The sequence below is a fragment of the Acipenser ruthenus genome, chromosome 12, assembly GCF_902713425.1.
Source record: "Acipenser ruthenus chromosome 12, fAciRut3.2 maternal haplotype, whole genome shotgun sequence".
NCBI lineage: Eukaryota > Metazoa > Chordata > Actinopteri > Acipenseriformes > Acipenseridae > Acipenser > Acipenser ruthenus.
The window spans coordinates 16,071,774-16,215,952 of NC_081200.1; the positions used below are offsets into that span (position 1 = coordinate 16,071,774).

The 144,179-nt window shown below is 39.4% G+C and overlaps 6 protein-coding genes and 1 long non-coding RNA gene across 11 annotated transcripts; 5 read left to right on the top strand and 2 right to left on the bottom strand.

Moving 5' to 3' along the window:
• Window positions 1-2,372: 2,372 nt before the first annotated feature.
• ano7 (anoctamin 7) lies at window positions 2,373-39,520 on the bottom strand. 3 transcript variants are annotated; one of them, XM_059034607.1, is made up of 24 exons: window positions 39,317-39,517; window positions 33,432-33,625; window positions 30,877-30,958; window positions 26,140-26,291; window positions 23,931-24,038; window positions 23,142-23,278; window positions 21,892-21,949; window positions 20,832-20,942; window positions 17,517-17,682; window positions 17,004-17,094; window positions 13,535-13,631; window positions 12,389-12,532; window positions 11,590-11,727; window positions 10,637-10,735; window positions 9,333-9,435; window positions 8,621-8,732; window positions 7,902-7,956; window positions 7,379-7,476; window positions 6,641-6,783; window positions 6,134-6,339; window positions 5,406-5,542; window positions 4,333-4,423; window positions 4,053-4,172; window positions 2,373-2,907 (listed from the first exon to the last, which is right to left on the bottom strand). In XM_059034607.1, the coding sequence occupies exons 2-24, from the start codon at window positions 33,546-33,548 to the stop codon at window positions 2,824-2,826; spliced, it is 2,649 nt and encodes an 882-aa protein (XP_058890590.1). In that variant the 5' UTR covers window positions 33,549-33,625; window positions 39,317-39,517; the 3' UTR covers window positions 2,373-2,823. The 3 variants fall into 3 exon arrangements, 2 of the variants coding, with proteins under 2 accessions (XP_058890590.1, XP_058890591.1); XR_009330693.1 differs by lacking the exon at window positions 2,373-2,907 and having other exon boundaries at window positions 4,127-4,172; window positions 6,229-6,339; window positions 39,317-39,520; XM_059034608.1 differs by lacking the exons at window positions 30,877-30,958; window positions 33,432-33,625; window positions 39,317-39,517 and adding an exon at window positions 28,396-28,469.
• Window positions 39,521-40,487: 967 nt separating this feature from the next.
• LOC117417377 (protein phosphatase 1 regulatory subunit 7-like) lies at window positions 40,488-55,520 on the bottom strand. 3 transcript variants are annotated; one of them, XM_059034609.1, is made up of 10 exons: window positions 55,422-55,520; window positions 52,344-52,436; window positions 50,122-50,177; window positions 49,371-49,436; window positions 49,105-49,235; window positions 47,846-48,008; window positions 46,625-46,741; window positions 46,333-46,437; window positions 42,386-42,472; window positions 40,488-42,209 (listed from the first exon to the last, which is right to left on the bottom strand). In XM_059034609.1, exons 3-10 carry the CDS (start codon window positions 50,152-50,154, stop codon window positions 42,033-42,035), a joined length of 879 nt encoding a protein of 292 aa, XP_058890592.1. In that variant the 5' UTR covers window positions 50,155-50,177; window positions 52,344-52,436; window positions 55,422-55,520; the 3' UTR covers window positions 40,488-42,032. The 3 variants fall into 3 exon arrangements, with proteins under 3 accessions (XP_058890592.1, XP_033885394.3, XP_058890593.1); XM_034029503.3 differs by lacking the exon at window positions 55,422-55,520 and adding an exon at window positions 54,419-54,564; XM_059034610.1 differs by lacking the exons at window positions 40,488-42,209; window positions 42,386-42,472; window positions 55,422-55,520 and adding exons at window positions 42,482-43,479; window positions 54,419-54,574.
• Window positions 55,138-58,109, top strand: LOC117417379 (uncharacterized). Its single transcript, XR_004546709.3, has 3 exons — window positions 55,138-55,247; window positions 56,943-57,113; window positions 57,484-58,109. It is a non-coding gene; the product is annotated as an uncharacterized LOC117417379 (long non-coding RNA).
• A 1,609-nt stretch (window positions 58,110-59,718) lies between these two features.
• Window positions 59,719-66,618, top strand: LOC117416766 (uncharacterized; the record flags this gene model as incomplete). The annotated part of the gene is made up of 10 exons (XM_059034210.1): window positions 59,719-59,951; window positions 60,158-60,322; window positions 60,429-60,447; window positions 60,682-61,365; window positions 62,056-62,229; window positions 62,746-62,913; window positions 63,947-64,193; window positions 64,755-64,840; window positions 65,682-65,781; window positions 66,368-66,618. Coding segments are annotated over 10 exons (2,127 nt in total), but the record flags the coding sequence as incomplete, so codon positions are not given.
• Window positions 66,619-67,614: 996 nt separating this feature from the next.
• On the top strand, window positions 67,615-73,527 carry LOC117417375 (transcription termination factor 4, mitochondrial-like). Its single transcript, XM_034029499.3, has 4 exons — window positions 67,615-67,716; window positions 70,236-70,734; window positions 71,450-71,634; window positions 72,976-73,527. Exons 1-4 carry the CDS (start codon window positions 67,654-67,656, stop codon window positions 73,342-73,344), a joined length of 1,116 nt encoding a protein of 371 aa, XP_033885390.3. The 5' UTR covers window positions 67,615-67,653; the 3' UTR covers window positions 73,345-73,527.
• An 18,082-nt stretch (window positions 73,528-91,609) lies between these two features.
• Window positions 91,610-92,695, top strand: LOC117416765 (probable G-protein coupled receptor 148). The gene has a single exon (XM_034028156.2). The coding sequence runs from the start codon at window positions 91,610-91,612 to the stop codon at window positions 92,693-92,695; it is 1,086 nt and encodes a 361-aa protein (XP_033884047.2).
• A 17,709-nt stretch (window positions 92,696-110,404) lies between these two features.
• LOC117417371 (kelch-like protein 24) lies at window positions 110,405-140,151 on the top strand. The gene is made up of 7 exons (XM_034029494.3): window positions 110,405-110,685; window positions 114,862-115,840; window positions 118,641-118,825; window positions 124,131-124,249; window positions 132,127-132,315; window positions 136,288-136,476; window positions 136,790-140,151. The coding sequence occupies exons 2-7, from the start codon at window positions 114,921-114,923 to the stop codon at window positions 136,988-136,990; spliced, it is 1,803 nt and encodes a 600-aa protein (XP_033885385.1). The 5' UTR covers window positions 110,405-110,685; window positions 114,862-114,920; the 3' UTR covers window positions 136,991-140,151.
• The last annotated feature ends 4,028 nt before the right edge of the window (window positions 140,152-144,179 follow it).

The following is a 144,179-nucleotide window of genomic DNA, read 5'->3' on the forward strand; positions in this document are numbered from 1 at the left end:
GCTATGCGCTTGTAGAGCAGTACTTATGCAACGAACGCAACGTGCACCGCACTGCTTGCCTCGAGCATTCCAAACGCCTTGCGTGAACCATGTACCGTGCACACTGTGCGTAACTGCGCTAGAAAGGTAGGGGTATTAGCACCTGCGCACTACGTGCGCTGTGAATACCGAGCACTGCGTACACTGCGTACTGGGGCACTACGTACACCACGTACCGTTTTACGCTATCGTGCCCTATGCTGGGGCGTTGGAAAAGACGCAGCATGCGTTGCACACTTGCGCACCGAGATAGAATCACGGGCTATGCATGTGCCGCGGTACCGCAGCACCGGAGAGGCCGCTACGCAAAGTGCGTACCCTAACCGCGTGGTCAATACACACACGTGTTCAGCGCGGAGCGTGTACCAGAGGGGGACAGAGGCCGAAGCTGCGGTGGGTGATGTTTTATTCAGACAATACATATCACAATTTCTAATAAGAAGTGAAGGAGAGAGAGAGAGTACACCGAATGCCTAGCCCCATGGAGGACAGCGCGCCCCGAGGAGGATACTGTGTTACTCTCAAAAAGAAAAGACAACTCATTCGCGGATGACTGCACAGACAGTCGCTCACATACGACAGACAGGTAAAAAAGAGTCTTTGATTCCAGGAAAGCGGCAAGCCAGCTTTCAGAATGAATGCTAGGGAAATACAACTGACCCGAATCGACTCGAGGGCTATTTCTTATCACTCAGCTAAACACTTACCTTACCGTCTTGAGAAGGAAAAAGATGGACATCTTCCGGTGAGGGACGGTTTTATACCCTCGGTAGGTGGGACCGAGTGCGTCATCACAGGCAGGGGCCTTTGGCAGCTCTGATATAGAGAGCTCAGTATTACCTACCTCAAGGGCAGGAATAGCCTATCCCACACATAATGGTTGGTGGTCGTCTTCGACTTGAAAGGGAACTCCAGATTTGGAAATGGTCTCCGGAATCTATCATCATAGTGACTTGTGAATGATAGGGAGAAAGCTATAGAAAACTGTTTGCTTGAGGAACTGGACAAAAATATAATACTCATTAATTTGTCCCACATCACAAAACATACGTTTATATTATCTCTTTATAGCAGGGACTGTTTCCACTATATATTTTATTATCATGCTGTAAATTATGAAGCTGGTGGAGCACAAAGGGAACTTCGATTGCATCCACTTCTGCGATTAACACTCTCAACACCATTTTGGTTCTGCTCAGAACTGTTGTTTATCTACCAAAGCTGTCCACGCTCCATCTGCACAGACCGTGACGTTACGCGCAGACTCCGTTCTGCAATCTAGTCGGCAAAAAGGTGTGAACGCACCCACTCATCTACAGCAGGACCTTTTCCAAATCCCTCCCAATAGCTACTAGAGGCCTCATTCCCACTCTCCTAATGTATGGATCCCCTGGACAAAGCGTGCTCACTCTCTCCTAGAATGAACACTGGTAAGTACTTCAGAGTGCTTCAGATACCGTTACTAACTACCTGTAATAAATGGACAGAATGCAAGAAAAGACACTTTTAATATGATGCACACTCTCCGTGGCTATGGAGGACTAAACGTTGTCAACATGTAATGTTCTTGTGCGTGACTATAAACAGATATACCCAGATTGGGCAAAACTTGAGAAAATAGCTTTATTTATCCAAGTGTCAGTGTTCCGTTGTGTAATATTCTGCATCCCCTGACTGATTGCCGCATGCGCAGTTTCGTTTTTTGTTGTGATCTGATTCGTGTGCGTCTGATTGTTTTGAGCAGCAGGAGTGCACGTGAGTCATCATAACCCAACAGTGCACGCTTGTGAGAGTAAGAGTAATTTTTTTACATAAAAAAAAAATATTTGCATTGGTTTACAAATAGTTTAAATATAAATCATGTATGTTTTGTCATTTGAAAATAAAGCTACGCAGTGAATTTAAATGAAATATATTTTAAACTGAATAATTTTCATCGTATTTTATAAAGGGTAATGTCGGGATATAATTCAAGGGATGCAGAATATTACACAACACCGATAAAATATTTAGTAACAGGTCACTGTGACAGGCTACATTTTTTCCTAGCGGAAATGCTGTGGTTTTGTGTCAGGTTTACACAGCCCATTGAGGTACCACGGAACACAGCCACTTTTTGTTATAAATACAACTAATTCAGCCCTTAAATCACATTGCTAGTATTTAAATAGTGTTTTCTGCATGTTTTTGGTATCCGATAATTTCAATGGTGTAAATTTGAGTGATGGCAATTTTACTAGTCTTAACAAAGCACACTTTATTACTTTAAATACACATTGGAATCGATTAGGTCATTTGAATGCAAACGGGGTATAGCTAAAACGACTAACCTAGTGTTTAAAACTGTCTTCATAAAAGAAAACTATATATTACAATACAACAAAAAATATATATTTATAATCATCAACCAGATTGAATTAATTTGTAGAGTTGGCAAATGTAACATCTAATCACAAGCATACTTACACAGTGCAACAATCATTTCCTTGCAATTGACAATATTGGTTTCTAATGTTTCATTACACATCAACGGTATGTTAAACAGACATTTGATATTCATTTTTAATGACACTTGGCAATCTGTTCCCAATGTATGGTTAACAAAAGGTTTCTTTCCCCCGAATCTGTAGGCATTTAAAACACTTTCAATAACACACAAAATGATCTGTAGGGTCTCTGGATATAGAGTAACACAAACTATGACTGTTGTGAATAAAGACATAGAAAGCATGGAGGTAAGGCTTCTGTAGGTTTAGTCCTCTGTAGGTTTAGTCCCCTCTAGGTTTAGTCCTCTGTAGGTTTAGTCCTGTGCCGTTCCCTGAGTTCTGGTTGCTGGTCTGTCTCTTCAAAAAGTGCTTTTCCCAAAACCTGCAAGCCCAGGTAAAGTGATTAAGAACTGAGAGTCATTGAATTACAAAATGTTTAATTGAATTACCACAGCTTTAAAAAACGTTCTTACTGGTACGGGTAACAGCTTTATTTCAAGTCCCTTATCAGTTAAATATTATATTTACAGACTTTGTTTTCACTTTGTAACTGACACACTATAGGTTCACTCCCTGTGCAACAGATATTAAGATCCCGCCTGTAACTGTAAACTCCCTTCGTTGCACATAGGTAGGGTCAGGTGGGATCCTAATAGCTGCTGCATAGGGAGTGAATCTACACCGCTGTGGCAGGACAAGTAGGCTGACTTGAAAATAAAGTCAGGGAAACTAATGAAAAAAAGTGCTTATTACCCCTTTTAAAGAGGTTATATAGCAAATTAAATAATTACATTAATCTTACCTGTCATGCACAAAATCTGGTATGGTACCAGATATACAGTAAATTTCAATGTTATATGACATAGCAAAATATGAGCAAAGAACTGTTTATTATGATATGATAAATAGAAATGGAAATGTTAAATACCCCAATTTGTAAACAAAATAAATAAATAAATGACATCTGTCTAAAAAACAATATATATATGTACAATTCACAAAGCTTAAACTCATAAGTAAAGTCTGTTTTGATTAATTAAATGATGTTTTGATATCCAGAACATATATTATATATATATATATATATATATATATATATATATATATATATATATATATATATATATATATATGCTATTTTTTAACAAAAACAATGTAATCAGAATAAAACTGTGTTTTTTACCCAAGCAGAGCTTTACCCAAACTTTGTGAATGGGGCCCTGCATTTCAAGTACCAAAAAACACCTGAAATTTCAAATATTCTAGGTCCCATTCTCTCACCTGCCATAAATTGTCTTTTCTAAAGATTTGTTTTCAAAATCAGCCACACACAACCTAGCAAATTGTACCACTCTGGGAAATTATCTGTACTGCTCTCTGGGTGCCACAACAGTGAACAACCAGCAACATACAAGTACTGTACTATATTCCAGGGGTGAATTCCAAAAACTGCAAATTGTCTGGCCATTCCCTATATAGGTATTGTGTTTGAATTAAGCCCAGTCAGCAGAGGCTAGTAGAGATTACCTGGTTCTCAGCCAGGGCCTCTTTGGCCATGTAGTGTTCCCTCTTCACCTTGATCTCCACTTCCTCTGGGATGTCCGGTACAATCAGGTCAATTATACGACCGATGAAGAACACAATGTGCTGGGTGAGCAGGGCAGGGAAGCGAACATTGAGGAAAACAAGGATGTCAAATGCACTCAATACGGTTCTGTTCATGTAAATGCATGCATTATTTTTACCCATCCACTTTGGTCCCAATCTCAGTCACATTAAAATGAGTCTTCATGAGTTTGGACCTTACCTCGAAGATAATGACGAATCCCAACCGAATTGCCAACAAGTTGAAGTAGGTTGGTGAATAATCCCCATTGACTTCTCTGTATTCTCTGTACCTGGTGATTTCAAACACACATATACATTAGGGCAGCAGTGTGGAGTAGTGGTTAGGGCTCTGGACTCTTGACCGGCGGGTTGTGGGTTCAATCCCCAGTGGGGGACACTGCTGCTGTACCCTTGAGCAAGGTACTTTACCTAGATTGCTCCAGTAAAAACCCAACTGTATAAATGGGTAATTGTATGTAAAAAAATAATGTAATTGTATGTAAAAATAATGTGATATCTTGTAACAATTGTAAGTCGCCCTGGATAAGGGCATCTGCTAAGAAATAAATAATAATAATAATAATAATAATAGGGTAAACAACCAACTACCCAGCCAGCTGCTTCTCCTATTGACTGACATGATTTCAGCCAGTAACGTGATCCAGAAGCTGAAATGACTCAGGAAGTACAACAAATATACTTGGAATAAGCCATAGAAACATAACTTTCTTTAACCAGAAGTAGAATCACATATCATATTGTAAAATGAAAATACATGTTTGCTGTGACATTTCTCTATTTTTTTTCTTCTAAACTGCACATTTGAGACCTACTGTATGTAGCTAGTGGAAATGCACAGTGGTGAGATTTTATCTGGTACCATACATAACAAAGCCCTCAGTTTTCTTACAGGTAGTCGATTCTGGTTCTGTCTTTAAAAAAGTATGGTGCAAAATATATATATTTTTTAAAGGAAAATACATTTGCTATAAAATGTGTACCTTGAGACCTACTGTACAGAGCAACATTAAAGGAATAACAGGTAAGACATATAATTCTCACATTACCTACAGTATAATCCCTTCAGATAGGCATTAGACAGAGCCGCACTATGCACATCTCTGCAAATAAAAGTCCCCCTTAACCATTTTGGTGTTTTCTATGTTTACACATAAGTACGGTGCATTATAATGTTCATAAAGCCATTCTTCAAAGTCTCTCCGCAGATAATTGTCCCGTCTCTTCATTACGTCTCACACTGCTGCACTGTACCTGCACTGGGTGTGATTTGAGAAGTCCTCAGGTGCGTAGGCCAGGGTGAAGTTCACGTATCCTACCAGGCTGCCGTGGTTCTTGTAGCGGTAATAGAGGCGTGGAAGGAAGTCCGAGGTGAAGGCGAGCAAGAAGGCCTGCCACAGAAATGCTGTCAGTGTCTTTGTTTCTTATTACTTCGAGCACATACAACAGTAGATGTAACATTTGCTGTCCTTCTTGTATTTTGGGACTATAGTAGGCAATTCAGTACCCGTTTTTAAATTTTGTTAATAGGCCCAGTGACCCAAGTTCTGAATCCAATTGAGCATTTCTGGATCAAGTTGGTGAAAGGCAGACTGTATTGAAACTGATCTGGCTAAAGTAAAATGAAAAGAAACTATTTCCCAGGTAGTCACTCTGCATTGACAGTTCAATAATAATATTGGGGAACCACTGTACTTGTGGGACTGATTGCTCACTAAAATCATGCATGCATTTGAAGACAGTTATCTCAGCTATACCGAGATATTTAATCAACAAAGACTTTTTTAAATCTACACCACTACTGGAGGATAGAATATATATAAATGCCATGTATAGTATATTAGGAAATATTTTATAATTCAGGCTTTATTTCTTGTATCTTATAGTATTTACTGAACAAGTCAGGAGATAGGAACATCTTTGCCTATTCTAATGGTGCAGATCTCTATGGCTGGTGATTCCTAACCCTCAGAGGCCCTTACATTGCTGATGACAGCGAGATGGGTGATGACCTCCAGGATTTGGAACCAGATCCCAATCCCCTGGGCCCTCTCCACCACAGGCCGCCGGTACTCACACACAAACTTCTGAGCATCCAGGCGGATCTCCACCCAGTTATTGAGGAGAGCGAAGAGGGGGGCCAGCGGGCAGGCCGCCACGAAGATAGTAATGAATCCAAACTGCAGCACTGGGGGAGGAACACATTAGCATGTTTCCACTATTTATTCTTAATAACCAAGCAATAATCACAGGTACAAATACAGAAACATATTATACAACTTTTTTTTTTTTTTCAAACAAATTGGGTCACCAAATGTTAAAAATGCAATAATAGTAATTGAATGACAAATAAATGCTTAATTGAACTGTAATCGATCAATGATATGGTCTAATTACAATTACATTAGAATTGCAATTAATTACAAATTGCACAATTACAATTGTAATTGACCCCAGGTCTGCCACAGATGTCCCTTCACGACACTCACCCATCTCCAGGTACTCGTCAAAGAGCCCCTCACACAACAGCAGCTGGTAGTCTGCCTCCCAGGGAGGGGTGTGCACCTCATCAGACTTCACCTCCCCCTTCCCCGTCTTCAGCTTCTTTTTCTGAAGCCAACTCTTCACCTTCCTGTGTGGGACAGAGAGAGAGAGAGAGAGAGACAGAGACAGAGACAGAGACAGAGACAGAGAGAGAAACAGACCTTTTTAATATAATTTCTCCATGTGCAACCTTCAGTAAGGAATATGCACTTGAAGTAAAAGTTCAATAAAAAACAAAACACACTTAATTTATATACATATATATATATATATATATATATATATATATATATATATACATATATATATATATATATATATATACATATATATATATATATATATATATATATATATATATATATATATATATATATATATATATATATATACAAACACACAGTATATATTTATATTTATGTGTAAGGTTAATATATCAAAAATATATAGTTTTGCTGAAAATTTACAAATACAAATCTTCTTGCCCTCACCATTACTGTCAGGGCTTGGTGATAATAAAACAGGACATTTTTTAAAACAATTTAAAAACAGTCAAAAATGACTTGATATATAAGGAGGAAAATGTCTGTGTCTTACAGAAGTTGAACTTCAGGTAGATACAGCAGACCATGGGATAGAGGGTGGGATGGTAGGCTCCACGCTACCTCATTAACATTACTTACGGCAGGATGAACTCTTGCACATTGTTGATGACCTGCTTCCCCACCATGATGACCAGCAGCTCCTGAGCCAGTTCAATGAGGCAGCCTCCAGCACCACACTGGGAAAAGCCAGAGGGTCAGGGAGAAAAGTTATTAGACATTACAGTGCCAGCTGAGTAAATTAACCAAGCATGGGTATGTTCCAGATACCGCGTGAAGATGGAGGGAGTTTCAGAGGTGTATGTATTTCAAAGCTGTCAGTGAGGGATACAGCCTTCAAGAGGCAACTGTTAAGATATATATAGCTACAAATGTAACAGAACTCCCCTGCAGTGTTTACAAGAAGCGTGTTACATTAAACTTCCTCAGCTTTTACTCTGGAGAAAACAGAATTTTTCTTGTGAGCACCACAGTGCACCCAGCTAGTGCTCCCTAATGCAACAATGCTGGGGATTGAAATTTTGCATGCAAGATGGCATTAGAAGATGGCAATTGAGAAATATGACACACATTTGTAGCTGTGTCTATTTAAACAGACACTCACATCTTCGTTTCGGATTCCCAGTAAAGTATGGTAGTGTCTGGGGTAGCCCACAAACCTTAAAGACAAAAGGTACATTTTAAATCAGAAATAAAATCACTGTTTTTCACTGTTATTAGAAGAATTGTGCTCTGATCCATCCTTGGACCATGCAGCTTTAAATGAATGGTAGCTAACAATATAGTTCCAGAACATGTATCCTCTATACATTAATTCTATAAATGTGTAATTCTTTAAGAAACACATGCTATAGCAAATATGCATTTTCATTTCAAAACATGATACCTTGTACTACACTAAACTAAATAAATCTTTGTTTCCAAGTCATGACTGTCTTGCACTTTCATCGGTTATTTCACCCGGAGGGTGAAATTGTCCCCACCCCTTCATTGGCTTCCTGTCAATAACCAATCAGGTGCTTCCCTTATTGATGGACATGCTTACAGCCATTAACATGTCAGAAGATACTGTAAGGGTGACCCGGGGAGTGCAAGTACAAACTGATAACCCAAGAATTAGGCTTAGAAATGGAGAGCTTCCTTTAACCTAAAATAGTGTCAGGCACCATGTTTTAAAATTAAAATACATATCTGCTACAACATTTGAGACCTATGTAGCGAATGGAAGTTCAAATTGGCTAAAATGTATAGAATTTTTTTTTAGCTACAATTACTTTAAAAGCTGTATTTTGATAACCCCTAGTAGCAATAATTGCAGCTCACCGGCCCTTGAAGAATGCAATGTAGATGGGAGAGGAGTAGAAGTTGATGAACTGGAACACAAAGACTTTTAAAATGAAGGCGTCTTCATATTTAGTCTGAGTCCTGTGCATTTCTAAAGGTTCAACAGGAAATATAAGGAGTTAAAACAACATTGTAGAAACATACACCTCTGCCACAGCATGTGAATCTGCAACATAAAAAGTAAAGCATTGACACCCAACAAATAAAAATCATGGTTTTGAGATACGAGAGATTTTTAAAATATTTTTAAGACTCATAATCAATCGTATTTCATTTTGGGGTATTTTGTTCTTCAGCTCAGGATGGATGGGCGGCTGTTCAGTATATCTCCAGATTTTAATGCTCAATAATAAGAACCCCAGGGTTAAATTTCAATGATGGTGCTGCTTTTCAAAAGCCTAAATAACAAAAACCGTGTGCAATTATTAAATCACTCGACTGCCACTGTCCTCCTGGAGTAATGCAAAAAGATTTACTGCTTTATGCTTTATTTCACTTTGCTGTGGTTTGACTGAAATGTTTATGAAGGTGAGCATGGTGATTTTTCTAAGGAGGTCGATATAAAAATAACCCCTTGTGGTGGAAACCGGTAATTTCTTCCACCCTGAAACAGTGAGTTAGTCAGAATTCCCATTGCAAATCTCCAAACGAATTCTCTAGCTTTTGATAAAACTGTAAAAGGATGTCTTACCCCATCTGGTGAGGAGCTGGGCGAGACTGGTGTAGACTTTGGACAGAATCATGATGACTAGAAGATTGAGTACAGAGCCCGAGATACTGGCGATTCTAGATGCCTGTGGAGATGAGGGGGAGAGAGAGAGAGAGAGAGAGAGAGAGAGAGAGAGAGAGAGGTGTACTGGAAGGTGTCAAGTCTAGCTGTACCCAGGGAGCAGTTATAATGCAGGAAGAGTTATTGAGGAATGATGTAACCAGAAACAGTGGTAATGAGCAGGGGATTGTTCAAGACTGATAAAACAGGTATGTATAATACAAGCTTGTTTAGAGCTCTTTGTTAGATCAGAGGAAGAAGCGAAGAAAAGACTGCCCTCTGAATCTCTGGAATTGGTAAACATGATCATTTATTACCTTTTTCGCATTGCTTGCTGTTATTGATGTTTAATAAAGTATTAGTATTAAACTGATTGTTGTACTGAGCGAATCGCTCTGGGTTCATCCACACAATAACACTCACACTAGCCTTGTAACCTCAAAAACTTCCTGTCAGTAACTCCTACCTGCTCCAATTAAATACTATTGGAATACCATTATACAATGATCCCAGTGTATTACCCTGAAGAACCAGAACACTGCCAGCAATGACAACAAAAAGGATTTGGAACACAGGACAGTATTCTGATTGGATGAAATCTGAGACGAGCGAGTGAATGAAACTGCCTCTATGTAGGGCCACTGTAGCTATAGCTATTAAGACTTTTTTTGTTTTTAAGTTCGAGGATTTTAATTTTAAAAAGTCAGTTAGGTGTTACGTCCCACTCTAACTTAGACTGAAACAGTTATAAAGTATAGTATATACACAAAAAATAATATAATGTGATGTAGGACAGTGAGATAAGTTTTTGGATCAATAAATGAAATCTTATAAATTAAACCTTATAAAAGTTTCCCATAGTAAAAGCATAGCAAAGTGTAATAAAGCATAGTGAAAGTGTGGTAAAGCAGAAGTAAGCATTGTAAGTCCCAGAGAGGAACTGTTTGGGAAAGCATTATAAAAACCATGGAAAACCACATACATGCAAAAGCGTGGAAAAGAATGGCTGTGATAAATTTTTATCAAGTTAAATTCATGTAAAGGTTCATTGTTTTTGGTTGTTCATATTTTGTCTGGAAGCATTTTTCTCTAATTGCACGCTGAACATAAGCTTATATTCATGACAAAACAGTATCTGTGTAGAGAACGTGAGACATGTCCAGTGAAACTGCATGGGATTGGCTTGAAGTTGTCTTTTGTGTGGAGTGCTTCACAGACTTACTTACCGAGGACACAAAGATGTGGTTTCCAGAGTGGTAGAGGAAGATGCTGATGATGGTTCGGTACAGAATAATCGAGATGAGGAACATGAGGACCACAACGATCTGCCGAACAGAAGCACAACTGAGCTGGACTGCACAGTAAAAATGATCAGCCATCATCCATGAGCCACACATTACATCTTACAGTTAAGATGCCATTAAAGTAACTGGAGCTGACAATATACTTCCATTAATGTTGTCCGCAGTGAACATGCATTCATTACGTAGGTCTCAGATGTGCAGTTTTGAAAGAAACACGTTATATCAAATGCGTATTTTCCTTTTAAAACATGGCATCAGGTACTACACTAGGTTAAATAAATCTCACTTCCTGTCTTGCACTTCCTAGAGGGTTACATTGTCCCCACTCATTCACTGTCTTCTTTCCTGTCAACAATTAGTCAGCTACTTTAAATGGTACGCTTTTAGCCAGTAATATGCTTTGACCTAGTAGACAAACTACAGAAAAAAACATCTTTAAAAGTACTGTAGGGATACAGTTATAACAGCAGTTTATAAGCCCTAGCAAGGACAACACAAACAAAATAAAAAGAGCTTCTACAGTTAGCATCCAGAAGTCTCCAGTATTGAAGGTCACAGGTGCATTTATTGGAGGGTGGGAAGACCCTGCACAGGATTTAGGAGACATGGGTTTAAATCAGCCAAATCTCAACATGCTTTTAATTATTGTATCATCTCTTGTTCAATTAATCAATGAGCTTGTCCGAGTCTTGTGTTGTGTCCACAAACAACTGAAACAAATAGAGAAACACTGTCTGCTACCAATTGCAGCTGTGCATTCCCTGGAGCCTGAAGGGCAGAGCACTCCCAGCACACTCCATTTATACTATTAGTGACATCCTGTCACAATGCTCATCACCGATCTTGAAGTAGTTAGCTCTGTATGGGGGCAGTACCATGATAATGATGACCATGCAGCCGGTGGCTGTCCGGTTGAGCCGGTTCCTCTCAGGGAAGTAGGGCTCTTCCGAGCCGGTCACGGGGTTACGCAGGGTCATCGGGGCCATTGCTGTGAACTCGGGCCGTGGACGCTCCTGAAACACAGCATGCATGTCAGAGAGAACCTGCAAAAGAGCCCCGCTGTCCGGCTCTCAATGTACCCACAGCAATTTACACCTTTCTCCAAAATAAAATGAAGCTAGCTTGATCACATGGCTGAGGCTACTTCTTGAGGCATCTGCTTTTACAATGTTAAACTTTTATAAAAGGGGCAGCAGTGTGGAGTAGTGATTAGGGCTCTGGACTCTTGACTGGAGGGTCGTGGGTTCAATCCCAGGTGGGGGACACTGCTGCTGTACCCTTGAGCATGGTACTTTACCTAGATTGCTCCAGTAAAAAAACAACTGTATAAATGGGTAATTGTATGTAAAAATAAATAAATAAATAAATAATGTGATATCTTGTAACAATTGTAAGTCGCCCTGGATAAGGGCATCTTCTAAGAAATAAATAATAATAAATAATAATAATAATGAATTTGATTTGATTTTCTTTGTATTTAGTAAAGAGGGATGCAAGTCATGCATTTAAAAATATAGAGTTAGGAGTATCTAAGTACAGCATCTACAATTTGCATTGCATTGTACTTGTAAGTCTCTGTTGATGTACAGTATGCAGTTTTGTATGCTGTTGAAACACTAACAGAGCACTCCATTCTCAGCTCTCCAGTTGTACCCCTCCCTGTCCGGCACTCACCTCAATCTCCTCGAACTCGGAGCAGTCCCAGCGATGTGCCAGAATGGCATTGGTGCGCTTCCAGTACTCCAGGAAGGTGACAGCCCACAGAGCCATGAAAATACTGAAGAACACTGTCCCTCCATAGTCAAACAGGAGGCCGGCCTGTCCAAGAGCAGAGACAGGAGGCTCAATTAGCACTGCACAGGAAATTCAGATTCGGTCCACTTACAATATTTGGTCATTTCTGTGGAAGGATTAAATTATAAGGGGGATTTTTTATTCTACTACAGGGTTCACCATTTTCTAGAGGTGAAATGTATGCAGACTATCAATGTTTTTCTGAATAACATTTTCAAAAAAGCATCAATGTTTGATAACTAGAAGAAAACAAATTCCAGGGCTTATATTAGTGGTTTCTTAATAGTGTTTACAAACAGTTATTTTATTCTAACATATTTCAGTGTAGTATATATATATAGGCCATTGGACTATGTACAATACGTGTATTGTTAACGAGTCATTTTGAGGCATTTTGCATGTTTCATATCAGATAACACACATTTGCATGCTACTGGCACTTGCTACTCAGGTAGATAAAGAGCCACCACAAAAAGGTGACATACTGTAATGTTTTATTTAATAGTGTTTACAAGCCAGTAAATTATTTTCAATACAAATTAATTACATCTTAAATAAGTGGATTTTTGTCTTTAGTAGTTTAATCAGTCTTCCTTTTTTTTCTCATATTTATGTATGAGCCTTTAGCTGCAGCATCAAGGCAAATACACTAAATTATCCAGCAGAGGGAGAAGTAGTTGGTGCTTGTGGAAGCAGGAATGCCGGAAGCATTCTTTATTATTTTAAGTGTTAATATAATTTCCCATCTGCTGGTACTTTCAGGGTTGAAAAGGATATTGCATAATGAACTACCTTCCAAAGCCCCAGAAACTTGAATCTGGTTTGAATTCAGACAGACGTTATTAATGTGGAATCCAATTAAAAGTTTCACTCAAACAAATTGCTAGCAGCTAGTAAGTTAAAGTGCATCAGCCTATTGCATCTACCTGTCAACCTGTCACGTGAGTCAACAGTACACCTGCAAGTAGTGAAAAGTTTATGAAAAGGTGGCGTGGCTACCCAGAGGTCCCCTCAGGGATTGGTCACCTTGAATGTGCTGCAGATGCTGGACAGGTTCCAGAAGCCACAGATGTTGCACAGGGGACACATAACATATTGATCTCCGCTCTCACATATTTCCTTCCTGGAACAAGAGGATAAAGTAGATGATACAGATCAGTATTAACAAGAGGAGAAGGTAGGGGATACAGATCAGTATGAACAACAGGATGAGGTTGGGGATACAGATCGGTATGAACGAGAGGAGAAGGTAGGGGATACAGATCGGTATTAACAAGAGGAGAAGGTAGGGGATACAGATCGGTATTAACAAGAGGAGAAGGTAGGGGATACAGATCGGTATTAACGAGAGGAGAAGGTAGGGGATACAGAACAGTATTAACAAGAGGAGAAGGTAGGGGATACAGATCAGTATTAACTAGAGGAGAAGGTAGGGGATACAGATCGGTATTAACGAGAGGAGAAGGTAGGGGATACAGAGCGGTATTAACGAGAGGAGAAGGTAGGGGATACAGAACAGTATTAAAAAGAGGAGAAGGTAGGGGATACAGAACAGTATTAAAAAGAGGAGAAGGTAGGGGATACAGATTAGTATTAACGAGGAGGAGAAGGTAGGGGATACAGATCGGTATTAACGAGAGGTTAGGGGATACACATTGGAATTAACAAGAGAAGGTAGGGGATACAGAACAGTATTAACAACAGGATGAGGTTGGGGATACAGATCGGTATTAACAAGAGGTGAAGGTAGGGGATACAGATCGGTATTAACTAGAGGAGAAGGTAGGGGATACAGATCGGTATTAACTAGAGGAGAAGGTAGGGGATACAGATCGGTATTAACGAGAGGAAAAGGTAGGGGATACAGATCGGTATTAACGAGAGGAGAAGGTAGGGGATACAGAGCGGTATTAACGAGAGGAGAAGGTAGGGGATACAGAACAGTATTAAAAAGAGGAGAAGGTAGGGGATACAGATTAGTATTAACGAGGAGGAGAAGGTAGGGGATACAGATCGGTATTAACGAGAGGTTAGGGGATACACATTGGAATTAACAAGAGAAGGTAGGGGATACAGAACAGTATTAACAAGAGGAGAAGGTAGGGGATACAGATTAGTATTAACGAGGAGGAGAAGGTAGGGGATACAGATCGGTATTAACGAGAGGTTAGGGGATACACATTGGAATTAACAAGAGAAGGTAGGGGATACAGAACAGTATTAACAAGAGGAGAAGGTAGGGGATACAGAACAGTATTAACAAGAGGAGAAGGTAGGGGATACAGATCGGTATTAACAAGAGGAGAAGGTAGGGGATACAGATCGGTATTAACGAGGGGAGAAGGTAGGGGATACAGATCGGTATTAACGAGAGGAGAAGGTAGGGGATACAGAACAGTATTAACGAGAGGTTAGGGGATACAGATTGGAATTAACAAGAGAAGGTAGGGGATACAGATCAGCATTAACGAGAGGTTAGGGGATACAGATTGGAATTAACAAGAGAAGGTAGGGGATATAGAACAGTATTAACAAGAGGAGAAGGTAGGGGATACAGATCGGCATTAACGAGAGGAGAAGGTAGGGGATACAGATCGGTATTAACGAGAGGAGAAGGTAGGGGATACAGAACAGTATTAACGAGAGGAGAAGGTAGGGGATACAGAACAGTATTAACAAGAGGAGAAGGTAGGGGATACAGATCGGTATTTCATGTTTACAGTTGGGTCATTCAGACAGCGAAAATAAATTCCTAATAGCAGCATCGGGAGTTCCACACACACCCATAGCTGTCAGTAACATACTGCTGATGCCCTTTCCATGTATCAACAGCATCCACATTTCCCTCTGACTCCGTTCCAGTTTGCTCAGCATAACCATTAGGCTGTCAGTTTCCTCAACAGTTAATGATTACAATGCATACCAGAGATAAGAGCCAGCGCAAGGGATAAATGCAACTAGAAAAAAACATTTTACCAGTGAGATGTGAGGTGAGTCACTAGAGAGAGCTTTTAAGAATACAATGCAAAAATAAATACCTTAAAAACTTACTGTAAATCAGCTATAAATACAAAACAGAGCTTAGTATCATTAAAAAGTAAATCCTGATGAAATACAGCAACCGTATGCACCTGTAAAAATGTAAGTTTGACATAGACATGTGGTCTTAGCCAGTTTTATCTATCTTAGTATATGTTAACTAAGTGTGACATACAGATGAAAAGACAAACAGACAGGCAGCCTCCATGCACCCCACATACTCTCAATACCCTTTTGCTAAGAACTGTTTTAAAAGGTTTCACCACAATTGGCTAAGCAATTCTCTAAACCTTCCCTTATAAAAGTTTCCCTTAGTAAAAATGATAGCAATGTAATAAAGCATGGTAAGCACAGGGGTGCTTTGTTAAGTCAAAAGAGGTATGGTAAAGCATATTAACAAACATGCCACTCCAGAGTAAACTATGATAAAAGCATAATATAGCCATGGGGAAACTCCAACATTACTGTGCAAATTTAGACTGGCAAACTTTTATAAGGGTTCACTATGCATCTTAGCAAGTGACAATAAAATAAACTGGAATATTATTATATTATTTACATAATTACTCAACTAAGGAGCACAGTTTAACATGTTTATTACAATCAGAAGGGACTGCAGACACAATATTACCCAGGCATTGCAGTGCTGTAGCTGCCTGGCACACATCATGATAGATCAAGTGTAGGTATGTTCTTGTTCATTCAAACAGCTCTGAAACTGTTAACATTCTATTCTTGTTCTGCAAACACAGTGTGTGTGCTTACCCTTCCTGCTCACTGTGAAACCACATCGAACCACAGCTCAGCAGCTGTGTAGACTAATACAACAGGATACAGGTAGAAATACAATGTAAAGAAAGGTGTGGCCAGAGAGAAAAACTACTGATCTTCATTTAAAAAATAAATATCTGAGGGATGAAATAGAGAAAGCAAGGCTGGAATTGGAGGTCTTTAACCCTGGGGCATATGAAAAAGAACCCCCCTATTTACAAACACATACATTTCTTAAAGAAATAAGAACCTGCGGTATGAGCTACTGGGAGAATGGTGCTACAGCTGTAACATATTATATTGCCTTGCTGGTAATAGCCTGGTCTGCCAGGATTGCCAATGGAGGCAATTTTTCTGATATCTAGAAAACCTCTTCCCCTATTGTGATAAAACTTGGTATTAACATTATTTAGCTTAAGATACTGAGAATATTGGATGGGGGTTTCAGACTATATGTCCATCCTTATGTCTCACTTACATTTTTCCATATATATGTAAAAGTGCTAATTAAATTGGGATGAAAGTTCAGCATATGTTTTTACCAGATCATGATGAGACATGGAGGTGTCTCTCTCCTGGGACATCCTTCAGTCTGTATGTTACACTGTGAATAGGTGTAAAATAAAAGGAATTCCACATGTTGTATTGCCTCGCGTGATATGAACAGAATGCAATGTGTACTCACGCTGGCTCGTCAATCAGCATCAGGAAAATCCCGAAGATGAAAATCAGTGTTCCAATTACAGCAGCAGGTAACAACCACCCTGTGTAAAATCCTGCAGGGAGCAGGGAAACCAGTGAAGCGTCGAGCACAAAGAGACACATTCGCCAGGTATGCACTGCTGAGGGAATCTCGTGGAGCTGTTTACACATACATTGTTGCATATATCTGGAGTACTTCTTAACCGATTATCATGAAACTTGGAATTAAAATTATTTAGCATAAATGATTGAGATTGTCAATTTCTGGGGGTATATATGTCATGGTCATCAACCTTTTCATCATATAATCTATATCATTCATAAAACCTTCATAAAGGCTACATAATACTTTATATGACTTGCCAATTGAAGAGCTTTTTCAATTGACACTAATCCGTTTAGCTAGCGCAATGTAAGTCTTTTTCGGTTGGAATAATTTTATTATTAAAAATGATTCTTGAATCTTTGAAGTGGCGAAGCCTCCACTCATCCTTACCCAGCCAGGCATAGTAGAGAGCGATTTTCTCCCCAAAGTATTGCCGGATGTGGTCCAGGGGCTGGTACTTATACCAGCACTTCCACTGACCCCAGTACAGGTACAAGATCTGACGCAGGTTCAGTGATTTGGGGTCCTGGTTTCCTGGCGGGACATTAAACGGACCCTGAGAAGAAAAATAAAACACATTTGCTTGATTGTCAATGGGCTTAAACCATCCCTTAACCGTATACATACAAAAGAGGCAATCAGGCAAGATTTATGCTGTCTATAAATTCCCAATAGGAGGGAATCTGCAACCCCCTTCAGTGACTCCTGTGCAAGATGACCAGGCTGGGTGTGACAATATTCCTGCCAGTCACTGAGAGCAGTTCCTTTAGAGGCACCAAGGAACATGACAAATGATCACCAGCAGTCAGTTGCAGTGAAGGAGCTTTTTATGGCACTATTACTGGAGCTAGTGTTAATCTTAGCATTGATTTCTATGATGAACAGTAAGTTAAACTCTATTGACAAAGCAGACATCATTTAAACTGCTAATTGATCTGCTAACATCTCATCAAGGAGAGATAAGTGAAGTTTTAACTTGAATTCAGCATTAGCATCATTCTCAGCAGCCTCTTTTCTCTTGTGGTGAGTCTTTAGCTTGTTATTTTAATGCTGGTACGTGTAGCAGGGTGTCTTGCTGCAGTCGAGGGACAATAAATACTAGGAAGCAATTTAAACTTTTATTTTGTAAAATTGTATGTGAAAATCATCTTTTTTTTAAAACGATAGAAATTGTAACTAAAAGCTCATTAAATTAAGTAAATTATAACTTGAATGCAGTGCTATTCTGTCCCAAATCCTTGTTAAAGAAAGAACCACACCATAAAGGTGATCTCAATTAATATGAGGATTGTATCACGTGACTCCAAGGAGACACAACGGTTGGAAGGAAATTAAAGTCACATGTGATACTGATTACATCACCCTACAATTATCCCTGCAACAAAGAAACCGTGCAGGTAAATCATGGGACAAAAAACTGTTGAAAAAAATAATTGAAAATCATTTCATTGGTTTATTTTTCCCCTAATTTCCTGAAAATATTACTTTCATGAAGGTTTAATGTGATCCAGAGCCTTATGAATCAAAATATACAGATTAATATAGTAATGAAAGCTAAAGACAGATAGATCAGATTGACAGTGCTGGATTAAAGATGGAGGAACTTGCTGACACAGAAAGAAAAAACTATATTTTTAGCTAAAACTTAAACATTAAATCACAAGGGTTTTAGTGGGTCAATAAATCCGGCTCAAGGAGTTAAAGAACAAAATGAACCTACATTTTGATCACATTTTTCTACCTAATGTTAAAATGCCCAATTTGAATATTGCCTCACCACTGCAACCCACTTCCCGATCAGGAAGAATAAAGATAACCAGACGACCTTCCCACTGTCAAACTGTAAAGCAGTGGTGCACAACTCAGGTCATGGAGGGCCGGTGTCCCTCCTGGTTTTTGTTCTAACCATACCCTAAATTAGTTAATTGGATCAATTAAGCTTCTAATAAGGTCCAATAAAGTACTTTGGGGTGCAGCTGGAATAAAAACCTGCAGGGACACCGGCCCTCCAGGACCGAGTTGTGCACCACTGCTGTAAAGTATCGTGGTCAAGCAGCTATTGCAGGTGTCAGTCAAGATTAAAATGCCAAAAGTAAGCTTTTATTTAAGCCTCAGGTGAAAATTGGCAGCACAAAACATTAATACAAATCCACAAGCTTGTATTTGACACATATTTTATACACTGAGTACACAGCTATTCAGCCACTCCAGCTACTCCGTCTCAAATCTAGTGCCTCAAATGAGCTCTACACAGGTACTTATACCCTCCCTTATCACTAGCCCCTCCACATGACTAATCCACTACACCTTCATTAAAGTATAATCTTGGAAATGTTACAGTATCTGCATTTAACTGATTCACATTTATTAAAATGTTAGGATCTTTTCCCTTTGTTTAAACATTATATACCCACTCTCACCAGTTAAGCATACTATAGTTAAAACCCAACCAAAGGATATATGTCCCCCCCACATTAACTATTATTAAGCACGCTCACGGCAATGATAAAGCCCGACGTCAACGCACACGCTCCCCAAGATGGCTGTGCCCAGAGCTACACCAGCTTGCAGGTATATTCAAATTTATTCAAAACATGAAATGCATTTTAAAAATATTAACAAGCACTTTCACTTCTCTTCTTTTAACTAAAAGAAAGTCGGAGCTTTAACTTTAACTTAAGCAACTCGCTAGTAACACATTGCGTCCTTCATATGCACGCCTATTCATTACCAAACACAAAAACAGTTCCAGCGGTGGTCTCAAAACTATCTCTAACTCTATCTTTTCATAGTAATTTGTTATTATTTTACATTTACAATGTTAATCACAAACAACCAGTATTAAAAAGACTTTAGGATAATGTCCTTCTGTTATACAACAATGTACGATGGTAGTGATGGAGTGCGCTTCTCTTTTGTTTTCACTCCGTCACACAAACGAATTGCCTCTGCTGCCAAACCTAATCACTGGATGTTGTTACCAGAGCCAATGCAGCACTCCCTGTGGGACAACAGATCGGCAACTCAGCCCAACCAGAATTCCAACTGCTGAGCTCCCAATTGTGTGACTCCACAGAACTTCACGTGGTAGTGCCATTAGGGCAGCAGTGTGGAGTAGTGGTTAGGGCTCTGGACTCTTGACCGGAGGGTCGTGGGTTCAATCCCCAGTGGGGGACACTGCTGCTGTACCCCTGAGCAAGGTACTTTACCTAGATTGCCCCAGTAAAAACCCAACTGTATAAATGGGTAATTGTATGTAAAAATAATGTGATATCTTGTAACAATTGTAAGTCGCCCTGGATAAGGGCGTCTGCTAAGAAATAAATAATAATAATAATAATTACTGGAGGTGCTACTGGGGCTCCTTTCCATTGTACTTGCTTAGTTCATACATCAATTATCTACTTCATAACTATCCACGTTGAGCACTGTACTATCAAACACGGTTTTACATCTGCTAGAGGGACTTTGTTCAGCTTGTACAACAAAGTAATACTTATATGTATAGTGTGACTATATCACTATCATCAGGACCAGTGATTCATTTCAGAGACATGATTTTTATGATGATAAACACAAAATAGTAAGATATGTGTGTAAGTATTTTCATAATTCCTGGCAGTACTTCAGAGAGAATGGCAGTGTTGAATGTCTCCCAGGCTGGGGGTGTGGCTGGACAGAGAGACAAAGAGGCTGAATGCTCACATCATGCAGCGGGTAGGCAGCTTTGAAAACGTTTTCATTGACCAGCCTGTCGATCCCAACCTCTCCTCTCTTCAGGGCTCCATAGGGCGTCCGGGCCAGGATCTCATACAGCTAGGGAAGACACAAGCAGCAGCAGAGGCGCAGGTTAAAGAGAAGCTTCACAAGCTTCATGAACAGTAGCATTTATAGGACAGTCACAGCCAGAACCAAAGAGTTTCCTGAACAGGGCTTGAAATCTCAGCTATACTACAGTAGATGCCTTCTAACTTTAGAATGTTGAAACTTGCTTTAACCCTGTCAGTCCTGGATTATTTTTGTCGAGCTGAAGAAGAAACTCCTTTATTGATTACACAAGACTTTTTTGTACATATATTTCTACACTGCCTCAGACCGGGACCTAGGAGTCTTGTGAGGTTCCAACGTGATTTCAGATGGGATATGTGAACATACGGTGCTAGGATAAGGCGGGATCGCAAAGTAATTGCAGCTAACTAAATAGTTCCATAAATTATCTCTGCCATGCACATCTAATCATAATATAGGTGAAGTTTTGAAAGAAACACATGATCAAGCAGGACTGAAAGGGTTAAACATAAAGTGATCAAGACCAAAACATTCCCTAAACACATTTTTAAAATGTCCCCAAACAATATTTCCATTTATACTAGCATTAATATCCTCCACAATGGTCGTTACAAAAACAAAAACACATCAACAGGGTTTAAAAACAACATCCTCACGCCTAGGGGTGTTGTTCAGCAAGTCAAGTTAAACAGCCCAGGCCTGTGCATTGTGGACTGTAGTTGAATACCCTGGCGTGTGAGAATACTCTTAGAAAATGGAACACCCTACCCCTCTAAAACAGAATTGGTAATGAAGTGAACCATGGAATGGTTCTGAAGGTTCCAAGCTGTGTTGCTATAGTTACAAATCTGCACAGGCTGGAACACTTGTTAGCCAATGAGATTGCTCCCTCTATTCTTGTCATTTTATAACAGTAGCAGGTAATAATCTCTGTGTCGGACATTAATACTAAATTACAAGGAATGAAGGCACTTACTATTTGGTGACGTTGTGTATTTTTGAAGAAAGTGTCCTGATTGTCACTTCCAATGAATCTGAAAATAAAAAAAAGCAAAAAAGGAAATTCCTTGGATTCTAAAAGTAGTCATTCAACACTACTGACAATATTGTATGAGAGTCATTAAAAGCCCTTCCAATACAAGTCACAGACAGTGTCCCTTGTAATTGCAAAGTTTTGTGCAAATGATCCTGTTCTGTTATAATGTGTGTTCATGTCAATTTCAGTCAGGATAGGCGAGACAGCAGATCTGACAGCCTATGATGACCGGTGCTCAGTTGGCAGGTGCTTATTTGTTCAAACAAGCAAAAATTACAGATATTTTACAAGAAACAAAAAGTATATGGATTCTGGAGAACAGACCTTGGTGGCGCTACACCCTATTGATATTGTTGTGGCAGGTGTTTCCATGTTTTGTCCAACCACTATAGATTCTATACTTGTGTGCTAATGCTGAATTTGATTTGGCTGCGAAGAAAATGGGTGTGTGCTTTTTTATATGCTACTAATATGTTTGTATATTTAAGCAGAATAAATATTGAATTGTAGTTCCACTGCTCTGCCCTAACTGTAAATATGCTCTCTCCATATTTCAAGCCAGGCAATGCAGTCGGACCGCAACGAAGTAAAGTAAACCATTCAGACGTATTGAACTTTATGCTTGTTTCTGACATGCAGTAAAATGTTTCTAAAAGACAAATATATTTCATGGATGAGGGAAACTGAAAACGACAGTATTTTGCATTTTCTGCCTGTCTTCATGATATAAGCACATTTAAATTTACTAAATTGTTTGATTTGTATTTTGCTTTAGTCATTTCCATTGAAATTCTCAGTGGTTGGTGCTATGCTGTACTGTTTGCCAGCACTCATACTCTGATGTAATGTGCTTGTTAATGGAACCTTTCAAATAAAGAATATGTTTCTAGGGACATTTAAAGCATCTCATCTTTTGAAATAAACCAGTAAGCATACGTGGTTCCATTTAATTTAGTGAGTTTATTAGTTATTGAGACAACAAGGCATAGGGAAGTTATAATAAGATTATACAATGCTCTAGTTTAGACCCCACCTACAATACTGTGTCTAGTGTTGATCACCTCACTTCAAAGGTGTTGGATTGTGTTGAAAACCTCCACAAACACCCAATGACTAAACCAGACCACCTTGACCTCCAGTAGAAGTCAGTCAGTTTAAAGTGTGTCGGTCAGTGCTTGTCTCTGTAGTACCTCTGTAGCTTGCTGAGTCTGAATTGGCAGGTGTACAAGTCGGGCGGATTATTGGGGACCTCTTGGTACATGATGTTGGGGATCCCCATCTTCTTCAGGGCTTTGTCTGACCATTTCGATATCTGGTGGGGCACAACCTGGAGACAGAAGCTCATCTAGTTAGTAAGATACTAATTTCCCCACTGTTTAGCCAAGCAGCACACCCCCTGTTAAAGTTATTGTAACAAAATACCTTCACTAATCTTTTCTGTTTTGAACTATATAGGTTCCAAATGTGCAGTTTTGAAAAAAAAACACATGACATTACAGCATAGTATATTCTGTTTATGGCAGCTGGTACTACACTAAATTAAGAAAGTTCTCAGTTGTCTTGCCTTTGGGGTCTTAATGACTGCAAAGTATGTCCATCATTAGGGTACGGCAGTAAATTCAAAGTTAGAGCCATCACCCTTATAAAAGTTTACCAGAGTAATTTGCAATTGTCACATGCTTTTTTCCATGGTTATACCATGTTTTTAATATGCTTTAACATACCTCTCTAGGCTTTACAATGCTTGCATATGCTTTACCAGGTTTTAACTATGCTTTATTAGACATTGCTATGCTTTCACTATGGGTGAACTTTAATAAAGGCAGTAACCAGAAAAAACAGATCACCGAAACCTAGATCCACACATTAAAATGTTAGTTTGACATAGACAGATGGCACTATGCCTTCATATACTCCCCGATTCTGACACACTCAATAATTCATGCATTTCTGAATTTCCCCCGTTATGAGGTACTGACCTGCAGTGGGACCCGGAGACTGAGCTCCTCGGCGTAGTAACATTGCACACTCCAGGGGGCGTTGAGGAGCACATAGGTAATATCAGTCTTCTCACTTTGAACAGAATGCTGAGGGAAAAACACAGACACCATCACAAACTGCACTTGCTGGCCTTTAAATAAGTTACATTAACCACTCTTAGCTCACCAGCATGGTCACCCTGCTAATACACTCTTGGGCTCTCACTTATCTAAATTCACAAGCAGATAACCCAAGAATAAGGCATAGAAATTTCCATAGAAATGGCCATATTTTGAAAGTGTTACCTCCAGTCTTTGATTAACTCCTATTTTTTTAAAGAAATGATGTGAAAAAATCATGTAAATGTTACAAAATGAAGAACAAACACCTCTGGGGTGCTTAAGAGATCTTGGATTTTGTTAGTTATTTGTTTCTAGGTTTGTAAAAATAACAGACTTTGTACCTCTTTCAAAAAATAGGAGTTCATTAAAGACTAGAGTAAATGCTACACATGACCCATCATGTTTTAAAATGAAAATATGTGTACTATAACATGAGTTTCTTCACAAATGCAAATTTGAGACCTAGAGTATATGGCTAATGGCAGTGCAATAGTTAAAATGTATGGAATTAGTTTCCATGGCATTCCTTGAGTGCACTGGTTGTAAAAAGTTATTATAAAAGGGGCTCCCTATAAGTTTACCAAGTACAAGTAGTACTGAGTGGCATACAGGGCGTGTCATGCCAGTGTGGTACAAATCATGCAGGGTGAGTCATGCCAGGGTGGTAGAAACCATGCAGGGCGAGTCATGGTAGTGTGTGGTACAAATCCTGCTGCCAATACTGGCCTACATAGTAGCTGGCAAATGGCCTGTCGCCAAAAGATGGACGCTCTGGCCTTGGTTCTTCAGTCTTTATTCATAAAAACTTTAAAATACAATTTCACACAGCTTCTTCCTTTTCAGAAATATTCAAATTGGAGATAGATATTTAAATGGAAGACACAGTGAAAGGTATGTTTTACCGGGGAAGTAGTTCTTTAAATAATGCAAATTAAATCAAATTGAACTGGAATTTTGATAGAAATTTGAAAGAAAAATGAGGTGATAAACTTCAGCATTTGACATTACTAAAGATGATCCTGTCAGATTCCTGCAGCCCCACATTAGTGATACATACTGTTTTATTTCCTTGAACTGTGAATTTGTAAGAGGTTATATTTGTGTAGTTTAAGTCTAAGCCACACTTGCCCCTGTTGCTGCGTAGGTTACGATAGTAAGATAAGACAGAAAGAAGGAAGACTCTTTGCATTGTAAATCTACAGACCTCATAAAAAGACAATGTTTAACTGAAAGATATCAGACAACGGGACTAACAGGATCTACTAATTGGAGGATATAAAGCAGCATGTTTGCTCACTGTTTTCTTTATTTATTTAAACATAGATGGATAACACCCAAGAAGTGCAAACATACCAGTGCTCCATAAACTGTGACTCTCTTTATAAGTTTGGGACTATTTAGCTCAGCACTGTTCATATTATTCTGGACTTGGACTTTTTATTTTACAAATAAATTACTATCAAAGTGTATTGGTAAGTATCTTCTTTTTAATGGTTCTGGGTTCTGTTGCTCCATATTGACTTATTATCATTTTTCTTTAAATCTGCCTTTACCTGTCTTTCAGCTGCTTGGAGCTTGTCTGGGGAATCCTACGATCCTACGTGATGGGACTGAACAGCTGTCCTCATTCCATTCAAATCATGTGACTTTTCAACTCTGCCATTCCCACCTACTCTATATAGACAGAGAGTAGGTGATGCTTGCGGAGACGAAAGGTGATATTGTGATTTGAATGGAATGAGGAAAGCTGTTCAGTCCTGGCACTTAGGATTCTCCAGACAGTCTTTAAGCAGCTGAAAGTCAGGTAAAGACAGATATAGAGAAAAATGATAATAACTCAATATTGAAGCAACAGAACCTAGAACCACTGAGAATGACTGCAAACGCCCACAAATAGTAGAGCAATGTAAAAACAAAATGAATTGACATTTGAGGATACTCTTTGAGTTTTGCACATTTTTTATGTGTATTATTAATAAAATGTCTTTTCAAGAATAAGACAAAAAACTGCATTGCCCTCCTCACTGATCCCCATTCAGAATACAAATATTGCTCTTCAGCACCGCGACTGATTCCTGGTACCCACCATCTCGATTCGTATGCCACTTTTCTCCAGTTTCTTGAGGAAAGTCTGCCTCCATTTCTCGTGGTTCTCATTCAGGGAATGGCCTTTGTGCTTGCTGGGTTCACCCTCCTTCGGTTTCCCCTTCCGGTCCACCTCCCACACCAGCACAAAGTCTGCAACAGAGACAGGACTTCACCAGAGAAGGCTACAGGTACACTACACACAGTCCCTGATACATTTTCTATATACCCGCTGATAACCAAGGCTTTAAAATATATCTTTTCTTTTCTTTCCTTCTTTTGCTTTAGCAGTACTGAAAGAAATGTATTGACAAACATTTCTCAAAGTCTTCCGTGCATTTTTTTATATGCTATATATTTATATGTTAAAAATGCACATATTTCAAATAGAGCACTATAGATTAAAGGTTGTGTCGTAATTGCTACCTAGTAACTTATCACTTCCTTAGCAGTAGGTCAAGTTCACTTCCAATGTACTAGCTTCAAGCTGTGAACTTATTCCCAGCCCTTTGCTGTAGGAATGCTAAAGTGACCATTCTGGCTTTGTGATTTACTCTCCCCTAACCCCTCACATTAGCAATAAACTCTGGAGGTGTTTAGGATGATAGTCAAGCCTTACACAATTATCTTTAATGGCAATGCAGTGGGACTACACTGTTCTCTATCCCAATACTGCCCTTCCTGGTGGGTTGTACACACAACTATAACAGTGTAAAATGTTAAGTGGTAACATTTTTATGCCACTGATATCACAGTTGACATGCCAGTGATATCACAGTTGTATGAACCAATACATACTGGTAGTCTGTTGCAGTTTCATGGTACCGTATCCGTATTAGTTTCAAATGCACTGCACTGCCATTTATAGTAATGCTCATGATTCTACTAGCGTTTCTCCAGGCTAATATAAAGAGGTATCCCTACGGTAACTTTTCTGTAAGAGCAGTGAAGAACATAACGAAGCTAAAGCCAACAAATACAGTGCCTAAATGTCTCATTGGTTTAAAAGCCACTCTCATTAAAGCTCTTGTATTCACAAAACCCAAAACAGATACAAATGGTGTATATATATATATATATATATATATATATATATATATATATATATATATATATATATATATATAGACGAATGAGGCTAGCAGAATACTTTTATGAGGAAACACACACAGATTCAGAACAGGTAAATAAATATTATATGGAATAAAAATCAAAAGAAAGAGGCATTGGACTCCTGCAGATGGAAGAGATAAATGGTTAGATATGTACATAGAAGTAGGTAGAAATTAAATAATAACAGACTTAAGAAGTAGAGGTAAACTCAATTTAAACTAAAAAGGAAGAAGCAGCTCTAAAATAACTAATAGAGAATGATGATATCATTATAAGACCAGCAGATAAAGGTTCTAGGGTGGTAGTAATGAACAAAGTTGATTATATGAAAGCAGTAGGGACTGAATTGCAAAATATAAATACATATGAAGAAGTACAAATAACATTAATATCATAATAAAATAAGTGAGAATTTTAGCAGATTGTAAAAAAAAAAGATTTATATCAAAAGCATTAAAAAATGACATGCTCCCTCAAATTCCAAGGACAGGTTTGGTTAGAGGTAACCCAAAAATGCACAAAGATAAACCCCCAACGCGAATGATTGTTAGCACAATTGATAACCCAACATACGTTATTGCAGAAATAGCTGAGAGGCAGTTGCAGCCACATGTTGAAAGTTATCTAGCTATGTTAAAGATACAACACATTTTCTGAATAGGATTAACAGATTAAAAAATAAACTTCCAGAGAATACTGTTTTATTTTACATGGATGTAAAATTCTTGTACCCCAGTGTTCCTAGGAATGAAACTTTAGAGGCATGTAAAGAGGCACTGGATAACAGAAAAGATAAGAACATCATAATACCTACAGAAGAGATATTAAATATAATCACGATTGTTTTAGGAAATAGTTATTTTACATTTGGAAATAAATGTTTCAAGCAGAATGATGGCACAGCAATAGGCTCAAAGGTAAGCATACATTTTGCAAGCACATATATGAGTAAATGGGAGGATATGTTGTTGGGTAAAGTATGCAAGAAACCTTTAGAATACATCAGATACGTGGATGACATTTTTGGAATATGGACACATGGAGAGGAATCTCTTTTCCAGTTTCATGAATTAGCAAATAATATCCATCCTAATATTTCGGTAGATCTAAAGTAGACAAAATCAGAAACTGAATTCTTAGATACCTTGGGGCGTCATCATCTCCGGGGCCTAATGAAGTTCCGTACAGAGTATACAAGAGTGCTTCTGGAGTTCTGTGAATCCTGTGGACATTGATGAAAGTGGCATGGGAAAAACAGGTTGTACCAAGAGCATGGCGCCGAGCAGGTCGTCTTTATACCAAAAGAAAAAGATTCTACAAGCATCAGTCAGTTTCACCCTATTTCCCTATTAAATGTAGAAGGCAAGATTATCTTCAGCAGTATTGCTCAGAGATTGTCAACTTACCTATTAAAGAACTGCTTCATTGACACTTCAGTACAAAAAGCGGGCATTCCAGGTTTCTCAGGATGCTTAGAACACATCAGCGTGATCTGGCAACAAATTCAATCAGATAAAAAGGAGAGGAAGAAGCTCCATGTGACATTCCTGGATTTGGCTAATGCATATGGTTCAGTGCCACATGAACTTCTTTGGGCAACATTTGATTTTTTCAGTGTACCGATGACAATAACAAATTTAGTGAAAGCCTACTTTGGAGATTGTTTTTCAACTTCAGAATTCAGCACTACATGGCAATGCCTAGAAGTTGGAAGGATGCAACATTTCTCCACTGGCTTTTACCGTGGCAATGGAAGTAATCATTAGGGCATCAAAATGGGTAGTAGGAGGAGAATGGAATGCGACTAACACCAATTTGAGCATAAATGGATGACATGACAACCATGACTACAACAGTAGCCTGCACTGATCGGTTATTGGGCAAATTAACCAAAAACATTGAATGGGCACAAATGCAATTCAAGCCCATTAAATCAAGATGCATCTCTATAATTAAAGGTAAAGTAGTAGATAAAACGTTCTTCATTAATGGTGAGGCAACATCAATGGTGTCTGAGAAGCCAGTGAAAAGTTTTGGGAGATGGCACGATGGGGATCTAAAGGACACAGTTCATCTGGGAGAAGTTAGACAACCAGCAGCGGAAGGGTTGAAGAGCATAGACAGCAGCGCTTTACTGGGCAAACTAAAACTCTGGTGCTTTCAGTTTGGTCTATTGCCAAGGCTGCTGTGGCCACTGACTGTGTACAAGGTTTCTTTGGCAACACTTGAGAAGCTGGAAGCTTTAATCAGTTCATACGTCAGGAAATGGTTGGGACTTTATGGTAAAGGAATACTGCAGCTACCAGTCTCTGCTCTAACCGAGGTGTTTAAGTGCTCCAAGGTCCGACTGGAAATTACATCAGTAGAGTCACGCGACAAATACGTAAGGGAGGCAGCACCTGTGTTGAAAACTGGAAGAAAGTGGGCGGCAAAAAAGCCGTGGAAGATGCAAAGGCTGCCCTTCGATTCGGTGATATTATGGGGCAAGTTCAGCATGGAAGAGGGGGTCTTGGTCTCAGTTCAGCTCCTCCTACATGGCACAAGGCAACCCCAGCTCAACAGAGAAAGCTGGTAGTCAATGAGGTGCAAAAGCAGGAGGAGAGGATGAGGTGTGTAAAGGCCATTTCCCAGGCCAAGCAGGGAGAATGGATGATTGTGGAACAACGCAAGATTGGCTGGCAACACCTATGGACAATAGAACAGAGCAGGATCAGTTTCCTCATCAGATCAACATATGATGTTCTCCCATCACCACAGACCCTAAACCTCTGGGTGGGTGAGGATCCCTCATGTCCTTTGTGTTCATCACCTGTAAAATTAAGGCACATTTTGTCAGAATGTAAGGTGGGTCTTAGCCAAGGACCGTTTACTTGGCGCCATGACCAGGTGCTGCGATGTTTGGCCTTAGCATTGGAAGACAAGCGTAACATGATCCATAAGTTGCCACCAGTTCCATCAAAGCATTACACACAAAAGACAATATTCCTCCGTCCAGGAAAGCAACTACCAAGAAAAGGTGTTAAAACCAAGCCTCGCCCAGGACAACTGGAAGCTGCTGAGACTGGAAAATGCTGGCAGATGTTGGTCAACGGCTATGAAGAGAGCAATGGCTCTCTTCACTCTAAAAGAAATTACAAGTTGAAATTAGGTGAGCTTTTGATTACCTAAAGTATTCGGTCCAAATAATTTAGATTAATCTTCCAATAAGCTCTTTTCACTACTATTTGATCACACTTTACAATACCATTTCCTATAAAAAGGAATATCTGTTTTTCCTGAAATCTGTTGGAATTCATTATGAACTCAACCAACGGGACGCTGCTGTCCCATTTATTCCTACTCAATAATGGAACAGTAAGTAAAGCTTGACTGAAAGATAACACAGATGAATGACACCTGCCCTAAAACCAGTGCTGACTGATTAAATGGTTGTTGGGCTTTACTGACTCGGGAGTTCCATTATGAGTCTGTAGCTATTATTTTAAAGGTAGCTGTATAACTAGAAAACTGTCGTAACTTTTATGAATTGTGCAAAAAAGAAACAACCGAAACCATCTAGGGATCATCACAGAAATAACACACTGGGTGAACAAGCAACACAGGATACTACCCTTTCAGCTCTTACCTATTTGTGTGACTCCATCACTGAACACATTTAAACTCTTCTCCCTTTTTGGGTCTTCTTTATCCTTTGCCTGTCCATTAATCTAAAAAGAAAAGAATGTTTCAGCTTCGCCCGTTATCAAACAGCAGATAATTAATTCCAGAATAGCACAATAATGTTTCAAATAAAGAAATGCAGATAGGCCTCAGAGGACTACACTCCAGATACAAAGATACAGCACTGAAATACCTGATATTGATAAATCAATGCCTATATTGATTCCCATTTCAATGTGGTCAATGGCAGTTTGCAATAACCCAGGGCACTGCTTAGTTGGAGAGAATGAGCATTTCTGAAGTGGATGTGGTTATACCCTGAAGGCATCGGAGCAGGGAGGAGAGACAGAGAGACTAACAAAGAGGATTTTTTTTATTCTGATCGGTTGATAGAATTATTGAGTAAAACAGGGGAAACTTCTTAAGGTCGGATACAATCAAAGAGCTGTGTAATTCTGAGGATGACCACGATGGTGCCCATGATAAACAGAGGACACACAGACATGAACAAACACTACAAGTAAGTAATTACACTTTTAGTATTGATCTTTATCATATAGTAGACATACCTCCACATCAGGACCACTGACAAAAACAGGTTAGGAAACTGAAAGCACTCCATGTACTACTGCACTGATTGCTGTGCAATTGGTAACCCCTGGAAGGTGAAAGCTTGGTCTTATATCAGTTTGAATCGCCAGCCAAAAACACACAAGACAAGTCTAGAGAGAACTGCACGGAAATGCTTTGTTTATATGAAAAACAACAATAGTGATACTGATTACCAACACATCTGAATATTTAAATAGCCAAATTAGATCTTAAGTGATTCAAATGATTCAGCTTCGACAACGTGGCTTGATAACCCATTCCATGCCCTCTGTGCAAAAAAGTGTCTCCTAACCTCAGTCCTTTATTTATTTTACTGATAAGCAGTGGCAGACACATATACTGCACCATGTAATTCTGTAATAATAAACCATGTAATAATAAACTATATATATATATATATATATATATATATATATATATATATATATATATATATATATATATATATATATCCCAACTGTTCAGATCATTAAAACAGACCTACATGTCAAAAGGCTGTTGCTAATCTTGACCCACACGTCTAGAGCATGACCATTTCAATGCAGCCAGTGGAGAGTCTAACAGATTACTTATTTCATCATATGCTGTTACATACAACAGAGATTTCATTGTCTCGAGAAGACTGTCGGTCGAGCCGTGATGTGTTTTAATCTGTGAATCATCTTTGTGTAGATATGGGTCCACTCTTTCTGTCAGCCCTCTGTCAAAGTCTGTTAAAACTGCTGTCTTGCCCATCCGGAATGCATACAACAGGGAGATGCAGCATAAAAACATATTCCAGAATGCATGTCAGGGATTCCATTAGCATGACACATTAATATGGGAAGGACAGCCCATTTACTCAAAGGAATGTGCTGCACATCCTCTGAATTCTAATGGAGAATAGGACTGAGGAGAAACTACCTTTGTTCTTTGGGTTTGTTTGAGTTCCTTTTCCTATTCTTTAATCAGCAGCCAGACCAGAGAGCAAGTCCCTGCATCCCAATTCAGTGACTTCCTTAATGGCAAAGATTTCTGGGAGCAGTCTATGGTGTGTGAAATTGAGCCTGGCACTGTTAGCACTGCTGACAGATTAATCTCTTAACCTGGAGACTGGCAGCTAACCAATGATGGGAATGTATAGTCAAGTATAACTAATTGACTCTATACGTAATTAATTAATCAGATGCAGGGATACCACTAGCCACCATAGTAAGGAATTGGTGTAACCATATTGACTTCAGGTAATACTTGCCTTATTAATGCATTATTTGTTGTCTACTGCCATGACATACAGTAAACATTTTACAAAATTATTTGTAATATATTGATAGAATTCTGACCAGCAACTGAGAAAGGGCCCTCAATATGTTGAATTCCAGGATTGGCAATACAATTGTGGTTCCCACTTTATACAAGTACAAGAACATGGGGTGCAATCCAGTACCGAAGTAGAAAAGCTGGCTTTATGGACGTGCCATTAGGTATTTGATCAAAATTGTAACTAGTTAAAATAACTTATTAATTAGCAAAAATGTAACCAGTTAGTAACACTTACTTCTCAGGGAAATATTTTTCATTCCCATTCACCCATGAAGATCCAGCTATCACCCATTTGTTCCCTCCTCTGATGCTATTGTCTAGTAAGATGCTATGAAAAGTGCATTCATGTCACATGCAAGGTTTGACTTGCACTGTTGAAGTGCTTTCTGATATTCATGTTATGCATCAGATGTAGTTCTTTATTTAACTGTTACTAAAAGTAACTGTTCATTTTCACATAAACTATAATCCGTTACCATATTTCATGACACATGCTTCTTTGAAGACTGCACATGTGAGATCTAGATGGTGAATAGAGTCAAAATGGAATTATTGAATCCTCTGTAAGCACATTAAGGAGTGGTTTTGTACCAGAGTGAGACATACCGTTTCTATCATTGCGCTTCCTGTGTTTGTGTCCAGGCTGCCGTAGTATTCCTCCAGTGCAGCCTTCTCCACAATGAGGCTGATGCTGTCATCCTTGTCACTCTTTCTTCTCATCATCTCTCAGCCTCTCACCTTTCCTATCGATCGACACGCAGTAAAAACCCACGAGAGGCCCTCTCGCTCTCACCTGCTCCCTGGCAATGACAACATGGGGTTCAGGTTAACCATTTATTATTGAGTTTTTTCCTTTGTCAACTAATCTGTTTTAGGGTGCTTTTAACTGAGTTTTTGAGCTGCTCCTCAGTTCTAGTTTCTGGTATGTTTGTAACGTAGCCGAGAGCAGCCAAAGTGGCAGCAATACAAAAGCAAACTTGATCCAAGTAGCTGATCATTAGATGGCACAGGCTCTAACTTTAAGTCAAACGCTTTGGCTGTTCAAACCTAGTATATATATATATATATATATATATATATATATAGTGACAGGACAGGAGCCTCGCAAGTGAAAAAAATGTTTGTTTTGTGGCTGGGTCAGGGTGGAAAGCCTCCCTGCCAAAATAATTGCTTTAATTAAATTAAATTATTATTTGTTTGTTGTTTTATTGTTAATTATCACCTGCACCTGGCTATCATTGTAAATTAGAGCCAGGTGCAGGGTTTATAAGAAGAGCAGTCAGTCTGCTCAGGGATGCTGTGTGTAAAGCCCGCTTGATTGTGTGCTCAAGTGTATCAAGGAAGAAAGATAAACAAAATAAAGGTACTGTGTGTAGTTTTTGTTATTCGTTAAAAACGGTGTGTTTTTGTTGTGTTTGTTTTAACAGGAAAACAGATTAGCTGTCCTGTTTTTAGTTAGGTTTCTGGTCTGTTTAGTTAGTGCTCGAGGAAAGCTAGTCTTTGTTTTTGTTTTTTGTTTATTTTGGTTTATTAAAAATAGCGTGTAAGCGTGAACATTCAAGTCCTGTGACCTGGATCTATTTTCAAAAAGGGGCAAACAAACTGCAGAGAGTGACTCCTGGTGTTACAATTATCAATCACCCTATATATATAGGGAGATTCATAATTCACGCAACATTGTCAAAGCATCGCATAAACTGGCGGTACGTGGAGGATGATTTGCAAAGGAAAAACGTCTGACAGAAACACACTGTGACGCACCATTTGACCATTAGAGGTATTGTGGAAGCAAGTTAATTATAGGGTAGTACTGCATACACAGCAAATAAATGTCTGACAGAAACACTTTGGCCACCAGAGGATTGTTCAGGTATATAGAGAGGCTGGATGCCTTCAGTTCCTCAGTACACAGCTCTTTGAATTAGGAAGCACCCTGTGTGTGTGTGTGTGTGTGTGTGTGTGTGTGTGTGTGTGTGTGTGTGTGTATATATATACCGAGCATCAAAAGAAACATTTTACTGTTATAACACATTTATTTTTAAAAAAAAATAAGGTATATAAATGATGGACATTGACAAAATGTTTTTGGTTTCTTTTTAATCACTCGATCATTCATCCTTAACCATGACACGCTTGAGTGACTATGACTGAAGCATATGCACTTAATCACCTAATTAGTGAGACAGTTGATTGGACACTGGATATGGAGTGATTTCAGCTGCTGACTTGCAAGCTTGAATAAAAGCAATATGCCACGTCTGTCAAGAGAGCAATCGCCATCTTGGGTGCTCAGACAGCAATTTCAAACCTGGCGAGACGGTATAACACGCTGTCCATGACTGGTCACGAACTGGGAGACCAAGAGTCACAACCCCTGCCCAAGATCGACAGATCATTTTGCAGCATCTTAGTGATGTCAACTGTTGTCAACGTGATGTCAGCACAATAAAAAGTCACTGCACCTGCTCTAAAACAGAGTTTGTCATTTTTCGATCTGTTGAATTTTATCCAAATATAAGAGATAAGTTTCATTTGATGCTCAATATATATATATATACAGTATATACACACACATACAGAGAGAGAGAGAGAGAAATAATCACAAAGGCAGGCAGCTAGGACTGAAGAGCAGCTCACTTACACACACTTACCAAAAAATAAACAATACAATTTCTAATTGCAATACGACCCACTCAAAATGATTGTGAACATCATAAGAGTGCCTGCTGTCACAGAACAGTGGTGTAACAGTACTGAGAAAGCAAGGCAATCATAGGGCAGTACTGCATACACAGGAAATGCATAATATAAGCATCTGAAAAGCATGCTACACTATGCACCACAGAGGTATGATGGAATAGTACTACAGTGTGTTGTACTATCCCATCATACCTCCCTTGATTTGTATATACAGTATTTCTCTATATAGCCACTTTTTAATTGCACCACAGAGTATTTAAATACAACATATTTGTGAACAACCTGCAACATTTCACATTTGTGAACATCAAATAAAATTCTCCAGGTCTCTGCAACCTCTTTTGGCTACTCTACCTGCCACATCTCAGTGCCATATGACTAATGTCTTTTCTTTACCATTGCTGTTTTGTTTCGTCTCCAAGTAATTTTAGAACCATGAAGTTTAATACAATTCACTATGAATCCCCTTCTACAATGGAAGGTGTTGAAGGAGGGCGCACAGACAGAAAACTACAATGACAATACTGATGATTTTAAAATATTGAACAAACTTAACCAAATGGACAAACATGGTGTTGAATTTACAACATTGCATATACAGTATGTTGTTGAGATAAAATTACTAGTTATAAGAAGTATATGTCTAGTGTAACACAGCAGGGAGGGGGTTAAAGCCTCCCTGAGTGGAAAACATGTGTGGAATGCACATTTGTTTAGTTTAATTGTTTTGGTTGATTGTTTCATTGATTTGTTAATTGTTTTATTATTAATTATCCCCTGCACCTGGTAGCTATTGTTAAATTAAAACCAGGTGCAGGGTATTTAAGAGAGGCAGCTAGTCTGCTCAAGGCTGCTGAGGAGAAGGAGGCAGAAAGGTGTGCTCTGCTTCCTGGCAGTCATGAGCTAAAAAGTAAGTGCTGTATAAAACCAGTGTGTTTTGTAAGGACGGGGAAACAGTGTAGCTGTCCCGTGTTAGCCAGGGTGTTCCTGTGTGTTAGTTAGTGCTCGTACCGAGCTAGGTGTTTATTTTGTGTGTTTTGTTTTGATTTTTGTGTTGATTAAAAATAGCGCACCAGCGCTTAAAATCCATTTCTGTGTGCCGGGTCTATTTTTAAAGGGGCAACGAACCCGAGTGGGTGAAGATCTTTTACACTAGTTATAAGAAGTATGTATCCTGTCAGGACAAGCCACAGTTGGATTAGAGGATTCTATAGCATGTATTTTAATTATTTTTGGGAGTAATCTCGGGGTAACCACAGACAGATGGTTGATACAGTGCAGGATGATTCCTCGGTGCTGTAAAATGCTCTAAAATGGTATACAGCCATGTGCAAATTTATTGGAGTAAATAAATGACAAATCTCAAGATTTGTCATTTATATACCTACCTGCATGAAAACCTCTTTCAATTTCCGGTCAATAATCAGTGATATAGAAACAATAAGCTCATCTGTGAAAACGTTACATCACTTTGTGCTTTAATTAAGCATTTTAAACAACTTCTAAAAAGTCTCATGCATTTTACCATTTGTGGCTATGTGTTCCTTTTCTCTTTCTATTTTAAATTAATTGCACGTGTGGCCTATTAAAGTCATCAATTAAATTAGACAATCACTAATTTGCCTATATTGACAATTGAAGCATTTCAGTTCCAGTGGTTTGATTTCATATGCACAACAACAGAAGCAATGCGGTGTTCTAATAAATTTGAATGTTTTACTATTTGTAAATAAGAATAAATACCTGCCAATAAAATTACAATACGGGTTTTAACTTTAGTACAGAATGACAGCCATTTTAGTTTGCAGATCCCTACAAAGCTGGGCTTCAGTTAGTGAAAGAAGAACACCTCCACAGCAGGACCATGTCCATAAACATTTAATAAGGCTGTCACTGATCCCAGAGTTGCACCTGAGGGAGGTTGCTGTACTGTGGTAAAATCCTGTTTGTTCTCCAGCATTTTACACCCATCTTCACTTAACACCTGCTGGCTCACCCTGTACTACACCTCTGTGACTGCCAGTCAAAGATGACTTTTCAACTTCTCTCTCTCACTGTAATCAGACAGACAGTGGGAGGGGCTCTGAGGCTTCCCCATCCAGTCCAGTAACCCTGCAGCCCTACAATCTGCATTTCAAATGAAGGATTTTTGCATGGGGCTTCTTACTGTCGGGGTGTTAGCAGGTCTGCTGTATTAAAGGCATCATTTCCATTGATAATATTCTCTGGTATTGTTACGCTGGATGGTCCCTGTTAGGTGTAGTTAAAAACATTTTCCTCCATTTCCAATTCAATTTGTCTTTCACCCTTTTGGAATTGATTTTCAACTTTTTATACACATACATAAACAGTGCTTTGTCATTTTGTGTGTTTTAAACTATACATAAATAAAAGGACAAAACACAAGGATTCAAACCTCTGTCTTGAGGGAAGATCTTAATTCTAAAGCAATTATGAAAGAAATACCACCACAGGGATTCAAGCCTCATATCTAGGAGACAGTGTTTTAGACTGCTAGGCCGTGCTGACATCCCACATTTCTATTAATTTTTTACTGTGTGCAAACTAGGTATGAGTCAGTGCTAGAGTTCAAACGTAGTTCATCTTAATACCTACAAGTATGCTGAATTGAATCGGTCTTCATTCACTATAAGTTTATCCTCTTCAACAAGTAGAATATGAACAAGAAGAATGGATCATTGCACTGGTAAACAGACAATTACCATTGAAAACCCCAAATTCTTGGTTATGATGGGTAGATAAGATATAGCTGGGAATAACCAATGGTTCCAATCTAATTACTATAATAGTAGTGAGTAAATGAAAACTTCCCAATAAAACTACTGCAACTACCCATTAATACACAACAGAGCAGTTAATGTTACGCTTCACATAACACAAAGCATATCTACAAACAAGCTCTTCACCTCCTACAATGCTATTTATCCAGGTATACCGAATATTAACGCATATTTCTCCTCACAACATGTAACTAAATGTTGCTTTATCAAGCGCAGTACTAACAGCCCTTGTTTTCCCATGGTAAAAGTGAAGCAAAGGGTAATGAAGCATAGAGAAAGCAAGGTAAAGCACAGGTAAGTATTGTAAAGCCTATAGAGATATGGTAAAGCATATTAAACATGACACTATGGTAAATGCACATTTGGGGAAAAGCTTGTTAATGCAAAGTTAATTTAAACAGAATTGAGTTGAAGCTTGATTTAATTCCGGTTCTTATTACAATAAATTCTAGATAACCAAATACATTTTACTTTACTTTATAAAGTATATTCAAATATATTGATAAACATGTTCACCCATGTATGAAAAGCAGCAATTATCTTTATTATCTAAAGATTAGTCTAAAGAAGTTGTCACATTGCTTTTGTTTTCAAGTACGGCATTAGATTCTTAGTTCAAAAAGTATTATTTTCAAATAAGTATGCAGCTTCTGCATTGACATACTGTACAGTTTAGCAATGTCAGAGTAAAACAAATAATATAAAATACCGGTGAATTGTTTTTCATTAACATAGTAGAAATGTACCTTGTAACTGGGTTTTCCTTTGTTCCTGTCCAGGTTTAGCTAGACTGCACCCATCAGAAATGGCTTTTTAAATTAGTCAATATGCAAATGTATATCTGCATAGCCTTTTCTGTAATGGCACAGCTAGCCTGTCTTTAGAACTGTATTGTTGCCACTGCAGTACCCCAACAGTGTGATGACTTTCAGGGCTATTATTCACCTGTCAAATTTACATTTCTCATACAAAGTAAATTGAAGAACTTACCTTTCAAAGCTGCTTGCAGGTTCAACAGTTTTGAGTCTGTCTGTGTCCTTTCTTAAATATAAGGAAACTGTCTAACTTCACTTCAAAAACAAAGAAGGAAAACCCATTTCCTGCCCCTTTCAGGAGAAGCGCTTAGGGAAAGCTGTTGAAAGCTAACGTTATCAGCTTGGCCTAGTCAGCCAGCCCTTCCCTTGTTTGGAGTGAAGATACTGTTCTCAAATTGAAAGCTAAACTTTCAAAGCAATAGCATGAAATGGGAGGAACAGGCTGCATAAGTACAGGTGACTCTCTTCATGGGAGCACTAGTCTACCACAAGAGACAGGGTGAAATGTACATATTAACTGCATTTTATGGATTACATATTTTGAAATTATGTTTCATTTTGATACTGGATTGTTTTCTATGCAGGACTCCAAAATATAACTTAATCTTGAATTGAGAGGGACCTAAAACAATATTTGATCATTATTTTCACAATATTTAATATCTACAATGTTTTTATTGCCATTTCTGCTTAGAGCATTATTCACCAAGATTACTAACTATTCCAGCAAAAATGTCTTCCTCCTCCATATATATTAAATTGTTGGTTCAAATGGTCTAGAAATAAACATTATTTAATAGACCCTAAATTAAACTGTTTTGTAAAATTGCAGTAGTTTTGTAGAATTAAAATGGTAAAAACAAAATAGATTGTATTAAACATTTAATAAAAACTAATTTGTGTTGCTATAGTCTTCACTCGAGAAATTTGCAGCCTTTTTTTTTTTTTTTTAGAGCAACAGCGCCATCTTCAGTGTAAATGGCTAAATAACACAGATAGGAATAATGTGTTCATTCCATAGATATATAAACCTTAAGGAAGCCAACATCACTATTGCACACAGAAGCAACATCAGAACCTGACAGAGGTGGAGAAAAGAATATATAGGCTGTGTGGTCCAGTGGTTAAAGAAAAGGACTTGTAACCAGGAAGTCCCCGGTTCAAATCCCACCTCACCCACTGACTCATTGTGTGACCCTAAGCAAGTCACTTAACCTCCTTGTGCTCCATCTTTTGGGTGAGACGTTGTAAGTGACTCTGCAGCTGATGCATAGTTCACACACCCTAGTCTCTGTAAGTTGCCTTGGATAAAGGCGTCTGCTAAATAAACAAATAATAATAATATATTTCATAGAAGGTAAATGATTTTATTTTTAAATGTGATTCTTGAGTTGGTCCCAAGAACTGACACCCTATACACCTTGTTTATAGTCATCTGTCTGAAGGCATTGTTGCTACTGACTGTCACTTTCATTCACAGAACTTTTAAAATTGCATATTTATTTTACCATCAATCCAAAATAAACACACGCAATAATACATTTAGTGAAGAAAAGTGTTGATCATAAGTCCTGACCCATGCAGCGTCTCCTAAAATTGGTAAGTGCAAATCTGATTAATCACAGTGCTGTGTCTTGTCAGAACAAGCTCAAGCTTTTTTGCTGCGGTGAGTGGAAAATAATTGCATTGTAAATTGGGGAGAAAATTGGGGGTAAAATAATTGGGCACTCAAAATGTATTTATTTGTTTACCTAAATTTTACCTCTGAATACAAGTCAAGCAGACAAACTAAATGGATAAGGACTTCATTAGTGTTGATTCTGAAATGTGTATCCCTTATATATATATATATATATATATATATATATATATATATATATATCTTTGAGACATACAGTAGTTACCTAGAAATTGGAGTTGGAGAAGGAAATTTCCTTGTTCATCAGTCTTACTTTTACTGCTTGATATTTTAAAAATGATCAGCGCGTCTCTAAAAGAACTGTTTCAAACTGATCATTTAATGTAGGATTTTTAAACACTATATTATACAGAAAGATAACCCTAAGACTAATTCAGTACTGTAGTTTCAGTGTCTTTTACTGTACCGTACTGAAAATGCCGTAAGATGTTTCATATGGGCATACATAAGACAGCTGTGCTGCATGGCGGTAACTTTCCTTGACTTATTCGGAGTAGTTATCTTTCCTTCCCTACAGGTGTTTACACTGCATACAGTTCATCCTTGTGTATTTTTTCTATTACGTTTGTTCATTACAATCAATTTCTGCTTTGTTTCCTAAAAGTTGTGCTTTTACATAAAACTGTGTTTGCTGCATATCTATACGCTTTTCCTGGCTAGCAATAGCTGAGAATTCTTTCAGTGCACCTTTTCTTTTTTTCAAATGTCAGTTCAGTTTCTTGAAGCAGTCTTATTTGAAAACAAATGTTCGGATTCCACAGAAAATAGAAACAGTATCAAGTAACTTGTCTATTATAACTGAAAAAAGAAAACCCCAATGTTCTTTAAGGCCGACACCCCCCCCTGCTCCCCAGGGACCAGTCCTTCCTTTATGAACCTGCTCACCATGCTCAGTAGGGGTCTGTGGACACTAATCTCTGGGAATGAAAATACGCACAACCTCATCAAGCAGCAGAGCACTAGGCAGGCATATTTCTTATGCTGGGTTTGGTTAGAATGTATTAATGATTTAATAAATAAGCGGACACAGCAAAGTAAGAGACATCTGTTAGCTCATTCCAGGAACTGGTCGGGTGTGCTTTGTCTTTAAAGGCCTTGGTTTGGGCTTAAGCGCAGGATATAAACCGGGTGTGCGTGCAGACACTGGATATTCAGTCCCAGGGTGAGGAGAAGGGCAGGGCGGCCTGGCAGGTCAGAAGCGGATGAAGGTGGCATCAATCTGTCGCACGGTGGGCAGGGCCAGCATGATTTTGCGACGGTACTGGGGGTCTTTCTGTAGGGGGTTCCTTTCCAGGTACACCGTCTCCAGGGCGTGGGCATTCTTAAGCTCGTCCAGGTCCCCCCAGTTTTCTATCTGGTTGTCGTTCATCTGCCGGGAAAAGACAATGAGTCAGTGACTTACTACTGTACCAGGCAAAACACTGCCCTCTACCAAGTAGTTTCTCCTGGCAGTATTCCTTTGACTGGTATATCATTTTTCATTGCTGGGGTCAGCTTGGCCCCCAGTTCACCCCCTTCAATGCACCCCAAGGTCCACCTACTCACCCAGAATTCTTGAAGCTCTGTTAGATGACTGATATTTTCAATTTTCTTTATTCTATTTGCTGCAATATCCAATGTGGTCAGCTTTTTCTAACATAGAAACAAAAAGAAGGCATAGTCACAACTTTTCTTTCTATTAAATTATATAGAACATCATACTGACCCTGGACGATTTGAGTCTATGGTGTGACTTACATGGACACGTGTTCACAAACATATAAGAACAAATGTCCATGAAAGGTTAGATAAAAAAAACAAATAGCTTCCATTAGCATATATTTTGAGAAGCTCAATAATTAGAGGTAAAGAACTTGCGATATACTGTCCTATGCATATGTACAAATGTGACCCAATGTACATTCACAACTTCTTGACTAAATAACGTTCACATTTATTACAATGATAAATCATAATACTGCACAAAGGACAAGGCCAAGGTTGTTTGTGGTAAAGGCGCTAGGTAAGTCCTGGGCTTGCAAGCAGTCTGACACTGAGGAGTTATCCAATACAACACGGTTACACTCATGGAAAGGCACAAATGTAAAGTATCATAAAATTAAGAAACCGGGTTCCTAAGCCTCCATTTTCACAACCTGTCTGAGCTTATTAATAAGCATTTTAATTTAACTTTTGCTAATTAATGTCCATGCCGGGTTTCATCACAATTGTGCCTCCACAATACTGCTGTCGCTGGAAATGCATATAATAATATCAGGGTTTATACGGTTTTTCTAATGGAAGTTTCAAGGACTTTTCAAGGGCCATCAAGGACCACTGTAACAAGACCCTAGTTTAAAGTGTTTAACAGTTTTCAATGTTGATGATGCTAATAACCAACTGTAAAAATAAGGCTTATTATTAGCTAAATTAAGCTCACTTTCCATGTATAGATTAGCTCTGGACCAGTAAACTTTCTTCTTCTGCACATCTGTCAGCTGATTTCATGAGGACTTGGGCATCTTCCTTCATTCACTTCTTTTTTGCACTGATCTTTGAAACCTCCTCCATCAAGGACCATTTCTGATGATTTTTGTTCTGAGCCTCTTTTTCTCTGCGTTGGTCCTCCAGCAGTGTCTGCTGCTTCTGCCTAGCACCTGCTGCTGAAAGGAGCAGCTCTTTAGAGTAACTGATGTTAAGCACACCTCCCACACTGTGAACATGGTCATTAATGATACACTGTACTATCAGGGATTGGGAGAAAAAACACATTGACACTGCCTCTAACCCACAATCACAAAATGTCTTGTTTTGATGATATTCTTTTAATCTGAACTGGTTCTGAAACTGATTTATTTCTGATTAGAGATTACATAAATAATACCTATCCCACCTTGAAATTTACTATGGAATATAGCCAGACAGAGATACACTTTTTAGATCTGTTAATTACAATGAATTCTGATGGTAAACTTAACACCTCGATCTTTCATACTATTCTGCATACAAATAGTGACTCTGTAGTTTCTTCAACAGACCAGCTGTACCCAATGAAAACTGGCTAACGAGTGAATTGCATGGTAATTATCGATGTGGTCGGTGTACTCATTGTTCCAATACTAAATACTTCAGTCATCCACATTCAGGTCAGAAGTATGCAATTCAGAACTTCATGAATTGTAGTTCTACCCACGTGGTATACATGCTGAAATGCCCTTGTGAGTTGGTTTATTCAGGACAAACAAAAATAAACTTAAAAGTACATATAGCAGAACATAAAGCTGCAATTCAAATAACAATATGGATTGTGCTATAGCAAGACATTACAAAGCAATGAATCACGGCAAGCCCAACACTTGACATCATCAAACTATCAAACATGGTGGTGGCAACATCATGTTATGGGGATGCTTCTCTTCAGCAGGGACTGGGAAGCTTGTCAGGACAGAGGGGAGAATGGATGGTGCAAAGTACAGGCGAATCCTTGAGGAAAACCTGTTTGAGTCAGCCAAGACTATGAAACTGGGGAGGAAATTCACAATTCAGCAGGACAATGACCTGAAGCACAAAGCCAAAGCCACACTGGAGTGGTTGAACAAGAAGAGAATTAATGTTCTTGAGTGGCCCAGTCAAAGCCCTGACTTGAATCCAATCAAAAATTTATGGCGAGACTTGAAGATTGCAGTCCATCAACGATGCCCAACAAACTAATCAGAACTGGAGCAATTTTCCTATGAAATGGGCAAAAATTTCACCATCCTACTGTGCAAAGCTAGTAGAAACCTATCCAAAAAGACTCATAGCAGTAATTACTGCAAAAGGTGCTTCTACGAAGTACTGACTTAAGGGACTGAATACTTATATATATATATATATAATTACACACACACACACACTATATACAGTGCTCCAGACAAGGGGTGTACCGTTGTAATTCCCGACTGAAAAACAGCCATTTACACCCCCTCAAAAAATACTGATGATTTATTTTACAGCCATGGAAAAATAAATACACCCATTGTCACTTTAATGCTAGTATAGAAAGCAAGTGTTTAGTTTCTCTGCAAGCAGAAGCTTCTAGTGTCTAGTTTGTGTAAACGTTAAATAAAATAATACTAGACTCTCGGTCTCTTTTTTTTTTTTTTTTTTTTTAAGCGTTTATTTACAACAACATTTAAATTCTTGAAACAATTGTAATACATTTTTGGTAGCGTTGTCATCACAATACACAAAATGTCACAAGTAATTGTACTAATTATGACAATTTATTATCATAAGACTACTGCAGTACGTAAGCAATTTAAAATTACTACTGCTGACAAATTTCTGGAAGTGATTACTACTGACAGAAAAACATATATGGAGCACCGTTATATACAGGCCTACCTAGCAATGTTATCTCTTCTTTTGTAAACACAGTATATTTAATGAGTCCATGAATCTTGTTAAACTCAAAACCTTACTTGTTAATCATAAACACAAACCACAAAACAACTTATTTAACATACTAACAAAAAATATTTATATTAAACTTTAAAAAAACTACTCTTATGGATCAGATTCTTTATTGGCAATTAGGAAACATATTCAAGAAGCAAACTTTCACATTATCTACCCAATATTTCCCCAAAGGAAATAGTTATTTTTTAATTTATATTTTTGTTTGTGTTATTCTCTGTTGACATGGTGTTTAAGTACTTGTCAAGTTACATAAAGAAAGCTCATTTGCACCGAGTTCCTGAGAAACGTCTCTCTGAAACAAATCTTACAAAAAGCTAGGCTGTCTGAAAATGAGATGAAGACAAGTTATTTCACTATTAATATAAATATCTGAACTTACCTTTACCGTGGCTTGACAATGCAGGTTCACCCATTGCAGATAAGTCGATTGATTTTTTGCAAGCAATACAGTAGGCTTTGCTTGGATTCTTCACGTCTTTTTTTTTATCCAAGATCTGTACTTTATTTCCAGCCATCTATCGTTAAATACACATTTCCCCAGCATTTTAGTGCAAATGTATTTTAATAATTCAGTCTCGGAGAACAGTACTGTAGCGTTTAGCGGAGGTCAGCCCAGGTGCACAGAGGTGCATCTATACCAATCTATTGATGCCATCCTTGCAGCTTGCAACACGGCCTAAGCCCACAAAAATCTTGTTACGCACAGCTACAGTAAGATTCAGTTTCTACATATCGAGGACATTATAGCAGGAATCAATGGTAGGGGTTTGTTTTTTTTAAATACACAGTACTATTAAATTTACATTTTTTTCACCGATTGGGGTCAAATTTGAGGTCATAAAAATGTAGTACTTAAGAAACCATTTCACAGAATGTTACAAAATATATTAGACATCACAAATTCAAGAACTTTAAAAGCACCTTGTAAAGATGTTCAAGTAGTTTTAAGACCTGGAACCGGCTACTTAAAAATTCACAGACTTTCAAGGGTTTTAAGGACCTGTGCGAACCCGGTAATATTGTTTGTACCCACACCTTGGCCCCAGACTCACATTGTTTTCCAGCCCCTCAATGACCTCAATCCCATTGTGGCTGAGGTAAAGCTCACGCAGGTTCATCAAGCACTGCAGACCCTCTATCCTGGTGATGCGGTTACTCTGAAATGACAGAGAGAGCGAATCTGAGCGACAATCACAGACCTGAGGCTGAGCGCTGAACAAGTGGCCCCACACACCAAGCACGTCTCAAACACAACAGATTCTGAAAAGGTAATTTCCTTGCACAGTATTCTTGTTTAATCATCAATACACTTTTGAAAGCAGTTTTAAGGTGGTGGCTCAGTACCTGTATACTTAGGACTGTCAGGTTGGTGAGTCCATCGAGATTCTGTAACTTTGTGATCTTGTTTGTCCCCAGAAATAAACTGTCCAGGTGTGATAAGTTGTCAATGTTCTCTATGACCTGAAAACAAGAACAACTTCTTCAGAACATTGGTTGCGTCTTTCACTTCCTCCATAAGGCAGCACCTGCACATATTCTGCTGTAGCATATAAATGCTCTTTTCCACAATTTCACCCGTATTCTTGTGCTGCTCATTTTTGTTTTCTAGACTCTGATTCAAGTGAAGCCTGTAGTCCTGACATTGATCAGGTGGGATCGTATTGCAGGGAACACAATAAGTTAATATGAAAAATGGAATAAAAGTGCTTCCTCACGTATGCTGGGCTTATAATGCTTAACTTTATTCCAAATGATACGCAAGTAACTAAGACACCAGACGTGCTGGTGTCCAAATAGTTGACTTGTCGAATAGTAAAGAAACTGGCAGTAGACTTATAGAAGGTCACAAGTATTTATTTATTTTTTTTTTAATTTAGTAGTTGCCAATTATTTTTATTATTTTCTCCCAATTTGGAATGGCAAATTATTTTTAGGCTCAGGCCATCGCTACCACCCCTGCGTTGACTCAGGAGGGCGAAGACGAACACACGCTGTCCTCCGAAGCATGTGCCGTCAGCCGACCGCTTTTTTCACACTGCGGACTCACCATGCAGCCACCTAAGAGCTACAGTGTCGGAGGACAAAGCAGCTCTCGGGCAGTTTAAAGGCAAGCCCGCAGGCGCCCGGCCAGACTACAGGGGTCACTGGTGTGCGGTGAACCGAGGACCCCCCCGCCCCGGGCGACGCTCGCCCAATTGTGCGCCGCCCCCTGGGAGCTCCCGTCTATGGTTGGCTGTGGAATAGCATGGACTTGAACCGGCGACATCCAGGCTATAGAGCGCATCCTGCACTCCACGCTGAGCGCCTTTACCGGATGCGCCACTCAGGAGCCCTCAGGACGGTATTTTAATTATATTCTCTGTTTGAACTAAAATGGTAAGTACATTTGAGGGATTGCAAGGTGTGCAATTTCAGATGGACGGAAGTGTACTTGCAACTGACGTTCACAAAGAGCACCAGACATAAGCAAATTCAAGATTAATATATTTTTGTAAAGTTTGAACTATTGGACTCTGTCAAATCAGTAGGCATCGTACCCCTATTTCATAGAGTGGAGCTCCTCACCCTGATTCTGTTGGAGCCCAACTCAAGCATCTCCAGCTGCTGCTGGTGTCCCAGGCTCTCAATCTTGCTGATCTTGTTGTTCATGAGGAAGAGCTTCCGCAGTTTAGTCAGGCGCTCCAGCCCCTCCATCCTGCGCAGAATGTTAAAGGAGATGTCCAGGATCCTGCGACAGCAATGGGGACACAGTAATGCGTTATCTATAGAAGTGTCTGTGTTTCATGTCAGTAAAGAAGCAATCAGCAAGTCATTTCTTTTCATTTGTTTCCAGCAACGGTAGATTACTTTGTTTTAAAGACTTCATTTTCACTTTGAATACAGTGAAGCCTGTTTATCTTGCCACCACACTGTAGATTCAGTCTGTGCAACAGGCATTTGGATACCAACTGACATTCATGTTTCACAGGGAATCTACAGTGTGGTGGCAGGTTAAATAGACTTCAGAGTTAGTCAAAATAAATCCAAACCAACAACAGAAAAAACATGCTTGCAAGAATGTTTTTTCAGAAAGGAAATGTTGATTATTATGTTGGGTAAAAGTTCCAGAAGGCATTTTGGAATCAACTTTGCATTCACTCAAATGACAGAATTACTAGTCTAATTGTACTGTTTCAATTATGCCATGTTGCTAAGCAGATGCGGTGCTTGATATAAGGAAAGTAATTATTTATTACATACATTGTACTTGCTATAATAAACAATGTGCTGTGTTGTTTACACTCGCTCTATTTTGGGGCTCATTGGTTATTCATTATTTATCTTTTGTAGAATAAATATACTCCATGAATGTTTCAAAATGAGAAATACACCTGTTAACATAACAAACTGAAAATAAACATCAGGTAATTGACAGAATGCCTTTTAAGTACAGTCAGGTTGTTTATTTTTATTTTTTAAATTGAGTGCCCAATTATTTTTCCCTGGTTTGCTCCCCAATTTAGAATGTCCAATTATTTTTTCCTTCATTGCATCAAATCCCCACACAGCTCAGGAGATCCGAAGGTTCAGTGGGTGTCCTCCAATCCCACAACCAAGCCAGCTTCCTCTTTTTTTTTTTTACACCCAGTGACTCGAGAGCAGATGTCAGTGAGCTCCTCCCCGCCCCCCTCCCAATGCGACACTCCCTTTGGAATCGGCAGCTAGACCGGCTAAGCCAGGACACAAACATGCACTCCCCTGACTGTATGACTGACCCTGCACACCAGCAGTCATGCATTTTATTTGGAGTATTGTGCCTAGTATCTCTGCAGCTGGCTACTCACTCAAGTTCTGAGAGGGCCTGGAGGTTCTCAATCTTCTTGATCTGGTTGTCGTAGAGGTCCAGCTCATTCAGAGAGCCCAGCTCCTCCAGGTTCTCAATCTGCTTGATCAGGTTCTGACGCAGGCTCAGTATCTAGAGGGAGAGAGAACTGCAATAAAAATCAGGGAAGCCTGCTCAATAACCAAAGGATAGTAGTTACTGGAATCACTGCTGCAGTGTGGAGTGTGAACGCTAGAATGGGTATTAAACGCTAGAAATGAAACTAACCTTTGCCTTTTGGAGCACCTCAAGGCCCTCTATTCTCCCGATTCGACAGTGAATCAAATCCACATCCTAAGAAACAGAGAGAAACACAGTCAAACTCAGTACACTGCTAAAGTTCTGCATCAAGCCTGCAGCCAAGTGAAACTCTGACCTTGTTGCAGGGTGCAATCACACACTTTTACACTGCAAGCATCCCGGCACTTGTACACTGATGTATGTATGCAAATGGAAAGAGTACCTCCATGTTGTGTCTAGCCGTTTTAGTGCCTGTAAGCCTTAAAATGCAAATGACCTCGACATCACTAAAATTGCAAGAAAATAAATGTAGCTGTGTATCGTGAATCTAGAGGCACAGCTTTGATCTTGTTAGTCACTGAAATCTTGTGAGCTATTTTAAGCAATTCAGTGAGACGTGGCAGGTTTCAAATGGATTTCCTGTACAGAGTGAAACAGGTTATTTAACAATTCTGCTTCAGAATACTGTTCTATATAAAGTAACCTACAATAGCCTAGAACTGTTTACTGAATATAAAAACTAACTGAAAAAACATTTAAATAACTCTGAAGTTCAAGCTTTGTGAATAGATTGCATTATATCTTAACAATCACCATTATTACAAACATGGACATATACACATAATACGTTGTACTGTAATCGACTAGTACAGTAAAAGATTATTTTATTGTAATGCGTTCCACTACTCCTGCAACAAAAAGACCATGAGTAGTGTTGTAGGAATTTTTACACACTCACCTCAGCTTCGGGGTCAAGAATTATAGTTTCCATGTCAACAGGTGACTCTTCTTTTGCTACAGGTAAAAAAATAAAAAATAAAGAGAGGTGAATAATCTCAATGTTCACCCACATTTATTTGGTGTTCAATGACCATGCAGTCCATCTGGCTACTGTTGAGAAAGGAAAACATCGTGGCTGCTATACTGCTGCTGAAAACCAGTGGTGTAAACCCAAAATCAGACAGACACGCACAGCTATTTAAAAGTAACCAGTGGGTTAGTAGTTTCAGAATGTGGTCACAACACAAAGCAATTAGACTTTGACTGTTGTAATGGGCTCGATTTGAACTAGCATGCTTGGATGACAATGCTAGGCTGCTGAGCCTTCAATAGCATTAATGAAGGGACTCCACTAAAAATAAACAGCTGTGGCCTTACCCTGGGTGCCATGCTAAAAGATCTCAGGAGAGAAAATCACACAGCAGCAAGCCAATGCTTTTAAACTGGTCATTTTTTCTCTCTTCAAATTTCTGTGGCCCTGTGATTGTTGCTCTGAAGGAGTACCTTTGCTGCAGCTATGTCAGCTTGTGACTCGAAGACGGGAGTTGGTCAGTGCCAGTCTAGTCTGTCTGCACAGGGGGGTTGATTTCAAAACCCAATGTCGAGCAACGTCAACAATACTTTGATTGTTTTTGCTCCCCGTGAGCAGCATCATTAGAAAAGCTCTGATTTACACGCCAGTGCCACTAACCAATGGTCAGCCACAGGCATTATACCTTGACCTTGTCAAGGTCAAGGGGTGCTCTAGGAACAGAAACGGGCTTTCCTTTGTTTTTCTTGCAATGTTACCGTTAGAGACTTGTGAAAAATGCATTTCTGGTGTCTAGTCTATAAAAGTGATCATATCAAATAGTCAGCAAGCTGCTTGAATTATTGTTGTTGTACATTGTAGACTTTTAGAAAGACTTCTTGTCTAAATGTTTGTCATTGAACTTGAGATTACTTTTGTATTTCTACGTCCCTCAATTACTACCTTTTCCTAATCTTTCTGGGAGGTTAAAGGGCACATAAAGACCATTTTACTTTATTGTGTTACATGTTCCTATGAGTTGCTACAGCTGTTTTTTTTGTGTTTGTTTTTTTTTTTTAATTTAGTCGTTGCCAATTAGTTTTTATTGTTTTCTCCCCAATTTGAAATGGCCAATTATTTTTAGGCTCAGCTCACCGCTACCAACCCTGCGCTGACTCGGGAGGCGTGTGCCGTCAGCCGCCCGCTTCTTTACACTCTGCAGACTCACCGTGCAGCCGCCTCAGAGCTACAGCGTCGGAGGACAACGCAGCTCTGGGCAGCTTACAGGCAAGCCCCGCAGGTGCCCGGACACACGAGAGGGGTCGCTGGAGTGCGGTGAGCCAAGGACACCCTGGCCGACCTAACCCTCCCTCCCCCCGGACGACGCTCAGCTAATTGAGCACTGCCCCCTGGGGGCTCCCGTCCACGGTCGGCTGTGGAATAGCCTGGACTCGAACCGCTGACGTCCAGGCTATAGCGCGCATCCTGCACTTTAGCGAGTGCTTTTACTGGATGCGCCACTCGGGAGCCCCAAGTTGCTACAACTGTTTACTTAAGGTGTGTGTTGTTTTAATTAATTAATTAATTTATTTATTTTTTTACATTTTGACCACTTTTTTAAACTTTTAAATTGCATTCCCTGCCTCAAGATGGCTTCACATGTACCCGCATGGCCACCTCAGAACTATATTTCCCATCATCCTCCTGCTCACTGGTAAATCCATACAAGTTACATAAGCGACAGTCCACCTCAGAAACTGGTACTTGACTAGCGAAGCGTGCAGTTTCAGACAGATGAAACAGCAGTTGGGTTGTAATCCATTAACATATAAATGACATTTTACAAAATTAATGAGCCCTTTTTTAAAATTCAAGCTGTTTTAAAATATATTTCACAAACAGCAAATTTCTCAAGACTACATTATCAAATACATGATTTATAAATATGTTATTTAAAGTGGCAACTAGTCGACCTATTCAAATACTTTTACCCCAACAATTTCACTCTGTCGTTGTACCCCTTCTCTTTGGGCTTTAAGTAGTATGTATGTATGCAGCCAAGCCTACATTGGAAGTTTCAGTAATTAGACGGTTTTATTTTGTTTCTATGTGCTTCTTCATATGCCTCCCCAAACCCCATAATGTTCTGCATTATAAAAAGTCGAACTCACCTCCAGTACCCTGCTGAGGGTCAGACTCCCCGTTCAGTCCCTTCTTCTTCCCCTCGTCATCCCCAGACTCCTCTGACTCGGCTCGCCTGTCAACTAAAACACACAACAACTCAGCACGGAGACCCACACACCCGTAAATATAGGTTGCTCAAAATAGAAGAGTTTCTCTAATATTATTATAAATACTGTACTGGTAAAACAAGGAAACGTGACCATTCCTTATATGATATAATATTGTAAGAGGTGATACATGACCAATAAAATGTAACTACTGCATTGCTACTTATACTATATCAAACGGCTCTTCAATGATGAAGAAATTCGTCACGTATGATTATGAATGGATTCGACCTCAGTATGGAATGTGGTCTGATACCACATTACTTATCTCAACAATGTGTTCCCTGCAGCAAAGAAACCGCACAAACGCTACGGAGAAGGAGAAGACTGCGTTTTCCCCAAGATATCTACTGGGCAACTATTCTTCCGGGGCGGTCCGGTCAGTTCAGTTCCTTCAGAACCTGACTTCCCCGGGCAAGTTCAATATTGGCCCTGTCCACACTATGCTTTAAACCGTATTAGTTGCATTTAAGCAGGCTTAAAAGTGCTAAATACGGTTTGTGTCCACACTACGCAGCATTTAATACCGTACTCGAGAACCGGACTAGAGACCACCTCAGGAGGTAGTCTCGAGTCCGGTTCTAATTAGTTCGCATCAGGTAGTGCGGTTTATCAGAAGTGTGGACGCTGTAATACCAAACTACATTTTTTGTGTATCCTCCAATATCCCAAAATGCTTTGTGCTATGTTTGGCGAAATACTCAGAGTAGGCGCCCGAAGGACTTGCTATCAGTGTACATTCCGCACTAGGTATTCATTTTTATGCTTCAAAAAATCTGTCAGGACATCTCTGTTAAACTAGTGTGGAAAATAACAAAAACACAACGTTAAATTAGGCAATTGCAAAAATGAAATGCGAGTTAAAAGTATGATCGGGGATGAACAAATCACGTAATTTGTCAGCTCTGTTTGAAATAAAATTAAGGGGACCAGAATTAGGCTCAGGCAAGAAATGAAGGTACAAAACTATCTTTGTTTTTAATTAACAGCTTTTTCTGAGTTTAATTATAAAACAGAATCAGCTCAATTTGTTTAAAGGGACTTCATCTGATTAAAAATAAAACCTGAAAACTTCAAGCCCTACTTGTGTGTGTGTGTGTTCGCATTCACTTTTTCCACAATACTTGCTATATTTCATTTATGCAATATGGACCTCTGTTAATATGGGGCATAACACATTATTTTAAAATAAAATACAGTGCATGGTGGGATACTATCGTATTAATTTCCACGGTTCGTTGCGCTGCTGGGAATTGTAACTGAACTGTAATGGTGTGTGGACGCATTAAGCCTGACTAAACATGAAACGGTTCAGTGTGGACGCTTTGAGCTGGATTAATTAGAGCGGTTTCGAGTACGGTTCTCGAGATCGGTTATGTAGTGTGGACAGGGCCATTCACGCATCATTACAGTAGCATTGTGTACACGGCTTTACCGTATATGGAATAATCAACTTTGTTCCGAATGCCCTCACAAAGTGTTTTCATATTAATATCAACAAATGAAATGGGAACATCGAAATTAATTAACAGTTAAAGTGAGGAAATAGCAATATTTTGGAAAATAATAAGGTAACAAAAAAATGTAAATTAATACATATTTTTAAAAAAATAACAAAATAATAATCGTACCGCTACTCTCATTAATAGCGATCGAGGTTAAACTTAAGACACACTGACTTTGGTTATCACCATTGTGAAGATTTAGATTTCTCACTTAGCCCACAAAACAAATTAACTGCATCAATAGGATGTATTATTAATCAAACATACATCGACAAGGAATGATAACAAAATCACGGATTATGATGGTCCGCCTAGGATGTTTTTAACCTTCCAACCTAAAACCGACATTTTTTTTAATGTATCCACGCTAACTAGAATATACTGCAATAATCATATTATCAGAAGACACATTACTGGTAAAATATTCATAATGTGTTTATTTATCCTCACCCTCCATATCCTGCGGTTCTTCAACAGACGCCATTATTCTTTTGCTCCTCCCTATCTCTCGTTTTATGGATCTGTAGGCTACAAATCCAGAAAACGCTGGAAGTGTAGTTTTTCAAAAAGCAACTTATACCCGTGGACTATAAGGTTATATAAACCTTTATTTTATTCAAAAGGTATTGTTTTTCGTTGCTGATATATTAAACCTCTGGTTTATCCTACACTGCTATTATTCGATGCATTTGTTAACATTATAATAATCAGTTAAACAAGTTATAAACACACCAGAATATTGAATAAGTGTATAAACGTCAGCTGGGTCACTCACTGCATTCAACGATCTGGCTGAGCCAATGTATGTCCCATTATATTAGTACATTAAACAAATACATTACTGCTTTTTGAAAATAACGCAACCATATGTGTAGTTTGCAGTTTATACCAGGTATTTTGTACAGTAGTAAAAATTTCTATATCTTTTTTTTTTTTATTAACGTGACACGAAATAAAGTACCTACTGTTTTGTGTTTCTGCAGTAAGGTATAGTCTACCAGTGTTTTATAGTTGATATGCATACTCTCCCTATCTCATTTTTTCTTTTTTCTTTTCATAAAATAATCATTAAAGGGATCATCAGCAGGAGATGGCTTTGAAAGCTCCTCCCTCAGACTCCGGCAGCTTAACTCCTGTCTCAGGGCTGGCTCTTTCTGTGCAGCCGCCTCTCGGATGGGAACCGTGCTTCGACCTGAGCAAATTCTTCCCACGCGCCAGCAAGCCAGCCCCTCAAAAAACTGGGCACATGAGTTCTGCTCGGGCATTGACTCCTTTACAGGTTAGTATGTTTGTTTAGAACAGATTCCTTCAATTGCATCACCTTAATCATATAAGAAGGACTGATACTGTATAAATCTACAGTATTGGGGGAGGATTGCTGAAGTGCATAATGATAGAAGCACAATCTTGATAAACTATAGCTCCATGGTAGAGAGACATGCAGCTGTCTAACCTGTGTCATTCCCGGTCTCCCTCCAACTCAATGTCCTTGTCCGATTCCTGCGACATCTCCAGCAGCTCCCTCCTCAGGCAGCTGGCTAGGGGAGACTTCAGCCGGACAGGCCCATCCCCCATTCACAACCCCAACAAGGCATTTCTCACTGTGAACAGCAAGAGCACAGAGGTCAGCATATACCCATTGTGTAGCTCTTTACAGGGTCTCATTCATGGCGTGTTCAAGAAGAATTCTGAGTTATATAAACAGGACATTTAATAAATCACAAAAAGCCCTCATAGCTCCACTTTTAACAAAAACACAGATTATGATTTTGAAGTGCCAATTTATAGACAGCAAAGGTTTTTACAATGCAGGGTTTTTTTTAATTTTTTTTTAATAAATTTAGTAGTCGCCAATTAGTTTTTTTTTGTTATTTTCTCCCCAGTTTAGAAGTGTTCAATTATTTTTTTTTAGCTTAGCTCACCACTACCACCCCTGCGCTGACTTGGGAGGGGCAAAGATGAACACACGCTGTCCTCCGCAGCATGTGCTGTTAGCCGGCTGCTTTTTTACACACTGCAGACTCACCATGCAGCCACCCAGTGCTACAGCGTCGGAGGACAAGGCAGCCCTGGGCAGCTTACAGGCAAGCCCGCAGGCACCCGGCCAGACCACAGGGGTCGCTGGTGTGCAGTGAGCCGAGGACACCCTGGCCGACCTAACCCTCCCTCTCCCCGTGCGGTGCTCGGCCAATTGTGCCCCGCCCCCTGGGAGCTCCCGTCCTCAGTCGGCAAAGGAATACCCTGGACTGGAACCGGCAACTTCCAGACTATAGGGCGCATCCGGCACTCTATGCGATTGCTTTTACTGGATGCGCCACTCGGGAGCCCCACAATGCAGGTTTTTAAAGTGTAGCCTGAACTTGTCATCTAGAATCATAGTTGTAACTTCAACCATCAACATTAGCCAGGACAGCACAGATTCTTCATGCATTTTTTTTGTATACCACTGCAGTAGTATTCTTTATTGCTTAACTAGAATGAAGACCCATTGAGATTTTCATCTAATTTTTAAAGGTCCTGGAGATGCTAGACATATAACTCTGGTTCAGCACCCTTTGTGTGAACCCTTTGCGATCCCCATTCTATAACAAAATATGAGGTTGCTGGTATACATGGGATGCAGCAGAGCTGAATGAAACATTGTAAACCCAACTACCGGTACAACAATCCAGGATAAAGGGGTTGCCCACCAGAATGCACTGATTTTAGTAATGCACTCAGAAATAGCCGCCAATCAAGCAAAACTAACCTGCAAAAAGAGAGATGCATCTTTTATATATTACAGAATCAGTCATGTGCAGGAGCCCCCCCCTCCCCTTTTTTTCAAAAGTAATAATAGGCTGAAATGTTAGTCCTATAATCAGAGGCAATTCTCTTGCAGTCAATCATTTTAGCCTATTTAGGATTCTCTCAGGATTAAAAAGTTTGACTGTCAGTGTTTACCCTTCCTCTTTTTTGTTTTCTTCTCTGGTAGATTCTGGTTGACAAAGAAATGTCCTGTAAGTTACTCGGGTACAACACCTAGGATCTGATTGGGCAGAAGCTGTCGTTACTTCTCTGCAAAACCAATCAGAGCCCTGAGGAGGCCCTGGGGGAGGAGGATCTAGAGGCTACAGGAAACCTTGTGATGGTTTCAGGGAAAGTGGTAAAAAATATGAATCCCTCTTTTCTGTTTGTCACAGGCTAACTAGATGAAGGAAAACAGACATCATCACATTAAGATGTTTGCACTTTTTACCTTACCAGCAAAAGTCCTCCTTTCACTGGAAAGACACACAATGTTAGAGGTTTCTCATTGAGGTTTTATGGAAAAGGTCGGATCCAGCACAACATTTTATTTGCCTTACATCAGAACCTTTTGGAAACATTGTGGTGTTTTTAGGGAAGGTGGCATCCTCCCATTGCTTAATCTGCCTACAGGGGTCAGTATAATCATAACCCATGCTGGTGTGATCTTACATGGCTTAGATCCTATGGCATAATGTTGTTGATGACTGGTGTCCTCTCTGGTGCAGGTTGATGCTGTGAGCAGTGATGGTGCTGGGATCCCAGTGTCTGTATGGGTGTACAGACTAAACAACGAGGGAAGGCGCTGTCTGGTGGTGATGGAGCCTGTGGAGAGAATCTCGGCCTGTGTCTCCTTTGGGGAAAGCGTAAGCTCTTGGAAGTAGTGAGAGGTTTTTGGAATAAATTACAGCTATAGTTATACAGTTAAGTACAGTTTTGGAACATAATATACCGATCAGTTAGGAATGAAATCAAAGAGGTTCTGTATCACACCTTGATGCAGGCTTTTAATACAGGAGCACCATTTGGTTTAGTGACACAATCCAGCTTTTGTTGATCAACCAAATGATAAAGCAAATGGTACATCTCCATCTTAGAGATGTCTTTGTTAATGCAACATCATCTGCCGGAAAATGGGCAACCTGTTGATTTTGTCAGAAAGGATTACCAATGGAAGTCACAGAACAAACTACACCGACTCTGGGGCATAGAAGTTATACAGCATCATCTTGATGGACAACTCAGGTGTGGTACAGACTCATTATTCCTAGTCAGGCATCTTCTGTCACTGAAGGTCAATAACAGACCGAAAACACTATGTAACACAATTTTTGTTCCTGGGTAGTAAGTGTTATTTCCTAATTGCTTATGCCTCAAAAGTATAGAAAATGGCTATTATTCCCCACAAACTTTGCTTTTGTGACCAGGTGTGATATTTTGAAATTTACCTATTTCCAATGAGAAAACGGGCGAATTTGTATCTTTTCGTCAGAAAAAAACAACATATGAATCCAAATTAACATGTATTTATACTAAAGTAATACAAGAATGACTACAAAAGATTTAAAAGTGAGTAGTTTTTCGAGATTTACGATTATACTGTAAATCACTTTCACGAATCAGCCCCCAAATGTAGTCTCCCATCATGTTCTTGTTATACTGTCCTTCATTGACAGCTCATCCAGGAGCCTCAAAGCCGTGCTGCTCCATAATGGTAACAAGTACCCATCTCTTCCCCTGGCTCACTCGGTGCACCTCAAAGAAGATTACAACAGCATCAAGACCTTGCTGGACGCCTTGAAGTATGATGAGTACGGCTGGGACCCCCGGAAGGTGCTGATGCCACCACAGCACCTCAAATTGGGCCTTATGAAACAATTTGTCAGAGCTCTAGATAAGGAGTCGGCAGCCTTCAAGTACCTTCAAGACTTCTTCCCTAAGCTGTCTGAGGCAAAGGTCAAAGCCGGTGTCTTCGTCGGACCACAGATAAAGAAGATCCTGGAGTGCAATGAATTCCCCAAGAAGCTCACTAGTAAGGAAAAAGCAGCTTGGAACAGCTTTGTCGCAGTGGTTCGGGGCTTCCTGGGCAATCACAAGGCCGAAAACTATGTGGAGCTGGTTGAGACTCTGGTGAAGAACTACGGCACAATGGGCTGTAGGATGTCCCTCAAAGTCCATATCCTTGAGTGAGCCAGGGGAAGAGACGGGTACTTGTTACCATTATGGAGCAGCACGGCTTTGAGGCTCCTGGATGAGCTGTCAATGAAGGACAGTATAACGAGAACATGATGGGAGACTAGATCTGGGGGCTGATTCGTGAAAGTGATTTACAGTATAATCGTAAATCTCGAAAAACTACTCACTTCTAAATCTTTTGTAGTCATTTTTGTATTACTTTAGTATAAATACATGTTAATTTGGATTCATATGTTGTTTTTTTCTGACTTTATGTGAACGAAAAGAAACAAATTTGCCAGTTTTCTCATTGGAAATAGGTAAATTTCAAAATATCACTGTCCTGGTCACAAAAGCAAAGTTTGTGGGGAATAATAGCCATTTTCTATACTTTTGAGGAATAAGCAATTAGGAAATAACACTTACTACCCAGGAACCAAAAAAAAAAAAAAAAGTGTTACACGGTGTAATAAGCAGCATTTAGGTTTTCTTGTCTATCTGTCTCTAACACTTTGGTGTTAAGAGTATGCCGGGCCAGGATCACACGTAGCATTTCATTAAAATCTACCCATAGAACCACAACGTGAAGGGGACCAGTGATGATGTAGGTAATGCTAATAAAAGGGAAGGTAAACTGGGTTTTAAAGCCTTGTCGCTCCTTAAAGGCAGTTTCACTCATGAATTTTGGTGCTTGTGCTTTACTATTTATGAAAGTTAAGTGGCAATAGCTACAGTATATTGCATATTGACAGCTCACAACCTGCAAGCTTACTTCAATCCTACTTTAATCCTTGGCCACTCTCAAACAGAGACTGACAATTGTACTGAATTACTCAGGAACCATTTGGGTGTTTACAGCAATCAGTGGACTTTTAACCCTGCGGTCTGATGGAACAATCCACAGTGCGAACAATAACTTTCCACTGATGCTGTTTGGGTATGAGAAGGCAGAACTGCAGGGGAAGGTAGAGGTGTCTTCATTTTCTCTAAATCTGTGTAATTCATCCCTAAAATCTAACACTCAATAATTATAACCTTTAAGTAAAACAACGGTTTTATTCAGACAGTCACACATTTGTCTGCTGGATACAAGTATTAATAAAAGTATCACAAAGCAAGGAGAGTCTTGTGGTTAATCAAACCTACAGTGGCAGAGATTGTTCCTTTTACTTCCAGTAAGCTTGTTCACATGTTTCACCTTACTTGCAATACCTATTCATTGTAAAGTCCATTACTGGCTGGCAATGTGGAATTAATTCAGGAGGAGAAGCAAAGGACATCTGCTGGCAGAAAGGTGGAAATCTTTACTGGAACCAGTACCAGACTGGAGAACGAAGGAAGTGTTCCATCAACACTGTCCTCCCCTGCAGTGACGTCCACCCCCTTTAGCGGGTAGGTGTAAACTGAAACCAATCATGCAAACAGCATAGCCAATAAACAATACACTGAAATACATTACTGTTACACATTGAGCTTCACACAACATACCCTAATACAGATTACACTATAGCTTAATGGTGAGGGGAGCTTAAATAGGGGAGATTTTTTGGTGAATCCACAGACCCATTTGTTTATTCACAAAAAGAAAAAAACACATTTCTAGTTATTCTTTTATTATACAGGAAACCCCAAACTTCTGAAAGCTGCTGTTTTTACCTCCGCTGTGGTGAAAGCATGACATAACTGATTGGCACCACCAATGGTCTCCTGCAAACACCGTCCTTAGTGGAATCACCTCAGGGATCCCCTAGAAGTTCTCCACACCCTGCCTTCATGGAACAGAACAAACTGGCTCCATGCAGGAACCCAGAAGGGCATCAGACAGTCAGCGCCTTAACTGTTCTCTGCAGCACCAGAATTTGCCAAGGAGATCAGAGAAGAGAGAACCTCAGACTGGCTCCACAAGATTGGGCAGAGTGGTAACTCCACAGCATAGCTGGTATGGAATCAGCAAAGAAGGAGATGTCAAGCCCTCTGCCGGAGGGTGCCAAGGTTACCTTAATGGCTCTCCAGGTAACCCCACTCTGTATGAGGTGTGGCCTGGAAGACAACCTACACTTGATCTCCTGGCTAATAGATATAGAGAAAACTCCAGCTTTGAAGTTGTCTTTCACGGAAGTAAATTCCCAGTTGTGTCCAATCCTGTTTCCAGTTTAATTTCTCAGGAGTCTAGCAGCTACCTTAATGTGAAAGTGGAGTCCAATGGTAATCTGATCACTCAAGCCATGCAGGATTTGGATCTGAATGGCAGTCTGGAACTGGTTTCTCCAGATCTCTCCTCCTGTTCCACCTCTGAGGTCCTCAGGACACCCTCTCCCTACATGGTGGAGCATGGTGAGGGAAAGGAGCTTCTTCCATACTCTGCGGGGCTGGAGGAGGCAGTCACCACTGCATTGTCTGATCAAAGTGGGGAAAGGCAGTGTAGGTCTTTGGAATAGGGCGATCAGGAACATTCGACATCATCAATGCCTCCGAATAAGGATGGTGTTTTTGAAGGCAGAGAATCATCTTTGAAGACAGAGAATCCTGCAACATCAACCCCTAAAAAACAACCAGAGGGGCAGGCATTGTCCACAATCCAGGGTGAAATCCAGAAGGGGCATTCCAGAGGAAACTGCTATCATCGAGATGGGTCTAGACTTTGTAAGCTTCTTCTTCGCTCTCTCTTTTTTTGTGTCTAATCTGTCTCACCTTACCCCTTTATGGTGATGTGGATATAGCATCTATATGTTAATGCTATGTAATGTAACACTTACATTTTTAAATACAGAGATTGGAGAACTTCATATAGACATCTTTAAACACAAGCTCTTGAGTTAGGACCTAATTAGTGGGCTTTCTTCAGAGCATGAAGGCTGTATTCAAGGCTAAGTTCTGAAATCTACTACACCATAATGTTTATATAAATTACTTTAAAATATGTGATTGTAAAATGCTAGAACAAAGATTTTAACAGAACAAAGTAAAATAGTAATGTTTACCACAGCACAGCAGGAGAGGTAGCAACAATGTTAAGCTGTTGATCTACTGACTTAAGGCTTATCTTTGGCTGAGTGAAGAGTTTAATAAGAAACTGCAGAATTGGCTTAGTTACTGAAAGGCTGCTGTCCTTCCCAGGTGTGTAGTTTGAGATCCGGAAAGTGGAGCTCCCTGAGCAGCAGACCCTGTTTTGCCTCTGGATGTTGAGAGACCACCTTGAGACTCAGAGAGAAGCTGTCATGAGGATGAAGCTCCTCCTGTCCAGCCTAAACAGCACCTCCGATTTCCTCCCTGATGTTTCTGGCATTAGCCTGGGGGAGGTGAGTGAGCCTTCCTAGTTCTGACCGTACCTCTCAGCAGGCCCAGATTCACTTTGGACTACAGTAGCTGTTTTCAAGAGAAAGCCTCCTCTCTGACAACACCAGTCGCTGGCATTAGGGTATTGAATAGGGCCATTCACAGGATGTCTAACTCTACTTTTCAGTGTATCACAAGCATTTCAGTCCCTCTGGAAAGTGTGCTGGAGCACTGCTCTGTTCACCCTCAAGTTGGGTACATCGTTTCTATGTATTACTTAATTACATCTTGATTGAAAAGTTCACTACATATGGATAAGAAACATACAAACTAACTTCATATCTGTGTCAGATTGAAATATGTTTAAATGTGTACAGTACAGTTTTCATCTTTGTTACAAAACCACAAAGAAATGTGTGTGGAAGTACACTTTTGCATGAGTTTAGTAAATGTTTGTCACCAGCCTCAGTTATTGAAGCCTGCCATTGTTTGAGTGCTGAATACTAAATAACGTAACTTGAGCGCTGTGCCCACTGTAGGTGATCCAGGAGACGGCTCGGGGTGAAGGGCTGCGGTGCTCCCAGGACCTGGAGGACTCACGGGCCTGCAAGGGGGAGTCCAGCCAGAAGTACGTCACCATCAGCGCTGTCGGCAAGGGAGCATTCGGCTTTGTCTGGAGAGCACAGCAAAGAACAGACTGCGAGGAGGTGGACCACAACTCATAGCACCGGCTACACTGTACATCACATAGAGCAACACTTTTCACAGTACTGCTTTACACACTGAATCTTTTTATTGGATTTTAGTAGGGGTTTTATTTTAACTCTTGGTGACTCCCAGGCATATTGCAGGAACCCAGTCCTAGCAGTCACTATTGGGGGTAAAATGAAAAAAAAAAATCCTATCGAAATAGGTAATTGGGTTCCCCTGCAGTTGCGAGACAACTACCTAGATATTTAGTGAGCAAAGGATAAAGCTGCCTATCAGTGCACCACCCCCAGTCATCCTACATTGCTAAAAAAAAATGGCTAGCATTTCTTGTAATACAAAAACTGTCAGACAGCTTGCTCATTAAAATATGAAGCCTAATGTAAGAGGGGTTATCTATTCAGTGATACCAATATATTTAGTGGGCAAGGGGTCTGCAAAGGGGTAAAATGGGCAATAACTGGCCTACCCCCAGTGGTTCACAAAATCATATGTTGCTTCAATACTTTGAGCAGTAAACTTTTAAAAATGAGTGGCATGTAACAACATAGGAGTGAAAAACTAAAGGATTAAATAACAGATGAATAAAGAAAAACAAATAATTAAGGACTACTGTAGCTCTTAAATATCTCATTACAAAAATGCAAAAAAAACTTTTGAAAGCTTTGAGCCATGCTTAAGATACAGTATTTGAAAGTATATATTAATGCTATTGCAATCAGTATTGTTTATAGTGATGTACAAAATAAATGTGGCATTCAACCTTTTTTAAAATGAGTGGAATTTCATGGAACTTCATGGAATTAAATTATATTTCCTTTCATTCCAATTCTGTATCCTGAAGATTTTTTCAATTCAAATTCAAATTCAAATTCTTGAATTGAATTGGAGTTTATCAACACATTCAGAATTGACCCCAACCCTGCTGCTGACTCCTTAGATATACGAGGCTAAAGGACTCTGAAAGTGTAATAGTTTGAATGAACTCAAGATGTAATGATGTATTAAAGAGCACCTATTTCTGTATTGTAGCTGGTGGCAGCTGTAGGTTACCTGCGTGCCAAGAACATCCTGCACCGAGACATCAAAGACGAGAACATTATAATTGATACCCATTTTCACATCAAGCTTATAGACTTTGGGTCGGCCGCTTTTCTTGAGCCAGGCAAACTCTTCTACACTTTCTGTGGGACCCTGGAGTACTGCTCTCCTGAGGTTCTCATGGGAAATCTGTACGTATTTAAACATGTTAGCATTAAATGTGTTACTGCTATCTTAGGCTGATCAGTATTAGTCAGCAGAGTTTTATTATGCTTCACTTAGATTTCTATTAGAGATAATGAATTTCAACCCACAGGATGTATCAAAGCAATCTTGATGTCCAAAGTACATTTTATAGCAATTATATTGAATAATAGAAGTTTTACTGTGACCTACCCCACTATTGTAATAGCACTATGTGACAAAAATACAGTACTGCTTAATGATTCACATTTATTTTCCTGTATGGCGTGACATTCACTCAAATTATTTAGCATGTGTTTTTAATGAAGGGCTCATGAACTGCAAAGGTTTTGCATATTTGGTAATGCCAGATGTGCCCACAAGTTTGATTTAATGAGCGCAAGTACAGGGAAATATTGCCGGTCATAAAGCAACTTTGTACTTTTTATTGCATCCTTCCATAAGTATAGACTGTACCAGTGGCTGTTTATAGTTACTATATAGTACTTTCTGAAGCCAAATAAAGCAGCCTTCTAGATATCCTAAACTGTACTCGCACTGTAGTTATGCAGGGCTGTTCAGCCTCTGATTGTAACTATCTAGTCCTGTTCTGCAGGTATGAGGGTCCTGAGCTGGAAGGTGTGTGTCTTTCCTTTTATATTACCTCCTTCTGGTACTCTTCCTAAAGAGTACCAGAAGGAGGTAAGCAGTGTGGAGGACAGCAGTGTGGAGTAGTGGTTAGGGCTCTGGACACTTGACCGGAGGGTTGTGGGTTCAATCCCCAGTGGGAGACACTGCTGCTGTACCCTTGAGCAAGGTACTTTACCTAGATTGGTCCAGTAAAAACCCAGCTGTATAAATGGGTAATTGTATGTAAAAATAATGTGATATGTGAAATAATGTATAATGTGATATCTTGTAACAATTGTAAGTTGCCCTGGATAAGGGTGTCTGCTAAGAAATAAATAAATAAATAATAATAAAGTCTAGAAGCTATTTGAGAAACTTTGCCTGCATTGTTTTTTCAGTTTCAATTTTTTTTTGTAATTGCCAATTGTTTTGTAGTGCTTAAAGTAATCATTTTAAAACAAATGTGTTCACTCTAGCAAAATGAACAAGATCACACCCATAATCCATAGCGTCATTCACAGAAAACCAACAACAAACCAGCACAACTCTGCTTTTTGTTAAAGAGCTCACACTTTGTGTAGATGATGTCAAGGTCTCTTGTTACTGAGACATTACAAAATTGAAACACTGAAAATATCAATAGTGACCAATTAATTTACTTCTGTACTGTGCACACACACACAAGAATAATACCATACAAAAATGTAACAATTTTGACAATCAAAAATGACTGAAGATTTTATACAACAAAGCTGCACTAAATAACATGTATCTAACAGCAGCAAACAGATGAACGCCTGCCTTCAGTGCAGTTTAATACAGTCTCTGTCTGTGCCTCTGCTTGACCCCCTCTCTCTCCCTGCTCTCCAGAGCTGCAAACCCTGCTGTCCTGCCTTCTACTGCCTGACCCCAGGAGAGGATGAGGCTGGAGGAGCTGCTGCAGGTGCCCTGGCTGTCACAGCCTATCAACCTGGCTGAGTACAGCTGGGAGGAGGTGTATCCTGCCAGGCAAGGTGAGCTGCGGAGAGCGCAGACTGGCTGTCTTTACTCCTAAGGGAAACTAGGACCTTTGTCTTTGCTAATCTACAGGGAAGTGCTTGTGACTCAGGAACTTTATTTTGCACATTTTGTGGTAGGAGATAAATCTAACTATTTGTCAAGAGTAACAGGAATGACCGTATGTATGGAAGACAATGCATTATACATGATACAAAAATATTATTTAGAAGATACTAGAAAGGATTAAACAAGAAAGTGTATAGCATGTGCATGACTTAACAAGCTCTTTAAACAACAGTATCAGTTTTTAGTAATGGATAAGGTTCATATGTGTGCAGATATGTAGTTAAATGGCATGAAACCAGATTTTTAAAAAGTAGATGATGTTTTGCCATGTGAATTGCTTGGCCATAAACAAAGTGAGTTAACTAACTGTTTAATTGTGTAGCATTTCATATGGAAATCCTATCATTTAGAAGATGTATTTTTGTTTTAAAGAAGCAGCATATTCTTGTCTATTCACCTGGTCTTCCTAAATAACACTGTACATAGATAAAGAAAGCAGACAGCAGTAGATATCACCCCAGTCTCTTGTTACAGATTCCCCTCGATGCAGGAGTGTCTGTCTCATGGAGGGGGAGAAGGGCTGCTTGAAGGACTCTCAGACTCCCAGGCATGGTATATACAAGGCTCCCACAGACACCATGGATCCCGAAGAAGATGAAGACTGGAGACTGAACTTCTTAAATGCCACCTCAGCCAGGACTGAGTGTTTTCATATGCTGCAGGACAATGAGACTGAAAATCTGATAAACAGATCAGGGAAGTATAATGCCTGCCACTACATTTGACTGTAATTCTCACAGAAATTATTGGAACATTATGGAGAGATAGTGATGTGCACAACCTGGCTCATCTATTGCCTTTGAGGTTACAGCTGGTGCTGTAGACTTCCCTTTAGGGGAATGCTTGTCTATCAAAGCTGCAGACACTACTTTGAGTGAAATAAGGATTAAGCACCAAAGGCTTGATTTTTAAAAGTGGCAAAATTGTTTTTAAACCTGATCAATGGATCTAAATCAACAACATTTTAATATGCCCCTTTCATTGACAGTAGTCTAAATCAGATTTTAACAAAACAGTCTTTTGAAAATCATGCCATGTTTATTGTATAAATATTTTCAGAAATATGACCTTTATTTATATTGTATTCCTGTATTCATATCAACTGTTTTAATGTGTTGACTTTTAATTAATATTTTATTGAAGATTATTAAAGAGTGCTTCATATATATTTTTTCTTTCTAGTTTGATTGACGATTCTTGTCTTAAGAAATGTAAATTAGTAAATTATAATAAAATCCAAGTTTCTGCAGATGTGGTCTGTGAGGCATCTGTTTATTAATTAATCTCTGGAAATCTCACAAAGCCTACCTGGAGGTTCAGACAAATGTGTTAATTTCTTGTTTATTCCAGTGTAGGTGCAGTTCCTTAGCCAATAGCCAATACTATTTATAAAACTAGTTGCTTTACTTTATAATTAAAAACCATGACCATACTAAATGTTATTTACAGGAACTTATCAAATATTCAAAAGAAACATTTGTGTTTCTGACTTAAATCAATTATGAGTTATCCTTTATTTATTTTTATTTTTTTTGTGCTAAAATAGACTTGCACTCCAGGAGTGGTATAAATTAAGTTGGTCTGCAGTAAGATACATATGGGTGTGTTAGGAGAATGGTTTATTAACGCATAATACGTTACAACTAGCTTTTTTTATATCCAGTTCGCACGAAGCACAATCACTGTTTAGTATTAACTTGAGTACAAATTAAACTATTACCGGGTTGCAGAGTTAAGGTGGAACCCATTTTCCCCGTGTTATGTTGCAAGGAGGATTGTGTTGTCAGGCGTACAGACGGAGCATGCGCAGCCGCGGAAAACAGGTTCGGCAACATGTTTAATGTTAATTTTTAAAACAGATAAGCATGTCAGAAAAAAGTTAAATATGTATGTGTGCTGCACTTGGGGCTGCATGCTATTCTCTGACAGGCCAGCACTCACTGACACTGCAGACGCCGGGTTGGGCTCAGTTGAGGGGGGGGAACCGCTATGGAACACCACCGGTTTATGCTAAATCATCGCTACTAAACACGTTTTACACAAATAATACTCTGCAATACCTTGTACACCGACGGTCCTTGCTTTATTTGTTGTTTGTAATGTATAACTATTTTATAACATGTCTGATAATCTCACGTATCAGCTTGTATGCTGCATGTTATCATATACTGCACCAGTATTTGTACCAAAAGTTTCCGATAATAGAGGCTAAGCTGAGCACCAGTGCAACCTCTCTACGTTGCTAGTGATTTACTAGTAGGCTTCAGTATAAAAGGATTTAGCGGCAGCATTCGTTGAAAAATGAGAGAGGAAAAACGATTTTCAAATAAGTAGACACGGAGCAGGAGGTTCCCCTAACGATGTCACTATTCGCACAAGCCAAGGTCACAGTGCCACTTTTTAATACCATTGAATTACACATTCTATACATTCCATAATATCTCCATGAAGCTAAAAGCATTATTTGTCCATGTCAATTATGCAACGTTAACTTGATGAAGAAGGTTGTGCCTTATGCGGGTTGGGTAGGTGTGACGGAGTGCATGATGATTCTTGCAGTGGTTATCATCATTAGTTTTATAGTGCATTTTGGTTTTAGAAGGTTTTATATCCAGCAGACCTGGATGCAACGTTATTTAATTTTTATTAAAGGAGAACTATATATAAATGCAGGTGTATCCAGGATTCATAGAATTTGCACTAACATGATCTGCCATCATGATTGTATGGTATCAGTATGGGTGCATTGGTGCAAAATGTTGCCCTGAACATACTCTTTTGACTTAAAAATATGCGTGACTTGAAACTCAAGCTAGCACCCAGGCCTGGGTTTCAGAACTGCTGTAGCTTTATTTATATCTTTTATTTAAATGATCAGGAGCCAAGAGTTTGATGTTCAATAATTTGTTCCTCCCTAATAGTTGCTGTTATTTAACCCATGATTGTTTAAACTCCTGGCACCTGGTCATTTCAGTAATGCTGTATACTTAAACAAGGAAGTTCTGAAACCCAGGACTGTGGCAGTTTTAAGACCCGAACACACATCAGAGTATGCAGTTGATATGACGGTACAATACTATCACATAACAATTTACACGCCAGAATTTGATACTTGCATCAGAAATTAATGGAATATGAATGTATGGCTTAAAGCAGTTGTAAGCAAACAAAACAAATGCAACCTGTCATGCATTTTTTCTATTTGTTATTGTTATGAAAAGTGCAGATTTGAAAGAAATACATGTTATTACAAACCTAAGCTAGGTTTAAAAAAAAAAAAAAAGTTCTCAGTTTGCTTGACCTTCTTTTCAAGAAAGCTGTTACTGTATCACACCTCAGCAAAGCATGTTACTGGCTGCAAAATATCTGTCTGTCAACTGGGGAAGCAGCTGGTGAGTTCAGGATCTTAACTTCAGTTCTAGTTGCCGCCAGCCATAGATAATATAAGGCTAGATCAGCCAAAGCGTCATTATATATCTAGTGCACGTCGATGTGTTGGCTGCAATACAAAATGACTCTTGTGTTTCCTTGCTTGCACTGGCTCATCCCTTATAAATGTATTTCACATTATATTTGCAGGGTAATTTTGCAGTTTTTCCTTGGTTATATTTTGCATTTAACACAGCTCACCACAGTTTGGTGTTGTTTTTTTTTTTGTTTTTTTTTTTAAATATGCTTTACGAGGAAGGTCTTTACATGTACTTTGTCACCATTTGATAACAAAAAAAAAAGTTCACAATACCTGCTGTGTATCAGCCTACTTCAGTCATTTAAATTTTACTGTAACTTGCATATTTTCCATTTACAGTGGTAATTATATTTTCCATTCACAAATGTAGAAGGGCGTGGGGGTCATATAATAATTATGCAGATATGTTGAGATGAATCCTTGCCATTAGAAAATAGGATGTGGAGATGTTCATCTCAAAGAAAAAAAAGGGAATGGTTTCAGCAAGCTTTTATTTTCTCTTTGTTAAAGGGTTATTAAAAAATGAATGCCTGAAAATCTGTTCTGAATGGTATGATCCCCTTATATTAATTTTTGTTTCGTGAATAACTATTTTTAAACCTCAAATAACAAGGGTCTATAAGATGGGAGGTGACACAAATCCAATATTTACAATGGAAGTTGTTTACCTTTAATATGTGTTTTTAAATTTTTTCCTCGTGTATCAAATCCATTTGAGCAGTTTTGCTCATGCCTCTTGCATCCATTTTTAAATGTGAGCCCATCCATTATCACATGTCATAATGTTAAACAGAATCCTGAAGTTGTTTAAAGATGGAATCAGGACCACAATGCAGTATGTTAATGCTTTATGAATACATTCATTAACCCCAGGTGCTGAGGTGGGCCTCCCTCTTCAGAATCCAGCGACTATCGTTCTCAGAATCTCGGCACCCCCTGGTTCTGAGAAAATGTGGCCAGGAGCCCCAACAAGCCCTGCAACGCCAACTCTGCTCCTCCCTTCGCAGCGGACCCCAGCTTGCATGCAGCCGGGACAAGGATAGACCTGAGACCCCCTCACAGGAGCTTCAGGATAAGCTGAAGCTCCTCAGTGGGGGCACCCCAGGGAGCTGTGCTCATGAGGAGACCATCCGCTCGCTAATGGACTTGGGGTTCACTGAGGATCAGGTGATCCAGCTGTGTGAGGGAGCCTCTAGCCAGACACCCCCCCTGAGCACACAGGGCCTGTCCACACTCTCAACCCTCACCACCCTGGGCTTAAACCCCAGCAGCATCCTGCGGGTCCTGGAAAAGTGTCCTGAGCTCTCACGCATCAATGGGAACCAGCTCCAGCAACGCATTGACAGCCTAAGGAAGCTGGGCCTTCTAGAAGGTGTGGTGTAATGACTGTGTATGTGTCTCAATGTGCATATTTGAAATGGAAAATGGAAACATTCTTAGCATTCAGGTTAATCCTACCCAGATAGATACTTTTGTATCCCCAAACATAGTTGAAAATCTGTCTAATGCAAAGGTGGGGTTTTCTTAATTGAAATTATAAATCATGGTTTAATCGGAGAGGGAGTGGAATTATTTAGCCAGGCTCATGAACCATTCTGATGGGACTTCCCATCAGAAAGCTTCTGTGATTCTATTCAGATCCTCCAAATCCAGCCATGTCTTTTATTCAAAGAGGAAGTAGCTGCATGGATTATTTTAAATGCTGTTCAGTGTTTTACTATTGAAGGTATTCGCCATCATTCAAAGTGGTTCTGGGTTCTGTTGCTCCAGTGTTGGTATATTATAATTTGTCTCTATGTCTTTGAACTTGCGTGGAGCTTGTCACTGTGTTGCATGATTTGAATAGAATGAGGATGTTAAATCCTTCTAAAAAAAAAAAAAAAGTTAGTGTGTTCTAGGTAACCAACAAGCCATCAACAATCATTAAGTTATTGCCTTCATAAGTACCTTAAACGTTTGTCTACTTGAGTTCCTGACACGAATTTATTTTTATTTATGTATGTATGTATGTATGTATGTATGTATATGACAGCGTCTGTCAGTATTCCTTGGTACTGGAATAACCTCAGCCCCATGTCTCTCCGCAGGCAGCCTGCAGCGGGTAGTGTCTCACTGCCCCCACATCCTCACCCTCACCCCCAAGCGCTTAGGCACCGCGGTGCGCTTCCTGCGGGAGGAGTGTCAGTTCACAGGACAGCAGGTGACAGAGATCCTGCGCAGCGCCCCCGCCACACTGCTGGAGGAGAACCGCCAACTCCAGTACAAATTCCAGGTAAGAACCCTTTAAACAGGTAGTTAAAGCATAGTGAAGGCATGGTAAAACAAAGCATTGTAAAGCATAGTGAAAGCATGGTCAAGTAAAGGAGTGTACAGCATAGTGAAAGCATGGTCAAGTAAAGCAGTGTACAGCATGGTAAAGTAAAGCAATTTAAAGCATTGTGAAAGCATGGTAAAGTAAAGCAATTTAAAGCATTGTGAAAGCATGGTAAAGCGTATTAAAAAACATGACAAGCCAATGTAAATTGTTGTAACTGCATAGTATAACCAGGGGGGAAACAGCAAAATTGCTGTGGTAAACGTTTAGTGCTAGAAGGTGGAATGTTTTTACCATAAATTCATTACTTCCAATTACAGAATGCTGCAAGGTTTGTAGTTTCTCAATTTCTCGTTTAAAGCAGTAATTGCGGGGAGAAACAGCAGTGTGGTGGGGACATGTGTTGCTGGTGAAATTAGTTTGGCTGTGGGACAATAATACAATAATTTAATGGGGTTTGTTGAGCACAGGGTGAAGCTATACGGTAAGCAACAGTTTACTGTGTATGTAAACGTTTTCATCATACCGAGACCCATGATCACCTTATTTATACACCTGTGGCTGGAGCCTTAATTAATCATTTAAACATGTATTCAATTGACAGCGCCAGCCACATTCCTACGTGTGTTTGCAGGGAGGATTTTAACTGCCACCCTGTCACCCACTACCCCCCCCCCCCCCCCAACACACACACACCCCGTGCAACAATACATGCAAATACAAAATAACACCAGGGATGGGGAGTACCCTGTCACTCTGAGCTATCTGAGCTATCTAATGCAATAGATATGCACACATGCTTATTAATACACTGCCCTTCCTACTGTGGTAGGAATTGTTGGAAGGTAGCATGTGTGTTCATGGTGACACAGTGGGTGTACGCATTACCCTGGGAGATTACATTTATGGACTCTCTCCTGAATTTAAGACCAATTTACATTGTCCTGTTCCCCAAAGAAATAGTTGCACTTTTGTTTCCCAAAGAAAAAGGGACAAACAATATGGATGGTGTAGTGGACTGAAGTACATTGCTTTTGATGGTTTTATAAATTAATTTAATAAGACAAAAAATGTATTTCTACAACAGGGATCATTTTATAAACTATTAATATTGTCATTTCTCAATTGTATGTCAACCAAACCTCTTCTTTGCTATTTATTACACCACAAAGTCAAAAGGCACACCTCCTCAGGACCTTCAGTTAAACCCTATACAGACAAACCTAATTTAAATCATTCGGTTCATGACATCCCTATTTTGTCTAAACGAAGTTCCCACTATCCCGTCTCCCCCTGCAGTACGCCTATTTCCGGATGGGGATCCAGCACACAGACATGGTGAAGTCAGGGCTCTTCAGGGTCCCCCTGGAGGAGATCCGTGCAAGGCACGTTTTCCTGGAGAGGCTGGGGGTGTACGAGACTCCCGACAAAAAGGGTCAAACCCGCATCATCAACCCCAAGCTGAAGGACTTCCTGGGGGCCTCAGAGGACTTCCTGACCAAGGTGGCCAGGGCTTCGCCTGACGAGTTTGAGGTCTTCAGGAAACTCCTGACACGCGAGCTAGAGGAGGAGAAGGAGGGGCAGGAGGAGAACTCTGACAGTGAAGAAGAGGAAGCCGAGGAGGGGTACGAGAGTGAGGACAGTGAGCAGACTGAGTACCGAAAGTAACCCCCCTTCCTTCCCCTGCTTGCAGGGACTGCTTCTGGCAAATTGACATGTGTCTGTGTAATTATTACTTTTTTTTTCAAACTGTATTGCTTCTGTTTTGAAATAGTCATCATGCTATAAAGGTTTTGTGATATTCTAAAAAGTCAATAACATGTAAATCTAATAAAGCATTTGATAACATTACACCAGTTACTAAAGTTAACTTGTTTGTCTTTTTTTGTTTTTTGTTTTTTTGTTTTGCTTGTTTAGAAGAGCAATGCCAAATATATTCACATGATCTAAAGTAGGGTACTGTAAATTCAAATGATATATTAAGATAGACATTCCGTCAATTCCAACAAGATATTATTTTATATATGGTATTTGTTCTTTGTCAACGAACAAATTCCTATAACATATAAACTGCAACATATTTTTTTTCATCAGAATAATTTCTTCAGTTAGTTAACCGACTGTGAGGTTTGAAGCACCTTCAGGCTGTGGTTCCTTTAATCCTATATTCAGTTTGTTTTATCAGAGATTGTAAAAAAAGATCTGCAGTACTATAATTTTTGTTCACCAGGACAAAGAGGCTTCAGAGTGAAAAACAAAAATATCAACAGCAAGCCAGTTCAAGGATATAGTATTACGTTACCATGAGGTAGGAAAATGTTTTAAAACCTTGGTTATAACCCTTAAAGAGTGGCAGACCCCTTGTTATCAAAGTACCCAAAATAAATGCAATTGTGTTTGGCGTCTAACAGGATTGATATGAAGATACACACTCATGAAAGAGTGCTTTGTCAGGTAATGAAAATATTCAGCTTTACCTGCGTAACAGCAAGCGATAAGAAGCTCAATATTCTCTCACAGAGAGTATGCACTGTTTGCTTTAGATAGGATGAGTGGAAAGTGATGCATGGATACCATAACCTGCTACAGTAACACCTGGCGTGTGTACAGGGTCCCCTGGGATTATGATACCAAAGAAAGTGCTTGGCAGGTTTCAACAGAATGAGATGAGCAGTTCTCTAGCTGTATGCAACATTGTAAATTGACATAGTGAAAGACAGTTGGACAGGCAGACAAACAATCTCTGTACTCCCCAAAATGATGATGCATTATATAACTCTTGCTTAAGAAGGGCCAGCTTCATGACATGGTTTCCATGGTGACCAACTTGTTCATATATTTCTACTGATTTCAATTGAAAGGCCAAAAATCTACTTCCTCTGCATGGTGCCCATCGAGACAGGATATGCGTAGATTGAATCTGAACAGGATATTGCTGGGATTTTCAACAATAACATTGACACATCCATCAATATAAGGGCTGACTTACGAACTGAATCAAGTCACGGATTTCATAAAGAGTTAAACCTTTCCAAATATTGCCTTATCAGTGATGTAAAGTGACATATGTCCTCTACTGCTTTGTTTTCCTTTGCTTTCTCTGTTGCCATGGCAGATATGGATTGTGCTTCTTTTCACTCAGGGCGTTATCAGTGCCTCTGTGAGTCAACACATTATCTATTGATAACACCAGCAATCCCTCGGGGAGAAGATCAGCCTCTAAAAGCATTGGGTTGTGAGTGGTTTGCACCAATGTTTTTCATCCACTTCACTTAAAAACAGGTGAGATGCTTATTTAACCCTTTTTATAGTATGTGTTGAAGGTTTGCATGCCATTGTTTGCTTTGTTTTTTTTTTGTTAATGGTCAGTGTGTTCGTTTTAGAAAAAAAAGTCAATTTGACTTTCACTGTGAAATTATACAATCAATGTATTGATATTTTCCATTGATCGAATTGCTGTAAACCTGAGCTGGACTTTCAGAGATTAATTAAGAAACTCAATCACGTGTTACCAGCACATTAACAATTGATGTATATTTAGGCAAAGACCAGATGCAAGGAAAAGTGGAGATGATGAAATCTTTGTTATGTGAAATAAAACTCATTTATTCAACAGCATTGAAATGGAGAAGAATAACTGCATACCTGCTTTTATGCATTGTGTCTAACAAATGTTTAACTTTATAGTTACAAGTTAAAATGTCATTAAATAGTATTAGAATTATCATCCATAACTATTAAACACTCAAATAGTGTTGAATTTTATCTTTCAAATCATTAGACAGAAATACACACACTTGTTAATTAATAAGTCAAGCACAGCTGTATTTAGAATTACCACTGATGAATACTCCAGTATCCAGTCTTGTAATGTATTGCATTGTCTTCCATTATTCAGACATTCTTAATGTTTTTCATAAATCTTATCACCTTAATTTGATTGCACTATTGTAAAGATACTTAGCAAAAAATCCAGTAGACTCTGCTTTGCGTATGAAAGGGCTTAAAGGAATGAACAATGAAGAAATAACTCAATCTATCATATTCCTTTGAATTTAAGACACAGCCCAAATTTCTCACCCTCAATTTGAGGAAAAAATAAAACATCAAATAATATGCATTTAGGAGTTGACATAGTTAACCCTAACCAACACTTTGGGCACAGCACAGAAACCAGGACCAGAGGACACCATTTGGAATTAGGTGGAGATAGGCCTAGGACAGAAAGAAGAGAGTGGTGAGGGTATGGAATGGGTTAACTACAGTAAGTATGTTGTTAAGTATGTTGTTGAATGCTTGGATCTTTTAAGACCTAACTTGACAAATTGTTGGGATCCATCAGCTTCTAGGAAACAAACAATCATAGATGGGTCAAATGGCCTCCCTTCTTAGATTTTCTTATGTTCTTATGATAATATCTTTATTATTATTATTATTATTATTTATTTCTTAGCAGACACCCTTATCCAGGGCGACTTACAATTGTTACAAGATATCACATTATTTTTACATACAATTACCCATTTATACAGTTGGGTTTTTACTGGTGCAATTTAGGTAAAGTACCTTGCTCAAGGGTACAGCAGCAGTGTCCCCTACCAGGGATTGAACCCACAACCCTCCGGTCAAGAGTCCAGAGCCCTAACCACTACGCCACACTGCTGCCCATATCTAAGCCTGTTTTGTTACCCACACTGCTCAACTTGAATGTTGCCTCACCATTGATACCCACTTACCAATTGGGTAGATGCAGAATCAACTGAAGCTCCATTTCCACTGTCAAGCCACCTCTTTTCACTTGCTGAACCAAAGCAGTGGATGTTATCAAGCTACTGAACCCTGGTGGCGAGGGCCTAGCCTGGGAAGATCGCAATGGAAGTCAAGCAACGGACCAGTAGTGGTTGCTAGAGTGCAATTGAGGTGAGCAACCCCCTGTCTATTTTCCTTCCTGACCTTCTAAAGGAATTCAGCGCTCTCTGTGGGTCACCACCCAGATTGCAGTGAGCAGGTTTCGAACCACGCTTGCATGACTGACCCTGCTATGAAACAGCTTTTACTATTAGTGTGGTCCCTACATCAGTGGCATGTGTTTTTTAAAATGTATTTATATATTTTTTTAATTTAGTCATCGCCAATAGTTTTTATCCTGGTGACTTGGGAAATGGAGGCTGAAACACGCGTCCTTCAAAACATGTTCCTGCCAATCCATCATTTTTCACACTGTGGATCCACAGTGAAGCTAGTCCCCTTAGATCACCATGTTTCTATGGTGACCTAAGGGGACTAGTTTCAAAGAAAGGATGTTAATTACAGCAATGTTATCTCTTAACAGTCTCTAATCTAGTAGCTGGTCTTACTTCATTTAGTCTGAGTCATAGCCCCGGTAAATAAAATTCTACACATACAGTAATATCCCTTGGCTTTATAACATAAATTACAACAAGCAAATGGAAACGACAAATGTCTCAGGAGTCCTTTGTGCAATACACACTAAAGAACTTTTAGCGGGTTGGTTGGGCCCCAGTTTGCCACAGCCTTGACACCAGTTCATCCCACACATGCTCGATCGGATTCTAATCTAGGGAAGTCACTCCCATGCTTCTCAATTCTAATACAGTAGATGGTGAATTATTGTTTTGAAAGAGGTGATTGTCTTCTGGAATAATCAAGGGACCCAAGGTAACTCTGGATAACATTACCCCACCAGTGTGATGCCAAATACAGTGCCTTGCGAAAGTATTCGGCCCCCTTGAACTTTGCGACCTTTTGCCACATTTCAGGCTTCAAACAAAGATATGAAACTGTAATTTTTTGTGAAGAATCAACAACAAGTGGGACACAATCATGAAGTGGAACGAAATTTATTGGATATTTCAAACTTTTTTAACAAATAAAAAACTGAAAAATTGGGCGTGCAAAATTATTCAGCCCCCTTAAGTTAATACTTTGTAGCGCCACCTTTTGCTGCGATTACAGCTGTAAGTCGCTTGGGGTATGTCTCTATCAGTTTTGCACATCGAGAGACTGAAATTTTTGCCCATTCCTCCTTGCAAAACAGCTCGAGCTCAGTGAGGTTGGATGGAGAGCATTTGTGAACAGCAGTTTTCAGTTCTTTCCACAGATTCTTGATTGGATTCAGGTCTGGACTTTGACTTGGCCATTCTAACACCTGGATATGTTTATTTGTGAACCATTCCATTGTAGATTTTGCTTTATGTTTTGGATCATTGTCTTGTTGGAAGACAAATCTCCGTCCCAGTCTCAGGTCTTTTGCAGACTCCATCAGGTTTTCTTCCAGAATGGTCCTGTATTTGGCTCCATCCATCTTCCCATCAATTTTAACCATCTTCCCTGTCCCTGCTGAAGAAAAGCAGGCCCAAACCATGATGCTGCCTCCACCATGTTTGACAGTGGGGATGGTGTGTTCAGGGTGATGAGCTGTGTTGCTTTTACGCCAAACATAAAGTTTTGCATTGTTGCCAAAAAGTTCGATTTTGGTTTCATCTGACCAGAGCACCTTCTTCCACATGTTTGGTGTGTCTCCCAGGTGGCTTGTGGCAAACTGTAAACGACACTTTTTATGGATATCTTTAAGAAATGGCTTTCTTCTTGCCACTCTTCCATAAAGGCCAGATTTGTGCAGTATACGACTGATTGTTGTCCTATGGACAGAGTCTCCCACCTCAGCTGTAGATCTCTGCAGTTCATCCAGTGATCATGGGCCTCTTGGCTGCATCTCTGATCAGTCTTCTCCTTGTATGAGCTGAAAGTTTAGAGGGACGGCCAGGTCTTGGTAGATTTGCAGTGGTCTGATACTCCTTCCATTTCAATATTATCGCTTGCACAGTGCTCCTTGGGATGTTTAAAGCTTGGGAAATCTTTTTGTATCCAAATCCGGCTTTAAACTTCTCCACAACAGTATCTCGGACCTGCCTGGTGTGTTCCTTGTTCTTCATGATGCTCTCTGCGCTTTAAACGGACCTCTGAGACTATCACAGTGCAGGTGCATTTATACGGAGACTTGATTACACACAGGTGGATTCTATTTATCATCATTAGTCATTTAGGTCAACATTGGATCATTCAGAGATCCTCACTGAACTTCTGGAGAGAGTTTGTGCACTGAAAGTAAAGGGGCTGAATAATTTTGCACGCCCAATTTTTCCGTTTTTTATTTGTTAAAAAAGTTTGAAATATCCAATAAATTTCGTTCCACTTCATGATTGTGTCCCACTTGTTGTTGATTCTTCACAAAAAATTACAGTTTCATATCTTTATGTTTGAAGCCAGAAATGTGGCAAAAGGTCGCAAAGTTCAAGGGGGCCGAATACTTTCGCAAGGCACTGTATAATCAAGTGGACAGGTCCTGATAACTGTCTTGACATTAATACTTTATTAAAGGGACACTTTAATAACACTTAATTCCAGTAACGTACATTGCTTCATATTCTTTTGAGCTGTATTGATGTAATAAAAAAAATATGATGTGATCTCCTTGCAACCGAACCCCCCCCCCAACAAATCAGTATTTTTTTCCAAATTTCCTCTGTGGTGCAGAAACATTAAGTGGGCTATTTGCACCCACAAACCCACAGTGCAATATTTGTTCCAGGTGGTGACATGTGGTGTGCTAATTGTTCTGTGGGGGTTATTTGTGTTGATACACTGGAAATGTAATACACATTGTTGAATGTTTCTTTAAGAGAAAGCTTGTTGTTTTACAGTGTTTTTGTTTCCATTGCTCTAATCTTTAATCTAGCTGGGATAGGACCTTCTGTACATGTTCACATTAGTCACAGCATGCACGTCTGTTTAACAGCTCTTGATAATTATCAATTTGGTCTTGTCCAACTGTAAGGGTGAAATTGATTGTGATGTTCAACAAACATAAAAGCATTGGTTTTGGTATTTCCAAAATGAAGCACAGAAGCTAATTGTTTGGACATGAAAGCGTACAAACCCTTTCTGTGCAACAAGATCTGATATCATTATTATACGACACCAAACAAGAAGCTTGCAACGTTGCTTTCTATTAATTTTCTCTGTTTATTTGCAGTTGCTTACCTATGTAATCACCTCCAGGTGGGTGTCAACCTTCAAATTGGCTGTGAACCTTTTTGCCACTATTTAAAGGGACATACTACAGTGCCACAAAATGCCTTGCATTGATTCTGTTGTGTTTATATATATATATATATATATATATAATGAGCTGAAATTTGAAGATAATACAGATGTTTTGTCTTCTATTTTCATCGTCTAGCAGACGCTTTTACACGTAAATAAATCATTTATATTATTCATCTTCAAATTGCGGCTTAAACATATGGCTTTCTCATTGATCTAAAGCCAGGTTCAATGGGGAAAAAAGCTAGAAATACTAAAAAAAAAACTTTCAAGACATTTTTGAATTATAAAAGTTTCATTTGTTTCCCCTTTCCTGCAGACGTTAGAAGACAACATTACCACTGAAACATTAATCAGATATTGCAGTGAATCCCAACATGTCCTTGCTTGGCCTGAACCATTCTGAACTGGAACAGACCCCTATCATACCTTGGGATCTTGGAGTCACTGAAGGATTGAGCACAGGCAGTGCAAATGCAAGTTCTCAAGACATCCCTTATGACTGGTTCTTGAGGAGCCACTACTGGCACTTGGAACTGTTCCTGATCTCTGCAGCTGCCTTGTTCCTGGTCAGCCTCTTAGCCAACCCACTCATACTCGTCTGCATTGTCTCCACCAGGAACCTCAGACAAGAATCCCGCTACTTGCTACTGGCAAACACCCTGTTATCGGACATCATCTTCTTAATCTTAAACCTGGTGGTTTCAATCTGCAACATGCAAGGCTGGCCATTGCACAGGCTGTTCTGTGTCATCCTCATCGTTATCGTGGTTACATCGTACTGCAGCAGCATCATGACTATCACGCTGATGGTTCTTGACACTTACCTGGCAGTCCACTGGCCACTGCATTATGAAAACATTGTGCCATCTTCCAGAACCAAAAAGATATTGCCCGCCATTTGGGTCTTGGCATCCCTGTACCCAGTTACCATTATGATCATACGGGAAATGCTTGACAACCAACCTCTTAAACAGCAGAAGGTTTGTCTCATGTTATTGACTCTGGGCTCTGGGCCATTAGGTAATGAAATGATAATTGGAGTCCATGTGTACTTCAGTTTAGGCTTCTTACTGTGTTCCTCTGTGGTTGTGTTTTGTTACATACGCTTGTACTGGATCACCAAGACATCTGGCCTTTGGCAATACTCGCGGGCTAAAGTGACTTTAATTGTTCATGCTGTGATGCTTCTCCTTTACTTTGGCCCTGGTTTGGTTTTCACCATCGAGATTATTTTGTTTCAGAAGGATCATGTGAGCTTGGACATCACGGTGTGGACAACTGCTGCAAACAACAACTTTCTGATGATGCTGCCGAGAGCTTTTTTTCCTTACCTGTATGGACTGAGGTACAGGGAAATATCAAACACTCTCAAAGGGCTATTTAGGATAAGGAAAATCAGTCAGATCAGTGTACTGATTTAGGCACCTTGTTGTATTTCAGTTACATAAGGAATCATTTACCCCTAATCTGTACTGTTTTGGTGTACACTATCTGGTTATCATTAAGATTACGGGACCATTTTATAACATTATAATAACTGGGTAACTACCAATGCTTCCTGCTCTTACTTGGTAACTGTTGGTGGAATAAGCATGTCATTATGTGAACATTACATCATAGTTAAAAGCATGAAACATTGAGGCACTTGAGGGTCCACATTGGTAGTGCGCTAGACTTGGTATTGTGATTCAAAAGGTATAATTTTCTATGTCATTTCTGTTGTGGATTTAAACAAGGGCTTGAAAGAGATATTTATTAGCAGGGCCGGCAGGCCGCCTAAGGTGGCACAAACAGTACATAATTACATTTTATACTAAACATTTATATAGTCATAAAGTGTTCAACGTCTTAGATCACTGTTTCTTGTTGTGCAAAACGTATTGCTGATGTTACGGAACTATATCATGAACAGTGGTGTAGTCCTAAATCTGGAACGGGTGGGGGCGTGTTGAGCCCGTTGCTAAGCAATGGACGCCTTGAAGTTCCTTGTGTATTCAAATGGAGCGGGGCATTGCTGGATTTCATTTAATTACCCCGACAATGCTAATACAGGATAATCGAAACGTTTTATCAATTTTATATCTCTGAAATTCTCAGATGACTGTCCTGGAAATCTTTAAATTTGTAGCTAGTTGCTTTTGACAACAAATCTCGCCAAGTCAGCCCTTAAAGTCACTAAATTGGCAACATTGCTTGAATGCGCAGGAAAAAAAAAACACATCGGTAAAGATTCTTTAATTCTTTAAAGTTAATTCTAAAGTCAAGGATCTGCCTATAGAAAAAAGTACCCGAGGATTTGCTGCGCATGATTATATGATCAGTAACCTACACGTTAGATACCCGTTTTATAGTAGTTAAGGAACACAATACGATACTGTACAAATAAGGTACAATGAAAATACGATGTGTTTGAAGTAACCTGCGTATCCTGTATCAATTGTTATTTATAACTCTAAGCATGGTGGTATAATCCACTGATCATAAATATTCTCATTGTAGAGCCGACAGTAGATGTCACTACCGTTTGTTACCAGTGATGATTGTATATCGTTTTGTTATGATGTAATAAATAAATAAATAAATAAATAAAACATAGTCTGGTGTACAATAATTTGTGTATATGTTGTGTGTGTGTTTGTGATCTCAAATTCTATTTCTTAAAATTCTCAACACAGTTCTTGCGTCCGTGCTAAAGAGAGACAGTTGGTACTTTTGTACTTTACGATTTTAGCTGAGTGATTATGACTGAACTATATGCACTTAATCACCTAATTAATGAGACAGTTCATTGGACACTGGATATTGAGTGATTTCAGCTCTTGAATTGCAAGCTTGAATAAAAGCAATAAAGAAAATCACAGAAAAAAAACCAATATGCCACGTCTGTCAAGAGAGCAGCACCTTCGTGCAATCAGCATGTTGGAGGCTGGACTAGGGCAGCGTACTGTGGCTCGCCATCTTGGGTGCTCATAGACATCAATTTCAAACCTGGTGAGACGGTATAACCAGACATACTCTGTCAATGGCAGGCCACGAACTGGGAGACCAAGAGTCGCAACACCTTCCCAAGATCGACAGATCATTTTGTAGCATCTTCGTGATGCTCATGACCTGCTCTAAAAGTTTGTTATTTTTCAAACACATCTAGTGAATTTTATCCAAATATAAGTGATATGTTTCTTTTGATGCTCAGATATAAGTGATACGTTTCTTTTGATGCTCAGTATATATATAATTTTAAAAAAGAGTGAGAAGGGAGGGTGTTTATTAGTGTTCTAAAATGTAATTTATATGCTACCAGGTTTGCAACCACAACTGCACTTACAGTGGCTCCCAAAAGTATTCACCCCCCTTGGACTTTTCCACATTTTATTGTGTTACAACATGGAATCAAAATGGATTTAATTAGGAGTTTTTGCCACTGATCAACACAAAAAAAGTCCATAATGTCAAAGTGAAAAATACAATCTACAAATTGTTCTAAATTAATTACAAATGTAAAACAGAAAATAATTGATTGCATAAGTATTCACCCCCTTTGCTATGACACACCTAAATAAGCTCTGGTGCAACCAATTGTCTTTAGAAGTCACATAATTAGCTGAATGGAGTCCACCTGTGTGCAATTAAGGTGTTTCACATGATTTCAGGTTAAATACACCTATCTCTGGGAGGTCCCATAGTTGGTTAGTACATTTCCTAACAAAAACTACATCATGAAGACGAAGGAACATTCAAAGCAAATACGGAATAAGGTTCTTCAAAAGCACCAATCAGGGGTAGGATATAAGAACATTTCCAAGGCATTGAATCTCCCCCGGAGCACAGTAAAGTCCATTATTAAGAAATGGAGAGAATATGGCACAACTGTGAATCTGTCTAGAACAGGCCATCCTCAAAAACTGAGTATCCGGGCGAGAAGGGCACTAGTCAGGGAGGCGACCAAGAAGCCTATGGCAACACTAAAGGAGTTACAGTCTTCCACGGCTGAGCTGGGAGACACTGTGCATACGGCAACAATAGCCCGAGTGCTTCACAAAACTGGCCTTTATGGGAGAGTGGCAAAAAGAAAGCCATTGTTGAAAAAACTCGCATCAAATCTCGACTAGAGTTTGCCAGAAGGCATGTTGGTGACTCTGAGACCAAGTGGAAGAAGATTATATGGTCTGATGAGACCAAAATAGAGCTTTTTGGCCTCAAAGCTAAGCGCTATGTTTGGCGCAAGCCTAACACCGCACATCATCCTGAGAACACCATCCCTACCGTGAAGCATGGTGGTGGCAGCATCATGCTATGGGGATGCTTCTCTGCGTCAGGACCTGGAAAGCTTGTGAAGATAGAGGGCAAAATGGATGCAGCAAAGTACAGAGAAATCCTGGAGGACAACCTGCTGAAGTCTGCAAGAGACCTGGGACTTGGGAGAAGATTCATCTTCCAGCAGGACAATGACCCCAAACATACAGCCAAAGCCACACTGGAGTGGCTTAAAAACAAAAAGATCAATGTCCTGGAGTGGCCCAGTCAAAACCCTGACTTCAATCCAATTGAGAATATGTGGAAAGAGTTGAAAATTGCTGTTCACCAAAGGCCCCCATCCAACTTGACGGAGCTTGAGCAATTTTGCAAAGAAGAATGGGTAAAAATTGCAGTGACGCTGTGGTGAAGCTCAGTTGTATGTTTGTGGTGCCGCAAAAGGGAGATTTGCATTTGTTTTTTGGCAGCAAAGTTTACTTCCCAACTCAAGCATATTCCTATTCATATAAGACACTTCCTTAAGGCTCTCTGAATATGGTCTTCAGTCTACTTAATTAGTAATAGCCATCTTTTGCTCTAAATTACCCCTGCTTTAAGCCACATGTAAACTTCTGCAGCTATTTCTGTTTTATGAAAAGACTAAATAATATAACGGGGCTTGTTGCTGGGAATTTGTAGAATTATTGTAATCTGTATTTTTTTTTCCTATTATTATTTTTAATCACGACTTATATCAAAGAAGTCCTTAAGGCAATTAAATACACAAATTTATTAATCATTTTTATGGAATAATTGATAGTAATAAAGTTTATTACTTTTCCCCTTTTTTCTTTTTGAAAATGCAATGCTATCAGATAATATTTTAATTATATAAACATTTAGCGTAATTGCTGTGATCACTGCAGCAAAGAGGAGAACAAAGCAAACTGGGCAGGAGTCGATAGTACCAGATGTCCGCTCATTTAAGGGGAATACTGTGGTTGCTACTGTAATAATTGTGCCATACAACATTTCAATACAACACAAAAGTTTTTAAAACATTCTTCATATTAATATCACAGAATGCTTTATAAAAAGAGATATCTGTCAAAAACAGTTATCCAACCAGATTTAAAAACAGGAAAGAGATATATAGTGCAGAGGCCAGTTGATAGCCAAGAAGACATCCACCACCATAGCTGTAACATTCAAAATGCCACTGAAATACGTAGTACTCAGAAGAATCTGAAGAAATTGACAGAGTATATTTGTGAAAAAAATGGAGCGATATTGGTAGCTGTAATGGTAAGATTCACAATGTAGTAAATTAAGTCACTGATTCTCAGCAGGTATTTTGTGTTCTTCCTCCTATCAAAAGCTGAAATCTCAGACTGTATATTGTGGTGTAAGGTAAGGCGTAGTTGCCTCTCCAGTATAAAATGCCCACTACTTCCAAGAAGCTCAACAGATGTTGACCATGATTCATTTTTCAACCCTTTTGTTCTTATTTGACAAGTGGGTACTGCTGACTTTTCAAATTGTTCTCTAATGTAAAAGAAAAAAAAGAAAGAAAAAAATGCCTTTGAATAATAAGAGGCTACAGGTGGTTTAATGGAAAGCTAATTTATCTGTCAATACAATTTAATGTGATGTAATAGGTTTATACCGCAAATTCCTACCCTTCTGGCCTAAAACACAGATTAATTATTAATATTTTAACATATTTATATGTAGGATAGAGCTATAGAGGTGCCAAGTCATAATTTTATGCAAGTATTGACAGCTTTGTCAGGTGTGGGAGGATTGAGATTGAAGCCAGGGCTGATTGAAAAGTATCCTGGGCGCATCTGAGGTTAACATCTGTGTTATATTAATAAAGGATTAAAGTAATGGATCACCATCTAATTTCCATGCATACTCTGTCACCATTTACAAGAGAGGTGTGTTATTGAAGATTTGCAATTTCAAAATACATTTTAACATGAATTTTACCTTCCTTCACTTGTAATGACATTAAATCCCAAATAGTTTTGAGTGCAAATATCAGGCCGTATTTTCAAAGCTTTTACTCCAGTCTTTAATTAACTTCTATTCTTTTTTTAAAGAGATAAAACTCCTAATAATTTTACAAAACTAAAACCTAAGTGATATATTTCAAATTTTCTGAAGCACTCTCGATGGGTTTTGTATATTATTTCGTAACATAAAATAAAAAAAAAATTCTCCTTCAGAAAACTGAAGTTAATTAAAAAATAGAAGAAACGTTTTTATTGAAAAGCACAGGAACTTATTGCAGTTGGCATGAGTTCTACTTTCTCTTCCACTTTCCAGTGAGTGCATTTCCACAGCTCCCAGTAGTGTCCCTTCAGTTTAACCCCTCACTGAACCAGCTTTGTATGTTTTTAAAGTGGAACATCTGCAATGGTTTCTGTAAGATTATTCAAATAATACTAAGATGTGTCAATTTAATTAGTTTTATCACAACGCTGTGTTTATACAAACTCATTTTCTGTCCACTCCACCCTGTACTTGTAATATCATACACAGTGAGGCAATAATCGAGAAAATGGATTGTTTTGGATTTTGACTGCAATGTCACTGAGGAGTCGAGGGATGCTAGCAGTAGCAATGGAAACCCACTACCTGGAATAGGAAGTGCAGAAGACATTAGAACTTCTGTTAGCCTTCTTAACTTTCTGAGCTTTTCAAAATACTCCAAGACACTCTCAAGCAAACTCTCAACTATTCAGAATGATTGCAAATGTAAAAACTAAGAGAAAGTAATATAAAAAAATGTAAAAAATGTAATTTGAAGATACTTGCTCTGTAATGATTTCCAAGGCTAGAGGGGACTGACGATTGACCCAGGCCACAGTTGTATAGGGTTTGGGTCAGGACACTGGAGTTTAAGTGAGATACAGTTTACATGCATTTCCTGCTCAAGACCCTATTATGTGTGTTCTGTATGAAGTGTGAAAAACCTGAATCTATTTAGCCTGGAACAAAGAAGAAACAGAGGGATATGATTGAAGTCTTCCAAATCAGTGGATCCCAACCTTTTTGGGTGTGCGGACCCCTTCTGAACCTCCAAAAATTTTGCGGACCCCCATGTACTATTATCATAGTGACACATGGCCGCTATACAAGGACATTCTATTCATTTGCTTTCCACTATAGTGAGGCAATTGATAATGATGCCATAATGGAAATTGCTTAACTTACCTAATGAGATGGCTGGTGCTGTAACCAGAAATCAGTCAGATTTCGTTGCATGAAGACTAACTTTAAAGAGCTGTCACATGAAAGCTGTTAGTCTCCTTTGATGTCAAGTTTGTGTGCATTTCACTGTCAACGTTCACAAATGGGTGTCTAATCGACTCGTTTCTGGAGCCGGGGTCACTGTGTTTAATTTCTAAGTGGCGCCAAAGATTAGCTGGCTTCAAACTTTCGTTCAGAACACTTTGTAACATACAGAAGTCGTGGCTCCTCGTCGCTAATCCATGCTCCACTAGTGGATGCTCGGTGACTTTTTTGACAGGTGAGGCATAATGGCTAACGTACTAAAAGTCCATTAACTTTGTTCAGCTGATTTCATATATAATGTACCTCCGATGAGAGCATTTAATGCATTCAAATAACAGACTGTAGTCATTATGTAAAATATACCCCCATCTTACTCTGCAGTATTTCAGAAATCTCATGTTTTTGCTCGTCGCTTGTCCTCTTGTATTTATGGACAGCATTATATATATAAAGTGATATTACAAATACATAAAGGAAAACATCCTTATTAACACGCCTTTATTAAACACGACTTAAGTGACAATGTAACAGGTTGCAGCGCAAAAGTAATTAAAGTAGTTTTATAAATAACAAATTTTAAACTAAAAAAACAAACATATCGTACACCCATGTATTTTTCGCACCAAACATCTGTCTGGGCTGTTCTCATATGCAATAACTTCTTTGCACTCCAGTTTTCTATGCTGTAGACCACCTCTGTTTGTCTTAGTTACGTCGTCTTTGTATTTAAAACACTGTCCAAATGAATTCTTGCCCAACTGAAGCTGCCCTGCCCTCATTGCAAAATGTATGGCAAACAGATAAACTAGAGTATTCAGCAGGTTTTCAGGTGTGTCAGTAGTTCAAGTAGTTCAACTCCCTTAGGACTGGGCCGAATGCTTTAATGAAGAAAGAAATGTCGAAAACGCAGACTGGAATTTCACACTGCAAGGTGTCCTTGGTAAATAACAAAATGTAAGATAGCTGAAACCACTCAAATACAGACTATTAGCTTGACAGCTCTGGATGTGGGCAGGAAAGCGCTATAGTGCAGAGGCCAGTTGATAGCCAAGAAGACATCCACCACCATAGCCGTAACATTCAAAACGCCACTGAAATATATAGTTAACAGACGACACAGAAGGAAATCACACAGCAACTTTGGGGGAAAAACTGAACAATGTTGGTAGCTGTAATTGTAAGATTCACAAGGCAGTAAATTAAATCACTGATTAAAGTGTTGGCGATCAGTCTGAACTTTGCCTTTTCATAAAGATTGTTCCTGGAAAATATAGCAAGAAGGACCAAGGGGCTGGCTGGCAGCACAGCTACCCGGGAGACAGCGGCAGGAATAATGAAGAATTTCCCTCCTCCGTACATCAGTCCAGTCCTCAATGACTGTAGCACTTTGGTCATCCTGTGAAAAACTGGAGGCATTACCAGAGGAATGATCTATTGGCAATCCAGAAGCGTTGAGCTGTGTGAAGCTACACAGAGTCATCCTTAAAAACATAAACAAGGCAGGTTGGTTTGTATGTGCAAACAGGTGTCTGTTACAATTTTCTAAGAGAGTAAAAGTACCTAGTCACTTCACTGATCCTTTTGTGTTCTCTCACATACCTTTTCCATTATCAACAGAAGCATTTTTTGCTAGAATAATTAGTAAGCATGGCAAATAATGATGTAAGAAGAAATGGAAAGTCATACAGAACATACAGTGCATAGTAGGGTTATTCCCGATAATTCCCTTTTTATGTTTTTTGTTGAAAGGTATTAATCCAAAACAAACCTCTTAAAAATGTGTTAATGACACTGTGGCAGAGCAGGGCTCTGCCCTTAGAAATACTGTCAGGGAAGGAGTTAAATTCTCCTCCCTGCCCAGATTGATTGTGTCAGGTGGGAGCAATCAGTTAATTAATCATCCAATTAAGGACCCAGCCACCTGGCATAAAAGGAGGCCTCAGCCTCTCATTTTGGAGAGAGAGTTCTGGAAGGTGAAGAAGTGGGTTTTTGTGTGTGCTGTGGTTTTTGGACCAGTGAAGGCAACGCCCAGCCTGGAAACTTTATTTGTAAGTTTTGTTTTGTGTTTGAAACCTTTTTGTTTGGCCCCTGTGCCTGTTTATTTTGTGTTTTTGTTTATTAAAAAGCTTTATTTTGAACTTTATACTGTCTCTGAGTCTCAAACCTTGGTCATCCTTGTCACAGACACAAAAAAAGCTGGGTAAATAATCACAGATACAGTATGCGACAGCTATTGCTTTGTAGTTTGGTCAATCATGGGTCCCCTGTGGCTTATCCAGTAAAGGCACTTGATAGGATGTAAATGTATTGGAAATTATCATAGGAGAATAAAATGTTTTGGTGATGTTAAAACAGTTTACTGGAGGAGACTTTTGGCATAAGTAGAGTAACTTAGATTTAAAATGAGTGGAGAGATAAAGCATGAGCAAACATGTATAGAATGAAATATGGTAAACAATTAACCACGGTAAGGGTTGCACTTGAATTGAGAAACATCTAAAGGGCTAAATTCTATTGTTAATTGGGAAGATAACAAAAACGGACTGTAGTCACATTTGTCCTATGCCTATATGGTATAAATACAGGGCATGGAGGCGACACAGACAGAGAAGCCTCTATAGCTCCAGGATCATTGTGGACCAGCAATGAGTGAGTTGAGCTCATTGCTCTTCGACATCTACTGGTCATCCACCCAACTAGACCAGGCAGAAAATTCCTAAACTTGGCTACTGCCTCTATGAAAGGTACACAACTGCAGAATACAGTTGCCTGTGTATCCAATCTCTGTTTAAGACTGTTTAAAAGGTGCCCATTTATCCAAATGTGTGGTGTTTTTTATCATGTAGAGTGCACCAAACTCACTTCTTACCCGAGATAAGTGCAAACCAGAATCTAGGCATGTGAAAAGCTTGTACTGCACAGCACATTAATCACTCAGACTCCCGCTGTATGTAGCGGATTCTGCCCTCAATCTCACAACATCTTCAATCCAGAAGAACCATAAAGTGTTGACATGGAATTAAAGCAAATGCTTTATTTTCACTGAGGGATTCTGCTCACACCATAAACTATAAATGCATCTCTGCAGCACTGCTAAGCAAAGCACAAGTAAATGAGTAGATAAACACAAAGGACACAAAGGACTGTCAAGCCTAGTGGATTACTGTAACAGAGAAATAATTAATCTTGGTTATAAATCTCCCTCACGACCTGTGAGGGTGCTGTGTAAAGGGAACAGTGTGCCCCGGACTGGATGGTCTGACAATTCATTCCAGGGAAAGCTGGAAGTCGGCCATCTAGCAAGGGGGAAGAGCCACAGACACCAAGTCATCACCCCAGAAGGGAAACAATGTGGCAACCACGGATTGGAGGAGAAATGGTTGCACTCGCTAAGCAAGGGGGTGTGACTGACGGTACAAAAGAGGACATGGCTAAGTGATCTGTTCCTTTGTTATGGTTGCGAGAAAATCACCAAAAACGTACCGTGAGTGTTTAGTGTTTGTTTGTTTTGTCGTGTCTAATTATACTTGTTTGTTGTTATTAGACGGCTAACACGTACCGGGAGCTGTCGCTTAAGGCCAGCACCAACTTGGACAACACTTCACAAGTGTACACGAATAAATTGTATTTCACCACTTGCACGTTAGCACTCACTCTGGACTTGTGATCGTGTGTGTGTCTTTGTGTGTGTGTTTATACTGTGTTTATTATTTCGGGACTGTAACCCGTTGATTACAAACAAATTAAAGATCTGTTTGGACCGTGAACTTTGTTGTCTGTCTTCTGTTACGTATCACAACACCTCTACACCTGCACACTGCAAACCACTTTGCCACAATTACCCAAAGCAAAATACAATTAAAAAAATTAAAAAAGAAATAAAAATACATTTCTTGATCTGGAAACAAAATACATGTGCTTGTTGTAAGCTGTATTTTACATGAAAGGCAAATAGTCTTTGTCCTGGAAACCGCATAAACAGTAATATTTCTGTTACCGTCAAGCTCTGTTACAATAGGGAATGTCTTCATTTACCTCAGCGATGTTGTTTGCCCTGAGTTAATGTGCTCTTGGAAACCAAAAGCAGAGGCCTCTGTTTTTAATCAATAGGTCTGCCATTCATTAAACACAAGCTGTCGTGGGTGAAGGGAGGTGGTTTTGCAAGGATGTGGCAAACTGTGTGAACTTGCATTAGAATCTGAATCCCTTTGTGGTGTCAACTTCTTTACCATCCACTCCACCTCTGTGGATAAGCTTTTATTCAAATATGGATGTTCCTCCCAGCCTGCATTTTTTGGTGTGCAGTTTTAGGAGCCTGCTTATTAATGGATCCATCACATTTGAAAAGACTGCCGGCATCTTCAACAACTCCCACTTGCGCTCTGAAATGCTGGCTGAATTAATGAAAGAATGGAGACAGCATTTACCGCTCTGGCAGATGAAGATGCTCTTGATTTGCCCTATAGCATGCTTTGTGGCCGTCTGGCTGGTCATCCCACTGATCCTACTTGCCATCTTCTCAAACCCCAGGATTCGTCAAGAGACCCGCTACCTGCTGCTTGCCAATCTTTTGCTGTCGGATTTAATATATGTGTCTCTGTACACCCTGGGCACTTGCTTCAATGCGGGGTACGTGCTCATGTCTAAAGAGGCTTGTGCTTGTCAGTTGTTCTTCTTGGGGGTATCATATTGTGCTGGGGTACTCAGTACCAAGGCAATGGTGCTGGACATCTCCCTGGCTGTGCTGCTGCCTCTCCGCTACTCGTCCCTTTGCCCAGTTTCGAGGACTAAAAAGGTAATTTTATTGACGTGGATCTTCTCCTGCATTTTACCCTGTGTCTCTATCATTTTCTTCATGACCGTTCAGGAAGAGAACATTTGCACAATGAACATTTGTTCCTTGCCATTATTGATTGCACACACAGTGAACAGTTACAAACCTTTAAGAATGTTTCATGTGGTTTCAGTCACGGGAATGCTCATGTGTTTAGGACTCATCCTGGGCTGTTATATCATGCTATACTGCAAAACAAAGCAGTCTGGGATATGGACCGGTTTTTTCGCCAGGGCAAAGGGGACATTTTTAATCCATTACATCCTTTTATTCCTGTCCTTCTGCCCCTTACTGTTGATTGTGGTCGAAACGTTGCTGTACTCCAATGACTTGATGGAGATAAGGACAGGGATGTGGGTGACATTAACTAACTGTAATATGTTAATGATGCTGCCCAAGGCATTGACACCCTACCTGTATGGGTTCAGGTACAAAGAAATATCCAAACCACTCAAAGCTTTTTACAGGCTTAAATGCCCAAGACACGCAGTGTCCCCGGTTACAGCAAATCCAGAGTGAAGCTTAAAGGATTCACCTGTTGTTTTAATGGAAAAAGAGGAGCCGTCTTAGATACAGATGTTTGATAGGATTTCTACACTTGCTGGAGTGATATCTTAAACATACAGTTCTATTATGGTCTTGAGTACTGCTTTACTCCCTTTCACCTCAAGGTCATTGTCTACCCTTTCAGGGCTAAACATTTTTTTACCTGTTATCAGCATTCCATCTCAGAAAAATCCTTAATGTGGAATATAGGTGGCATAGCTGGCTAATAAACTAGTCTTTCTTGCCAGGTAACAAGAGAAGTAAGTCTGTCTCAGCATAGCCCTTTGTGGAAATCAGCCTAAATTACAACCAAACAGTGCAGCATAATTCAGCACAATTTTTCAGTCACGAGAATGAATGGCAGGGGGTGTTCAAATCAAGACTGAGGTGCACTTGCAGTGCTGTGAGTGGAGGACCAGCCAGCACTGTGCCTACTGTAATCAGTGCCATTGTCCAACGTTAAAAACCCATTCTCCACCCAAAAAAGTTTTGATAGCAAATTTAAAGAAGCATTTACAGTATTTAGATACCAGTGCCAAATTATAAGGGATTCATACTTTGAAATTTTATGACCCACATTTAGGAAGACTACAAGAGATTATTATATTTTTTTTCAGAACAGAGTCAGACAATTTTATTAATTTAAACCTGTTGACAATACAAAACGACTTTCATCTGAACAAGGATGCTTGTCTGTGACTATGCTCTGCCTTATTTTATCTAATTTAATTTCCCTGTGTAAAAAATAAAAATTATTTCATGTATTACATAACATGGTGTCTAATATACTTACCTAAACACTGGTATATCTTAGGGTCTTATTTATTATTATTATTATTATTATTATTATTATTATTATTATTATTATTATTATTATTATTATTATTATTATTATTTATCCCAAAAAGTGTGATTGACATTCAGATATCTTTTACATGGAAGACATGGTCATGTCCTTCAAAAACATAACCCGTTACAGAATAATCACAAGAAAATGGATCACAATGCTCAGCTGCAGGTGAGCAGGGAAAGGAGAATGAAACAAAGGTGCAGGTGAAAAAAAAGCTGTAACATGAACCGTATGTGTGAATAAATAAACATGACGAACATCCAGGCTCCAGGTTTATAGCTGAATCAACAATGAATCCCATTAATCACTTTATACAAACAGATACAAACACCTTCGGAACCTGATTTTATAGAGTAAGAGATGGAATGTTTTACTAGTCTTTATTCCCCCTGCTGGATATGTCTGGTAATGACTTGCTCTGGTAATGACTTGCTCTGGTAATGACTCGCTCTGGTAATGACTCGTTCTGGTAATGACTCGCTCTGGTAATGACTAGCTCTGGTAATGACTTGCTCTGGTAATGACTCGCTCTGGTAATGACTCGCTCTGGTAATGACTCGCTCTGGTAATGACTAGCTCTGGTAATGACTAGCTCTGGTAATGACTCGCTCTGGTAATGACTTGCTCTGGTAATGACTAGCTCTGGTAATGACTCGCTCTGGTAATGACTAGCTCTGGTAATGACTCGCTCTGGTAATGACTCGCTCTGGTAATGACTCGCTCTGGTAATGACTCGCTCTGGTAATGACTTGCTCTGGTAATGACTCGCTCTGGTAATGACTTGCTCTGGTAATGACTCGCTCTGGTAATGACTCGCTCTGGTAATGACTCGCTCTGGCAATGACTTGCTCTGGTAATGACTCGCTCTGGTAATGACTAGCTCTGGTAATGACTCGCTCTGGTAATGACTAGCTCTGGTAATGACTCGCTCTGGTAATGACTCGCTCTGGTAATGACTCGCTCTGGTAATGACTCGCTCTGGTAATGACTTGCTCTGGTAATGACTCGCTCTGGTAATGACTTGCTCTGGTAATGACTCGCTCTGGTAATGACTCGCTCTGGTAATGACTCGCTCTGGTAATGACTCGTTCTGGTAATGACTCGCTCTGGCAATGACTTGCTCTGGTAATGACTCGCTCTGGTAATGACTCGCTCTGGTAATGACTCGCTCTGGTAATGACTCGCTCTGGTAATGACTCGTTCTGGTAATGACTCGCTCTGGCAATGACTTGCTCTGGTAATGACTCGCTCTGGTAATGACTTGCTCTGGTAATGACTTGCTCTGGTAATGACTCGCTCTGGTAATGACTCGCTCTGGTAATGACTAGCTCTGGCAATGACTAGCTCTGGCAATGACTCGCTCTGGTAATGACTCGCTCTGGTAATGACTCGTTCTGGTAATGACTCGCTCTGGTAATGACTCGCTCTGGTAATGACTCGCTCTGGTAATGACTCGCTCTGGCAATGACTCGCTCTGGTAATGACTCGCTCTGGTAATGACTCGCTCTGGTAATGACTCGCTCTGGTAATGACTAGCTCTGGTAATGACTCGCTCTGGTAATGACTCGCTCTGGTAATGACTCGCTCTGGTAATGACTCGCTCTGGCAATGACTCGCTCTGGTAATGACTCGCTCTGGTAATGACTTGCTCTGGTAATGACTCGCTCTGGTAATGACTCGCTCTGGTAATGACTTGCTCTGGTACGCTCTGGTAATGACTTGCTCTGGTAATGACTCGCTCTGGTAATGACTCGCTCTGGCAATGACTCGCTCTGGTAATGACTCGCTCTGGTAATGACTAGCTCTGGTAATGACTTGCTCTGGTAATGACTAGCTCTGGTAATGACTTGCTCTGGTAATGACTTGCTCTGGTAATGACTCGCTCTGGTAATGACTCACTCTGGTCTGTCTCAGTCTGTCTCAGTCAGAGCTGTTCATGTGCTTGTTTTCATCTGGTCACGCCGGTCTGAGAGGCTTTAATTTTTTGTTTTGTTTTGTTGTTGATCCACAACGGCATAACCGCGATCTTGCAAGTCACTTGAATTGTTTTCAGACTGTATTTTCATTTGGAATCAGGTGTAGCTCATTAATGCTGCCACCACACTTCCTGTACAATCAGTGAAGAAAGCTAAAACAATCAGGTGTGGTCAATTTAAAGTGTGGGGGCTGGATAAATGTACTGAGGTAGAAGTGAAAAAGTCAGTAAAACTGAATGCTTTTTTACTGTTTTTATTGTGGCAATAAACCCTAATATAATAGAGGCAATAACATGTCTCTAAGAATAACTATGCTGTACTACTAAAATATTTTTCCCAATCACATGGCTATCATCACTGCAGAGCCCACATTGACGCTACAAGGTGGCTTAACTAGCAGTTGCTAAAGGAAGTTACCTGAGACATATTGCATTTGGCTAATATACACTTAGATATTGTTTCTACGCTATAAAACAAATGGGTGATAGTAAATCTAGTCAATTTAATGAGAGTCAATGCCAGAACACCATATTGATATCTATACATTTCTGTGTGTGTTTGTGTGTATGTTAACTACTTTAAACTTTGTTTCCATCCCAGCTGGTGTAACAAACCACTATTAGCTATAAAGAAAATGTGTAACCCTGAGATTAAGTCACTTAACCTTCTTGTGCTCTGTATTTCGGGTGAGACATTGTTGTAAGTGACTCTGCAGCTGATGCATAGTTCACACACCCTAGTCTCTTTAAGTCGCCTTGGATAAAATAATAATAATAATAATAATAATAATAATAATAATAATAATAATAATATTGGAGGTAGAAACCATTACACTCTACATAAAGTGCATTGCTTACATGTCTCCACTAGATGGAGCTACTACAATACAAAAAACCCTCTGAACTTTTCATGAAAATTGCTTCTGAAGGCTAGGTACAGTTGATGTGTTAAAAAAAGTTTTATGACACTGTGGCAAAGTGCCCCGCCCCTGTGTGCATTTGTGTGTTCTGTGTATGTATGTATGCGTGCGTGTGTTAATGTTGGTGTATAGATTGGTACACGGGATATAAACGGGTCTGTGTTTCACGTGTATTTAAAAAGTGTAGATTTGTATTTAGGCACGGGATTGCACATCACGCACGTGCATTTAAAATATAATATGTGAGCACGGGGTTGCACAGAATTAATTCACGTGCTGGGATTCAAGTGAATAATTAATTAGTAATTGAATCCCAGCACAACAGTATATATAGAGACACGTAGCACTCAGTCAGGGTTAGGTGTTCAGAGAGTGGAGAACGGGTGAGAGAGAAGGAGTAAAATAAGATCGTAAATATAAGTGTTTTGTTTGTACTCACCGTGTTTGTTCGTCTGTCCTGCACCGTCTGTTTAGTGTTTAGTCGTTTTGTATGTCTGTTTATTTTGGCGCAAGTGCCGTGTCCTGTTTTGTATTCCGTTATTTCAACCTTTTATTTTGTTATTAAACGCTGAGTGCAGCCATTGCACTCGGCTCATCATCACAACCACCGTCTCTGTGTATTCCTTTCTGGTCTGACGCCACCCACTCTGGCCGTCTTTGTGACACGTGGTGTCTTCGTGGGATAGCCGTGCCTCCAAGCGTCAGACCAGGAGGGGTCTGGATTAAAAAAAAAAAAAAAAAAAGTCAATGGCAGAAGACGCCATCAAACTGCGGGGCTGGTTCCTGGAGAATGCTGGGCTGGAGGCCCAGTCTCTGCCCATGGTCGTCCGGGCCCTGTGGATGATGGACAGTGAGAGATGGGAGGCATATCAGCAGGAACACACCCCAAACACCTTGGAGGAAGGTGTGGAGTTTGTCCTCAGCTACCTGGAGGCAACCATAAACGGAACAGCAGCCCAGGTAGCAGGACCACCAGCAGAGGAGTACCTGCTGTCCCCATCTCCACCAGCAGAGGGTGAGTACCTGCTGTCCCCATCTCCACCAGCAGAGGGTGAGTACCTGCTGTCCCCATCTCCACCAGCAGAGGGTGAATGCCTGCTGGTTTTGCCTCCACAGCCCAAGCGGGTGGAGCCTGAGCGTCCACAGCCCAAGTGGGAGGAGCCTGAGCGTCCACAGCCCAAGCGGGAGGAGCCCGAACGTCCTACGCCTGAGTGGGAGGAGCCCGAACGTCCTACGCCTGAGTGGGAGGAGCCCGAACGTCCTACGCCTGAGTGGGAGGAGCCCGAACGTCCTACGCCTGAGTGGGAGGAGCCCGAACGTCCAACGCCTGAGTGGGGGGAGCCCGAACGTCCACAGCCCAAAAGGGAGGAGTCGGTGCGTCCACAGCCCAAAAGGGAGGAGTCGGTGCGTCCACAGCCCAAAAGGGAGGAGTCGGTGCGTCCACAGCCCAAAAGGGAGGAGTCGGTGCGTCCAAAGCCCAAAAGGGAGGAGTCGGTGCGTCCACAGCCCAAAAGGGAGGAGTCGGTGCGTCCACAGCCCAAAAGGGAGGAGTCGGTGCGTCCACAGCCCAAAAGGGAGGAGTCGGTGCGTCCACAGCCCAAAAAGAGGGAAGTCGGGGCTTCCACAGCCGTAGGACCCAAGCGGCCAGCAGAGGGAGAATGCCTGCTGGTCCCACCTCCACCAGCAGAGGGTGAATACCTGCTGGTGCCGTCCCAAGAGCCAGAAGGGGAGGAGTTACAGGCTCAACCCCCTGAAAATTTTTTGGGGGGAGAAGGGCAGGATGCTGGTGTTCCCCAGCAGCCTCTAGCTATGCTGCTGAAGGCAGCACGGCGCGCACATGCCCAGCCGCCACAGCAGAGAGAGCCAGCACCGCCACAGCCTCCCTCTGAGTGGCCAGCATCAGCCCCATCGCCTCTACCTCCGCCACCTCCACCAGCAGAGGGTGAATACCTGCTGGTTCCACCTCCACCGCAGTGGGAGGACTGCTTGCCCCTCCCACCTCCACCAGCAGAGGGTGAATACCTGCTGGTCCCACCTCCACCAGCAGAGGGTGAATGCCTGCTGGTTCCACCTCCACCGCAGTGGGAGGACTGCTTGCCCCTCCCACCTCCACCAGCAGAGGGTGAATACCTGCTGGTTCCACCTCCACCGCAGTGGGAGGACTGCTGGCCCCTCCCACCTCCACCAGCAGAGGGTGAATACCTGCTGGTTCCACCACCGCCAGGAGCAGAGGAGCTGGAGCTGCCTCTGCCTCCACCACCGCCAGGAGCAGAGGAGCTGGAGCTGCCTCTGCCTCCACCACCGCCAGGAGCAGAGGAGCTGGAGCTGCCTCTGCCTCCACCACCGCCAGGAGCAGAGGAGCTGGAGCTGCCTCTGCCTCCGCCACCGCCCGGAGCAGAGGAGCAGGAGCTGCCTCTGCTGCCCGTACCTCCGCAGGGAGTACGGTGGCCGGAGCCCCAGAAAGGGGAGCTGCCGGCCACGAAGAAGGGGGAGGAGGTCTGGAGACCACTTTCCTCAGCAGCAGTTTCGCTGCAGGAGTTCTTGTGGCCGGAGCCCCACAGGAGGGAGCTGCCGGCTACGAAGAAGGGGGAGGTCGGGGGACCACCTGCCCCCGCAGCTTTTTCGCTGCAGGACGGGACCAGCATGCTGTCAGCCGTGCCACTACCGGCAGGGGAGCTGACAGCATTTCCAGCCATGGGCCCACTGAAGCCTCCCTTCCCAGCCCGAGACTTTGTCCTGGACTGCTGGGTTTTTAAGGGGGGAGGTGGCCGTTGAGGCCATGTGTGCTGCGCACAAGGGGGGGTATATGTGGCAAAGTGCCCCGCCCCTGTGTGCATTTGTGTGTTCTGTGTATGTATGTATGCGTGCGTGTGTTAATGTTGGTGTATAGATTGGTACACGGGATATAAACGGGTCTGTGTTTCACGTGTATTTAAAAAGTGTAGATTTGTATTTAGGCACGGGATTGCACATCACGCACGTGCATTTAAAATATAATATGTGAGCACGGGGTTGCACAGAATTAATTCACGTGCTGGGATTCAAGTGAATAATTAATTAGTAATTGAATCCCAGCACAACAGTATATATAGAGACACGTAGCACTCAGTCAGGGTTAGGTGTTCAGAGAGTGGAGAACGGGTAAGAGAGAAGGAGTAAAATAAGATCGTAAATATAAGTGTTTTGTTTGTACTCACCGTGTTTGTTCGTCTGTCCTGCACCGTCTGTTTAGTGTTTAGTCGTTTTGTATGTCTGTTTATTTTGGCGCAAGTGCCGTGTCCTGTTTTGTATTCCGTTATTTAAACCTTTTATTTTGTTATTAAACGCTGAGTGCAGCCATTGCACTCGGCTCATCATCACAACCACCGTCTCTGTGTATTCCTTTCTGGTCTGACGCCACCCACTCTGGCCGTCTTTGTGACATTCACACAGTATGACAACCCTGAAAGTCGTAATTTGAAAGTTCCTTCACTGCTGCTACTTTCATGATTTTAACACACTCGATTACACAGCTGTACTGCACTACTCTTCAGGGGAATCCCAGCTGCACCAAATTGCAGATCTTGGCAGAGGCCCACGGGGTTGCATTGGGGTTTTCTAACCCATAGGCTAGTGGTTGGTTCACCTTACAGCACCACAGTGAACCGCACTGGTCAGGCGGAGGCTAAATTCAATTGCACTGAAGGCGGAACAATGGATGTGGTGCACTGACACAGAGGAATCACAAGACAGTATCCAATCAGATATGAACGTGGTCTTTTAAAAACTTTAGTACACAGGACAATAATTGCAGATTCTTGTTTAGAATCACAATGTCTAATTCTGTATAACCTGTGTTATTTTAGTGTTACTGTACAGTGTTCAGTACCAAACAAAAATATGATAAATGGTGAATTTCACATGGAGAGATATTGTCTTGTAAGAACGTGGGGTTAGTACTGGTGAGCCCATAGATAGGAGGCCTTTAATAAAACCAACAGGTGTTGGCTGCTTCGCTTTCAAAAATGTTTCCTGGGATACCATAGCAATGCTAATACCCCTGAAGAAACAGCAATGCTAGCAGTGCCAGCACAGTGAAAAGTGTGTGTACAATACCACACCCAGATGGTACCTTGTTACTCATGTACCATTGCCCCATCGTACAAAACAATTTAAAGACCATGGGAGTTGCCAATGCATTGGCAGGCTAACAGAAACCTCACAATACATCCTGCTGTTCTGTATTACGAGCTAAAATAGTGGTTCACAATAAAAGCTCTAGAAGGGTTCAGTTAAGGTCTCCCCTCACCTTGTTTTCATTGGCTAACTGTTACTTCTCAGATTTCACATTTCAGTCAGATAAGTGGGTAGGCCACCACCTCTGCCTGTCATTAGTATTGACACTTTTCCACAGACTGTCAGCACTACCTGTCTGAAATGCATTTAAAAAAACATTTGAAAACATTTGAAGCATTTGAAAGACAATTGCAGCAGTTTACACAATAACTAGCTGCTTCCTTTCGTGTATTACAGTTTCTGAAAGGCTAATTGATCAGTCATTTAGAAACTGGATAGATTCCTTCATTCTTTGAAAACAGACAGTATGGCTGCAGTGCTGTCCCCACTTTAAGCTAACCACCTGACTCTGGATAACAAAGAGCAGGTTAGGTCTTACTCAGTGCCTTAACGGCAATGCTTTTCATAGTGAACTCCAGAGCTTTTGTCTTTGACCTGTCTTCTGAAGAGTCACTTATATCAACACAGATTTTTATACTGAAAAGTGAGGAATTTAGTTTTACCAAAAAGATCGACAAAACTCTTTCCATTAATGTTTGTCTAATTTTACAACATTCCAGGTGTAACACCCCTTAAATCCTAAGGCTAGTACTACAGAAAGAGCATAGATACTGTTATAGCTCACTATGCCACTGACGGAACTGCACCCCCAGAAATAGTTATTTAAAACAAAATTGAGATTCACCCAGCAAAAAGTGGTAAACGTCCTGAGCTGTAACACCCTGCTCGCTATTATCGAGGAGGGGAGCACAACACCACTAAATACAGGGTTCTTTGATTCAGGAGAGAGGCAGTGAGAGATGGAGAAACAAGGCACATATCACATTCAGCAAGTTTATTACACACACACACACACGTATAAAATAGATATGAGGGCACATTCATATAATTGGTTATCCACAGCCTATTGCTAGATCTTGCCTGAATCTTAAATTGCAGTCAATTTATAGTTATATAAAATCCCAAAATAAATATATAAACACTACACTACACACACACACACACACACACACACACACATGAAATCAATACCAATTACCCCCAACTACAGCAACTACATATATCCGGGGAGGAGAAACAATTAATTTAACACAATACAGCAAGAAACCCAGTTTCCCCTTAAAGATCCAGAGACAAATCCACATATCTTAATACAAATACATACAATATAATAAAACAATAACGGCGGTAAACTCTTGACCCAGTACAAGCAGAGCTTTTCTTTACATAGCTAAAAGCTATTCAGCGCACCAAACATCACAGATGTTCTGAACCCCTTCTAACAGGTCTGTTATTCAGGTCGGTTGTAACTGTGCTTCTCAGTAAGAACACCAAAGTTTCATGCTATTATAATCGATCTGCTCTGGCCTGGCCTTCGATAGTTTACCAAGTCAAGAGGGGCCTCTTTCCACTCCACTTTACACAAGACATTTAAACGTTGTGGCGAAATTAAGAAGGACAGACCATTGGAGCAGCAGCTTGTAAACCAGTCAATGACATCACTTGGCTTTGGTTCACCATGACAACTAGGGTTGGAGACAGAAGCCATTCAGTCAAACACAGGCATCAGCAAGTGCAATCAAATAAGAAACCTTACACCAATAATAATTCAATCAAATGTTTATATAAATAAAAACTAATGTAAATCCTAATTTTTGATGATTTAGTTCCATAACTTACACCATAATAAGATCAAATCTTATTATAACATATAAGAACATAAGAACATAAGAAAGTTTACAAACGAGAGGAGGCCATTCGGCCCATCTTGCTCGTTTGGTTGTTAGTAGCTTATTAATCCCAGAATCTCATCAAGCAGCTTCTTGAAGGATCGCAGGGTGTCAGCTTCAACAACATTACTGGGGAGTTGGTTCCAGACCCTCACAATTCTCTGTGTAAAAAAGTGCCTCCTATTTTCTGTTCTGAATGCCCCTTTATCTAATCTCCATTTATGACCCCTGGTCCTTATTTCTTTTTTCAGATTGAAAAAGTCCCCTGGGTCGACATTGTCAATACCTTTTAGAATTTTGAATGCTTGAATCAGATCACCGTGTAGTCTTCTTTGTTCAAGACTAAATAAATTCAGTTCTTTTAGCCTGTCTGCATACGACATGCCTTTTAAACCCGGGATAATTCTGGTTGCTCTTCTTTGCACTCTTTCTAGAGCAGCAATATCCTTTTTGTAACGAGGTTACCAGAACTGAACACAATATTCTAGATGAGGTCTTAATAAATCATTGTAAAGTTTTAACATTACTGCCCTTGATTTAAATTCAACACTTTTCACAATATATCTGAGCATCTTGTTGGCCTTTTTTTTAGCTTCCCCACATTCTCTAGTCAACATAAAATTTCTGAGTCAACATAAAATCCTAGGTCTTTTTCATAGATTCCTTCTTCAATTTCAGTATCTCTGTGGCAGAATGAGGGTACTGCCCTATGTTTATAGTGTGTGTGTATATGTGTGTTTTGTAGTGGTGGTGGGTAATTAAAGGGTTAATTCACTAGCACTTTAAAAACATGTGAGAATGTGGTGGAGGGTTTAATTGATTAAGTGGGTGTAAATTGCTACACAGGTGTGTATATAAGGGAGCACTGAGAGCACAGGTTTAGTTGGTGTTAGGATTCTGGAGAGTGTAGATCTTGGATCCTGTGTGTAGTGGTTTCCTTTGTTAAGAGTGTGTGCGAGATCTGTTTTTGTTTAAACTGTTTATTTTGTTGTGTTTGTTTTGTTTAATAAATACGCGCCGTAGTGCTTTCACCTGCCGTGTGTCTCCGAGTCTCCCTACCTTGCCGCCTGACAGCCCTTCCACTCGTGTCATCCTGTGACAATCTCCCATATGATATTTATAACATTTGTATTGCCTGTGTGCAGTACCTTACACTTTTCACTATTAAATGTCATTTGCCATTTGTCTGCCCAGTTCTGAATACTGTCTAGATCATTTTGAATGACCTTTGCTGCTGCAACGTTTGCCACTCCTCCTATTTTTGTGTCATCTGCAAATTTAACAAGTTTGCTTATTATACCAGAATCTAAATCATTAATGTAGATTAGGAATAGCAGAGGACCTAATACTGATCCCTGTGGTACACCACTGGTTACCTCGCTCCATTTTGAGGTTTCTCCCCTAATCAGTACTTTCTGTTTTCTACAATTTAACCACTCCCTAATCCATGTGCATGCATTTCCTTGAATCCCCACTGTGTTCAGAGACTCTCATAGTTTATTTTTAAGTTTGATCACAATTACATTTGCATTTCTCAAAACAGGTATATATGTTACATCTACACAGACATACAGTCACCTATTACATTACTCTTCTAGAATTGTAATACTCACGGAGGTGGGGGGTGGGGGGTGGGACTTAAATATGATGGAAAAACAAATCAGAATAAACACAGACATAGTTAAATAGTTTAGAAAGTAGTTGTTACGCAACACAGACAATACATGGTCACATCATAACCTATTGAGAACATCAGATCCTGGGGATAAAGGATAGGGGGACGTCTGTCTGTCTGTCTGTCTGTACATCTGTACGTCACTGTGGCAAAGTGATTGCTGATTATGTACAGGTGCAGAGGTGATGCAGTGCAGGAATAACCAGACAGAGATTTGTAATCCGGTATGAAAAATAGTTGTTTTATTAATCCAGGTGTGGTGACCAAATAATAAGCTCTGGTAATACACAGCAATATGTAAAACCCGGAGTACAGAAAACAGGGATTTCAGCCCAAAATAATAAAGACACGTTATCTACCCCACAATAATACTTGCCACGATCATCTGTCCCGGTGCGTGCAGTAGTGCTTGTGGTGGGTGATAACAATTTATTATAGTTCGTGACAGTTTTAGTGCAATGCTGATCCGGGTTGGTGCTGGCCCAATGCAACAGCTCCGGATTCGTGTTAGCTGTCTTGTGGTTCAAAAACATAGACAGTTACTAACAAATTACAAACAAAACAAAACACTCACAAATATTTCTTTCAACACACAAGTCTCGGTGTCTCTCACAGTCCTTCCAGTCTCTCAATAAACACCAAGCTAAGGAAAAGATTTACAATTCTCCGGCCCCTTATATGCGATTATGCATGACCCCTTGGTAAACGATTGCAGCTGACTCTATTGCCTGCAGCTGTTACCTCGTTTACCTTCCAGGTCAATACGTTCCTGCACCGGAGTCTCGTCTTTTTCCAGGCTGACTGACTTCCCGACCTATGGAATAAACTGTCAGGCCGACCTGTCCAAAGCCTTTCCCTTTCGCTACTTAGTGCCCTCACAGGTCAAGAGGGAGATTTACAACCAGAACTCATTATATTTCCGTCACAGTCACACTTGCATTTTTGCTTATATCTGGAGAACTGCATGTCCAATTGTCATGAAACTTGGACTTAACATTCAGTTTACGTTATTGAGAACATCAGATTCTGGGATATAGAGGGTGTCTGTCTGTCTGTACATTCGTCTGTATGTCACACTTTTTGCAGATAACTGGAGAACCACTTTTTAAACTGAGATTACAATTTGTATTGATAATTCTTATTCCTTACTAGTCTGTACATACTGTTTCTATATACTGTTGGTCATTGTGATAGGGATGGTGAGGTGGTGACGTCAGGCCAGAAACAGGAACAAACATAAGCAAGACGCTAAAAATAAATAAACAGTTTTTACAGAAAACACTGCTCACAGAGAGCAAAATAAAGGTTTTAAAAAAAAACAAACTCACAAACACAAAAACCACACTGAATCGATAACTAAGGTCAAGCTGGGCAGTTGCCTTCACTGATCCTTTTTATTTTCAGTTTCGCTCTCCTGTCTCTCTCCTCTGTCTCTCTCTAAAACACTCCCATCCCGAACGCAGAAAGCTGCAGGCTTTTATACATGTGACCATCTCCAGATTAACACTCAATTAATCAGTCCGGAGACGGCCACATTCTGCACAGGTTTTTGTGTGGATGGGGCATCCCCATCCACGCTGCCAAACAATAACAAAATACATGGCTTTTCACCGTCATATTTATACATAATAATAATAATAATAATAATAATAATAATAATAATAATAATAATAATAATAATAATACAAAACAAATAAACTTTATATTAGCAGGGCTTTAATAGTGTGCAGGGCTCTCTCCTACTGCCCTACTTGTTTTTCTTTCATTGGTGTAAATTGCATTTTGGTAGACTTTGATAGATATGGCCTTATACACCCCATTTACAAAGTTTTATCTCAGGAGATACATAGAGAATGGGTTCAAAAGTCACAATAATTTTAATAAGTTACAGTACATAAAGTGTTAAATTTGTAATTCAGTCATAACATATTCAGATATATCAATAGCACAAACACGATTTACAGGAAATACCAACACATCTGATATTTTGATAAGTTAAATGATTCTGAAATATGTAAAACCTGTTTTTAAAACCGCTTGAGTCTGATCAGAATTAATTACCACATTGATCTACACACCGAGGAGCAGGCGATGACATCTGGAGGCATTTCTAGTTGATAAACGGGTTCTCTATAAAACGGCCTATTTTAACAATGACTACTTTCTCTCTTCTCCCGGAGTTTTTTTTAACAGCTCATTCTCGGGACAAAAGGTGGAACAGTTACCAAATAACAGTGCTCCACTGTTTTTGATACAAAAATGACAAAAGTGTTAATCAATCAATCTCCAACATGCTAGGTACATCAGTGTAGCAGAGCAAGAGCTCTGGCCGTGTATATTTATTGGTGTTTGGTGGTGGTTGGCAGGGTTGGGTTAATTCCTCCCTGCCAAAAAATGTGAGAATGTGGCTGGAGCCTTAATTAGATAATCACTAATTATTGATTAATTAGGCTCCAGCCACATGCCATAAAAGGAGAGCCAAGGGGTCGATCTGGAGAGGGGAGTTTGGTGAGTGAACCTGTGTTGTTTTTGTGTCTCTGTATTGTCTGTAAACGTTCAGTGAAGGCTCTGCCCAACCTGAACAATTTTTGTTTTAACCTTTTTCCCCCTTGTGCTTTTTTATTTGTACTTTTGCATTCTTTTTGTGTATTAAAGTGTGCTTTAGCGCTTGTACTGCAGTTTCCTTGCTTCCGAGTCTCTGTCTCGCTGCTACCCTGTCACAAGCTGCTTCAGAAGTATAAAACTGGTACTATTATCCATAATTAAACACTCACTAAACAAACACTTTAATTTACTGATACTAAAAGAAACCAAATCAATTCAGTGACAAATGTTTAGATTCAAAGACATTTAGAAAGACTTCTAGTCTATTACTTCTAAAAAGCTGGTTATGTATGTTTTATCAGAATGTCAGCAGTTAAAACCACAAGGAAGACAAGACAAAACAAGGTTTAGAAAAAAATTCACAAATGCAAAGAGGAACCTGAAAACCAATATGGCTAGAGATGTGCCAACTACCCTAAAATTGTTTAGTCCATTTTCTAACAGCTAAATATCACATAAGGAGGAAGTTAGAACAGGTTCCTGAGGAAGGGTAAGTAACTGACAGAAGAAAGAACACGAATCCCTGTAAATGCATGAGAAGCAGAGTAGACTTCCCTTTACCAGACAATCTTTAGTGCTAATACCGGGGCACCACAATGACACAGCAATGGTTCTGTGGCCCAACCACAAACTATGCTTCCTGCTTCTCTTTCAACTATAGATGTTTTAAGGTAATATGTACAGTTGACCCTTCATGAGAATATACAATAACTTACAGGGTGTGACAGACTGGTATACTAAACAGGTACAATATATTGTAATTACTCAGGATTAGTTTTAAAGAAGGGTTGAATCTGTTTCCATTCATTAACACAAGTCTAGAATAGTTGCATGAATACAATCCAAACATTTAAAAAAAAATAATACTCATGGGTATGCTTTGATTTGATGGTAGAGTTTCATAGCAATCCCACTATCTGATTGCGGTATAACGAAGCTTTTTTAACTTGGGCTACCACATTCATGGAGCAGCAACTGTAAATGGAGATGCGTAAGTGTGGAATGCTTAATAATGTAATGATTTAGTTGTCTGCATACAATTGTACTTTGGCTTTTGTTAAAGTCGAGGTATACGTACACAACTGTACTATTACTATACTATTGTGATGTTATGTCGGTTTTCAAAGTGCTTCTGAAGGATACATGTACTGTTCAGCCGTTATGACAGTGTTATGAGTAACTCTGGGAGTGCAGGGATATGCTTCAGGACAATTTAAACCTTGAATTGAAACCTACTCGTTTAGTAATACTTGAACTACACCACCTCCCACTTAAGAACATCTTTCAATTTATTGTGAGGTATTTCTAAAATATCCTCAACCAGAGCAGCTCCTACCTTTATAGTCTTTTTAAAATATTTCAATAGTAATGTTGGCTATACTATACACCCAGATTCTGATACTCATGCTATAGTATATTCAGATCATCACTGAATAAACGCTTTTCTTGATATATGTAAAAACTTAGTGTGACATGTGGATGACAGACAAGACCCAAAGCAAATAGCCAAACGATCCTCAACTGAGAAAAGGGGCACCAGGGATATTATTTCTAGTGTTAAATGTAGATAAGAAATTTTTTTTTTTAGACAATTAAGGTTAAAGGTAAAAGGGTCATCTACTGACCTGGAAGTTATGTGATTTTATGTTTTTGTAAATAGCTTAGCAACTGAATTAAGTTTTTCATGGTCAGAACATTGGGGGAGGGGGAGGGGCGTATTCATCAGACACATGGGAGGAGTCATTTGCAAAAAATACTCATTATCATATAATAGACGTATTTTTAGATTAATTCTCAAACTGAACGCAGTAGGGATTCAAGGAAATGCATGCACATGGATTAGGGAGTGGTTAACATGTAGAAAACAGAAAGTACTGATTAGAGGAGAAACCTCAAAATGGAACGAGGTAACCAGTAGTGTACCACATGGATCAATATTAGGTCCTCTCCTATTCCTAATCTACACTAATGATTTAGATTCGGGTATAGTAAGCAAACTTGTTAAATTTGCAGACGACACAAAAATAGGAGGAGTGACAAACACTGTTGCAGCAGCAAAGGTCATTCAAAATGATTTAGACAGTCAGAACATTCAGAACTGGGCAGACACATGGCAAATGACATTTAATAGAGAAAAGTGTAAAGTACTGCATGCAGGCAATAAAAATGTGCATTATAAATACCATATGGGAGATACTGAAATTGAAGAAGGAATCTATGAAAAAGACCTAGGATTTTATGTTGACTCAGAAATGTCTTCATCTAGAGAATGTGGGGAAGCTATAAAAAAGGCCAACAAGATGCTCAGATATATTGTGAAAAGTGTTGAATTTAAATCAAGGGCAGTAATGTTAAAACTTTACAATGAATTTGTAAGACCTCACCTAGAATATTGTGTTCAGTTCTGGTCACCTTGTTACAACAAGGATATTGCTGCTCTAGAAAGAGTGCAAAGAAGAGCAACCAGAATTATCCCGGGTTTAAAAGGCATGTCGTATGCAGACAGGCTAAAAGAATTGAATCTATTCAGTCTTGAACAAAGAAGAGTATGCGGTGATCTGATTCAAGCATTCAAAATCCTAAAAGTTATAGACAATGTCGACCCAGGGGACTTTTTTGACCTGAAAAAAGAAACAAGGACCAGGGGTCACAAATGGAGATTAGATAATGGGGCATTCAGAACAGAAAATAGGAGGCACTTTTTTACACAGAGAATTGTGAGGGTCTGGAACCAACTCCCCAATAATGTTGTTGAAGCTGACACCATGGGATCCTTCAAGAAACTGCTTGATGAGTTTCTGGGATCCTTCAAGAAGCTGCTTGATGAGATTCTGTGATCAATAAGCTACTAACAACCAAACGAGCAAGATGGGCTGAATGGCCTCCTCTCGTTTGTAAACTTTCTTATGGTCTTATGTTCTTATGTATCCCCCCAACTCAACACGCACGACCACCATGACAGTAAAAATAGACATAATGAAGCGTTCATACGTTTGTATAAGTTAGTGATCAGCAGATGTGTCAGCAGCACGAAGAGCACAACGTGTGGTTTTCACTAACTCTACTGTGCAGAATAAATTTTTTTTTTTCTATGGGTAAATATCGGGACTATTCCTATGCATCGCGACGCGGGATATTTGCTAGGAAATAGGGACTGTCCCGACCACATACGGATTGTTGGCATGTATGACATAGGCATGCCCCTGTTCAACTTGCAGCAGTAGGAAGTTATAAATGATACATTAGGCTATTTGTGTAGCTCAAAAAGCAGCAGGACTAATGCAATTGATTCCCCTACCGCCTTATTTCCAAAAGCTGTTAGTAAAAATTAACAGAAAACGCCAAAATAAGCAAGATATTGGGTCCTACACCTTTATAAAAACTTGTCAAATGTTCCTGCAAAAACGCTGAAAAAACACTCCTTCCTCGGTCGCCTGCATCCTTGTTGCGCAGTAAATATGCTAACCTGCTTACTTGAGAAGGCACATTGTTTGCAAACAAAACAACCGGCCAACGAAAGCAAAGACACGTGCGGGACCGGTTCGATCAAAGTTCTGGGAAATGTAGTGTAAAAATATGCTTCGCCTCCCTGTTTCTCTCTTGAACAGATTGAGTTGAGAAATACACTTCCCACAACTCACCGCTCTCCAGCTGATTTAGTTTCTCATGTGTTTGCGTGTTTCCTGATGACGGTACTGTACAAACCGATGTTTATAAAGTGCTTTGTTTGATCAGAAAGACAGAATGTGAGGTCCAAGAAAGAATATACTGATGTTACATATATTTCGAGATAGTGTCCACTTTCATCTGCTGAGTGAAAACAGAAACTGATTTAAATTTTCTGCAGAAGAAAAAAAAACAACTTTATAACTATATATTGATTTTGCTGTATTTTTTTATTCTCCTCAAGAAACGTCACCAAAATTATTGAAAGGTAAGAACGGAAAACATTAAATGGTAATATAGCATTTTCAAAGTGATTTGATTTGACAATTTACTTTTCAAACAAACCACATGTAATTTTTTTTAAAACAAGTTTAATATTAATTTTTATTTATATAGTTATTATATTACATTTTGAAATAACAATGCAAAAAAACAGTGATACTATAGTATTATTTTTAAGTTATGTATGTGTTTATTCTAATATATACATTTTCTGTAACAAGAATATATATATATATATATATATATATATATATATATATATATATATACACACACAGTGCCTTTGAAAAGTATTCAGACCCCTGACCAATTCTCTCATAAGAACATAAGAACATAAGAAAGTTTACAAACGAGAGGAGTCCATTCAGCCCATCTTGCTCGTTTCTTTGTAGTAGTTTATTGATCCCACAATCTCATCAAGCAGCTTCTTGAAGGATCCCAGGGTGTCAGCTTTAACAACATATACACACACACATCCACACAGTTTACAGTTAAAAACAACACATAACTTTGTTTTGCAATTTGACGAGATGTTGATGCTTTTGATAAGTGGTGCTGGTGTAATTTACTTTAAATATCCACTTTCTGTTTTTTAGTTGTATTTGTAGAGAACGTTTATCATATTTGTATTTTGCATATGTCCTCACTCTAGAGGTGATGATAATAACAATAATAAAACCCGAAATCATTGCGAAATGTTTTGTTCTGCCACGTGACCTAGATAGAACCCTTCTTGTTTACATCCATTTAAAGAAACAGATTGTTTTATACGTGACATAAATGGCTTTTTTTTAAAAACAATTCTAAAAACAGTAATAGCAACATTCATAGTGAATCGTTTTAAAAAAATACATCTAAACTATTGTCGTTGTTTTAATGTACAGTACACAATAATTTGTTCCTTGTTTTGTGTTGTTGAACTTGGAAAAAATCCTTTGTTTCTGATGTGCGTCACAGATCAAGTTTCATCACCGGAGGGCACAGTTTGCATATCCTGTACAGTTCTCAGTTGTGCATACGCGCGTTTAAATGTTACTTATTTAGTATCAAATCTGAATCGAGTTTACACTGACCACGTGGAAGTTAGACCTAGAAAGCGGAATTCAGAACCGTCCGTTTTAGTTATCTTGACTACAGGTTAGAGCCAAGCCATCATGTGACTGTACAAAACGCAGGAATCCGGCAAAATTACAGCTGGCAATAACACTTGAGTATAAAACGTTTAGTGAATAACATATATTTAGTCAATATGTTTAACATTTGACATTATACATGATGCAGATACTTATTCCAATAATAATTATACATCTAATAATAACTTAAACAGACCTAACTTCAGAATACTATATGAACAGAAATATTAGCTAGATATTTTAGACAATTTAATATTTAGAAGATTTCTCATTAATTTATTGAGGCACTTGGTGCCTTATGCTTTATCAGTATTGTAAAGTGATTTTAATTAGAATAGGTAGTGATCAGATTAATTAAATACGAGTATGAAGTTAAGAAAGAAAAAAAAATCAAATGGTTCTTGCAGAACTCAAGGCATGCTGTACAATGGAATGGAAGAGCTTGGCTGGAGAAGTTTAGGAATAAACATGCACAATCTTCAAAATGCTGTTGAGATGCTGAATAGTAAAGCTATAAATGCTGGACAGGCTCGATGTATCACTGACCAAACTGCAGGATTTTTAATCTTTAAGATTAGGTTAATTAAAAAAGTAGCCTAATTAAGAAATCATGTATTCCATGCATTGCTTTCAATAATTTTGTCAGTCAGTGGAGAAATATCTTCTGTAAAGAACAGTAATTACCAGACTTTTCCAACAGGTGACTCACTTAGCACTTCTTAAAAGTTCTACCTGTGAAGCTACTCAGGAGCTCAAATAAGGTTGTGCCACAGTATTTTGCTCACGTGGTTCTGCTTGTTAACTGCGTAGAGAAAGGTGTAGTTTAAGTGGTCCCTTTTCACAAGGCCTTTAAAATATATATTGAAAGACATATTTTAATGATTATAGCTTTGTTATTGATCAAATAGTTTCCACAAGAAAGTTTCAGGGTGTATTTGTGTATTTCAGTACATAATCATACCTTGGGAAATGCTAGTTGTGTTGAATAAGGGCCAGTATGTCTTGTTTTACTTTAATTCAAATTTCATTTCTTAGAGGATCTTGTATTCATAATAAATGTTGTGTTTCCTCATTTTAAATGTTTAGTTCCATGAAGTATGATAGATCTTAAAGGGGAATTTATTGTCACAAAACAATTTGGTCAACTAAGCTGTTAATTAGCCTTAAACTAAGTTAGAGTCCTGTACAAAACTTCACATTTAATACATGTTTTAGTGAATACGTTGATTAGTTGTTAACTTGTCTTGAGAATATCTGTAAATGAACAATATGAGCAGGCTATTGTGTGTTTACAACAACAACATAACCTGAATGAGCTAAACAGAGCATTGCATTTAAACTGAAAGCAGATGTATACTTCTGAAATTGCTAATAGTGAGTAATTACTCCAAATCCACCATATGTTTTATGTTGTCTAGGAGTAACTTTAAAAGCCTAAAAAGCTCATAATCAAAACTTAACAGTTAATCAAACAGTTACAAAAAACAAAAACAAAAAAAAAACACTTTGTTCCCTGTTGAAATGTTATTTTTATTTTTTTTATGACCTGAGTGTTTCCTTATACAAGTGAGCCCATTGCTAGCCAGTGTCCAATATATTTGATCTTGAGAAAGTAAGCATTGAAGATCTGGGAACATACCTAGGGCAGGAAAGGGTTAAAGCTGGTTCCCGCTTTGTTTCAGTATGTCCTCTTATTGCCTCTCTCTCGCCCAGGGGCTCACCTTTCAGTGCAGGTGCTATGGTGGATTACACGGAACTTCATTTCCTTGAGTGCTGATTCCTTTTCAAGCTCAACTTGAGTTCTTGTTTTTCACGGGATGTTGCATCATTTCTGAACTTCATTAGCATTTATTTTAACCCGTTAAAGTCCTATTGTGGCTAAACAACAGCAAGGGTTGCACAATATTCTGGGTGACCTTTTTACCTAGTGTTCCAGATTCATGGAGTTGTGTGGGGGGGAGGAGGGGGGAGGTATGTTATGAATTGAAACGTTTAGCTCTGAGGCTGCTGTTTTTAGTGCTAACTCACATTACATTTGTTAGGCATTATTATTATTATTATTATTATTATTATTATTATTATTATTATTATTATTATTATTATTCTGTATTTCTTAGCAGACACAGTTATCCAGGGTGACTTAAACAGTTGTTACAAAATATCACAATACAAAGTATCATATACAAATACAAATATCTTTATCATTAGGGCTGGAACTACCCTTATAAAAGTTTACCACGCTCACTTTGCACAGTAATATTTCAGTTTTCCTGTATTGTTCCCTCTGGTTATACTACACATTTACCATAGTTTAGTATGGTTTGCTATGTCTTTAATATGCTTTGTTTATTTAGCAGAACTCTCTGGGCTTTACAATGCTTACCTATGGTTTACCATACTTTCACTGTGCTTTATTACACTTTGTAGACTTTGATAAGGGTACCCCAGCTGATTAACCCAGCAGATACCAGTAATTGTTTTGAGCATTTTCAGTGATAAATAGTACTGCTTCAGACAGTCATGTCTGGGCATCCATAACTGTTAACCACTCAAGACTCAAGAAGCACACATTTAGTGACCTACGTTTCGACTAGAAGTCATAGTCAGTGTCTTCAAATGTTGGAATGGTTTTGGATTCACTTACTTTTATCATTTTGGAGTATGCTATACCCCCCATTGATAGACTTTGTCTGCATTAGGATTTTACCATTACATTTTTGTCAGTTTGGCAATTGAAAAGTGATTTGACAGTTGTGAAGCTGCTATCATGTTTTCACTTGCGTGCTGTAACTGAAATCATAATATTTTTGCTGAAATCTGTTGTGAAGATAATATTATTTGTTTGTTTATACTTTGTTCCTGAGTTGAAGTCGAGATTGAATTTCTCTATCTGTTGAATTTTTCAATGTAACTCAGTAATTTTGTTTATGTAATTATCTAATTACCTTGTCCCTTCAGTATGAGAGTGTTTATTCTCAATTCAGTTACTCTATAAATTGAAATTAATGTTTGTGTATTTTCCTTTCTAGGAAGAACAGCCCTTGTGTTGCTTGTTTGCGGAAGAGTGAGCAGGTAGTTGAATGCAGCCATGGTGTTAATCCTAGGCAGGAGATTAAACAGGGACGACCATGGGGTACACGATTCCCCAGCCACCAAGCGGAAGGTCTTCGAGGGGGACTCCAAGACGCTGGGGAGCCATGACATCTTCGATTTCTGCTCGGGGTCGACTCATGCTGAGAGCATCCTGCAGGTGTTCAACGAGTTCAGGGATAGCCGTCTCTTCACCGACGTGATCATCTGCGTGGAGGGCCGCGAGTTCCCTTGCCACCGCGCCATCCTTTCTGCCTGCAGCAGTTACTTCAGGGCCATGTTCTGCAACGACCACCGCGAGAGCCGCGAGATGCTGGTGGAGATCAACGGCATCCTGGCTGAAGCCATGGACAGCTTCCTGCAGTACGTCTACACGGGCAAGGCCAAGATTACCACAGAGAACGTCCAGTTCCTCTTTGAGACCTCCAGTCTCTTCCAGATCGGGGCCCTGCGCGACGCCTGCGCCAAGTTCCTGGAGGACCAGCTGGATCCCTGCAACTGCCTGGGCATCCAGCGCTTTGCAGACACCCACTCGCTCAAGCACCTTGCCAGCCGCTGCAGGACCTATGCTCAGCAGAACTTCGCAGATGTGGCCCAGCATGAGGAGTTCCTGGACCTGCGCCGGGACGAGCTGGTGGCGATCATCTCCAGTGACGAGCTGGTCGTTGGCAAGGAAGAGACGGTCTTTGAGGCCGTCATGCGCTGGGTCTACCACGATGTGGACTACAGGAGGCCCATGCTCAAGGAGCTGCTCCATCACGTTAGAATGCCCCTGCTGCACCCCAACTACTTCGTCCAGACTGTGGAGGGAGACCAGATCATCCAGAACTCACCTGAGTGCTACCAGCTGCTGCACGAGGCCCGGAGATACCATGTGCTGGGCAACGAGATGATGTCGCCCAGGACCAGACCTCGCAGGTAGGGGTCACAAGTCATGAGGCTGGGGGTGGAAACTAGTGCAGCTACAGTATACATCAAATGAGAGGAATAAGTGACTTACACATAGGCCTCCTCTATATTGTCGCTTTCATGACCCTGGTACTCATACTGCCAAAATGTATGACTTAAACAGGATGCCATAGATATAGGAAAATATCAGTGATAGCCTTACTCCTTTTGGTTCACTTCTTAATTGAGTGAACATAACTGATTCATATAGAAGGGACTGTAACTTTTCACTGTTTATCAAGTCTGAGTTTTGATAGTTGTAGCACAAATAGCAACGTGATGTTGTGTATTTTCAGCGTTTCATGCTTGGCATGTAACAACGGGGACGTGGTTTTAAGTATAGTGATCGCATTTCAGTTAAAGTAATGGTATTTCAGCTGTGTTCAGCAAAACAGTGTAACTTCATCAAATACAGTGTGTAGTGTTAGCTAGACCAGGCAGGTTTGCATATGTTTGACAGGGACGTATTATTTCTTATTGGGTAAAGTAATAGATACAGAGCGCCACATTTAAGTTATTGGCCACCAACACACAGTCATTTCAAAATGTCTTCGTTGAAGACTTCTCACCATCTAGTTTCTTATTTGTGTTTCTATATCCCCTTCCCTTTTAATTTTCTAGTCTAAAAAGAACACTACCTGACTTAATATTCTCTGCAGAAATATACTACACCATTTCTGCTATTTGCCCACTACAAGCAGTATAGTCTTTTGTCAAAGATGAAAGCAAACTGAGGATTCAAATAAAGACAGGTGGCTTATTTTCTATCTGCTCACATTAAAAGATTAAAGGAAAGGGGAACCTGAGTAAAAGTAAATGTCAAGTTCTGTATTGAAGACTTTCAAAGGTACTTTTATGTGGATTTTGTGTTTGTAACGCTGCTTAAATGATATCGGTAGGCTTATGGTGATGATATGATATGATATATACAGTAATCCTCAGAGTATGATATTACTTTCAACACGACACAATGTGCGTCCCCTGAGTGTAATTTACAGAAAACTGTATTGGTGTAAGGATTTGGGTTTTTAATACTCTCAGTTGTGTCACGTTTAGGCCTACATGTCGTCTTGTTTTTGATAATTTGTTTTGCCAGTTTGTGCACCAGGGTTATGAAAGCAAGGATAGTAGTGGAGGCGTGTGTGTGTATTCTGTACATTTTTACTTATTTGAGAACTGCCCATGTAATTGATTAAAAAAAAAACAATGTGAGTTGTGTGTTTTTTTTTTTTTGTTTTTTTTTTTAATAAAGTTATTCAACTCTTTGAATGCTTCACCGGCCTATGATGTGACTCAATGTCCTACATTTAATCAACACAATAAAAGTATAACTTGACGACAGTGTATAGGTCAGCTACTGTTTCCTTTATTAACATGTGTAGTGTGTGGTGCACACATGTGTATTATGCCTGCTTACGCAACCAGGGGAAGACAAACAAGCTCAGTAGTTTCATTTATTGTTTTGTGCAAAACAAATAACAAACCTAGATCCATAAAAGTTTCCTCCTGCATGTCAAGCATTATGGTCAGTGTGGTTTTTGTACTTGAACCATGACTTTAGTTGTTGCTGTAGTAGTCTCATTGTTCACACACACACATCTCTTTTGGTTTCTCCGTTTTTGTTTTAAAGGAGTTAGAGGACTTTGTTTTGTATTGTAGGGAATAGTTATAAGCTATATAATACATGCTTTAGAAACTGACTATTAACCTGCCTTGGGAAAGGGGAACTTCAGGATACAGGTGTAATCTTTGTGTAGAAAAGACATCAGCAGAAAAAAGGAAGGTTCATTGTTCTGAAGCGCCGAGCTGATTTGTTTATGCTGGTATCTGCATGCATAACAGATGATGACTGCTGGGTGTCACGTATCAGGATCACGTCTGGCGTGCAGTGTCAGTATCCAGGCAGAAAACTGACTGCTGCCTTTGTCTTGACAAGGAGCTCCCCAAGGGCTGAACTTCCTGTCTCTGGGGAATTTGAATTTCATATTCCAGCACGCCTCTTTGTTTTCCTTCCAAACCGGTTTTGACTAGTGTCTTCCTTTTTTTTTCGAATTTATGTAACTTAGTAGCTAGAATTTGTATTTTAAGGATTTTAAGGAACTGTTTTGGAATAGTAGTGATGGGAGGGAAAAAAGTATTTAAACAACAAGCTTCTCTAATAAATACCAGTAGCCTGTATGTACATGAAAGATAAACAACTTTGCTGTTTCGGGTAAACGCTTCCAATGTAAATGCAGATATGTTTTGAACCAGCTAACCATCATTCTTGTGACATTAGAGTGCGGTACTTAATTTACTTAGCTATAACCCCAATCTCTTTTACATGTTTTTACTGCAATTTAGTGTCCCCATCTCCTAAAATCCTAACTGGAAACACCTTTCACCAATTCACAAAGAAGCACCCTGAAAAAAAAAAAGGAAATCGAACATTCAGAAACACTGGGATTACACACTAGGGACTCTAGTAAAACAGTGATCAGTATTTAATTATTAATAAAGAATATAAAAGTAACAACAAAACAAAGGGTTAACATGATGTTTAGTGAATATCTAAACATTTTTATACAAAGAAGGACTAAACCGGGTCAGAATATAGGTGACTATTTGAAACTCAGAGAGTTGTTGTGACTGAGTGGGATCTTTTTAAGAACAGGCAAGCCAAGCGATCAGACAGCTGCTAGGAACTGGAGGAGCATCAAATGGTCTCTTCTCATTCATCACTGTCCTTATGTTATTATTCCCCTGCTGATTTGCCCTTTCTCCCTTACAGATCCACAGGCTTTTCGGAGGTGATCGTGGTGGTCGGGGGCTGCGAGCGAGTAGGGGGCTTTAACCTCCCCTACACCGAATGCTACGACCCAGTGACGGGAGAGTGGAAGTCTCTGGCCAAACTTCCAGAGTTCACCAAATCTGAATATGCAGTCTGCGCTTTGAGGAATGACATCCTCGTCTCAGGTAACTTCCCATCCGACCTGACTTTTCCCCACTTGCTAAGCCTGTATATCTCGCAGCAGACTGGTTTGACAGCCTGTACAGCCTGTGGAGCCAAGGTTTTAAAAAAAATAAAAAAATAAATCTTGGTTAAGGCCATTTAACTACAGTGTCCCAGAATGGGTGGTAGATGGAGTCTGCCTTTCTGTCTGACTGTCTGCCACAGTTTTACATACATCTAGAGAACTGCTTATTCAGTGATGAAACTTGAAAAGGACATTATTTATTAGGAGTATCGGAATCTGGGGGTACGTGCATATGGAGGCACCTGTCCGCATGGGGAGACCGTGGATGTGCAGTAGTTCATTGTGATCTGCTTTCTCATGTTACTGAGCAATCTGAGCTTTTAACATGGTAAAAACTTTCCTAAACAACTGCTTTACAGCTGAAATAGTAAAACTGACATTACGTGACACCTGGAGCATCACACCCTTAATGAATGGACGTGCCTGTGTTCTGTTGCTCCAAGTGTCCAATATATCTGGCATTGAGAAAACAGGCAATAAAATAGGTGTGGGAACATACCCCGGGCAGTAAAACTTTTCTCAGTATCTGAATCCACCAGATGTTTTATAAGCCTGTGGAATCCTAGTTGCCTGCTCTTTTTGCACACTTCCTGATTTCTAAGAAAACACAAGATGCTGTGGCCCTTTCAACTCAACTGGCCCCACCTACTTCTTAATATTATGATTTAAAATGCCACTGCATCATTAGCTGTAAATGGCAGCGACTACAAATAGCAGTTTCTGATGTCATCTACGAATTGTTAGCTTGGTGCCGTGAAGTTGTTATTTTTTTAAATACAAGATGAAGTGATTCACAGAGGAGACTCCCTGTGAATACTGGATTGTCTCTTGTTGCTGTAGCTAATGGGGAGGGTGTATGGACAGCTGTCCCATCTGAAAAGGCCAAAGTCATGGCAGAAACCCTGAACAGCCTGGAGTGCGATTGGTATTTTACACAAACATGACAACACCATTGAGACAAACAAAATATTCCCTGCAAAAATAAACAGTTCTACAGTACATCATTGCAGGTCTTTCACCCTTGACCAAATCTTCAGCATGAATGTTTGTTTTTTTACTTTTGCATCACCTAACCCTATTATATCCCTGCACTAATAAGCTTATCCTAATTTCATGGTAAAAAAAATACCAAGAAGCATATGAAAAAAAAAACATGCTTGAAGCCTTTGTCCTCTGGCAGCTGTTTTTTCATTTTTTCTGAGTCAGTCTTATCTTCTGCAAAATAACCATGTGAGCCAGGTTCATTCTACTAGCTCCCAAAGAGTAAACATTGCTCTGAGGCACGTGGGAGAGAGGAAGAGAGGCACACAAAAGGAGCTTAAAAATAATATTTCTGAATGTTCTCCAGCAGTAATATAAATAAATAGCAACTCTAGGGAACAAAGTATTCTCCTAATTGAAATCTATTCCCTCATTTTTACAGAGAAAAGCTTGCTTTGCATTTCGTCTTGTAAACCACTTTAAGAGCAGTAACCTCCCAGCTGACTCAACCTCTAATTGTCTGCTGCATAATAAATCTTTATAACACACCTTAATGTCTTGGCTATTTCTGAACAGAGCAAGGCAGCAGAAAATGTTAAATGTGTTTTGGAAATACAGTAAACTGTGGACCTTAACTAAGCACAGCCATGAGGTGAACTTGCATGTACTTCTCACATGATGCCAGTTCAACTGCTAATTTAACATCAACCGTTAGGAGGCCAACTTCATATTTTCAGTGTTGTGGAAACTCTTTTGGGAAAATTTAATGACACCCTTCACTTTGACCTAAGATGGCAGACTTGCTGTACTATTTTATGGTCATATGCAACTGTATTCTGTGATTCTCTAGGTCTATCATGTGTATTATACATGGAAAACACTTTGTAGCTGTTATTTTACAAAGCTGTCACTGTTGCACTGCTAGATAACCGTGGCATTTATCTCTGACCTAATATGGCTGTCATACTGAGGTAAGTGCCTACATTTTCTGTGTTCTATCATTTCTGTTATTTGGTAAATGTGAACTGTTTCTCTGCCACATTGTTGTTGTTGTTGTTGTTGTTGTTTTTTTTTTTTTTTTTTTACCTGCCAATGATACAAACCACACACTTTGAAATTCTGTTTTATAACAAGATGTCCTGAGTCACTGTATTTACATGCTGTATATTTCAGCTTCCTATCTGATATTATTATTATTATTATTATTATTATTATTATTATTATTATTATTATTATTATTTCTTAGCAGATGCCCTTATCCAGGGCGACTTACAGTCGTAAACAAACAATTCAAGACTCACAGTACTAGTATTAATACAATTAAGAGCAAGATAAAATACAATGACTTCAGTTCTAGTAAGTACAAGTATATTACTAAATACGAATCAGTATCGGAGCAGATAACAGTGTCCGTGATAGTTACATCAGGATACGATTAAATGCAAAATTTTATTCCTCCCTTGCATGAATTCTATTTATTTGTACTTGTTGCTTCCCATACCAGTAATACTGGTTGGAGTGTTGAGTTTCACGAATTACTAAACTAAAAAACACTTTACAGTTTACCCTGGGTTTATATGTTAACCAGCACTTCTAAATGCCAAATACTTTACACATGAAGATTGAGAGAAGTTCAGTTGTAGCCTCAGGGAGTTCATTGTTTACATACAGCTTTGAGGCCAGGCAGAGCGTGACTGGCTTCATTTAGTATGTCGTCATTATTTGACGATATTGACTATTCTGCGAGGTAGGCTGTATTTAACTTGTCAGCGTTTCTCGATTCTTTCCCCATTGTGTCAATATCATTTGCTATCAAAGGAGTTTAATCTCCATTGGTCCAGATTCCAAATATATCTGTACTCTAATCTAAATTAGGTTTTGTTCTGGTTGACTAAATAGAGGATATGTCATGAAAAAACAAGAATTATGGTATTTATGTGATGGGGGGCTGTGGCAATAACAAACAAGCCTTCGTGGGAGTTTGTTCTCCTTCTTCCACTTACTGTCCATGACATACAGACCATAATTAATGATTTTTCATCTCTTGTTTATACACGAATGCTTACATCAATAAGAACATACTGTATATACATATTTCAATTTGTTTTAAACAATTTTTAAAACATATTGTTGCACTACTTAAGTTTGTGAAGGACTGTATTAAAATAAACTTTTTATTTTAACTAATAGATACATTTCAGACAAATACACTGGTTACTTGATCTAGTTATTTGTTGTATTGTATTTTTTTTAATTTGTTGTATCGTATTTTTATGCTCTAGGTCATGCTCTATGTTATTTGAATGCTCGATGTCATTGTTTTTTCATGACATATTGGTACCTTATTTATGCCACGGATGTTTACATTTTCAATTAATAAGAGATCAGTAAATATACTTTAGCTCCCCGAACTTATTTGAAGGCACTGTGCGGTAATCTGTTGCATTTAACAAAGCAATAGTACAGAGTAGGCTCATCCCTTCTGCCATGTGGGTTTCAAAACTTGATATCTGGTACTACACTCGGTTAAAGAGAATTCTGTTCACAAGACAAGCTTTTAGACTGTCTTGTACTTCCCTTCACTGGCGTCTTTCCTGTCAATAACCAATAACACGTGTTAGATTCATATGGTCGGTCCTATTACCTGAACTACACAAAGTAAAACTGTTGTGTGGTGTCAGGAAAAATGTTTTTGAGTCCAATTGAAAATAAAGGTTAGAAAACAGAAGAGTTCATATGCAGATAAGAGGTAAGATCATATTTTGAAAGGGGCTACAGATAATAGTTCCATCATACTGGTTTGCATTTCCTTTCACTGTGCGAGTCTGGCATGTTCAGACTTATATATATTGTAATTCATTTTAAGCACACCGTCTTTTGATCTTACTGGCTATTATCAAGCTTCTCTAACATCATTGAGCCCTGCTTACAAACAGTGGTCAGGATATTGGAAGATAAATCTCTCTCTCTCTCTCTCTCTCTCTATATATATATATATATATATATATATATATATATATATATATATATATATATATATATATATATATATATAATCAACCTATTGATAACCGAGAAAAAGAAGGAGGAAGTGAACAGGACAGGTCAATCCTAAGCTAGATGGCTTTTTAAAAGGAATGAATGCAATAGAGATCACGCACTGAACTACACTGAGTTTTTGTTCAGTTTTTTAAAGGACAAAAGAAATGTTTTAATACAGGTGCTCCCAGAGGAGGGTTGAACCTGTTGAGATCTTGGTGGCAGCAAGATTTTAACTAACCACATGAATCTGCCCCAAATGTGAATGTTTGTTGATAGTGAAAGGTAACGTGTGTGTGGGTGTATTATGTGAACTCTGCAGGGATAGTAAAAGAGGAATGTTACAGTTGTTGGTTCAGTAATCTTTGCATAGCAGTTGAACAATTTGCATATGATTAATGCAACTTTTCTGTTAAGCATCAATTTTCCATTTTCTCTTTAAATGCATGGAATTCCTCATGTCAGTTTAGTGGATTGTTGACCAGGGTAAACCCAGCCACTGGTGCATAAACTGTCCATTTCCTGTATGTCTGTACAGTGTCTCAGGCATATTTAATGAACTCCCAAGTGGAATGTTAGGAATATTTCTAAGAGTTTTGTTTATTTTTTCCAGTCTGCTATTTTTTATTTATATACTGTATATATATTTGTAATTCTTGCTGGCTATCCATAAGTGATGGATGTGAGGTGTGGGGAGCTACAATTCATCACACAGTGATAATTCACTGCTGATAGAACAGTGAATTCTCATTTTCCCTGCCCATCGCCTTCTGTCCTCAAATACAAAGGGCCACATTCACTAAGTTAGCAGCATTTTTTTTTTTTTCAAAGGAACTAGCAATTCACTTAGGTTATTTATTTGAAGCTTTGTAACCATTAGCATCTTTTTTTCTGGTATAAACTTGAAGTCCTGGAGTTAATGCTTGGTGCATATGACCCAAATCATATCTGCATTAAATTCATCCTTAGATCTTTCTTGAACTTGGCATGTTTTAAGCCTACAGTCCTCCTATTTGCTGACATTGTATTGCATTGAAATAAGTCATCTTTAAGACAGTTTAGATATTTATGTTTTTTCAGAGTGTTTAATCGCACTGATGACTCCTTTAGCAGTAAGGCTAAACTGCTGATATTTATTTTTGGCTGCTGAAATAGGAAGTGGTTATACTGTCTGTGGAAAGCATAAATCTTCTATTGGCTCATCCTGTGCTTTTCTTTTTAAGGTGGACGGATTAACGGTCGGGATGTTTGGATGTATAACTCTCAGCTTAACATGTGGATCAGGGTTGCCTCCTTAAACAAAGGCAGATGGCGTCACAAGATGGCTGTCCTCCTGGGAAAGGTAAAGAATAATACTATTTCAGTTCAGAGTTTTTAGTTGAAATGGTGCTAATTTGCTTAATTATTATTTTTTTATTTCATCATAATTAAGGCCCATAATTTTCAGTTTTTATTTTTATTTAAAATTTCCTGGGAAGTTATCGTGTTTGATAGACACTGAGGGATGATACTCGCGGACGGTCAGAAAAGCAGAGAGGGGTAAGGGTATGGAATGGGCTACCTAGTCATGTTGGTTAAGGCTCTGGACTCTTGACTGGAGGGTTGTGGGTTTAATCCCACATGGGGGACACTGCTGCTGTACCCTTGAGCAAGGTACTTTACCTAGATTGCTCCAGTAAAAACCCAACTGTATAAATGGGTAATTGTATGTAAAAAATCATGTGATATCTTGTAACAATTGTAAGTCGCCCTGGATAAGGGCATCTGCTAAGAAATAATAATAATAATAACTTGACAAAGTGCTGAGTTCAGTCAGCTACTAGAAACCGGATGATAGGCCTTCCGGGTGTTTATGTTCTGTTCTTTAGAATGTGTTTTGTGTTGCTAAATTTCACATAGTGGGCAATGTTTTTTGTCAGTAATATACAAGTTCTTGTCTGGCCCCAGATTACAGGTCTCTTGGCACTCCTGTTTGTGATAATAACTGCATAACGCCTGGTTCGAAACAGGTTTTTAAATCTTTTAAATGCTTTCAAAACACAGTTCACTCAGCCTGAAACCTTAATGAAGGGGTGGGATGGACATCTCACATACAAATATTCATGAAAATATATGGTTTGTTCAACAGGATACTCTCTATAGTTTTTTTTTTAGAATGTTTGAGGGTTTTGAGTAAGGCCACTTGACCTTTTATTGGGATTAAGCCATGATGACACAAACTCCTCTTGAGGGTAATTAGGTAATTAATATAATACTTACAATTGAGCCTGTGTCTTGTTCTTTCTTATGGTATAAGAGTGTCTTCTTGTGAACACTTTGGGTGGGCAAGAGGACATTCTTATACCATAAGATACCATAACTGTACATATTAACTTATAAAACAGCTTGTTAGAATGCTGCATGCTGGTTGGCCAATCAGTGGTTCTAAACCATGATATATTCCCTGGTATAGTAACAGTTGGGTAAATCACTAGACCCGTGGCACCATTGTATCACTGCGCCTACTGAAATACCAGTAAAAAAAAACAACAAAAAAAAACATAAGTGCAGTGGAGGTGTGTTATGATTTCGGCAGCAGCAATAAAGAAACAAGAAAACAATAACAAAAAGGCAGGACACCAGAGCTTGTTTTAATCACTCTTTATTTTAAACATTAAGATGAAACTACCATAAACTGAAAGAACCATTCTCTCAGCATTCAACAGCTGTCATTCTCGCCCCGCCCACTTTCCTAGGCCATAGCAAGTCATGTGCGCAGTCAAACTCGCCACACACATATAGAGAGAGCGTACACGCAGCTAAACTCGCCACACACAAATAATTAAAATAAACTAATAACGTAAAGTAAAATCGCAACTTAAACAAAAAAATGAAAATCTTCAGCGAGTATCAGTAGTTCATAGGAACTATTTTATATTGCGGAAGGTTATCCTTCACATTTCTTAATAAATCTTCAGAAACTATATCTATCTCTCTTTTATTTGTTTATAATAAGTTAGTAAATCCGTTTTATAATAGCATTAAGGTACTTGACTGCCTAGGTTACCGTTTATATTGTCACTGCTTATATCCACGGTAACCCACTTCCTCTCGTACCTTAATGCTTTATTATAAATAGGGCTTCTGATTTTCGGTTTTCACCGATACAACCCAATAAAACACCCCTGATACAAAAAAATTCAATTGGTGGATAGCCAATAAACACAGTAAAACACCGTAAAAGCTGTGGAAATGGTTAATCTATTCACGTTGACTTTACCCTTTTCACATTTAAAAAAACAAAACCTACTATAAAAATAATAATAAATACATTTTCCAGGGCTGCTGGGCAATGTCCCACCTTCCTGACTTGTATCTATCATTGATTAGTTCTGAATACTTTAAACCCGCCCCAATTACTGAGTGACAGCACATTCCTACATTTCTATTTAAAACGAGATTACAATCAGGATGGAGGCTTGTTAGTGTGATTTAAGCGCTGTATTACAGTTGACACAGAGGATTTAAAACAGAATTGTGGCGAAATGTACAAAAATGCCTACACACAAAAACCCCAGAAGAATGTGCCCGTGACCGTAGGGATTTAGTTGTGGAAGACAGCAATGGAAAGAAGGTACAAGCTCAAGCATTTTGGAAAGTAACCGAAAACACTCATTTCATACAGTATATCAAAAAAGAAAGCCCCGAAAAAAAAACGATTTACATGAAACTCGAAAATAGCTAAAAATAAGCACCAAAAATACAATTAATAAAACCCGAAAAACAGAAGCCCTAATTATAAATCATTTTCTAATAAAGAAATAAGAACACAGTAAATATTGAATGTGGTTATCCATGTATTTTATCAGTTGCTAGTTTACAGTGCATAAGACTCTAAAATAAGACGCTCCAAGTTCTAAAATGAGGCGTTTTGATTGGTTGGGTGTGGCCTCATGATTTGAAATGTCCACATCATAGACAGGGCCGTTAACTATCGGAAGCGTGAGTGCTTCAATAACATTTCCAGGTAATCAACCTGTTATTACGAAACTCTTTCACCACCTCTAATGGGAACTTGCCAGATGTGAGCAGCTTTTGTTTACATAATAAAGGACTAAAGCTATCCGGTCTAGTTTATGTCCAGCTGGTGGGATACAGTCTGACTTTTATGCAATTAAGTTACAGTCTTCTTTTCATGAACAGTAAGGTTTGGGCTTTGAACCTGTTATATTTTAGTGTATAGTATTCTAAACCAAATTAAAGATCATGATGAGATTTCCTTTGTACAAAGGAAGTTCATGTTGCAGCATGAATTGTAACATGCTTCTGTCTTTTTCCATTACAGCTGGGGTTTTTGTTGCCTCTTTCATCCTTGTAGCACAGCTAGGTTTCAAAAAAGCTGACATTATGATCAGCTTAGTAATGTACAATGTAGGCTTTTTACATGTTGTACTGTGCACAGAACAACATGTATTGTATTATATTTCAATTTACTACTACTATTTACAACAGAGTAATATTCTGTGTGGCCATTAAATCTCAATGACAAACTTACTGTATTTACCAATATTGTCTATTGTGCTGTATCCCCTTTTTAGCTGTATCCTGTTTCAACATCATTTCTTTGATAGTTATTGTTCACATAACCTGGGTTATAAATCAGCTGTGTGGAATGAAACCAAAGGGATACTCCTGCCCCAAAAAGCCGGCCAAATAATTGATTATAATGTAATCAACTTGTAACTGGAGTCCGAAGTCTGTACAGGCTGAATGGAAATGTTAAATGAATGCAGACATAAATACAAAAGTAACAGCAACACTTCAACTAGATCTGTTCTCTGATTCTGTACTAAACTGACTGCATCATGTAAAATGATTCAGTGTCTTGTTTTCCTGCAGGCATTGGTAAGCCATTCAGCAGTTCTGGAGTCTACAGTAATCACTGGCATGCTCTTTGGCATTGCATTTAAAATCTGCTCTGTATGCTAATACTGCTGGGTTAAAATCTGGGCACTGTTAATTCAGGAAGCATTTCAGCAGTTGCTAGGAAATAAACTGTTTTTGAACCTGACCGCACTGCAGGGAGTTTGATATAATGATCCAACTGTAGAAGGCCTAAATACATATTAACATGAATAACTTAATAATAAAAAGCAGTGGTGTTTAACCCTGGCCCTCAAGTATCCCCAACTGTCCAGGCTTTTGTTTAACCAGGGATGTGGTATTTTTAAACATGCATTGCTTTCTAGTGCATATGAAACGGCACTTACAGACAGCCTCTGAGACTTTAGACTGTGTGTACTTTAGACTTGGTTAAAGTAAAATCTTAAAAATAGTTGACAATGTTAACCCTATCCAATACTTTAAACTCTGCACAAAAGCCAGGGACAGAGTACCCAGTTAGAAATGAAGTGGAGATAGACTTGGGATAGAAGGTAGGAGACACTTCTTCACACAGTGGTGGTGTGTGTATGGAATAGGAATAATTGGGTATTGATTTGAGATTCAGTCAGATCAGTACTTGGATTGATCTTGGTTTAGCCGGTGTAGAACCAACAGCTGAAAGTTGTACATGTGTGTGTGCATATTTTTGTATAAACCAAAAATAAATGAATCTGCCTACAGGCGATGTCTCCACAAGTTTATTTTAGAGAGATGGTTTAGTTCATTATTCATTCCTGATAAGTACAGGAGATCTGTGTGTGAGAGATTGTTTGTTTTTGCAGAGCACGTTAAAGCAGGGGGAAAAAAAGAGTACGTTATTGGGGGAGGAGGGAAGAGTTTCCAAAGAAGGATGTGGTTCTTGAAGGAATTTTAAAATGTAAGCTGGGAAGAGGTGGAAAGGGGGAAGGGGAGCCTCTAATTACCATGAAAAAATCTACAGTATGATTCTTCTACATTTATAATGTTTAAAATGGGCTGTCAATGTTTTGTGAATAATCCTTTATCATTTAATTCATCTGAAAGTTATTACATGGGCAAGACTGGACTTGAGCGTTCTGCAATTATGGGCTCACACAATGCAAACAAAAAATACTGTTCTACTTGTTTTTTCTCAGTTGAAAACAAAACGTCAAAACGTTTGTCATTTAATTTTCGTTTATTTTGGTATATTTTCTTAGTTTTTATAATACTAAAAAGGTTCAACTCTACATTTAATTGCTCTAATCCATCACTTTTAAACTAGTATCTTTCTTCACAGTCCCGATTTAGCACTTAGGGCCAAACAACAGCAATGTATTTTTTCTTCACTGACATGATTATAATTAAATATATTATAATTAAATATATTATAATTAAATGATATATATATATATATATATATATATATATATATATATATATATATATATATATATATATATATATATATATATATATAATCTGCTAAGGGTTAACTATTGGGGTTTACATTACCATTACTTTCTGTGAACAGTGTATTTCCTGTTTTAACAGGCTACTTCCTGCCTGGTCATGAACATGTTTACTGCTTTGGAACACCTTGTTCAGTTCACTTCTGTGTTTGCAACGGATCGTGAACTTTAACTGTGAACTCTTTGTTTTCTTTACCAAAGACAGTGTGTGTTATTAAAAACCATGACAATGTGCGATTCCCTGCAGCTGTTCCCCACGGTCTTGAATGTGTTGCATGATAATTGAGAGACTGTTGTTCTTTAGGAAGTCTTCAGGCTGCTGTACTCTGTAACAGTGATACATGGTACACCAGTTTATTGTAGCTACTATGGGGGTGCACAATATTCCAAACTCAAAATCTTTATTGGAAAACAACACACCATTTCACTTGAATTGAACACATGATTTGGACATATAATGTTATGGTGTATGTTATGATGTTAATGCTGTTTACTATGTTCTTCCATAGTTCAGCTTTCTGGGCATTCTACAGTACTTCAGCATGCTGATACATTAGGAGCCCATCTTCCTCCCAAACCTTGAAACCTACAATGCCACTACCACACTGACATAGGCATTCCCCTACAAATATAACACTGTAGTATTATAGAATGGTAGGAATTACCTCTTTAAAATGTTGGTTGCAGTTTAACCAATAATGCTTTTTCCAAGTTGCCAAGGTTTTTCCAAGCCATTTTATAAGCTTTGTCATAACTCCCATTTTGAACGTATAGACATGGTGGAGGACAGGGCAGTTTCAAGCATTCATGCCTTTGAACAGAACATAAAGCACAGTCCTCTATATGAAAATGATGCACTATACAAAGAAGACATTCAAACAGACATCCTCTGAAATGTTGAGACTGTTGGAGATGTTTATAAAGAGCTGAGGATTGTTTTTTTGTCCGGAAAGCTGCCCTAGTTTAATTTAAATTCAGTAACAGAAACCAGAATAACTGGATCTGGCAAAGAGCTGACACAAAATAAATGTGCAAAGGGTGCAGGCTACCAATGAAAACCTCTCCCAGCTTTGCAAGCTTACAAGACATGAACACCCTTGCCATTCAGACAAGCAAAAACTGATGTGAACCAATCCCTGCCGAAGGCTGAGATGAAACCACCAGACAAATGAGCCCCTACACCGCTGTATTTTTGATACATGTCACACTTTACATTTTCCATTTATTTGGAAAAAAACACTTATTAAATTATCAGACTTGGTATTAACATTATTTGGCATACATTATTGGGGGTATCGGTGATATATGGTGGTGGTGTCTCTACATCCGTCCATCTGTATAGCACACTTCCATTTTTACATCTATCTTGAGAACACAACGTTATTCCACATACTGTAATTCACTGATTTAAATATACTTCACCATGATACTAGCTCCCCATTCACTTACCTACTGGCTAAATAACACCTAATCATTTCTTGTTCTGTGCTGTTGTGTGCATGTTATATATTTCATGATCCTCAACTTATTCATCATACTGATGGCTCTAATTTTCAATTTAGAGCTGTGGCAGGGTTAGCTGTGCTTGTTATTATACTAAAATATTAATATGTAGACTAGAAAGTATTAGTAATAAGTATTTTACTTGATATACATTCAGAATTAATTCAATTACATTTCAGTGACAGAAAGATACTATGAAAGTTAAGTTGATACTGAATAGCTGTTTTAAATTACACTATGCCAGAAGCTTAAATCACACCCTAAAATACAAAACACTGTGCTGTGAATGCAGATTCCGTTTGAAAACAATAACATGATAAACTTGATTTAAGAGCCTCAGGAATCACAAAGAGAAGTAGTTAAAAGAACATGTTGACTCGATCTGTGTTAAGTTATTGATTCCGGTGGAGTGAGCGTACGTAAACACGTTTAGGATGCTGTTGTTAAGCTGGCTGTGTAATACTTATGGCTGTCCTGTAACCAACTTCACTTGTTACACTGACAAGCCGATTGGTCAGAGAAACTTGCAAGTAAAACAACCAAACTGTTACATTTCAGCTCATTATAAAACAAGGCAGCAACTTTATACAATTGGTTGGTTCAAAGGTGTAAACTGGAAAGTGTGTTTACAGGAACAGTCTTTGTGTCTGCTTCTATTTGAAATCTTAGCAGTGCCCTGGGAACTTTTATTAACCCGTTTCCTTCCTTTGAGGTACTGGCCTAGCGTTAATTAAACAGGCCATTTTGTTTCTGCTTTTGTTTTGTTGTTATATTCAGCTTGAACTCAGGAAATGGCATTGATAATCATACCTTCCTCAATAATTGATTATCGGTCATTGCATCCAGTGTACTGGGAGACCAGCGTTTCCCTCAATAGTATAAACATGTTGGCTCCGGTTTAATATCAGGTTATATCCATGTACCCTCAATGTGTCCTGTAGTTATCGCTCAAGTATACTGTTTGTAATTGTCTGCAAGAGAATGTTCATGAAAAAGCAGAACACAAAGTCTGTTTTAGTCCCAGTACACCTGTTTATACCATGCTGTTAACACCCCTAGACCAGCAGTAATCTTGTGACAACTGCATATATATATATATATAGGCTTTTCTTAGCTTCTTTTCTTAATTGAAATATTTATAGGGAACTGTGTTTTAATTTCATACTTCAAAAGTGTGACTCTTGCTTGGGGTGATTTCCAATCTCAAGTCATGCTATTCCAAGGGAGTTTTTCTCAACTCCAGCTGGTCGCATCACCCAGTGATTGCAAGACTGAAGTACGATCCCGCAATTCTACATGATTTGTAATGGGAGATATCATTCCAAAGAAGGGAGCATCCTGATTGTGTGCTGTCTGCTTACAGGTGTATGCAGTCGGGGGCTACGACGGGCAGAGTCGTCTGAGCAGCGTGGAGTGCTACGATTCCTTCTCAAACCGCTGGACCGAGGTGGCACCCATGAAAGAGGCAGTCAGCTCCCCTGCTGTGGCTAGCTGTGCCAACAAGCTCTTCGTGATTGGAGGAGGGCCAGATGACAACACCTGCTCCGACAAGGTCAGTGCACAGCGTCACACTGCCCAGGAACAGCTGTAAGATTTCTTTTGATAGTGGGGGGGAAAAAACAAGGAAGATCTAACTATCTTGTGTTGTATCACAACCTGGCCTTGTCCTGTTGGAATGCTGTGAGCAGATAACTCTTCGTAAGTGTTTCAAAGTGAAGTGTCCCTGTCACAAAGACGGCCGGAGTGGGTGGTGTCAGACCAGAGCCAGGAAATAAAACAACAAGAGAGAGGTGGAGTTTGGTGGAGCTGAGCGAATGGTCTCGCTCAGCATTTAATAAATAAACAGAACAGCGAAAATAAAAAGGTTGTAACACAAAAACACAGGGCACAGCACTTGAGGCCAAAATAAACAGACGAACAAAAACGGACTAAACAGACAAACACGGTGAGCAGATACTTTAACTATTCTTTTTATAATTCACAATTACCTCCGTCTCCAATCCCGTTCTCCACTCACCGAACACCCAACCCCGAGTGAAAGAAATGTGCATCTATATATACTGTTGTGCTGGGATTCAATTACTAATTAATTATTCACTTGAATCCCAGCACGTGAATTAATTCTGTGCAACCCCGTGCTCACATACTATACTTTAAATGCACGTGCAGTGATGTGCAATCCCGTGCCTAAATACAAATATACAATTTAAATCACACGTGAAACACAGACCCGTTTATATTCCATGTACCAATCTCTATACACCAACATTAACACACGCAGCATACAACACATAACACACACATGCACACAGGGGCGGGGCACATTGCCACAGTCCCATGTTGTTTTTTTTACTTGGTTCGGAAGGCTGTTTTATTAAAAGCCCATGTTTTTAAAATAGCTCTACAGTGATTACTGTTGACAAAACATAACTCCTTATTTAAAGAATGATTTCCAGCATGTGGGAAGTTGCTGCAGTGAAGGAATTGGACATTCTAAATTTGGGAGAAAAACAGGGGTAAAATATTTGGGCACACAACGGGGAAGAAACACTGTAGTGCAGTGAAAATAAAAGTTTAATGTATATCATTAAGTTTCACAAGGCCTATCTTTCACCACAACTGTGAAAAAACACTTTTAAATATGTGTTTGTTTAACATCATTTTCTGGGGACCCCCAGAGCATCTTGTTTACATTCCCCAAGAGTAGTTTTAGAGATTGGGATTTCCACCTTGAAACTCGCTCGCTGATATCTCACTTTAAATCAGCATAGTCTTGACTACTGCATGCAGCAGTGGGAGGTTACAGATGATCCCTTCTTGCTTGGTAATGTTATAAAAAAGGGGATCATATTTCTTCTTTCTAATTCTGGATAGTGCACTGGGCCAGTTTTAATGAGCCGTCTGTTTTGCATCCAATCTGAGATGCAAACATGAAGCTAATGGACCAGCTGGTGAAGCTTTAAGAATTAGACTAAATTAATGGAGTGCTGCTGCTAAAGCAACACAAGCGCTCAACGCACAAGATCACAAGACATGATAGTGGGTGGGAGGCAGGTGTGATTCCAGACCTCTCTTCTGTTTCAGGCTGAACGCCATCTGCCTGGCTCTGTACACAGGTATAACGTGACACCACATTAGCAGCTGATCTCTAGACACACACACCTGCTGAAATGGCTTTTATAGTACTTTCACCGTACAAAGGGCCAGGGTCATATATGTTTAGTGTCTTTTTGATCGAATGGCTTAAGAAAAAGTTGAATTAAATCCTCTTTTGAAAACTTGTAATTGATTAGCTTCAATGTTTTGAGTGATTGGTAGAATTTTTTTGCAATACACATGGTATAGCAATGTTATAAACCAATACACTGCAGTACCGTCATACCAGATCAGTGTCAGGAACCCTGTGCAGTACTCCAGTATTTGATATTGTGATGCCATTGCTGGTAATGCTATGGTCGGCTAATATTTCTGATAGGGTTTCTTTAGGGTAATACACAAGTATTAGTGTGGTGTTTTCTGTGAGGGTGAGTGCTTACCAGAATGCTTACCCTTCATTCCCCTGCATGCTGCAACATTAGTGATTGTGAGGTCTGGTGTTCATTTCCAGCTGAAATTATTTCAAGTTAAAACCTTAAAATGTTACAAGAGTACACTGATAATTTTATTTATATTTAACTTTTGTACTTTAATTCACCTTTTTTATATTCAAATAATCATAAAATAATAATAAAACAAACATGACATTTATTTAAAATATGTAACAGTCCATTAGCGATCTTTTATAATTCTGTACATTGCAACCCAGTTCAGAATTTACATCAAACTTCATTTGAATTCAATTCACGTTTCAGTGAAAAATAACTTGCTACACTTGGAAGAGAACAATTTTTTTCTGGTTTGTTTCCACATTTCTAAACCGATTTTGCATTTCAAATCATACTGCAGACAGACTCCGTGGTCTCAGTTTGGTTAGTTTAAAACGAACTCTGAAGGGACGAGGTAATTTATCTGCCTTCAAATGAACTAAACCTCGGTTTGAATGGGCCCTTCCACACATTGAAACAAGTTTTTGAAACTTTTTTGTCTTCAGACTAACTGTAGTACCCTATATACCCCACTAGACTCAAACAACCCCTACAAAAAGCTTTTGTCTAATTGTTTCACCAGAGAAGGCCGTACATACATTTTCTTTTACTAGGAGCATATCAGTAACTGGATATCCTAGAGCCAGCCTGATCCAATCTTGAAGTTGAATTACTTTTTTTTTTCCTGGCTTGGTGAATGGTAGGGAATGCATACACTGTCAGTCAGTGTTTAAAGCAGAGGTCCACAATGAAGACACAGGTATACATTTGCATACTTTTGTACAGCAGTGATGGGAAAGCACACAACACAAATACCCCATTTCACTAGGCTATCACTTTTTTCTGTGCTATAGAACAGCAGACAGTTTTGGATTTCAGCAGTTGGCTGACAGTGTGGAATCTGTTGTACTTTGTTAGAAAGAGGATCTGTAGCTCAGTTTCACCATAGCTCATTTTGTTCGGCAATATTTCATTTGCTAGTTTTGACACATTGTATTCTCAAAGACCTCCACCTGCCTATGACAGGTAGACTGTAAGGATGGAGTGTAAATGCTGCTGTCCGGCATCTTTTGGCATGTTAAATTAACTTGGTATGACTTCCCATATAAAGGTTAGTACCATAGTTTAATAAAGCATCGGTAAGCATTGTAAAGCCTGTAGAGGTATGGTAAAGCATCTTGTTTTTGCTCATACTCTGTTTTGCTCTAATCTGTTGTCTGTTGGCAGAGAGAATTTCAGCTGTTTAAATTCTAATCATCACAGGATCTGAAAACACTTCAATGGAGTATCAATTAGCACTAGATTTTTAAGCTTTTATTCCCGTGAAGAGTCATTCCAAGTCAAGTGTGCAAATGTGGTGGCTGGATATTCATTGTTCACTGGTGTTTGTTTTAATGGGAAAGAAAAATCCAGCATTTCACCTCCATATATTAACACATGAAGCTCAAAAGGAACCAGAATTTCAGCTAAGTTATCTGCAGCTAGGTTAAACTTTATTAGGAACCATTAGGAAAGTAATGTATTCACAGCATTAGGCAACATAGAAGATCTGAACTATCTGACATCTGTCATGATCAACAGTGTATTGGTTTTTAACAAAGGGCTGGCCTTAGCCCTATAAAAGTTTAGCACAGTATTTTTGCACTATATTTTTGCAGTTTGTCCCATGGTTATACTATGCATGTACCATAGTTTATCCTGGTTTGTCATGTTTGTTAATAAGCTTTACCATACCCTACTGGTCTATGCAGTCCCTTACACGTGCTTTACCATGCTTTCACTGTGTTTACAATGCTTTTACTATGGGAAACGCTTATAGTGTTACATGTGACCTAAACCAAGTCTGTGCTACAGTATCTGTTCCTCCTCAGCATTTGATTGTGTTTTGGTTTGGATGTCAAATAAAGAACAGTTCCTAGTAAGTAATCCTTTCATTTCAGGTCCAGTGTTACGATCCCGAGTCGAACACGTGGCTGCTGCGTGCAAACATCCCCATTGCAAAGAGATGCATCACCGCCGTGTCTCTGAACAACCTGATCTACGTGTCCGGAGGCCTCACCAAGTCCATCTACTGTTACGATCCCATTGAGGACTACTGGATGCACGTCGTGCACACGTTCAACAAACAGGTAGGGGGCGTTGTTCTATTTGAAAGCCCCCTGAGTATTCCATGCTGGCAGGCCCGGTATACATGTTTTACACTTAAGTTATTGAGAGTATACATTTTACACTTATGGTACATACTAACTTATGGCTGGAGAACCGGTTATCAGATTGTGGTAAAACATGGACATTCTTAAGCACAAACTATTGAGAATTTCAGAAACTGGGGACTTGTTGAAGAACGCACAACCAAATATGTGGTTGTGTGCAACAGCTCATTTAAACAGTTGATAAATAGAGGCTATTTGTGTAGAATTAACTACTTTTGTTTCCCCACAGGAAAGCTGTGGAATGTCGATATGTAATGGCAAAATCTTCATCCTGGGAGGAAGGGGGGAGAATGGAGAAGCCACAGACACTGTTTTGTGCTACGACCCGGCCACAGGAATCATCACAGGGGTGGCAGCCATGCCCCGGCCCATCTCCTACCACGGCTGTGTGACCATCCACAGATACAATGAGAAGTACTACAAGCCCTGAGGCACTCAATCCAGGATGGACACTTCAAATTCACAACTTGAGGAGACTATCTTCAGTCCCGTGGAAATATCTTAGAATAGAGATAAGATGAGCTTTGTTTCTTTGGAGCGGTGTATTTTTATTTTTTAGTGGTTTGGATTTAATTTTGGTAGAAGTGAGTGCAAGTTAGTAACTTTCTGTATAACATTGCCTTACTCAGTTTTAGTTTTTAATTATATAAGATTATGATAAGAATGTGCCTTCATTCATCAGATCAGTTTTGTTACTCAAGTGTAAAAGGCCATTGAAAACCAGATCAGGTTCACTGACTTTCATTTCTACTGCTGTAGAATATGACTGCAAATCAGCATGTCAGATATTTTGTATTGCAAGCTCTGTACCTTGGCTACGCCTGCTGCTTCACATTTGGAAAAGTGCCTTAGTCCTGGGCTGAAACTCTCCAGCTCTGATGTCAACTGGCCTGGGGATAAATGGTTGAGAGTATTAAGAGAATACAGCAACCTAGCCCTATTGTAACTTTAAAAACAAATCTGCTTTATTTTGCAACTTTGAGAGTGCTTAAGGTGTTTGACCGCTTTAAAAAAAAATAGGAGTTAATTCAAGACTGGAGTAAACACTTTGGAAATATGACCCTAAGTAGCGGAACCCCAATACTCGCTCTTTAATGCCTCATTCTTCTGTTTCCAGCAGAATGACACCTGAAGTGTCAAGGTAAGGAAGGGTGAACTCAGGTATCGAGGAAAGTGTGGAAGTCCATACTGCCACCTGTTTCTGAAGCTTCCCAGAGTGAACCTCTTTGCTGGGCCATATTCTTCAGCAAGCAGTTTACAACGGAGTAGGTACAAATATAGCAATATTGTATCACTTGTCAAAAATAGTTTGTTATATTTGGGTTAGCAAGAGTAATACTTACTGTAAACAAGTTGTGACATAAACTAAAGACAGGAGTTGAAGATTAATTTATCAACTACTATAAAACCGCAATTGCTAAACATTTTGCAAGAACACTAGTTTTTATGAATTAAAATTCTAAGAAGTCAATTAGATTTTATGACTAATGCCCAAACTGTTTCGGGACCAAATTAAAACCAGCCCAGGAAGTTTAAAAACAGAAGTTAACTAAACAGATGTTGCCAGGATTCACAGCAGGCATTATCATATATTGAACTTCAATCTAAATCATGGGGGCAATCATCCATTGGGTATAATGTGCTTGCACTGGTGTTACTGGGATGAAAACTTGATTAGACTATTGTGTATATATAAAATAATAATAACTGCATGATTTAATTTAAAAATAAATGCAATATGCATTTCAACTCAGTTATTGGCCAGTAATCAGTGGCTATGATTTGGTGCCTAAATTCTGCAGCTGTTAATATGTAGAAATACTGAAAATAAATTATTTTACAAACATTTCAATGAGAATCAGTGGCCTATATTTTCCCCTAGAGGAAAATCAGAACACAGGTCTTCGCTGGTACATGTGATTAGGTGTAAAAATCTGTTTGTTTATAGTAGGAAACAAATCGGCAGTCTTTGTCTCTGAGTCTAACACCTGGAATTAACACCACTATCCTAAAAATTGGTCCTACAAATAGCAATATCAGAAATCGTCATAAAACACATTATTGTGAGCGATCATCTTATTTAAAGGCTGCATGTTAAAGCCAGTAATGTACCTGCTCATCCACTGGGTATCACTGGTGTTACTCAGATGAAAACTTGATGGCACTGTATTGCATACACAAACCACGTTATACCAGTGGAGACATTGATAAAAAACGTCTCGTGAAAACTTGTCAAAGGATTTTAGTTACTTGTTAGTATTTCAACTCAGTATTATAATTCTGGATGTTTATGTTAATAAGCTGATATTTTCTTTTAATGTGTCAGCTGTTTTTTGTACATGGTGCTCTGTTTATGGACTTGCGCATCTTTTTTGTTTCATTGTTTCTTCTCCTTTTTATAGCTGTCAGAGCCCCAACAGTACGCTCTGTTCTGTAGAAAATGCCTTGATAGTTGAATAATGTAAATACTGTAATGTAAATAAGTGTTTATTTTACTGTATCAGTAAATGTTTTTAGCTTGAGTTCATGTAAAGAGAAGTGTGTTGCACCTGCAAGCTCTATGCCCCATGCGATGTTGAGTTCTGAATGACAGAGATTGGCAGGTCAGTGCAGATTTGTAGCATGAGCGAGCCCTTGATTACAAATGTGCAGAAAGCAGAACCAGGAACAATAAAAACAGATTTTCTGGTGCATTTACCTCTTTAATATTATATCATAACTGGTAGAAATTCCAATGTAATTTCATGAAAAAAATTTAAACAAACAGCCTTAATTCTTACTATGCAAAGTGCTGTTATTGAGTGCAAGTACATATTTACACAGCAGTGCCTTCCATAAGCACTCGCGTGTTGCTTTTGAAAAACCCTGTTCGCTGGAAGACTGACCTACAGCTGTTGCATTGCTTGGCTTTAGTCTTTTGTTATTATTTTATCAGTCATATAAAGGAATGCAATTTAGCAAGAGATTTGAGTGCAGCTGTCACATGGTATAATAAAGTGATTTTCAGTCCTGGTCCATAAGTCAGTCTAGGTTTTTAGAGGGGTGATGTGATCGAGCAGGCTTGTGAGTTTCTGTGACCGCGGCGACAGTTTAGTGAGTATTTACGCGAATGGCTAAAAGGGTTAAAGATTTACTTTTTTCTTATGTTTTTTGTTTGTTTTAAATATATATATTTTCATATTTTGGTAACCTTTTGTGGACTGAGTTTGTTTGATACATACTGCATGATGTTTTTGTCCTGGGTGATTGTATGAAAAGGAGCAGTTGGCCAGATGAGGACCATACGCAGATGATAACGCTGTGCTTGAGTATGCTTTTGCAGGCTGCTTGAACATCGAGCGATGGCGATGGATGAAGATCCACAGAGGCACCGCATTTATCTTATTTAAAAGCTGCATGATAAACCAATTTAGCTTTCTATTCATAAGCCAGTAATGGTACCTGTTATGGTTATATTACTGTATGATGTGATAACTGTTCTTTTTATTTTACTAGTTCTATTTAAATGTCTGTACGAGTGTTAATCCACTTCACTATCAGTGTATTAGATGTAATACTGATGCCTTTATATCATAAAAGAATGTTCTTTAACTCCCGTTTTCCTGTGTTAACTTTTTGAGTGTTCATTAACTTCAAAGCATTGGAGAACAGTCAGCGACAGTTTTGTAACATCATCTATGGGTGTATTTATAGTATGTCACTTCAGCAACCCTATAAACTAGGGGGGAGCTGAATTAAACTTTAAAGGCTGATAATATATGCAAACATTAGGAGGTTACAAATGACACATGCAAGCAAAACTAAATTATGACATATAATGGACCACCGTCATCTTTTCTGACGAGTCCCACTTCTGTCCGTGAATGTGTCTGGAGACGAGCCTCACAGATATTTTCCCTTAAACATCTGCAGGTAACAGTGAAGCACGGGGCAGTCCTTGATAGTGTAGGTTGCAACCTGGTCCACCTCTAATACAAGTTTACCACACTAAATTTGCACAGCAATTTGGCAGTTTTCTCATGCTTTTCCCATGGTTATACAACCCATTTACCTTGCTTTTTTTAATATGCATTACCATAGTTTACCATGGTTTGGCCGTTTTTTTTTTTTATATAAACATTACCTGTGCTTTATTACACATTGCTATGTTTTTACGATGGGAGACTGCTATGGCAGTGCTGGCAGCAGCGTGGGGCATTCCAACAGTGGCAGCGGCACTGGGCACTCCTCTTCTTGGAGGGGGCAGTTCAGCACAAAGTGCCCCTATTCCCCGCAGATGAGGCACAAACATGAGGCCTCGAGAGCGCTGAGGTAGGTGTCCCAGCTACTCTCCCCTTTTGGCTCTTGGGCAGGCCACACCTCCCTCACTTTCCTCCAGGACTGACAGCTCCTCCCCTTCTTTTGCCTTTGGGCACCCTGAGGTGCAGCACCTGGTGTTGTGCCCAGGCTTTGCACAGACGAGGCACCATGGGAGCGCTTCCTCCCGTTGGCTTCCTTTCTCCATTTTCTTTTTTTTTTTTTTTTTTTTTTAAATAAACCTGCAGTTCTGTCTCAGGGCCACTGCCCCACTCTAACACCATGTGTGAGACCAGAAAGCTGCAGTTTAAGCACTCCTGTACATTTTAATCATAAAAATAACAAACGCACAATAGAGCACCGCACTGTACCTTCACCACCACAATTCTAAACTAACACCTGTGATCACCCTTTTTATACACCTGTGGCTGTTAATCATTAATCATTTATTAAATTCACGGCTCCAGCCACATTCCCACGTGTTTTTGCAGGGAGGAATTGAACCCCTTCCCTGCTACCCAATATTCCCCGCACACACTCCCACAGCTTCCGCCCTGCCACAGAGACTTTTTTTATAGAGCTGGTCATTCAAGTTTTCTGTGATAGAACAGTCACAGCAGCACAATAACATCAATGAGTTGATTACGATTATTAACCAACCAGCTACTTCATGCTGAGGTGACATAACCTGGGAAATGCAAATGGAACAAGCTACCTTTAAAGTAAGACATGCAAACTGAGAGCTTTCTTTAATCTTGTATAATAAGAGACTAACAGAATAAAAAATAATTCTCTGTAACATGTGCTACTTTCAATGTTGACCCTCATGCACTGTTTGTGTCCTGTCCTTGTGTCTGTCATACTCTACATCTACAGTCTTCTACAGACTTACCATTATCCCTTGTAAACCTGTCATATAATCTGATTTTACATTGTGAACGCATTATTCACCAATAGATTACTATATATATAAGGAGGCTGTGTGGTCCAGTGGTTAAAGAAATGGGTTTGTACCCAGGAGGTCCCTGGTTCAAATCCCACCTCAGCCACTGACTCATTGTGTGAACCTGAGCAAGTCACTTAACCTCCTTGTGCTCCGTCTTTTGGGTGAGACATACTTGTAAGTGACTCTGCAGCTGATGCATAGTTCACACACCCTAGTCTCTGTAAGTCGCCTTGGATAAAGGCGTCTGCTAAATAAACAAATAATAATAATAATAATAATAGTTTGCACCATGTGTTTTAAAAGACTTACTCACTACACCTTTAATATCCTATATTACTGATGGGCAGTTTCTTTTGCACTGCGTCATAACGATTAGTGTAAAGTAAACAAAGCCAGTCTGTCAGTCTCCTTATCTTTCACGCATGCAATGTAGGAGAGAACGGCATACAAATAATTGCTTTCGGTACAACTGACTCATAGCTTAGATAATTAATAAATCAGTGGATCAAATAACTAAAACTATCTTATACAAATACAAGCAAGCAGTAAACTCCCCTAGACTAAACAACCAGTCTTTAGGAGAGTAACTTTTTTTTTTTTGTCAATATTTAATAAACAGGTTTTTAACACAGAAGGTAAAACAACATTTCATCAGCTTAACCAGTGGTTAATTCTGAAATGTCTTTGGGGAAAGCAGCTTGGTTTCCTGGAATTTTCTTTTTTAGTGCCAAAAAAAGTGTATATGATACAGGGAAGCTAATCTATACTGCCACGTATGAGGAAAGTCTTCTTTATATTGACCTATATTTAATATGAGCTTGTGTTGTGTCAACTCTGCCAGTGCTATTAAAACCTCTATCACTTTGATAAACCAATGCATAATATAATAAAGGGGACAGTTCTGGGTACAGTATTCCAATTCAGTTTTTTTTTTTTTTTTTTTTTTTGCTAATTTGAACATCTGATATTCCACATACTGTTTATATATTTACTGTTCAAAGAAAAAAATATGTAATGATTTGTGAAGGAGTTTGCGCCCAGTTAAGACCGGTGACTTTGCACAGCCAGGACACAAACCTGTGCTACCCAGACAGTATGATTCACCCCGCACGCCACGCGGCCGTGCTTTACAAGGTGACCAGGTCTGCGTATGATTCACCCTGCACGCCACGCGGCCGTGCTTTACAAGGTGACCAGGTCTGTGTACGATTCACCCTGCACGCCACGCAGCCGTGCTTTACAAGGTGACCAGGTCTGTGTACGATTCACCCTGCACGCCACGCGGCCGTGCTTTACAAGGTGACCAGGTCTGTGTACGATTCACCCTGCACGCCACGCGGCCGTGCTTTACAAGGTGACCAGGTCTGCATACGATTCACCCTGCACGCCACGCGGCCGTGCTTTACAAAGTGACCAGGTCTGCGTACGATTTACCCTGCACGCCACGCGGCCGTGCTTTACAGGGTGACCAGGTCTGCGTACGATTCACACTGCACGCCACGCGGCCGTGCTTTACAAGGTGACCAGGTCTGCGGCCAGATCTGAACCACAAACCATACGGTTCAAAGACCAACGTCTTACCATTCAACTGAATACCAAGCTCTGTAGTGGAGAGGTAAGTACATGGATTATGCTGATGTCAGTATTATTAACTGATCAGCCACTAGGTGGAGATGAATTACATTCTCCTCTCATTTAATCAAACATTGATTGTAAACACAAGTTCATGTATACCTAGTCTTTGGTAGTTTCAACATCGGGCTTGTTGCCAATCCCAGAATCGTCAGTTTCAGAGAATCACATGTGTGACAATCCATCATACATGCTATATCTCACATTTTCATAGTGTGGAAGCATTAACAGTGCAATGCATTGAAACATCTGTGAATCAAGGTTTCTAAGGGGAATGCATTTCAGAGAACATTATGTGTTGTACTTGGAAACACAGCACTTTCAAAGCTGTTTACAGTGAGAGGATTGCACTATAAAGGTAACACAGCCAGTGTGGTGTTGGTCCACCTTGAGTAATTGATTTATCATCTCTATCCAAGTCACCTGTCCAAGTAATGACTGGGCCAAATTCTGCTGAGCTTCAAATACCCCACCCCAAGACCAATGGTCATGCAGTTGCGATTTCAGATGAGCTGAGAGGCCTGCACAAACAGGAGGAGGGTTGTGTTCTCTACAAGTTTCAATCGGCTTGCAATTAATAGCAAAAATTCTACCGAGGACAATATTAGAAGCACAAGAGCAGCTACAGTAAAATGGTATGAGCCATTGAATGAATGGAACTACAGTGATAAAATGACAATGGTAGGGACCAATACACTGTGGTAATCCATTGCAATGCCATGGTACTATACCACTACTAGTGTGC

Coding starts and splice junctions, on each gene's coding strand:
- LOC117417371 (XM_034029494.3), top strand. CDS start 114,921: ATGGTGTTAATCCTAGGCAGGAGATTAAACAGGGACGACCATGGGGTA. Junction 124,250..132,126: donor TGGCTGTCCTCCTGGGAAAG/GTAAAGAATAAT, acceptor GTCTGCTTACAG/GTGTATGCAGTCGGGGGCTA. Junction 132,316..136,287: donor ACAACACCTGCTCCGACAAG/GTCAGTGCACAG, acceptor CTTTCATTTCAG/GTCCAGTGTTACGATCCCGA.
- LOC117417375 (XM_034029499.3), top strand. CDS start 67,654: ATGTTGCAAGGAGGATTGTGTTGTCAGGCGTACAGACGGAGCATGCGC. Junction 70,735..71,449: donor GAAGCTGGGCCTTCTAGAAG/GTGTGGTGTAAT, acceptor GTCTCTCCGCAG/GCAGCCTGCAGCGGGTAGTG. Junction 71,635..72,975: donor AACTCCAGTACAAATTCCAG/GTAAGAACCCTT, acceptor CTCCCCCTGCAG/TACGCCTATTTCCGGATGGG.
- LOC117416765 (XM_034028156.2), top strand. CDS start 91,610: ATGGATGTTCCTCCCAGCCTGCATTTTTTGGTGTGCAGTTTTAGGAGC.
- ano7 (XM_059034607.1), bottom strand. CDS start 33,548: ATGATGAGAAGAAAGAGTGACAAGGATGACAGCATCAGCCTCATTGTG. Junction 26,292..30,876: donor TGATGGAGTCACACAAATAG/GTAAGAGCTGAA, acceptor TCTCTGTTGCAG/ACTTTGTGCTGGTGTGGGAG. Junction 12,533..13,534: donor GCATCTGCAGCACATTCAAG/GTGACCAATCCC, acceptor GCTCTTGGACAG/GCCGGCCTCCTGTTTGACTA.
- LOC117417377 (XM_034029503.3), bottom strand. CDS start 54,452: ATGGCGTCTGTTGAAGAACCGCAGGATATGGAGG. Junction 50,178..52,343: donor CCCTCAGCAGGGTACTGGAG/GTGAGTTCGACT, acceptor TTTTACCTGTAG/CAAAAGAAGAGTCACCTGTT. Junction 42,210..42,385: donor CAGAGCTTCAAGAATTCTGG/GTGAGTAGGTGG, acceptor TTTTCCCGGCAG/ATGAACGACAACCAGATAGA.